The sequence below is a fragment of the Delphinapterus leucas genome, chromosome 14 (genome assembly GCF_059928025.1).
Source record: "Delphinapterus leucas isolate spDelLeu-1000000601 "Yukka" chromosome 14, BTC_Dleu_Yukka2, whole genome shotgun sequence".
NCBI lineage: Eukaryota > Metazoa > Chordata > Mammalia > Artiodactyla > Monodontidae > Delphinapterus > Delphinapterus leucas.
This window is the reverse complement of record NC_143142.1, coordinates 48,302,072-48,423,967: the sequence shown is the minus strand read 5'-3', so window position 1 is coordinate 48,423,967 and position 121,896 is coordinate 48,302,072. Positions and strand designations below refer to the sequence as shown.

Genomic DNA, 121,896 nt, shown 5'->3' with positions numbered 1-121,896 from the left:
AAAATGAATTTGCATCAGAACGTTTGTATTAACATGCCCATTAACTACCTAAATGTCTTTATACAACCTCAGGCATATGCATACTGTATAGGAGGGGGGTCAAGGAATAGCAGTTTTCTTCCTTCCCCTGTTCCAAAAGTGCTACTTAGGGAAATACATCCTTTGTGAAAATAATAATTAAAAATTACATGTTAGATGTGCAAGCTCTATTCCTGATAGGGGTATCACAGTGTCCAATCATCAGGATAATGCACACACTAAAATTTCCACGTTACGCCACAATAACCATGTAGTAAATAACATGCTCCATTTGCACACAGGCAGGTATCTGTGGATATCAGGAAACTAGGAACCTGCTCACCTAATCCAAATATACTGGGGTTTGTATATATATTAAATGGCCACTTGTAACATATCTGACCCACTTTTTACTTCTGAACTTTTCTTTCTATTCTTCTCGCCCAAAGATATTAATTTTTCAGTAATATAAACCATATGCAAACACTAGGAATTTAAACCGGGGCAAAAAAAGAGCAAGGGCAGAGAAATATTACGCTCTTTGGACCAGGGTGGTACAGTCCACGTGTGATCAGCAATTGATTTTCCAAACTTATTATGAGAAAAATCAGAACATAGAGAAGGATACTTTTCTGTATTCCCAGTAAGTAACTTGCACGCAGTATCCCACAATGATGGAACTGATAATGAGCTCGGTATCACATCAACCTCAATTTTGCCTCATATGCAGAGTGCAAAGGTTGTGAAGACCACAGTTTCGGTGTCAGTTACTGATGTGGTAGTGTTGAACCTGCTGGTGTAGACAGTATCTGACACTGGTAGAGCGGCAACTGAATTTGGCAGAAGGAGCTGGCATGCAAGTGTCTATATTATAGGGGTGCCCCTCTGTGAAACGAGAGCATGCCCTTCTGAACCAAGATGACATCAGAGCCAAGCAGACCACAGAGATACCGCTGACGAGGACACCACCCAAACCACCTGGTGCACAGTGAACTAGGGATCCGCTGGAACTAACGCTGCCTTCCTTGGGAAGGGCTGGTTAAGTGCATTGCTAATATTCTCAGTCGTTAATTCTGTTAATTTTAACGTGAAAAACAGAAGTGACAGCAACTGAAGCACCGAATCTCAGCCGCAGAGGTAGGCCTTCTTTGCTTTGCTTTCTTTCTAAGATAAAGTATCTTTCGCTATCAGCAATTTGTTAGCAAAAATGACATCTCTATCACCTAATGATATTTGGCAACATCACAATAATAAATATGGAGGAAAAAAAATATACCACGGTTGATTACTATAAAAAAAATTACAAGTTTGTTTTTTTCCCCAGGAATGAAGTTTCTGCTCATTCCAGTTAATTTTTAAGACATATTTTAAGGGAATGTCAAAAGTTAACATTGATTAGGATGATCCCTTGTGAAAATATCTGTCAAATTCTTACCCTGGATACAGAAGATTTTCCCCCCATATTTTTTAAAATTCTACAGCCACAATCAACCAGTGGGTTAATGGTACTCCACATTTTGTGCTCTGTAATCTGAAGTTAAATGGACATGGCCTTTGTTCTTTCATCTCCCCACAGTGTGCATGTGCTTTTGAACTTGCTTTAGGGAACAGAGCCTGCTGAACTACAGCTGTTCTCTGGCATGAGGGTGGCCACAGTACATGGAATGGAGCTCAAATACTCAACACCCAGACTACTGGATAAACACTGACAATAGTTGTAAGATGCAGTATCCCTTTTTCAAAAGCAGTTCCACTCCCCCAAATATGAAGAATGCACTGAATTCACCTGAAGGGGGGGCGGGGGTGGGAAACAAAACATGCAACACCCAGAACAACTTTTTAAAATAAGGGCTAGTTTAGAGTCAAATATAATTACATAGATCATGACTCATAAGGAAAAAACTGTTCAGAAAAATGTTGACACTTCAGCCTTCTATAGTCCCTCTCATCATCAATGACACTTTAAAAAAAGAGGTGGCCAACCTCTGCAAAGTCGGAAGCCAGAATACACTGGTGTCATCAATAAAGGGTTACGATTATTTCCCCCCAATTTTAATATCTAGTAATTGTATTAGAGTGCATAGAATGGACCAATATTTACATCGCCAACGCATTTAGGTGTGTTTGCATACACGGCATTTTACTTGTTTGCTTTGAATTTTAGGACATTTTTTTTCATACTTGCTCTTAGAAGCCACACATGAAGCTCTGAAATCCTCTGGGCCTATGGCTCTCTGTTGTCCAACTGCTCTTACAGTCTCGGGTGTCAAAGGGCTTGAACCAGATTGCTGGGCATGAGGCCCACACTGCAATTTCAGGTGGAAAAGACATTTCACTACAATATGTGTACCATGTCCAAGGCAGATCCAGAGAATCTGCCAGTCTCTGAAAAGAGTCAAAAGGGAGGAAAGAGAATAAGGACAGTGGAGTTCATTAATGGCATACCTCCTTTAATACCTTTTGTGATATGAGTAAATACAAGGAATCATACACTTAAATCAGATTCCCTTTTCCAAATATGATATAATCACTATGGTAAAGGTAGGTCCAAAGGAGTCAACGGTTGGAACCCTCGCTGTAATGGTTAATCTACAGAAGAATGCATCACCACCTTAAATTGCTGTTACCGATCTCTCTCCACATCTCCATTTCTGGTTACCATTAAGTAGTTTAAAATGTCCTTTTCCTATCTACACCTGGATTAAAAAAAGAAAGAAACAAATTGGGAGTGACCTGTATACACACGAATAGAAACTTTCCAAAGCTGCAAATGGCAACTAAATATGTAAAAGACATGCTGTTGAGCCCCTCGGCTGGAATGCGATCTCTCCTTTCCCAGAAACGCAAGAAAATAATCATCTAGAGAAAAGATCATCTGTTCCAAAGTAAAATAAATTAGCACGCTATAAACCACTGAGCAGTTCAATTTGTTGTTGCTGACGCCGTTTGGCTTTTCCGTGGTGAAAAGGGATACTGCATCTTTCACTCAGCTCTTATCGCACAACCAGGCAAGCTACACAGAGTTTAGAAGGCCCTATGCAGTCGTCGTGGCAGAAGGCCCCACAGCCTTTGCACACAATCATGGCTTTCAGCCGGCAAGAGCATTTCAGTTCCAACTCATCCGCGTTGCTGCTGTCGGCAAAGTTCTGAACGGGCATCTGAGCGTTCTGACCAGGCAGACCCGTGGTGGGATTGGAGCCACTTCCCAAAATCCCAATGGACTTTTCAATTGCAGATGCTGCCCTTTTGAAGCTCGTGCTACCGAAATGTATTGTTGGATAATTTCCACAGAGCTGCTGTTGTTGCTGCACCTGCATTTTCTGAGCAGCTAATTGGGTAAAAGGCTTCTGTGGCTCAGAAAGCAAATAGGAAGAGAAATCTGCATTTTTCAGCGCAAACGCCTTCAACTGTTCTTTCATTTCATTCTGGTCATAGGAAACTTGTTTCATGCCCAGTTCACAGCTGCTGCTTAAACCTTCCTCAAAAGAAAGAGGTTCCGATTTTATATTGCTACATATGCCCGTGGACTGCGGCCAACTAAGTCGCTTAGTGGTTTCCATGGTAACTGGCGGTTGTTTTTGATCGGAGGGGACTTCTGGATTAGGAAGAGGTGGAGGTAGTGGCGGCGGCGGCGGGGGAGGTGGGGGCAAAGCCAAGGGGGGAGGGGGCGGGGGATGCACTAGTGCTTTGTGCGGCACCCCGTGCGGGGTCCCCCCCATGTCATCACCTTCTTTAATGGGCATGTTGGGGGGCACCATATTGGTTAACCTTAGCTGGTGAGGTGCTGAGGAAAGGCTAACCTCTCCCAGTCCCTTTTGCTCAAGATGCCTATTGAAGGAAAACGTGTTACAGCCCACGGGGGCTTTGGCAGAGGCTGGTAACAGAGCCGCGGTAGGAATGGGGCCCCTGGCAGCCAGAGGCATCTGGTAAAACTGCTGTCTGTGGGAGGTCCCAGCGTCGGGGTGGAAGCCGTCGTTCTTGTCGACGTGAAACAGGTTCTGCTGGAAGCTACACGAGGGGAGCAGCCGCTTCTGCTGTTTGACCTCAGGGCTGTGAGCCATCTTGCTCTGCACAGGGTGCTTGTTCAGCCACTCCTGCTTCAGCGGCTGGCTGAGTCCCAGCTGATTCATGCCGGAGCTGATGACACACGGCACCCCTTTCACATCTGGGTCCGCCAACAACTTCCCTGGCTCACATTTCACTTGAGTGTGTTCCCCCCCGGTCCTGGCGACTCTCTTCTTGGGGTGGTTCTCCCGCTTCCTCATTTGTAGTGGTGCGAGAGCTCCTGCCAGGTAGCCTTTGCCGTCTGCATTGGGAGAGCTAGGGGGCATTTCAACCACGTTCCTCTCGGGGGCTGTTTTACCCACTGAGGTAGTTTGAAGAGGCAGAGGAAGCCTGTTGATTTCGAGCTTGGCTCCCAGTCTGGGCTGGGGCAACACTTTTTCCAAAGGCAAGTTGCCCTGGAGTAACTGTGTGACGAGGGGATTGTTCGCCTCCACCGATGACAGACGGCAGCTGGAGCTCCCTGCACTGGGAACTCTTTTCAGGGTGTCTGTAGCCAGAGAGATGGCCTCTTCCATGGGACCAGAGGCGGGGGCCTGCACGGTCTGCGTCTGTTGCACACTCGGGGCTGCCCCTGCAGCTGGAGGATGCAGCTCAGGACCAGGGAAGTCGTCGGCATCCATCCTAAAGCCCCTGTCCACGTCGTGAGGTTCGGACTTCACTGGGAGAGGGACGCTTGTGATGAGATTCCTGGGGTGAAGTTCCGCCACATGCGAGGAGCTGGCATGCTCGGTCTTGATGGCCTTCGGACAGCCCTGCTCCAGATATTCCTTCTGTTTACTGGAACCAGGGTGGCTGAGCAGAGGCTGTCCTGCACTCCTCACCCCGTCCTCGCCCCAGCAGATCCGGCTGCCCGGGTTATACTGATGGCTACAGGCCGTGTCGGCTTCACTTTTGAACGTGGTTATGCCATGCGCCTGCTCAGCAAAGCTGAGACTCAGAGGAGTCCCCGCGTTTAAGCTATCTGGAACCACGAGGGGTCCTTCACGGAGACCCGGGCAGGTGGCCTGCATCGTTTGACTGTCTTGTTTTGCAGCGGAAGCAGCAATGAAACTGGGACCATGATCTCCGCCTTCACTTGCAACCGGCTCGGGCCTGCTGATGACAGACACCTGCGGACACGCCACGGGCTGAACGGCTGCCTCCGTCCTCCCGGACCTGCTCTGGAGGTCCACACCGGCTTCTGTGCTCTCAAGAGAGACAGTCAGAGACGACGTAGAGGTCAGCGTGGTGCTGTGGTCGACGATGACTTTACATGGAATCGAGCGGTTTATGGCTGCTGGTGCGAAGCCCCCCGGGGGTGGCTGAGGTCTCCCAGAAGTGTCTGCCCTGTTCCGAGTCCCTGAAGTTTTGTCCAAGCTTTCAGCACTTAACGTGGGAGGACTGTCATAAGAGTTTACAGTCAGCATGCTTGCAGTAAACGCTGCGACAGGTGGGCGTGCCACCAGGGCGTCAGTGACTGCGACGGGGTCCCTGCAGCCGAGGGCGGCTCTCACAGTGGTGCCCATGGACATGGTGGCCTGTTCTTCGCTCCCAGGCATGGCTATCTTCTCAGAAGGAAATCTGTTGTTCATTCCCGTTGGGGGAATCAAGACAGAGCTAGTGGAGAGATGGTTTGGCAAGTTGCTTCCAATGGAGGGAGTTGGCACAGAGGTGTACTGACTGGAGACTAGGCTGCCAGCACTGCTGCTGGGTGCCAGTAACTGCGTGTCATCCCGGGGGCTCGCTGTGCTGGAGCCCTCCGTGGTGGCCGGAAGAGGGGTGCTCTCAATACATTTTGGTATAATGGCTATGCATGGAGTGTCCGTTCCCTGGATGGTTTTTAACATGCTTATGTTACAAGCAGAAATTGTAGTGTTTGCACTGTCAACACACATTAGGACAGAGGATTTATCAACAGAACTCACAAAGGGATGTTCTTTAATTGCTCCCGACATAGCAGTGCTGCAGACAGACACGGGGACGGGATTTTTATTAAAAAGCATGGGCACACTGCTATTTGCAGAAGAGGTAGATGAAACAATTTTCTCAGACAAGTGTGACACAGGTGTGTTTTCGTCAGAACTATGCACAGATAAGTCCGTGGCAATTTCTGGAAGTTTGGTCGGGTTGAGAGACTGCTGTAGTACAGTGGTGGGCTCCCGGAGGTGCGCAGCCTTGTTGCTGGGAGATCGGCAGTTTGGATTGACAATGATGACACCAGGCGAGCCTTCGATTTTTGTTTCAGGGGCAGAAGAGACTTCTAAGCTTGGAGGCCCTTCCTTTGAGCCGAGCGGAGGCAACCGGGGCTCTTTAGTGTTCTGGAAGAGGTGGGCTCGGGCTTGATGCTTTGCGAAGAGCTTCACCTTCGTCTGCTCTTTGATATGCGCCAGAGTTCTGGCTTTTCCGCCCTCTCCTGGGCTCCCCATAGCTCCCGAAACGATGCTCGCGGCTGCCGCCACGGCTGCCGCTGCTGCCGCCTCTCGCTGGGCCCTTGCTTGCTGGGCTCGGGCCTTGATGTCCGCCAGGGTCCTGGCTCCCGTGTTCCTCCCGCCACTGACCGATGTGCCAGATGACGCGCGAGCCTCTGGTTTGGAGACTGGTTGGCTCTTGATAATAAAGGGTGGCCCGATTTTGGAAAGCTGTATCTACAGGAAGGGGGAAAATCGAAAGATAAAGTGCGTGTACACGATCACAGACAAGGCGCATGTGTACGTGATCACAGAGGGACGTGGGGACACAGGCACGCGAGGGCGGGGAGTAGCCGCATCCTCTCCTAAGGGGGCAAGAACGGCACCTAATACCCTGAATGGGCCTTTGGGGTATAAATCAGCAATAAACGCAGCACGAAAGTGAAAATTAAAAATTTTAACCTCTGTTTTCAATCCATAAAATATTAACCGGTGACTTCATTTGGCATGGAAATGAAACGTCTTTTAAAGCCTCATATAAATGGAAACAAAACCCAGGCTTCTTAAAATGAGGTGAGCTAAAAAGAGTTAGAAATAGTCAGCTTTCAACTTATCTTCCTGGCTGGCATGAAGATACTCAGGCCAGCCAGGAAGAATAGAGATATTCAAAACTCTATTTGAATTTATCTGCCTTAATTTATCTGTCTTAATTTGACACAAAGGAAAAAGGAAAAAAGCCCTAACCAAGGGTCAGAAGACTAGAATTCTCAGCCTGGCTTGACACAAAGGAATGCTGTGAACCTAGGCAAATCACTGTGTACTTCAGTTTCTCCAATAATCTCCCCAAGTCAGAGACTCTGTAGGTTTTATGTGGTCCCATACTACCATATATATATATATATATAAAATAAGCATACAACATGACTTTGTAAACTGTAAACAGTAAGACTAGTTATTTCTGGTCTATTTCTTTCACAGAGGTGTTATAAAGATGGAATGATACTTGTGAAAGTGCTTTGCTTTCCAAAGGGATTTTATTATTATTATTACGTTTTCTTGAAAGCAAGGGTAACTCTAGTTTTCTGCCTCCAAAAGAGAGTATGGGTTGGGCAGCTTACTTGATATTGGAAATCTACAATCTGCTGAATTTGGTAAATGTCCCAACCCACACTGTTCACCCACTCATCTACTTAAGAGACTCAGTCATCACCAAATTCATAAGGCACAAGACCTAACAACAAACATCCCAAAGCAATGCCTATGATGCTTTAGTCACTAAGAATATTCCCAGAGTCACAGGTTTGTAGAGCTGGCAGGGATCTAGTTAAAGCCCTTCGTTTACAGTTGAAAAAACCGAGCCCCAGGAGATGGGCTGCCTTGGGTTCATATAACTAGGGAGTGACAGAGCCTTTGGGCTCCCCATTCTGTGCTGTTGACAGGTACTGTATTTCCTTATATTTTTTCCTCTAGAAAAAATTTTCCTAGAAAACTTACACCTCTCTTAACATGTGTGCATTTACATATATTGACATTATAAATACCTGACACATACTACAAGATCGTGTCAATTTGGAATTATGCTTTAGTACTTTGGTAGATGGATTATCTTCCTGAGCTATCTCGTTTCTCATTTTCAAATTTCTGATGGCTCTCTTCTAATCCAAAGGTTCCAATGACAGATGAATTTAGAAAAGGAATTCAGTTTTACCTTTTAAATATTTCCCTTAGTTTAAAAAATTAAAAACATTAAGCCTAACAAACATTAAATATATTTATTGTATCTCTCTATCCATCTATCTTTACATAAAGTATATATCACTTTGAAAAGAAGCTTTTGACAAAAAAAATTAGACTGAAATGTTTAAAATTATTTCCTATGGAAAGCATGCTTATATTTTTCTTTTCATTGCTTCAGAATTAAAATGCATAGCAGGGTTTTAATGGGAGCTTAATATTCATCTTTTATATCTCTAGAATCTTATTTAATAGGGACTGCTTTATTAAATAGAATAATTACAATCACACCCCTAAAAGTCAACCTTAGGGAGATCATGAGTCACATATTAAAAGTAGATGTCAGAGCAGAGCAAAATAAAGAGAAAGATTAAGAAAAACAAATCTTGAGTATGTTTGTAATTCTTTGAGTTAACCTTAATTTTTAGTTTAGTTAGGCAGAGTCAATTTATATACAAGAGTTGTTTTCTGAGAGTTAAAATCTACCTGGGATCAAAATAAAATATATAAATAGGAATGTTTGTCTACAGGCTTTATTACTGTGTGAAGTTAAATACTTCTTTATTATTTTGGAAATAAAATAGTAGGATTTGTATACCTATGTATCTATAGCATTTTCCTCAGGGTTTGTGAAGTGATTTCATTGATTTATTCAAGAAATATTTAATGAGGCTCTTTCAGAAGCTAGCTCCTCTCTGTTAGGCAGAGGGGGTGTTCAACATTTGTTGGAAAATGAATGAGGAGATAACACGTAGCTTCATTTCTTGAGGGCAAGCCTCTGACTTTTGACTACTGCTTTCTCTAGTCCTACTGAACTTTTATAGGATGCTGAATTATCTTTCAAATTTTTCCAAGTTCATATAGGTCTCTGTCCTACACTGTGGAGTCCCCCAGAGACCCTGTATCTCGGTGGCCTGTGGGCTCCTCCAGGGCCTGTTCTCCCTCCGCCCTTCTTTTTCCTTAAACGCCAAGGTCTAAATATGTACATCTATCTAAACTTATTGTATGAGCTCAACGCAGTCTGAAAAAGGATCATTTAATATTAGACTGGTGCTGGGAGTATTAGATTATAAACTGCTACATTTATTTTTGAAAAATTAAGTATCTAAATAGAAAAAGCCTATCTATGGAATTTCCTTTTTTTTAAAAAAAAATACCATACCTTGAGAGGTGGAACCCTTGGTTCCTCTCTTGGAGGCTGTTCTTTCTCAGATGGACTGCTGGATGAGATGCTCCGGCTTGACTGGTCATCTTCTATCCTAGCCCTCTTCTCCTTACAGATCCCAAAGCTGTGATGCTCTGCGGTTTTCCTCTTCGATATCTCAGATTCTCTACTTTCATTTCTTACCCCATCTGGGGACTTGGAGGGCTCTGACAACTTGGAAGTATGAGAGGTCTCCAACCGATTCTGTGAGCTCCCTGGCTTATGCGTTTTATTTCTAGAGCCTTCTGAAAATGAAGCCTTATCCACCGATGAGATGTATTGCTTGTCCTGTAATTTAGCTGATGGGAGCTCATTTCCCTTACTCTCTGTCTCTTCAGAAAAGACAGGTAATTCCAATGGTGAAGACATCGCTTTCTTTTCTGTTCTTTGCAGGACATTATGATTTTTAACTTTTATCATTTCTGTAGAAGGAAGTTCTGGAATCGAAGCGGGATAGGGCTTCTCAGTTTCAACGTGTGATTTACAAGGCTGCTGATTCAGGGTCTTATTGTGCAATTCTTCTGATGAACATACTTCAGGAGCAATGGAAGAAGAACCCATTTTGATAGGTTCAGGAGTATTTGATAGAGTCTTCTGCTGAGAGGTAAGGCTCTCTCCCAGGGGCTTGGCAGGGGCAGAACCTTCATCTTTCTGGGGGGAAAGTGGTTCTTCAGATATGGAAGTTGACTTTCTTTGTTGATGCAGCATTCTTTCATTCATGGAAGAACTGGAAATTGGAGATGTTTCTGAAGGAAGTGGCAAGCTGGATATAAAAGTGGTCTCAGATGTGAGAAGCATGGAAGACACTGAAGAAGTTTCTGATGTCAAAGGTAAATCAGACATGGGCGAGGTTTCTGACGTTAAAGGTAAATTTGACACTGGGGATGCTTCAGATGTTAACGGTAAATTGGACATCAAAGACGCTTCTGATATTTCAGGTGAAGTGGATATTGGAGAGATTTCTGACATCAAAGATGCATGAAGATTTTCATCAGTGGCATTTCGCTGATTATATTTGTCCACATTTTCAGTGCTGGACACCTCAGAACAAAACGTTGTCTCAAGGGAGGCTGGGGTACACGATTCTTCTGAAGTGGATTGGGTTTCCCCTCCTGGGGATGTCAGGCTGGTACAGGCTCCCTCTGGGCTCTCAGAAGAGAAGGACGTTTCAGAGATGCAAGCATTTTCAGAAAGCTGTTCATCAGGATCACTCTGCAGCTCCATATCTACAGCAATTCCTTCACTTGGAAATTGGCCTTCTAAATACGATGACCCTGTTTTAATTTTTGGAGTGTTGGTCTCTAGTGCAGTTTCTGGCTCCTTATGTTCTGTGTCATTGACATGAGTCCCAGATGAAGTGGAAGGAACGAGAGAGTCACAGACTTCTAGCTGATCAATGACAACTGACATCTCTTCCTGGGGAGATTCTGATTTCTCTTCCACTTTAACTTCAACGTGAGGCAAAGTTTCTAAAACATCATTCATTATAACACAGGATTCCAAGTTATCTTCAGGAGGTGCTATTTGGGGCTCCTCATGAGAGTTGGCTGGACTTTCTGACTCCTCAGAAAATTCAGGTATTGTCTTGTGATTCTCATCCTGGCACTCACAGATGCTAGTCTCTACCTCTTCCTCAATTTCTTCCTGAATCACAGATTCTTCGGGGATCAGGATGTCCTCTGATTCTGACTCTGTCATTACATCTTTACCTACGTCTACCATGGGACAAAGTGTAGCACAGAAATCAGGCTCTGGAGAAGTTGGACTTTTCATGCTTTTTGGCTGTTGTTCTTTCAAGGGAGTCTGTGCAGATAGACCAGGAAGGCCAGAGGTCCCACATGAAGAACTGCTTTCAGCTCCATCATTGTTTGGTCCAGATGTGAGCTTTATAGAGTCCTCTCTTGACATGCCCAACCTGAACAGAAATTAGAAATATTAAATTATTGTTCAACCACAAAACATGAAAGGTACAACTTGGATCTCTCACCAAACATAGTATTCATAGAAGTAAATGCATAAAATTAATTTTATAATCACTAAGTAACATGTTTAGCTTATGTAAACCAGTTTATGATGGATTAGTTTTTCTACTGCTTTTATAATCATAACTAAAATAAACTCTACTATTTAAAAAGTATTGATTTTTATTCTGTAAGCAAGGGAGACTGCATACTAAAAAGACTAAAAAAAATATGGGCTGAAAAGCAAAACAATGTATAAGACCTAAATTTTTTAAAGTCAGAAAGTAGAAATATGTCCTTATAATAGAAAATTACGTAGTCCTTAAAGGATGCAACATAACCAAATAATTAAGATCAATGGAAGATGGGTATGTTGTAAAATCCTGAAATGGAAATGACTTCCAAAGATTAAGTTCTCTTAACCCAATGTAAAAGGTGTCCATCACCATATTTTAGTACAATATCTAAGTGTCTAACCTAAGACAAGATGGAAATTTCACTAAAGAATAATAAACATATTTGGGGTCATCAAAGTTGATTCTACTAGATTACATTCATGTGAAGGCAAGACTTTTTAAAATTCTTTCATGTAGATCTCTTACTGTAAAGATATTCCATAAAAAGTGAGTGTAGAAAAAAAAAAAAAAAAGTGAGTGTAGAATATCAAGAAATAACCCAGCCTAATGTTCAGGTCATAAGGTAAAGTTTATCAGAATTGCAATCAACAATATTGTAAATCACTATTTCCTGTCATACTAAGTTACAATGTCAGCATCAGATGGTAGGGAAATATGCTGTTCTAAATGAAGTTAAATTAGAGTACAGGCAATTACAAAGATGAGCAGAAGAGAAAACATTACCAGAGGAAGAAACATATTTGAGTGAGGAAATGCCGCTATAACAGGAAAATACCTCAGTAAAATCTTCTTCAACCTTTTAGTTAAATTAAATCCTCAAAATGAAAGGGAAATAAAATTGAATACACTTTTTGGGTATTTGATCTTTGCATTCTTCACTAAAATCCAGAAGGCTGAGAAAGGAAGATAGAGGACACTTCCTTCATAATTAGTCTCTTTTCTTTCAACTTTCCCTAAGATGGGTTCAAATTAAACCACAATTTATATTATAGTGAGAGGAACAGAATAATATAACTACACTACAGATGAATTTAGAGCAGAATAATCAGCTAGGAATAAGGTCTCCTGGGGCCAGATTAAGCAGAGATACCACTGATACTAGGTTAGATGGAGAACACACAGAATCTACCCACTGGCAGCCAAATTTCAGCTAGTTGATAAGAATATTATTAAATATCATCTATGTATATAATATATATATATATATCATATGGAAAACAGCACTGTATAAAACATATGTGTAAACGTTTTATTATTTTCATGGGAAAATAGATTTAAGGTGGCATAAGGCATAGAAGGAAGACGTTCACAGCACATCACATAACCACACAAAGGAAAACTCTGACCGCCTGAAATCTAGACCACAAATCAACAGACCAACTCCTATAATTTTGAGTTAGCATATACATGGGATCCCTACAAGTAATTAAAACGAATATAGAACAGTACTGTATTACAGGCAGAATAAGCCAATAAGAACCAAAATAAAGATCTCAAAGAACAGAAAACTAAATCAGACAGATCTTAACTAAAGCTGAATTTCAGTGGTAACATTCTTGGGAAAACTTAGAACAATGAGAAGGCACATGGTGTCAGTCAACTGAAAACTATCTGATGCTAGGAAAATATCCCTCACATATTGAGGGAAGGTAGGTAATCGAGAAGTAACAAAATTAGAAGGGCAGTCAATGAAATGCCCAAAATACATCAGTCATCCAATATGTAAACAAAGATAGGAAAAGACAAGCAAGAAGTCCAGGGATGTAAGGGGATGGAAACTCTATGGATAAACTACAGCACGAAAAGGGTCAATCAAGTAAAAGAACTGTTTGTATTCAGAACTCAATGATGCTGATGGGGAGTCAGGTTTACTCACAGTATTGTGGCTGTCACCTTCCAGGACAGGAGTCTTTAACTTGATATCCATAAGAGTCTACGGAGCCCCCAAATTTCATGTAAAAAATTGTAGGTGTGTGAATTTTTCTGAGAAGGATTTGCAGGTGAGCCAATTACTTAACCACACCATGTAAAACTGGGGAAATTACTTAGTTTCACTGCCTCTCAGTTTCCTAAACCCTTTTTAAAATAAGAATAATAATGGTACCCACCTTATAGGACTGTTGGGAGGGTTAAGTGAAACAATATTTGCAAAGCTCTTAGAAACCTATCAGAGCCAGAGTATGTTCAATGATTACTTGCTTGACTGAGGAAAAACTCTCTGTATGGTCTCTACAATGCAGGCTCTCTGGCATCTAGGATAGTGTGTGGCATGGAGGCGATGCTGCATGAATACTGAATTGATAAAAGCACAGGCCCAACACTCAACAAAAATTAAGGACCAGTTTTTTGGAGGTAACTAACTTGGTTATGCTTCTGCCATTACTGACAAGAGCGCTCCCAACATTCCCTTTGTCAGAAAAGGTAAGGAAGGCAGGGTTCTTAATCCTGCTGGACATGAGCACGATGGGGAAGCATCTAAAAATACAAATTCCTGGGCTCAACTCCTGGAGATCACCCATCAGTACATCTGGGGTGGGAAATCTGTACCTATTTTTAAAAGCTCCAATGAAGATTGTGATGCCGCCAGGCTTGAGTAATACTGCTGGTAACTAGCCTGTAACTAGTGTGCCACAATTTTAATTTTTGAGAAAGGGCATTAATTATCTCCTTTTAGCTTTGCTTAAATATGTATATGCATCCAAAGTCCTAGGGCAGCAACTGAAAAGGAGCCTTCCTACTCAAACTCAGGAGGGGGGCTACTTAGGACAACTCGCCAGAGGCAAGGCTGCTCCGAGTAAGCAGGCTGCTCATCACGTGATGCCTTTTTACAACGAGCGCTCATGTGAGACTCCCCCTGACGGTTTTCCTCATGTACAGGGGGAGTTTCGGGAAATTAGATCAAATGGTACAGGTTGTGTTGCCTGCAACCACCTCAGTGTCTTTTACACAAAACAACGACTTTCGAGGGGACGAGAAGATGGCGGAAGAGTAAGACGCAGAGATCACCTTCCTCCCCACAGATACACCAGAAATACATCTACACGTGGAACAACTCCTACAGAACACCTACTGAACGCTGGCAGAAGACCTCAGACCTCCCAAAAGGCAAGAAACCCCCCACGTACCTGGGTAGGGCAAAAGAAAAAACAGAGACAAAAGACTAGGGACGGGACCTGCACCAGTGGGAGGGAGCTGTGAAGGAGGAAAGGTTTCCACACACTAGGAAGGCCCTTCGCGGCCGGAGACTGCGGGTGGCGGAGGGGGAAAGCTTCGGAGCCATGGAAGAGAGCACAGCAACAGGGGTGCGGAGGGCAAAGCGGAGAGTTTCCCGCACAGAGGATCAGGGCCGACCGGCACTCACCAGCCCGAGAGGCTTGTCTGCTCACCCGCCGCGGAGGGCGGGGCTGCGAGCTGAGGCCCGGGCTTCTGTCGGAGCGCCGGGAGAGGACTGGGGTTGGTGGCGTGAACACAGCCTGTAGGGGGTTAGTGCACCACGGCTAGCCGGGAGGGAGTCCGGGGAAAAGTCTGGACCTGCCGAAGAGGCAAGAGACTTTATCTTCCCTCTTTGTTTCCTGGTGCGCGAGGAGAGGGGATTAAGAGCGCTGCTTAAAGGAGCTCCAGAGATGGGCGCGAGCCGCGGCTAAAAGCGCGGACCCAAGAAATGGGCAGGAGACGCTAAGGCTGCTGCTGCCGCCACCAAGAAGCCTGTGTGCGAGCACAGGTCACTGTCCACGCCCCGCTTCCGGAGAGCCTGCGCAGCCCGCCACTGCCAGGGTCCCGGGATCCAGGGACAACTCCCCCGGGAGAACACACGGCGCGCCTCAGGCTGGTGCAACGTCACGCCGGCCTCTGCGGCCACAGGCTCACCCCGCACTCCGTGCCCCTCACTCCCCCCGGACTGAGGAGCCAGAGCCCCCGAATCAGTGCCTCCTTTAACCCCGTCCTGTCTGAGCGAACAACAGACGCCCTCTGGCGACCTACACGCAGAGGCGGGGCCAAGTCCAAAGCTTGAGCCCCGGGAGCTGTGAAAACAAAGAAGAGAAAGGGAAATCTCTCCCAGCAGCCTCAGAAGCAGCGGATTAAAGCTCCACAATCAACTTGATGTATCCTTCATCTGTGGAATACCTGAATAGACAACGAGCCATCCCAAATTGAGGAGGTGGACTTTGAGAGCAAGATTTATGATTTTTTCCCCTTTTCCTCTTTTTGTGAGTGTGTATGTGTATGCTTCTATGTGAGATTTTGTCTGTATAGCTTTGCTTCCACCATTTGTCCTAGGGTTCAATCCGTCCGTTTTTTTCTTTTCTTTTTAAAAAATTTTTTTCCTTAATAATAATTTTTCATTTTAATAACTTTATTTTATTTTATCTTATGTTATTTTATCTTCTTTCTTTCTTTTTCTTTCTTTCCTTCCTTCCCTCCTTCCTTCCTCCCTCCCTTCTTTCTCTTCTTTCTTTCTTTTCTTCCTTCCTTCCTTTCTTTCTTTTCTTCCTTCCTTCCTTTCCTCCCTCCCTCCCTCTCTCTCTCTCTCTCTCTCTTTCTTTCTTTCTACTTTTTCTGCCTTTTATTCTGACCCATATGGATGAAAGGCTCTTGGTGCTGCAGCCAGGACTCAGTGCTGTGGCTCTGACGTGGGACAGCCAACTTCAGGACACTGGTCAACAAGAGACCTCCCAGCTCCACATAATATCAAACAGTGAAAATCTCCCAGAGATCTCCATCTCAACACCAACACCCAGCTTCACTCAATGACCGGCAAGCTACAGTGCTGGACACCCTATGCCAAACAACTAGCAAGACAGGAACACAACCCCACCTATTAGCAGAGAGGCTGCCTAAAATCATAATAAGTCCACAGACACCCCAAAACACACCACCAGACGTGGAACTGCCCACCAGAAAGACAAGATCCAGCCTCATCCACCAGAACACAGGCACTAGTCCCCTCCACCAGGAAGTCTACACAACTAACTGAACCAACTTTAGCCACTGGGGACAGACACCAAAAACAACTGGAACTACGAACCTGCAGCCTGCAAAAAGCAGACCCCAAACACAGTAAGATAAGCAAAATGAGAAGACAGAAAAACAGCAGATGAAGGAGCAAGGTAAAAACCCACCAGACCTAACAAATGAAGAGGAAATAGGCAGTCTACCTGAAAAAGAATTCAGAATAATGATAGTAAAGATGATCCAAAATCTTGGAAATAGAATAGAGAAACACAAGAAACATTTAACAAGGACCTAGAAGAACTAAAGATGAAACAAGAAACGATGAACAACACAATAAATGAAATTAAAAGTACTCTAGATGGGATCAATAGCAGAATAACTGAGGCAGAAGAATGGAAAAGTGACCTGGAAGATAAAATACTGGAAATAACTACTGCAGAGCAGAATAAAGAAAAAAGAATGAAAAGAACTGAGGACAGTCTCAGGGACTTCTGGGACAACATTAAATGCACCAACATTCGAATTATAGGGTTTCCAGAAGAAGAAGAGAAAAAGAAAGGGACTGAGAAAATATTTGAAGAGATTATAGTTGAAAACTTCCCCAATATGGGAAAGGAAATAATTAATCAAGTCCAGGAAGCACAGAGAGTCCCATACAGGATAAATCCAAGGAGAAATACTCCAAGACACATATTAATCAAACTCTCAAAAATTAAATACAAAGAAAACATATTAAAAGCAGCAAGGGAAAAACAACAAATAACACACAAGGGAATCCCCATAAGGTTAACAGATGATCTTTCAGCAGAAACTCTGCAAGCCAGAAGGGACTGGCAGGACATATTTAAAGTGATAAAGGAGAAAAACCTGCAACCAAGATTACTCTACCCAGCAAGGATCTCATTCAGATTTGATGGAGAAATTAAAACCTTTACAGACAAGCAAAAGATGAGAGAGTTCAGCACCACCAAACCAGCTTTACAACAAATGCTAAAGGAACTTCTCTAGGCAAGAAACACAAGAGAAGGAAAAGACCTACAATAACGAACCCAAAACAATTAAGAAAATGGGAATAGGAACATACATATCAATAATTACCTTAAAGGTAAATGGACTAAATGCTTCCACCAAAAGACACAGATTGGCTGAATGGATACAAAAACAGACCCATATAGATACTGTCTACAAGAGACCCACTTCAGACCTAGAGACACATACAGACTGAAAGTAAGGGGATGGAAAAAGATATTCCATGCAAATGGAGAACAAAAGAAAGCTGGAGTAGCAATTCTCATATCAGAAAAAATAGACATTAAAATAAAGACAATTAGAAGAGACAAAGAAGGACACTACATAATGATCAAGGGATCGATCCAAGAAGAAGATATAACAATTGCAAATATTTATGCACTCAACATAGGAGCACGTCAATACATAAGGCAAATACTAACAGCCATAAAAGGGGAAAACGACAGTAACACATTCATAGTAGTGGACTTTAACACCCCACTTTCACCAATGGACAGATCATCCAAAATGAAAATAAATAAGGAAACACAAGCTTTAAATGATACATTAAACAAGAGGGACTTAATTGGTATTTATAGGACATTCCATCCAAAAACAACAGAATACACATTCTCCTCAAGTGCTCATGGAACATTCTCCAGGATAGATCACATCTTGGGTCACAAATCAAGCCTTGGTAATTGAAATTGTATCAAGTATCTTTTCCGACCACAATGCCATGAGACTAGGTATCAATTACAGGAAAAGATCTGTAAAAAATACAAACACATGGAGGCTAAACAATACACTACTTAATAATGAAGTGATCACTGAAGAAATCAAAGGGGAAATCAAAAAATACCTAGAAACAAATGTCAATGGAGACAAGACGACCCAAAACCTATGGAAGGCAGCAAAAGCAGTTCTAAAAGGGAAGTTTATAGCAATACAATCCTACCTTAAGAAACAGGAAACATCCCGAATAAACAACCTAACCTTGCACCTAAAGCAATTAGAGTAAGAAGAACAAAAATCCCCAAAGTTAGCAGAAGGAAAGAAATCATAAAAATCAGATCAGAAATAAATGAAAAAGAAATGAAGGAAACGATAGCAAAGATCAATAAAACTAAAAGCTGGTTCTTTGAGAAGTTAAACAAAATTGATAAACCAGTAGCCAGACTCATCAAGAAAGAAAAGGGAGAAGACTCAAATCAGCAGAATTAGAAATGAAAAAGGAGAAGTAACAACTGACAGTGCAGAAATACAAAAGATCATGAGAGATTACTACAAGCAACTCTATGCCAATAAAATGGACAACCTGGAAGAAATGGACAAATTCTTAGAAATGCACAACCTGCCAAGACTGAATCAGGAAGAAATAGAAAATATGAACAGACCAATCACAAGCACTGAAATTGAAACTGTACTTAAAAATCCTCCAGCAAACAAAAGCCCAGGACCAGATGGCTTCACAGGTAAATTCTATCAAACGTTTAGAGAACAGCTAACACCTATCCTTCTCAAACTCTTGCAAAATATAGCAGAGAGAGGAACACTCCCAAACTCAGTCTACAAGGCCACCATCACCTTGACACCAAAAGCAGACAAGGATGTCACAAAGAAAGAAAACTACAGGCCAATATCACTGATGAACATAGATGCAAAGATCCTCAACATAATACTAGCAAACAGAATCCAACAGCACATTAAAAGGATCATACACCATGATCAAGTGGGGTTTATTCCAGGAATGCAAGGATTCTTCAATATACGCAAATCAATCAACATGATACACCACATTAACAAATTGAAGGAGAAAAACCATATGATCATCTCAATAGATGCAGAGAAAGCTTTCGGCAACATTCAACACCATTTATGAGAAAAACCCTGCAGAAAGTAGGCAGAGGGAACTTTCCTCAACATAATAAAGGCCCTATATGACAAACCCACAGCCAACATCGTCCTCAGTGGTTAAAAACTGAAAGCATTTCCACTAAGATCAGGAACAAGACAAGGTTGCCCATTCTCACCACTCTTATTCAACATAGTTTTGGAAGTTTTAGCCACAGCAATCATAGAAGAAAAGGAAATAAAAGGAATCCAAATAAGAAAAGAAAAAGTAAAGCTGTCACTGTTTGCAGATGACATACTAAACATAGAGAATCCTAAAGATGCTACCAGAAAACTACTAGAGCTAATCAATGAATTTGGTAAAGTAGCAGGATACAAAATTAATGCACAGAAATCTCTGGCATTCCTATACATTAATGATGAAACATCTGAAAGTGAAATCAAGAAAGCACTCCCATTTACCATTGCAACAAGAAGAATAAAATATCTAGGAATAAACCTACTTAAGGAGACAAAAGACCTGTATGCAGAAAATTATAAGACACTGATGAAAGAAATTAAAGATGATACAAATAGATGGAGAGATATACCATGTTCTTGGATTGGAATAATCAACATTGTGAAAATGACTCTACTACCCAAAGCAATCTACAGATTCAATGCAATCCCTATCAAACTACCACTGGCATTTTTCACAGAACTAGAATAAAAAATTTCATAATTTGTATGGAAACACAAAAAGACCCCGAATAGCCAAAGCAATCTTGAGAATGAAAAGCGGAGCTGGAAGAATCAGGCTCCCTGACTTCTGACTATACTACAAAGCTACAGTAATCAAGACAGTATGGTACTGGCACAAAAACAGAATGATAGATCAATGGAACAGGATAGAAAGCCCAGAGATAAACCCACGCACATATGGTCACCTTATGTTTGATAAAGGAGGCAGGAATGTACAGTGGAGAAAGGACAACCTCTTCCATAAGTGGTGCTGGGAAAACTGGACAGGTACATGTAAAAGTATGAGATTAGATCACCCACTAGCACCATACACAAAAATAAGCTCAAAGTGGATTAAAGACCTAAATGTAAGACCAGAAATTATCAAACTCTTAGAGGAAAACATAGGCAGAACACTCTATGACATAAATCACAGCAAGATCCTTTTTGACCCACCTCCTAGAGAAATGGAAATAAAAACAAAAATAAACACATGGGACCTAATGAAACTTCAAAGCTTTTGCACAGCAAAGGAAACCATAAACAAGACCAAAAGACAACCCTCAGAATGGGAGAAAATATTTGCAAATGAAGTAACTGACAAAGGATTACTCTTCAAAATTTACAAGCAGCTCATGCCCCTCAATATAAAAAACAACCCAATCCAAAACTGGGCAGAAGACCTAAATAGACATTTCTCCAAAGAAGATATAAGATTGCCAACAAACACATGAAAGAATGCTCAACATCATTAATCATTAGAGAAATGCAAATCAAAACTACAATGAGATATCATCTCACACCAGTCAGAATGGCCATCATCAAAAAATCTACAAACAATAAATGCTGGAGAGGATGTGGAGAAAAGGGAACACTCTTGCACTGCTGGTGGGAATGTGAACTGGTACAGCCACTATGGAGAACAGTATGGAGGTTCCTTAAAAAACTAAAAATGGAACTACCATATGACCCAGCAATCCCACTATTGGGCATATACCCTGAGAAAACCAAAATTCAAAGAGTCATGTACCAAAATGTTCATTGCAGCTCTATTTACGATAGCCCAGAGATGGAAACAACCTAAGTGTCCATCATCGGATGAATGGATAAAGAAGATGTGGCACATATATACAATGGAATATTACTCAGCCATAAAAAGCAACGAAACTGAGCTATTTGTAATGAGGTGGATGGACCTAGAGTCTGTCATACAGAGTGAAGTAAGTCAGAAAGAGAAAGACAAATACCGTATGCTAACACATATATATGGAATTTAAGAAAGATAAATGTCATGAAGAACCTAGGGGTAAGACAGGAAAAAAGACACAGACCTACTAGAGAATGGACTTGAGGATATGGGGACAGGGAAGGGTAAGCTGTGAGAAAGCGAGAGAGTGGCATGGACATATATACACTACCAAACGTAAAATAGATAGCTAGTGGGAAGCAGCTGCATAGCACAGGGAGATCAGCTCAGTGCTTTGAGGGGTGGGATAGGGAGGGTGGGAGGGAGGGAGACGCAAGAGGGAAGAGATATGGGAACATATGTATATGTATAACTGATTCAGTTTGTTATAAAGCAGAAACTAACACACCATTGTAAAGCAATTATACTCCAATAAAGATGTAAAAAATAATTTTTTTTTCAAGTTACAGATAAAAATTCTACAGCAGTTGGACTAGAGCAAAAAAAAATGACTTTCAAGCATTAATTGTGTATGTGGAAATTAAAGCACAAATTACTCTATCCATGATGATCTAACGTTGCTGTCAATTGTCAGCTCTTAAATCCCTCTTTCTTTCTTAGGGATCTGTCTGTGAGATTCAAATTCTGCCCAAGGAGAATATGTTCCTGTTAACCATGAGGCAAAGGAGAAACTACTTTCAAATTAGCTTAGTCAGTACCATACTTAGGTGTGACTGGTATTATTTTTACAACACACACATACACAAATAATAATAATAAATTAAAAAGCAGTTATAGCCTCCTACACTATTGGTGGGCATGTACATTGGTGCAGTCACTAATGGAGAACAGTATGGAGGTTCCTCAAAAAGCTAAAAACAGAGTTGCCGTATGATCCAGCAATCCCACTCATGGGCATATATCCAGACCAAACTATAATTCAAAATGATATATGCACCCGTATGTTCATAGCAGCACTATTCATAATAGCCAAGACATGGAAACAACCTAAACGTCCATCAAAAGATGAATGGATAAAGATGTGGTGTGTATATATACACAATGGAATATTACCTAGCCATAAAAAAAATAATGAAATAATGTCATTTACAGCAACACGGATGGATGTACCTAGAGATTATCATACTAAGTGAAGTTAAGTCACACAGAGAAAGACAAATACTGTATGATATCACTTATATGTGGAATCTAAAATATGACACGAATGAACTTATCTATGAAACAGATTCATAGACACAGAGAACAGACTTCTGGTTGCCGAGTGGGGCTGGGGGCAGGATGGACTGGGAGTTTGGGATTAGCAGACGCAAACTATTATATATATATGTAGAATGGATAAAAAAGGTCCTACTGTATAGCACAGGGAACTATATTCAATATCCTATGATAAACCATAATGGAAAAGAATATAAAATATAATGTATATACATGTATAACTGAATCACCTTGCTGTACAGCAGAAATTAACACACTGCAAATCAACTACTTGAATAAAATATGTTTTATAAAAAGTGGTTTTACATAAAGAGGAAAATGGATAGAGTAAAGGGTAATACCTCAGGCTCTCCCCCAAATAAGGACTAAACAAATGTATATGGAGAGTCAAAATTTTTGGAAAAAAATGTGAGAATTAAATATGTGCCCAAGACTACTTATCTCTAACGCATTTATTAATGAAAATGCTTAGATTTAAAAAAAAACAGGAGATTTTTACTAAAATCCAGTTAGGAAAGCCAAAATTGACTTCTGTAGAATTTCATGTGCTATTTTCAGTCCAAAGTGAATTTTCATGGACAAGTTATAAACCCTTGAAAATGCATTTTTTAAAATTTAAGTGCTGATATGCCACTATAATTTTACCTGCAATTTCTTACACTGAGAGACTACTGCCTTTTATCACACGTTTATGAAGTTTTATAGCATGTGCTAAGTGAAACAGAGAATTACATTTTCATTTCCTTCTAAAAGAAATGAGAAGACGATGCTCTAGTACTTACTTTTCTCCATAAAACCTTTCGAAGAATTTTTCTTTCCAGGGTTCTGTTTTCTTTTCCTTTTCAATTTCTTGCCTTATCCGCAATTGCATTTCTGGAGTAAACTCTCCTAGAAAGAAAATGCTTAGATATTGAGTAAAAGTTGTCATATATTTTGCCAGTTAATAAAGAAAACATGTAACTAATTTGAATAAACTTTTATGGATGCCAAAAGGTAAAAAAGCTGAGTACTGATAATATTTCTACAGCTTCTTTTTTTATGAACATCACTCGGTCATTTAGTCTTAGACAGACTCTAAAGCATTTAGCAAATGTACAGAGTGCTAGGCGTTGTAAATGAAAGTGTATATTCACTGTCCTTGATGAAACCAGTCTGGTGAAGGAAAAAGCACACAGTTGAGTATAATAACACAATGTGGAAAGCCCTGTATAGGTCATAAGAATAAATGAAGGGAAAGTACTTAATCCTCCCTAAATTGATTAGGGAAGACCATACATAGAACCTGATCCTTGAGTTAGCTTTTGAAAGATGACCAAGCTTTCATACAGTAATTAGTTCACAAGGCACAGAGATATGAATACGTATATTTACGTGCTTTTGAGTGGCCAGTTATGAGTAGACCACAGGATGAAATGAAATAGGAAAGGTAGGCAGTGGCCAATTACCCAACACATGTTTTAAAGAGAGCCCTGAATTTTTCCTGTAAGAGACAGAGGGAGGTCCTGGCGGTGTTCACTGAGGGAGGAATATGGCCAAATAAGCAACTTAGAAACTGGCTGGGAGGCTACTGAGTAGCATAGATGAGAGATGGAGATTACAGTCAGGCCAGCATCTTGAGAATGTTGAAGAAGATTCAAAGACACAAGTAACAGTTCATAACCAGATAGACCTGGGGAGAAGGAAGAGGAACAAAGACATCATCAAGGTTTCAAAGTGAGGAGCTGTGAGAAAAGGGGGTGACCTTAGTAGACAGAAGGCAGAAGAAATAGCAGACATTATAAGGGAAGAGAGTGCTTCCCTGGTGGCGCAGTGGTTGAGAGTCCGCCTGCCGATGCAGGGGACACGGGTTCGTGTCCCGGTCCGGGAAGATCCCACATGCCGCGGAGCGGCTGGGCCCGTGAGCCATGGCCGCTGAGCCTGCGCGTCCGGAGCCTGTGCTCCGCAACGGGAGAGGCCACAACAGTGAGAGGCCCGCGTACCGCAAAAAAAAAAAAAAAAAAAAGGGAAGAGAGTTTAATACTGGCATTTTGGTTTTAAGGTGCCTGATACTGGAAAGATCCAGCAGGTTTGTGGAATGGAGCAGCAAAGGATTGTGAAAGAGGACTTCCAGCCAGATTTGGACGTTCTCAGCATGTGGGCTATATAGCTGAAACCAGCTGAATGAGGCTCTTAGAGCATGGGAATAGTTGCAAAAGCAAATAGCAGGGAGAAGAATGGTGGAGACATCACCATTTACCATCAGGTGAAAGAACAGGAGCTCCTGAAGGAAGGTGAGAAAAGGCTGTCAGAAAGGTAGCCTGGGGACACAATTTAAAATATATTATGAATGTCGAAGGCAGATGGTTTCAAATTAGATGGGGTAGATAACAAGTGAGACATAGGAGAAGGAAGATGAAATGCCAAGGACTGAGAAGAGGAAAGTGAACTTTGCAATGAGAAAGCCATTCGTATTCTCTAGAAGGGACTGTTCCCATTGTGTATGGTGGGGTCACACCCAACCACAAACATGTGAGTGGCTAAGGGAGTAAAAATGTGGTAACACCGGGTACTTTTTAGTCTTTCATGAAGCTTGGTGACTAAAGGAATGATAAGACGAAGTGGTGGCTTCAGGGGAAGACTGTATTAAAAGAAGATTCTTCCAGGCTCTCGGACATTAGAGAATACACAATGCATCAAACACATAATTAAAATGATTATTACAAAGAAAATCTTGCCATATCAAAAAATTTTATTATGTTCCAGATAACGTCATGCTTTCTTCAAAAATACTGGACTTTCTCTAGTTAAGCCCTCGCACAGAAACGAAGACCCAACACAGCAAAAATAAATAAGTTAATTAATTAATAAAAATACTGGACATCAAAAATGCAAAGTATAACAAAAGAATTAATGAAGTCATTTGAAATAGGATGTGAGTTTTTACTCAAGTATACTTCAGGGGGGAAAATGACTTGGGAAGCAGAGAAAGGTGCAAATCTCAGTACAGTCTGTTGACTTAAATATGTCAAATAATAATGGGAAATAGAAACTTACCTTCTGCCAGTCGCTGTTTCCAGCCTTGTGCTGCATATGCAAAGAATTCATTATTTAGAGCTGAAGTACTGAGGCGTAAAATTCCATCACTTCCCATCTAGGAAATAAGCCGACAAAACCAAGATTCCATCAAGAATAATTCAAAGCAAAAGTATGCAGGGAAGAAGCAAAAACTGAGGGTGTGAGTGTGTGTGTGTGTGAGAGAGAGAGAAAGAGCATGAGAGAGAAACAGCAGGGTAAAAGGCAGGGAGGAAAGGAATCTAACAAAAGATGAATTTCCTAGTAGGAAAACTGCACTGCTTACGGTGACTATTATAATGACTAAATACATCAACTTAAAGGAAATCTGTATTAGGCATTTCCATTATCAGTGGTGAGTATAACAAATGTATGTGATTTAATCAAAAAATTTATATCTTTGTCATCTTTATATGCCTTAAATGATACCAAATTAAAAATCTACATATGTGTACACCTTTAGATTATTTTTTAAATTAAATTCTCTAAAGTTTGTGGAAGCTAAAGAAATCTAGTCTGATCACTTGGGTTCTTCCACTGTCTGAGGTTCAGTTCAGACGACAAAGTTCTGAAACATTAAAACAAATACACCCACACTGTCATACATACCCTTCGCTCTATTCTTCTCACCTCTTTGGGTGCACACAGAAAACAGGTATACAAAGTTTAAAATCTGTGCAACTGTATGCTACTAACCTTTTTCCTCAAATTTGTTATTTTTCAAATTCATGTACGTATAGAAGAGATTTGGATAAGCATCATCGAACTGGATGCTTTTAACTTTCCAACTATTTACTACATCTGCCCTGTGAATGTACTCTGCTTGCTGACACAGGGGATCAAAATAATTAGTGTTGTCCTTGGCTGGCTTCTCATGTAGTTGAGGAGTGAAGACAGAACACATAAAAAGTTAAACAATGCCAAGAATGAGGTGAGGGGGAATTAAGAAGGGGAAAAAAAAAAAAAAAAAGAAAAAGCTAGGGGAGGGTATCTAGGTGGACGTGAGTGGTTAGGAAGAACTCGATGCCAGAGGCGAAATGGGTTAGGGTCTTGGGCAAGTAACAGGATTGGGGCAGAATGCTTTTATATAAAGTATGCAGTACATAGTGGGAGCTTTGCTGTAGAGGAGGAACATCACAAACAATCAGTAACTGGACCGTTCATGAAGGCGTGAAGATGTTTTAGCCTGCTATTGAGTCAGTGTGGCAAACTGTAGCTCCAGTTACATTTTCAAAGATTTCCTCTTACTCTCATAGACACCTCCGTGTGTCCTAAGCGCTAATAAGTCACTGCTATCTGAGAACACACTCAGACACGTCTTAGCCCCGTGTTTTTTGTTCCTTTGCAGTCTTCTCTACACCCCATTTTCACCCACTGAAATACTGTCCCTCTTTTAAATTTAACTCAAATCATGCCTTCATGAATATGTCAGCTAAACCATCATTCGGGAGCAAAGGAGAATACTGAGTCTAAAAGTAAATATTATACTAGCAACTCAGAGCCGGATAATGGTCAACAAGTCCAGAAAAGAGAGACACTGAACAGGTGTGAGACATCCTGGATGCTGCCATCATGACAGCCACAGATTTGAGATCCTGAGTTTCCTCATTTAAGAAGATACTGATAACCATACTAAAATATTCAATACACTTGGAAAATTTCAGGCAAGACTTTGTTCATTCCTGGATTCACTGTTTACTCACAATTATTTCATCTTCATTCAATAGATACTTATTAAGCCACTCACACGAACCTGTGTACCGGGTGCTTTTTGGGTGCAGGCAATACGGTGGCAGTAAAGAAAAAGGCTCTGCCCTTATATTCTGAACATATTCCCCATACAGCAGATGGTTCTGGTCCCTGTGCATCTCTCCCACCCACCTGAGCTCAGCATGGCTGTGACGTACAGTGACATCGCCACGCACGTATCCCACCTCAGGGTCTTACCACAGCCCCAAGATGTGAGTGGCTAAATGGCCTCGCCTTCCCACCTTTTAATTGGACACTTCTAGGACACTATCTCCTGGCACGCAGTATATGAACTGAGTCAAGGGATGCCATTTGGTGCTGTGTCCCCAGCAGTTAGGACTAGTAGGTGGAAGGCAAGTGCCCTGAAGAGAAAAAGGAATTGGTTTACTATGAGGTACAGTTATGGAAGGCACAATGGAAAAGGTTAGATTTTCTACATTTGAGAACACGCATGGTGCTTCACAATTTGGAGTCCATGCACAATGCCTATTATATTGCAGGCACTCAATAAATGTTTATTGCTCTTTGCTTCGTGTAAGAGAAAGATTTAAAATTTAACTCCGGTAGCTGACATATAGGATTTTAGTTTGGTGTGTTCTGCCAGGCCAGGGGAATGATTAGTTATTAATTGAAATTTCAGCATAATTTTAAAACACAAAGAAATACCGGATCCAGGTTAGCTCTGACAGAGTCTCAAGATTTCAGCACATGAAAATGCAAGGCAGTGTGAAATGAACACAGTCAAGAATATGGAAGCTAGCCCGGGAGGAAAATGTTTTTCTTTTAAAAGCGAAAAATAATATTCACTGCCAGGCTTCCAGCCTGTCTGAGACAGCACAATTAAACACTAGGGCTAAATTAAATATGTGCCAATAAAACTTTTTAAATACACTATTAATTTTATGGCGTTTAAGAAATACTGTCCAAAAGACATGGCATTTTAATGAGCTGGAACGATACACGTTTCTGAAAGTTTTATTTATTTATTTATCGCGGAGCTATAAATTCCGGTTTTTCTGATTACCCACAATAGAAACATTCATTCTAAAAATTCCCTTATAGTGAAGTATCCAAATAAGCTATTGATAAGCTATGTTTCTTTTTTAATTAGAAGGAGAAAAACTCTGTGCTGTTGTGGAAGAAAATAAGTATGGTTAAAGGAAAACTTATTTGTGGAGAGATCCTTTCACAGAGATTTAAGTCTCTATTGGTGAGTATATCATTTGCCTTTGGGGTCAGTTATATTAACGTACATTTTATGGGATGGATATCAGTGGAATTCAAAGGATTAAAATGTTATTGCTACTTGAAAACCATCCAATGTTTGAAGTTTGAGGGATGTTAATTCTGTATGAGAATATATTTACATTTAATAATAACCCTTTGCACCTCTAAAAGATTCTTTATCCCTTTTTCTCTAATTTGGGGTTTCTTGCAAGTGATTCGGAATGCGTGGCACGTGGGCTGCTTAGAGGAAGCGTGAGAAATGTGCTGGAGAGTCAGAAAGTGGCTAAATCATAAGGGGACACCTAGATATACTCAGCAATTTGGATTTCATCCTACAGGTAATGGGGAGTGATTCAAAGCGAAGCCAAAACAAGATGAAAAGGTTCGTGCTGAGTGTGTGCGGGGAAGTGGACCGCTGATGTAGATGGTGTGTCCAGGACGAGCCTCTCTAATGCTCACTGTTGATCAGGACACCGGAGCTGAAACCTGAATGAGAGAAGAAGGAGCCACGCAGCCATGGTTGGGAGAGCGTGCTTGGTGGAGGGACGTAAATGCAGAGGCCCTCAGGTGGGGCTTGCGAGGAGGCCCTAAGAGATGGAAAGATTTTAGAAGCAGGAGAAACAGGGGCTGAGGGGCCAGGATCATACTGGGCCTCGGAGCCCACTGTAAAGACTGGCTTTTCCCCCAAGCGAGCTGGAAAGCCTCTGGGATTTTGGCCTGACAAATGAAAAGATCTGACATTTCAAAAGGATAGCTCTGACTGCTGCATTTAAAAAAAGACTTTAGAGCTGTCCAAAAGCAATATAAACATTGGGCCACATCCGTGATTTTAATTATTCTAATAATCACATTAAAATAGGCAAAAGAAACATGAAATTAATTCTAGTAACATTTTATTTAATCCAACCTATCCGAAATGTTATTGTTTCTATATATAATCAACACGAAATATTATTAATGAGATATTTCTCATTCCCTTTGTATACTAATCTTTTCACATCCAGTATATATTTTTATAACACATCTCAATTCAGATCACCTATAGTTCTAAAGCTCAATAGTCACTGCTGGCTAGAAGCTACTGTATTGGAAAGCATAGTTTTAGAAGATAAAGACTCACCAGGGACTTGAGTATGTAGATATTGAGATAATCCAAATAGTAGGTTGACAGCTGTAGAGGTGGTGAGAAATGGTTGGGTTCTGATTATATTCTGAAGGTTGAGCCAACAGGACTTGATGATGGATTGGATGTGTGGTATGAGAGAAAGCAAGCAGGCAAGGATGACACCAAAGCCTCCTGGCCTTGGCAATTGAAATTACGAAATTGCTATTTATTACAACGGAAAGCACTATGGGAGTACGAGGTTTAGTTCTGAAACAATTAAGGTTGAGATGCTGATTATAATTCCAAATTGATGTCTTAGATATATCATTCTGCATGTAGTGTAAAGAATGCCCTGGATAAAGACAGGACAAGAAACAGGGACTTCTGGCGAGAAGTACCAAGAGAAGGCCATGGAACAAATGACGAGAAGTCTTAAGACTGTTCAGGCAGTGGGAGTAAAGATGCATGTCCTCCAGGGGGAATAAGGGAACCAGAAATGATGGGGCTGAGTGAGCGTGTGTGTGGGTGGTGAATGAGATAAAGGCATGAAAGATGATGGCCAAGAACAAGTCTTGGATAATTTGGTAGATGCTGGAAACAGCCATCAGGACAGGAAAAGGCACAGGAGGGGAAGTGTCTTGGACAAAGAGATGATGGGTCTTTCTTTGGATATGCTAATATAAGGACATCATGAAGGCATCCAAGTAAAGATGATCTAATCAAGAGTCGGAACTCAGGGAAGAAGCTCAATGGTGAGGAAGGAATCGAACGCAGAAAATTAGTCATTAGTAGCAAAGAAAGTGTAACTGCAAACATGGATATGGATGAGAACACCCAGGAAGGATTTACCAAAAGAGAAGACAGCTTAAAGCAGGGCCCTGAGGAACACCAACGTAGGAGGAATGGGCAGAAGAAGTAAATCCTGTTAGGAAGACTGAGAAAAGGCAGCCAGAGGTAGGAAGAAAATCAAAGCAGATGGCATCGTAGCTGAAAGGAAAGAAAGAGTTTCAAGAAGATCTGTACTGTGTATGTGCTAATATCTATCAAGCCACGTGCAATTACTTAGGTCAACACCGTGTACAGTACACTATACTAGCTGTTGTGTCCAGTAGAACAATCAATAGGGTCTTTAGAGCAAAGACAACCTAGTCAGTGAGAGGCCAGCCAGGAGTCTAATGCAAAAGCAAAAGAGTAATGAGCAGAGAGACTATAAGCTGTTATTACTGACCCTCTTATACCCTGATCAAGCATCCAGAGCCCTTGTATCCTATACCCCAGTAGGAATTAAAGTCAGGATATTCATTCTTTCTAAAGGGTAATTTTTCATTTTTTGCCTTACCATTAAGTATGATTCAGATGGCTCAGAAGACTCTATGTAAGTACGGCTCAAGTTTTATCCATAAGAGAAAATGTAATTCTTTCAGCATAAAGTTAGGCATAAAGAATGAAAGAGAGCTTCTGAGAAAGACAGTATCAGTAAGGGAGAGAGGATCAGCGGTATACTAAGGACAGTTTGGCCAATAATTTTTTATTGCTATTTCTAAAACTGCCTTAAGACAATATTTCCCAAACTGTGCTTTGAAAAATAGGAATTTTAAGGGGTAATTATAATTTTAATGGGTAATCTATCTAGAAGGAAATTGATTCTACCATCCAATAAATATAGCCTATATCTACTAAATATGGTTAAATGGTTTTCTTTACTATAAGTATTCTCAAGTATGCTAGAATTTACTTTAAACCCTTAAGAATATATGTATCATGCAGTATTTCGCAAACTTTTAAACTCTGTAATCCTCTTCCAGAACGATTATCAATATCTCATGGAACAAGTACAAGTGTTCTCCAGAATACAGTCTGGGAAATGATGCATTAAAAGTTGTGAAAGTAAAAAAAAAAAAAAAAAAAAAAAAAAAGCTGTGAAAGTATTATTGTCAGAAGCAGTCAAATGAGATAAACCTAGCACAATGAATTTGCACACACTAGGTACTAAATCCTTGTTAAGCAACATGACTGCAAATTTCTAAGATCTGGACATGGGATAATTTTCAGTATACCCCAAAAATCAAATATTAAAAATAAATAAAATAGTGAAAACTAGTAAAGGATGATGCTATAAGCCTAAACAACCTCAATTTCAAAGCCCACTGCAGAAAACAATTATTCGACATTACTTTTAAAAATCATATCAAACTATAAATACATATAACAACTTTTCTTTAAATACAGAGAGACTATCATTATAAAGTAGTAATCAAGACTATCTGGAATTATATGGAGGTTAAAGAAAAAAGAACCCGACACCATTTTCATCTTCCCTCCACCTCGTTTTTTTTTAGGTGTCCATGGAATTAAGCTGATGTGAACAAAAGAGAAATCTCAGAAAATATTACCCCCCCAAAATCAACATTTAGATGGAAAAGTAGAAGGCTTTTGTCATCACTGTTATGATAGGCCATTAAAGTTGATTTTATAATAAAAGCGTCTCTTCTGAGTCGAGCTGGTTCCTTTTCTTCATACTACTTGCTGCTCTGGGAACCACTGCTGAGCACTGGGACAGAATCCACAAGGTATGAAGTTCAGCAGGGAATAATTTGGGAGATGGAAGATCCACTGTACTTAGGATGATGGCAGGTGTAACTGTTAACTAGAATAAAGTCCTTGAGGCAGAGGAGTGGGCAACATTTGATTATTAAATGGGATGTTCAAGTATGTAAATTGCAAAGGGCTTTGAAAACGAAGATTATAAAATGACAAAATAACAGCTGGTCTCGTGGGAATAGACTATCACTTCATTAAAAAATACATATAGGGCTTCCCTGGTGGCGCAGTGGTTGAGAGTCCGCCTGCCGATGCAGGGGACACGGGTTCGTGCCCCGGTCCGGGAAGGTCCCACGTGCCGCGGAGCGGCTGGGCCCGTGAGCCATGGCCGCTGAGCCTGCGCGTCCGGAGCCTGTGCTCCGCAAGGGGAGAGGCCACAACAGTGAGAGGCCCGCGTACCGCAGAAACAAAACAAAAAAAACCAAAAAAAACCATATAAACACATATATGTCCATGTATCTATATATCTATATCTATACATTCATGTACATCTATACGTGTGTAATAAAGTTTTCTTCCTCTAGAAACACAATCTGTAAACAACCCAGCCACTTAGCTAAGATAACCATTGCCTTTGGAATGGAATCTCTCGCACCTCCCAAAAGAACTGTTCTGCCTTCCACCAGACACCTGCCCAAGCCTCCAGGTTGGCAGAGGAGGTCTTCAATTAGAGGTTGGGAAGGCCATCCCCTAGAGTAAGACCTGCTGGTAAGCAATTTCTCAGGTCCCAATTAACAGGGAAAAGGAATTCCCTAGAAATAAGAGAAAAAGATATTCTCATAATTGGTGCTACGAATTTCAGCATGTACAATCAGAAGAGCCTCACTTGAGGGATGTATATGGTATTAAAAACATATGAAAAAACAATCCTGATATTGATTCTTAAAAGACTTTAAATATTGAGTTTCGATTACTTTACTTACATGGGATTTCCCTTAATCTTCTGGATTAAAAACAAAAATCATTTTCTAATGACATTGTTTTACACATTTACATTCTGCCACTTTTGCTAAGAATCACCCTGCTTTAAACTGCAAAGGGAGGAATCTCTATTCAATAATGTCTCTAATGTGTCAGCATCCTGCTCAGAAAAGATGTAGCCTGTGGTGAAATAGGTAAAAATAACGAAATAAAGACATCTAAAGACAGAAGTCAAGTCATGGACAGATCAAGCTTTAATCAACCTCTCAAAATTAGAGAAGTATGTTTTGGTGTTTATGGTTCATCTCTTTCATTAAACTTTGTGGACAACCCCTGGCCACACACTGGGACAATCTGATAGGGCTTGATGAGAAATGACTTATTGTTTTGGATCCAAATGAATATAAATAAAATTTAAACACGTTTTAGCAAATATGAGAATGTGTGTATCTTAAAAGACATTCTCTCATAATTGTATTTTCATCAATGTTCCCTCTGTGGGAGGAAAATGGAAAAGCAAACTTCCAATGCAACCACAGAATACTAGGGCTTTATTTATTGAAAGAAAGCTCATGTCCTTGTAGAGATAAAATAAGGTTCTGTTATAAGGTTGTGGGAATCAATGAATCACTGTTTCCACTTTAATACACTGAACAGCTGTGTTTAAGTGACTATCTATTAGTCACTCACTTCTTTAACAAACATTTCATAAGCAGCCAAGAACTACTTGCCAAGAACTGTGAAACGGACACACGGCTTCTGCTGCCGTAAGAGCTTAGTATCTAGGATGGGACCGAAAAAAGGTCATGTTCGCTATAATAGTACAGGTAAGTACCTAGAGAAGGAAAAGATGTCATAAGAACTCCCAGGCCTGGGTACCAGTATGCCTTTAATTCCCCGTTAATAGTCTGTTAACATCTATACCTGAAGTTTACTCCTCTCCCCAGTTAAACAATGGCCCAATCTACTATTGTTCAGTTACAGTTGTATTTATAACTATAATAACGACTCTAATTAATTTAGTAGCTACGACCAGGGAGGTAGGTAAGTGGTGAAACAGGATTTGACCCCTCAAAATAATACCTTTTCTATTATACCATGGGGCTTCCTTTAATTAACATGCAGGCATTCATTCTTCTACTCAAAACCTTTATGGGGGCTTCCCTGGTGGCGCAGTGGTTGAGAGTCTGCCTGCCGATGCAGGGGACACGGGTTCGTGCCCCGGTCCGGGAAGATCCCACATGCCGCGGAGCGGCTGGGTCCGTGAGCCATGGCCGCTGGGCCTGCACGTCCGGAGCCTGTGCTCCGCAACAGGAGAGGCCACAGCAGTGAGAGGTCCGCGTACAGCAAAAAAAAAAAAAAAAAAGAAATTCGATATAGATGTAAAATGCTTTGACTAGTGGTTGTTCGGGGAAAGATATCAAGAAGTTTAGCTATAATAATTATTATTATTGGGTAGTAGGTGTGACAGACACACCCCAGAGTACCCCCCATGTGTCTGTGTTTGTGTAGGTGTGTTTATGTGTATGTATCTGTGTACAGGGGATTAAAAGAGAGAATACAAGACTCCAAGCAGCATTATCAAAGAAGATGGATTATAAAGAAAGAACAGACTGTAATCTCCGTGAGGACAGTGCTTTGCACTCCATGATAGAGTAGGTACTTAATAAATATTGTTGAATAAAATAATTTTGTTGTGGTTTAGCTGTCTCACTGTTTGATGCATCTATGTAACCTTATCCAGTCTTTTGATGACGGTACCCAAAAGATACTTTTGTTAGGGTGAATAAACAATTGATTTTATAAGGAATGTAGGAGCTTATAAGAGCAGGAGCTACTTTTAGTTATTGTTTTTGATGTAAAGTAGCAAAGAGGAAAAAAGCAGACAACGGATTTTAGCCTTCACCTAGGGGGTTATCAACACCAGGGTTATGTTACTGTAATACAACGTCCCAAAGTGTGCACAATGTGTATTTTCAAATTAAGCAGTTGTGCAGCAAAACAGAAAACGGAAGGAATACTCTGGTAGGATTTAAACTTTACGTATATACAAAAACTTTAAATCCTACCAGAGTAGGATGTAGAGGTTGCGCAAATAAATTAAAACAAAAAACAATAAAACAAACTCTGATATGTGCAAAGATGTCCGTGGCATTCTCCTTAAGTAAGTAACCCAGCATGTCACAGTGGAAAGAGGGTTGGATTTAAAGTTAGAAAACTGGGCTGCTGATCCCAGTTTTGCATTTTCATATCTGTCTGAAGATGCTCCAGGTGCTTAATAACAGCTTCCTAGTCTCTGTCTCATTATTCAAATGGAAAAAGCAAACCTACTTGCAACGCTGTTACATGAATTAGAAATAACAAATGTAAAGAAGCCAACCACTACCTAGTGAGTGAAATTTTCAAAGATACTACTTACAAAGAGTGAAGTTTCAAAAGATCAATATATAATAATACTAGCCATCATTTACTGAGTGCTTAGTCTCTGATCTTTTATATCTGGGAATTCTTAAGTATGAACTTTATTAAGTTTACATCACTTGAACACGGACACCATGATATCCAAGAAGCAACATTTGGAAGGAATTATCTGCTTTTGAAACTAGGTATCACAGCTGGAGAGCCTGTGTACCAGGTAGGCATGCCTGCCCTAGTGCTGGCTGGTCACCTGAATGCTACTAGTTCCTTCTGAGAAATCAGCCCCTTAGCCTTGAGCAATACCAGTCCTGCTACCCAGGCCAAAGCTCGTTGGCCCAGAGATCAGTGTCAAAGACAAAGCTGTCACAGAGAGACATTCTATGAACTAGGATAACCAATTAATCACCTCCTCCCTGTTTCAGGGAAAGAGATAAGGTCTGAAATAGCATAAGAGATGTTCTGAGAAGAACCAAGATATCCCAGATCACATAACAAAAGAAGAGAGAGGTCTACGCATTTAACTCCTTCCTCCTCCCCAGTAATTACTTCAAGTCCCCCAACTCTCAACTCATCAGATCTCCATTTCTTGCAACCTGAGCAAAGCTGGACGAATACAGCTAAAAAAGTATTACACTGAGTAATCTATTAAACATTTTCCACTTTGAAGAGAGCGTGCAGTTCATTGGAGAAAGAAATTACATTTGCAAAGAGGGCCAAAGACCATGAAAAAAGTTGGACTGCAATGCAAATTAATAACAAGCCAGTAGTTCAACTTATAGCACATTATAAGGGTAGAGTTTCATAAAGATAAGACTCTAAATCAGCTTGTAAATTTTTATAACAAAATGCCAAACGTGCCACCTAAATCAAACTGACACCAAGCACCTAAATGAAAATCCTAAGACACAGAGCTCTCTTTTTGTTAGTAACAGAGAATGCCTGCCCATCCCTGATATTTGAATTACTTCTGCCACAGACATGACACACCTAACCTTCATTCCTTTACGTCCTCATTTCCCCAATACATTCTATGATAGGGATCCTTGAGATATCCCTAGGGAAATAATTTTATGTTCAATTAACGTTGTTGACACAAAGTTCAACAATTTTCTTCACTACAGAGCTTTGGAGCCTTTACTATGCCAATGAGAGTGGCCTTTCTCAAACTCCTGAAAGCTCAGAGCATTGCTCCCCATAGAATACTCTGTGGGAATGGCACTGCACACTGTGTTCACTATAGGAACGGTTACCTGGTATCTAAAGTACAGCAAATCAGAGCATTAGAGAATCACAGAGTGAGACTCTATTACTCGACCCCTCAACAGTCGTGTCTTTAAAACTCCAATTCAGTGAACTCTCAAACTGTTGTCAAAGGCCAGAATAAAACATGGCCTTTCTGAACCATGTCCTGGTCACTCTTACAAAATTGCCATTGAAACATAATTCAAATGCTGTTGGGTTTTTCCTATACGTACACCTATTATTCTCTTTTTAAAAATGAGGTCCGTGTGACTTTTTGTGTTTGTGCTTGACTCCAGGGTATGGCCACCATGAACTGCTTCAATGGGAAGCAGGAACAAAATAAAATAAAGTGAAACACTGAGACCTCACTTGAGCTTCATGTCCACCGTCCTGGGTCACATGCTGTCGAGGGGTGTGCTGAGAGGAGGGAGAGACGGACCGTCTGCCAACGGACGAACATCTTCACTTTCATTCGAGCTCACTGCACTTCAAACTGTGCACTCAACTTGTTTCCAGGTAAGGTACTTTACCAACTGTAAATTTTAACTAAACTTGTCACCACAAAATGGACAAGGGGCTTGGAAAGATCCCTTCCAATAAATGAATTCAGCACTAACAAGCAAATTTAAGCAAAAAGAAATAGAGTAGAGCTGCCATGGGTCCTCCTAGTGTAAATTCACCATGGGCCGCACAGAAAGAAGGACCAGTATGAGGAGGCTGGGGGACACTTGGAGAAAGGGGTGGCGGGGAGACGCACACACCATGGGTCTAGAGGATACCATCAACTCAGGAGATGAGTTGTGGTCTAAAGCTGAGGGAAGGGAAACTTGGACAGTATAAAAAAGGATGCTCGCTTCTCAAGGGAAATATGGGAGCAATAATTGGACTGCTTTAGAGTTAGAACTAACCACATGTCCTTAGGCAAGTTACTGTAACCATATGAAACTCATTTACAAGGTCTGTAAAATGGAGTGATTAAAATAGAAGGCCTCGAATGTTTCTTCCAGGACCAGGGTTCTACGACATTGGTAGAGGGAAGGAAAAAAGAACGACTGTGATCCCCGAGATCAAGCCCAAAGGAGCGCCTAAGTAAGGGAGAAAGTAGGTGCTGACAAGCTCAAGGAGTGGCGTAATACCATGCACTTGTGGCCACTTAAGGTGATCTGAATCCTTGAAGGTGGCTGTCCTAAAGCCTGTGAATAGACACCACTGAGATGCAAGGACCACAGTGTATATGTGAGTATAGGGGAACCCCTGAAGAACCGCAAAGAGCGGGAGACAAGGATGACGTCTAGGAGAAAAGTTTCTAGAAATAAGAATTGCTAATTGAAGTGTGTCTGCTGGGGAGAGTGGGGTGGGGAGGTATTTTCACATTTATGGGAATATTCCCAGCCTTTAGAGGGCAGAGTGGAAAGATACAGAGGCCCAGCAATGGGCCCACATTCACACGATAGAGAAATGCCCTGCACCCCATATGCCTTAGAAATGACTCAAAGGACATGCATGCAAGGAAAACGCCTGCTGTGCTGGTCCAAGGCTAGAATATAACACCATCTTTTTGCATGAGTTTTGATACCTACTGAGTTTTCTTTCTTGGAAAACTCAGTAGATATCAAATGCATCTAATGTGTATTTTGAGAGAAAACTGCAACTTGCTGCGTTCAGAACTTCTATGAAAGTTGTTCATGGAAAACTGCATCACTAAAGCTAACTCCAAACCTGTATCGACAGTCTGCTATATGTGTATCAGTCTCCAACTGCAGCCATGGCAATCACAGTCACTCCACATATATGTGCATTATTCTACGCCCCAGCAAGCCTTCCAAGATGCTTATGCCGGCCATTTACATACTGGAACACATAACATTTCATTAATAATAATTTCTGTTTATTTCTCTTGCATACTATAATTACAATACATAATTTATATTTTTATAAAATATGTGTGTAGGAAAGTTATTTTTTCTGTAATTTTTGTTTTAAGACAGTAAAAGGGCTTTACAGAATATGCATTGTAAAATAGGGTCACTATTTCTGAGGACTTTACATCAGTGGTTTTAAATGTTTTGGGTTCACAGTACCTTTTCTATATTTGATGAAAACTATGGATGAAACTACAGATGAAACCTCTTGTGTGGCAGGCTGCTAATCCCTCAGCATCCATTCTGTCCTTTATCTTTGCATAGTTACGCACACATCCTCTGAGTTGGAGCAGCATTAGAGAGGATATTTCCCAGACTCTCTTGTAGTTAGATGTGGCCAGGAGACTAAGTTCTCAACCAAGGAATGTGAGCAAACATGATGTGTGTATCTTGTGTGTTACTTCTGTAAGCTTGCCCTCCACAATCCTTGAGATGTGCTGGCTTCAACCACTGGGAAAGAATAACTCTAAAGGGTAGAACTGCCCAATCCCCATGGACCAACGCTACTTGTGCACTATTATGTGAGAGTAAAAACTGCTTACGTTTGGGTTGCCCTTTTCTGGAACTCTCTGTTACAGCAACATCGTCTCTGCCTTCACTAACACATCTTGGAAATAAAGAGACAAAAGCACGCGTGTGCATGCATACACACGTGCAACATAATGCACACAATTTCAGGAATTTCATCGACTCCTAAAGCCTTCCTTGGTGCTCTGAACCAAAAATTTTGTAGTAGTTTTTGTAGCAGTTTTGGTAGAAAGCCTCCTAGGAAAACTAACTTAGAGAACATCAGATGAGCATTTGCTGTGGAGCGGTCACAAGAAAACTCATTTTGTCACCTAGTATTGCAATCAACAGGTGAAATAGGAAAGCATTCTGAAATATGAAAGCGTGGTAAATGATTGGCTCTTTCCTCAGTAACCTAAATTCTTCCATATCTCTCCTCTCTATGTTCAGGACTGCAAGCCAGTACTCTTAATGAATGTCAGGCTTACTTGGGTGTGCCAATGTAAATAGCAGGAGCAACAATCAGACTTTAAAACTAAAATACAGCTCTTCTTTGAATGAGAGAAATCACTAACATATCATAATCCATATTCTCTTTCTGTCATTAATAAAGGGTGAATTACTAAAGCGAGCATCTTGCAATAAGTATGTAAAGTGGAAAACAAAGAGCCACAATCATACTTTATGACAAACTACTATGAACAAGTACACTTTAAAAAGGAATACGAGAATTTCAGCAAAATTACAGCAACTGTAGGATCAACAATAGTTCTCAATTTTTCCCAAAACAACACTATCTATTTTCCCTTTAATTCTCTATCTCATCTTAGCAAGCAAATAATAATGCCTAAAGAATAATCTATTGTTCATAAATTAGAAATTGCAGGAATATGCAAAACTAATTAATTTCATATAGTATGAAAATGTAAGACAATAAGGATTGTAAATTTTATGACTGTATCACGGTTTTTCCAGCAACTGCAGGAATGGATAGAATTTTAATCTTTTTGACAGATATTCTGTATTGCTGAACAATATACAAGTGACTAGACCAAAAATATGAAAATATGGGAGCCCAGAGAGGAATTTTTAGGGAAGCAGTACTGTAAAAATGCAGCACTGCCTCTGCGAGGGATACCCACAGACCTCCACCCCACCACAAACGCAGAGTGATCTAATCACACCATATGCTCTCACCCACGGGACACGTATGACCTACATGCAAACAATCAACTCAACCACCGAACTGTATTCAAATGATAAAAAGGAAGAGTGGCTTTTAAAATTCCAAGCTGTTTAAAAATCAGTTACCGGTGACACAGTTCATTATTGTAATAACTGAAAAACGTTTCCATCTAAATAAATAATAACCATATACTAACAAGTGAACAATCAGTCATTTGGGAGTTCGGATAGCCCGGGATATGGTTCTTACCTCATAAACAGGAATCAAGTGCAGTTATATAAATATTCTACGCAATTAGGGCAGGGGAGCCAAACTCCCTGGAGTTTTAGAAGTTTTGGAAGAAAATCATGTGTATTTTGAAAGCCAGTTTGAGGCATATGGCACAAAATCAAATAAAAAATTAAGTGGGAAGAATATTCACCAGATTTACATATAAAAGCAAAAAGAAGGAGCAAATGTGAATGCCATCAACATTAGAAATGTTTTAAAAATCTGTTTCCCCAAAAGGAGTAAATAAATTATGGAAATACAATAAATTCAAACATCTGTTTACAAAATAATATGTTATTTAGTTAATTGAGAAATCAGGAAAAAAGAAGATATCTACATTGATTCTAAAATGACAAAATTGCTCTCTTGGGCTATAATACAGGAAACCAAATAGAAAATCTAAATGAAATCATAAATCTGGAAAAATGAAAAAGGGAAGAACATCTTTAAGCAACATTAGAGAAAAGAATACAATGATGTGTATAAGGCAGTGTTTTATATACAAATTTACGTTATCATAAATTTTTGTAGACATTTTATAAAATAAAGTCTTGGTAAATTTTTTTTTCCAAAAAAAATCAAACAAAACTTCCCAAATATTCAATAAAAAAAATAGAATCAAAAGTATCATATGGTCAGGTAAACTGAAAATCTACATATTTCATTATATGGTTAAAGGCAATAATTTAATGCATAAACCTCTCATGTTTGAATGAAAAAAAATGTTACATTTTTCACCAATAGATCCATATCTAAGCAGGGAACTGTAAATTAGATATTCTAATCAAGGACAAAAATTCAAGGAAAGTTTTATATTAGTTGGAATGAATACTATTTTAAACAGATTTTTTTTAAATGGTAAATGGGGATCTGACTCTATACATTTATTATCTGCCTTTTTAAAAATGAAACTTTGTATTTTGAGATAATTGGAGATTCAGTTGTAAGAAATTACACAGAGATCCCCTGTACCCTTTACACAGTTTCCTAACTATAGAGATATATATGTCTTTAGTAAGAAGAATAGGGAGGGTCTACTTTTTGTGTCTTTGAATACCGTATGTTTTCAGAAGTTCATAGGCATCCCTCCCCGAGTGAATATGATCAAGTGAAAGAGGAAACTCAAATTACGAAAAAAAAAAGTTAATTATGAACAACTCTCTCTGGTCAAGACATTCCAACTGTGGACCCATGTGGACCCAATTTTTTATTCTGACACTAATGCTAATTACAGTTTCCTAGCTAACCTTAATGAGTTACCAATGAAACAAGGTACAACAAGAAGGGGAAAAATAACACACTTTGTCTAGATCAAAAGCCATGGCTCAGCTTCTAAGACAGACCTACAAACTTCATGATATTGTAGCTGGGGGTTGTGGTGGGAGTGGAGTGACCAGGAAGTGGTGGTGAGAAGGAGAGCTAGGGAATTCTCCTTGCATGTGTGACAGAGCAGACTGGCTATTGCAGAGCCAAATTATGGAAAGAAAAATAACTGTTTGTTTTTTAATTTGTACAACTTCTCATTGAAGTGTAACATATATAGAAAACGAACAAATTACAAGTACATAGTTTGATCCATTTTCACAAACTGAACACTTTCATGTTATCAGCATCCACTTTAAGAAACAAAATAGTGCTACCTCCCAAGTACTAATCCCTAAGGATAATATAACATGACAGATTAGCTGTGTCCGTTTTGACCTTGGAGATCGACTACACAGTACATACACTTTTGTATTGGGCAGTTATCCTCAATATGCTTGTGAGATTCATCCACACTTATGAGTAGAGGTAGTTCATCCATTTTCATTGCAGTAAATACAAACACTGGACTACTACACAGACATTTATTTATACATTATGCTGCTCATGGGTACCTCAGTAGTTTCCAGGTTTTGAATCTTTCTAGGTTTTGAAACAGTATGGCCATAAACGTTTTTGCTCATGTCTTTTGGTAAACATATATTTAATTCCATTGGGTATAGAGGAATTTAAATGCTGGATGAACTTTAATAAATATTGTCTGACCATTTTTCAAAGTGGTGGAAAGCTCCTACCAAAGCAAGAGTTCTATGTGTTTCACTTCCTCACCAATATTTGTTATTGTCTATATATGAGTTAAAAAAATTTTTTAATGTTTATTTGCTTGCAATACTAGCCATCTTCCTGGGTGTGCAGTGTATTTCTTTGTGGTTTCATTTGTGTTTACTTCATGACTAATGAAGCTGAGAACCTTTTCATATGTTTACTGGCCATTTTTGTAACATACTTTTTGAAGTGCCATCTCAAGGTTTTTTTCCTAAATTTATAAAAATTATTAGCATTGGGCTTCCCTAGTGGCGCGGTAGTTGAGAGTCCACCTGTCGATGCAGGGACGCGGGTTCGTGCCCCAGTCCGGGAAGATCCCACGTGCCTTGGGGCGGCTGGGCCCGTGAGCCATGGCCGCTGAGCCTGCGCGTCCGGAGCCTGTGCTCCGCAATGGGAGAGGCCACAACAGTGAGAGGCCCACGTACCGCCAAAAAAAAAAAAAAAAAAAAATTAGCATTAACAAGTAAATTTAGCAAAATTGTTGGATCACAATCCATAGAATTCAATGTCATCGCTAAATGCCAGCATCAAATAGAAAATGAAATTTTAGAACGATACAATGGCATGAACACTACTTTGGAATAAATAAATCCAAATGAAAGATGTGAGACAGATCCTCTGTACCAGTTGTTCTCACCTCTTAGCCTTAGGATATTTGTCCCCCTGGGGACATTTTGCAATACCTCGAGAATGACTAGAGGTGTGGGATCCTACTGACATCTAGTGGGTAGAGACCTGGTGTGCTGGCAAACAGCCTCCAATGCACAGGGCAGCCCTCCCCCAAGCCCACCTCCCACCAGAAGACGATCCAATACAACATATCATTGGTGCCAAGGGTGACAAACCCTGGTGTACACTGAAAACTACAAAACATTTAAAAAATTAAAGAATATCTAAGTAAACAGGGAAGTGGGGTATACAATGTCTTATGGATTAGAAGACTCTACCTAGGTAGGGAGGTCAGAAAGCCATGAGGAAATTCTCTGGGGTGACGAGTATGTTCATGATCTGAACTGTAGTACAGGTTCCATGGATGAATATGCATGAATACGTATATCAGCTTGTACACCTTCAATGTGTGCAGTTTATTCTATGTCAACTATACTTCAGTAGAACTGTTAAAATTTTCATAATTCTCAAAACACCATAATTTACAAAAACGGGCTGAATTTAAGAGAAGTTCTACATCTACAAAAAAACTGAATCTGTAATTAAAAGTTTCCCACAAAGAGATTTCCATGCCTAGAAACTTTGTAAGTGAATTTTTCCAAGCATTTTGGGAAAAAAATCCATACAAACTTTCCCATCAAATAGGGTATTTACCAAATAATTTTAAGAGGACAGCATTACTCTTACTAGCAAAACCTGACAAAGACATTACCAGAAAGGAGTTACTACAAGCCAAAATTTCCCTGGATCATAAATGTAAAAATCCTAAGCAAAAGATAAGCAAATTGCATTTATATGTATGTAGGTGTGGGTTTTGTTTATTCTAGGAATACAAAGTTTAATGTCTGAAAAAGCAATTTGCCATTTATCACATTAATATAATAAAGGGAAAATCATATTAATAGATGCAGAAAATACCATTTGTGATTAAAACTCAGAAAACTAGGAAAAGAACGAAACTTCCTTAACATGATGAAAACCTTCTTTTAAAAAAATCTGCATTAAGCTTCTTGCATAAAGGTGAAACCATAAAATCTTTATCCCGGAGACTGAAAACAAGATACAGAAGGCAGCTAACACCACTTCTATCTGAAACTGCACTGAAGATATCAATATTATGCAGTGCAATAATGTAATAAAGAATTTTAAAAGAATAAGTAAAACTGTAAGTAGTATAGAAAATATAATTGCATATTCAGAGAATCCAAAAGAAACCATATACACTTTTTAGAATTAATAAGTGACTTAGTACATTGACTAGGAAAAATCAACATACAAATATTTACAGTGAAAACTCACCAAATATGGAGGAACTAATCTACTGAAAGATGTATAAGACCTTTCCTAACGAAATTGTCAAATCATTGAGAGAAGTTAGAGAAGACCTAAATCAATGGAAGGACAAGCTATTATTCACTGATTAGAAGATTCAGTGTGCAAAGTTTTAATTCTTCCCTGAATTAGTCTATATATTAGATGCATTTTCTCATCAAAATCTATGTACTTTTATGAAAATTGATACTGTTATTCCAGAATCTCTATGAAAATACAAAGGGCCTCTGATCGGTAAGAAAAAAAAAATAAAGTTGGTGGACTGCCTCTGCCAGATATTAAGCTACCAATAATCAAAATAAAATGATGTGGGTGCAAAAACAGACAAAAAAACCAATGCAAAAGAATAGTGTCTATAACAGAAACAAACATTTCTGGTCAAGTGGTTTTTGACCAAGGTGACATTACAGTGCAATGGGGGAAAGAATGCCTCATTCAATAAAATATGTTTGGCAAACTGGATATCACTTAAATAAATCAAACAGTCTGTATCTCATATAACACTCTTACTCAACCCCAGATGATTTGTAGATGTAAATCTAAAGGTACCATAAGGACATTTCTCATCATCACACAAAAAAGCTTAATATAGTAATAAAAATCAACAAATTGGGATACATTAAAGTTAAGAACCTCTCTTCATCAAAGAACACCATTTAGAGAATCAAAAGACAAGCCACAATGTGAGAGAAGAAACCAGCAAGAACTGCCAAAAATCAACAAAGAAAAGATGACTGAAGTGGACTAAAGACTTTGAACTGGTAATTCACCAAAGGGACTATTCCAAATATACAAAAAACATAAAATATTGTTCAACCTCATTAGTCATCATAGTAATGCAAATTAAAACCACAATATAAAATTAGAAACACTGACAATTTCCAGTCTTGGTAAGGATGTGGAATAGCTGTATGTTCACATACTCCTGGTAGAATTGGGGTAACCGCTTTGGAAAGCTGTTTAATACTATTTTAAAAAGCTGAATATATGCGAATTCTATTATCCAGCAAGTAGACCCATAGGCATATACTCCAAAGAGTTTTGTACTTAGGCAAACCAAAATAGATACAATAGTGTTCAGAGCAGTACCACTAAAAATAGTGCAAACTGAAAACAACCCAAACGTCCATCAAAAGATTCAATAAGGAAATAATGATGTAATCACTCAAAGGAATACTACACAGCATGAGAATAAATTAATTACTGCCTCACACAACAAAATGAATCTCACACACACACACAATATTTAGCTTAATAAAACAGAGCACACACGGAATGATTTCATTTACATAAAGTTCAGAAACAGACAAAACTAGCTGATGGTGACAAAAGTCAGGATAGCGGGTTCCTCTGAGTGAGTGTTAATTAAAGGGGGCAAAGCAGAGTTCTGAAATGCTAGGATATGCTCCATCTTTGTAAAAAATCTGTATGCCAGTTTTAAGGATATGCTCACTTTTCAAAAATTCATAAAATATACAAAGATCAGATGGGCACTCAGTTGTCTGCATGTTGTACTTCAAAAAAAACGTTTACATAAAAATGAATTACGTTTTCCTTCCATTACTCCCTCATTTTAAGAAATAGCTGACCTATAGGACAACAAGTAAGAGAAATGTGGTTGCTGAGAAAGACCTAGCACTGATAAAATCAGAAATGGCCAAGGCAGATTTGGGGGCTTGCTTAAAACAATGCAGGTTTAACATTTTCTGCAATTATCTGTAGCTGGGCATATGTTTAAAAAAAGCTAGAGTAAAAACTTGATGTTGCTGCTGAATATGGTTCCTTTTATATAAAGTGAAAGCTTATAGTAGTCCACTGACCACATTAAATTTAAATAAAGTTGTCAAACATTTGGTATAAGGAAAGTATTTTCAGTTACATTAAAAAAAAATTGCAGCGTATCTTCAAGCTTTGAAAATGTATCTGTGTAAAGTTGGTCGATGGTATTTTCCAATACTTTTTCTTCCCTAATGAAATACTCTTAATTGATATTAAGAACACAATAAATGTTAGCTTCATTATTGCTATAAAATTATTTTGCCTTTTGTAACATTAAGTGTATGCATGTGTATTTTAAGATATTCAGAGGCAAAGATATTCCTTATTTGTTAAGAGCCAAATGTATATCAATATATTGAAATATATTAATATAATAAATATCTCTAAGCTATTAAACATATCAAACAATACCTGCGCATCAGTAAGAGCTTAGTCAATCCTGTTTAATAGTTTTGTTCCTAGCTTCCTTCTTTTTCTTTCAACAGAATCTGAGTAGATAAAACATCAGATGAATAATTTAAATGAGAACAAAGAGCAAAAAAAGTAACATTCTGGAAACAATCCCAAGAGGCAGTTAAAGAAAATGGGGAACCTGAACTACCTGAAGCATTTCCTCAACCCTCCATGAAGGCATTCATTCTTTCACTCACCATTTATTTAATGATATCTTATGCCCCAAACACCAGATTTAAATAACCAAAATTTTGGCACTAAAACATCAATTAATAAAAACAAATTTATAAAGGCTTGATGCAAAATTACTCTAGGCAAGGAAAACAAATGAAACATATATTCTACAAATCTTTATCACCTCTGAATTCCCACATTTCAATAGCACACTTGTATTTTAGAACTTAGCACACTATTTTCGAAGATTCTTCTAGCTTGTAAAGTCCTTGAGTACAGGCCTCTACTCATTAATTTTATCCCCACTGTTTACCAAACAGGATACGTACTTAGAAACAGGCTCAATATTTATGAGTTGCAAAATGCAATTTTATTGTGACCAGTGAAAATCTAACATAAATTAACTATCCTATTCTCCAAAGCAAATATAAACAAACACCTCAAAATTATGGAAAATAATCATAAAATAAAGGTACAATCAAAAGAAATATTCTGCCTCTTTGAGGAAAAAATACTTTAAACAATTACTGCAGGTAATTAATATAGGTATTAACAATACTGTCAAGTTCTCTGTGTTGTTTTTTAGGTTGTTATTTCTTAAATCTATACTTTAATACAACCCTCTCTTTACAAGCTTCTGTAAAATAAAAGCGCTTAGCAAAACTGCAATTTTTCTCTTTGAAGTCTGAATGTGAAATATAATCTAAGGTGCCAGGAAGAATGTAAAGCAGTTTTTCTGAGGTATTTTTACTCACAGAAATGTTAATTTAAATTTCATTTAAAAAGTATCTATTGAGTACCTACTACCTTATAACACATATCAAAATATTCATGCATTATTAATATGTCACTTTTAGATAAAGGATGGCTTATTCAATAAATGGTTGTGGCATCCTTCGTAATCCAGCAGAGAAAAACAATTTGAACCAATATTTATTACCACCTATAAAAGTTACATTAAAATCTAATGGTCATGGAGTTCCCTTTGCAGAATGGTGGTGTGAGGAAGTCTGTGAACCTGTCCCCAGTGATACAACTATAATGGTGAAAATTATTAAAAAAAAACCAAAACAGCAGTGCCTTCAAGATGGTCGAGGAATAAGACATGGAGATCACCTTCCACCCCACAAATACATCAAAACTACATCTAAAAAAAAAACAAAAACCTACATCTACATGTGGAACAACTCCTACAGAACATGAAATAAATGCTGGCAAAAGACCTCAGACTTCGCAAAAGACGCCCTCAGGTGACCTACATGCAAAGACGGGGCCAAACCCAAAGCTGAACCCCAGGAGCTGTGTGAACAAAGAAGAGAAAGGGAAATCTCTCCCAGCAGCCTCAGAAGCAGCAGATCAAATCTCCACAATCAACTTGATGTGCCCAACATGTGGAATACCTGAATAGACAACGAATAATCCCAAATTGAGGCGGTGGATTTGGGAGGAACTGTAGACTTGGGGTTTGCTTTATGCATCCAATTTGTTTCTGGTTTTATGTTTATCTTAGTTTAGTATTTGGAGCTTATTATCATTGGTAGATTTGGTTACTGATTTGGTTGCTCTCTTCCTTTATTTAATATATATATATATATATTTATTTATTTATATATATAAATATTTTTTTCCTTTTTCTCTTTTTGTGAGTGTGTATGTATATGCTTCTTTGTGTCTGTCTGTATAGCTTTGCTTTTGCCATCTGTCCTGGGGTCCTGTCTGTTTTTGTTTTGTTTTTTTTAGTATAGATTTTAGTGCTTGTTATCATCGGTGGATTTGTTTATTGGTTTGATTGCTCTCTTTTTTCTTCCTCTCTTTTTTTATTACATTTAATGCTTTAATATTTAATAATTTTTTATTTTAATAACTTTATTTCTTTCCTTTTCTTTATTTCCTTTTCTTCTCCCTTTTCTTCTAAGCCATGTGTCTGAAACGGTTTTGGTGCTCTGGCCAGGTGTCAGGGCTGAGCCTGAGGTGGGAGAGCCGAGTTCAAGACACTGGTCCACCAGAGACCTCCAGGCTCGATGTAATAACAAATGGAGAAAGCTCTCACAGAGATCTCCATCTCAACACTAAGACCCAGTTCCACTCAACGACCTACAAGCTACAGTGCTGGACACCCAATGCCAAACAACTAGCAAGATAGGAACACAAACCCACCCATTAACAGAGAGGCTGCCTAAAATCATAATAAGTACACAGACACCCCAAAACACACCAGCAGAAGTGGTCCTGCCCACCAGAAAGACAAGATCCAGCCTCATCCACCAGGACACAGGTACCAGTCCCCTCCAACAAGAAGCCTAAATAACCCAATGAACCAACCTTACACACTGGGAGCACACACCAAAAACAATGGCAACTATGAACCTGCAGCCTGTGAAAAGGAGAACCCAAACACAGTAAAATAAGCAAAATGAGAAGACAGAGAAACACACAGCAGATGAAGGATCAAGGTAAAAACCCACCAGACCAAACAAAGGAAGAGGAAATAGGCAGTCTACCTGAAAAAGAATTCAGAGTAATGACAGTAAAGATGATCCAAAATCTTGGAAACTGAATGGAGAAAATACAAGAAACGTTTAACAAGGACCTAGAAGAACTAAAGAGCAAACAAACGATGATGAACAGCACAATAAATGAAATTAAAAATTCTCTAGAAGGAATCAACAGCAGAATAACTGAGGCAGAAGAATGGATAAGTGACCTGGAAGATAAAATAGTGGAAATAACTACGGCAGAACGGAATAAAGAAAAAAAAATGAAAAGAATTGAGGACACTCTCAGAGCCCTCTGGAACAACACTAAATGCAACAACATTGGAATTATAAGGGTCCCAGAAGAAGAAGAGAAAAACAAAAGGGACTGAGAAAATATTTGAAAAGATTATAGTTGAAAACTTCCCTAATATGGGAAAGGAAATAATCAATCAACTCCAGGAAGTGCAGAGTCCCATACAGAATAAATCCAAGGAGAAACATGCCAAGACACATACTAATCAAACTATGAAAAATTAAATACAAAGAAAAAATATTAAAAGCAGCAAGGGAAAAGCAACAATTAACATACAAGGGAATCCACATAAGGTTAACAGCTGAACTTTCAGCAGACACTCTGCAAGCCAGAAGGGAGTGGCAGGACATATTTAAAGTGAGTAAAGGGAAAAACCTACAACCAAGATTCCTCTACCCAACACAGATCTCATTCAGATTCAACAGAGAAATTAAAAACATTACAGACAAACAAAAGCTAAGGGAATTCAGCACCACCAAACCAGCTTTACAACAAATGCTGAAGGAACTTCTCTAGACAGAAAACAGAAGAGAAGGGAAAGACTTACAATAACAAAACCAAAACAATGAAGAAAATGGTAATAGGAGCATATATATCAATAACTACCTTAAATGTAAATGGATTAAATGCTCTAACCAAAAGACACAGACTGGATGAATGGAAACAAAAACAAGACCCGTACTTATGCTGTCTACAAGAGACCCACTTCAGACCTAGCGACACATATACACTGAAAGTGAGGGAAGGGAAAAAGATATTCCATGCAAATGGAAATCAAAAGAAAGCTGGAGTACCAATTCTTAAATGAGACAAAATACATTTTAAAATAAAGACTATTACAAGAGACAAAGAAGGACACTACATAATGATCAAGGGATCAATCCAAGAAGATATAACAACTGTAAATATTTATGCACCCAAAATAGAAGCACCTCAATACATAAGGGAAATGCTAACAGCCATAAAAGGGGAAATCGACAGTAACACAATCATAGTAGAGGACTTTAAGACCCCACTTTCACCAATGGACAGATCATCCAAAATGAAAATAAATAAGGAAACACAAGCTTTAAATGATACATTAAACAAGATGGACTTAATTGATATTTATAGGACATTCCATCCAAAAACAACAGAATACACTTTCTTCTCAAGTGCTCATGGAACATTCACCAGGAGAGATCATATCTTGGGTCACAAATCAAGACTTGGTAAATGTAAGAAAACTAAGATCATATCAAGTATGTTTTCCAACCACAACGCTATGAGACCAGACATCAATTACAGGAAGAAATCTGTAAAAAATATAAACACATGGAGGCTAAACAATACACTAGTTAATAACCAAGAGATCACTGAAGAAATCAAAGAGGAAATAAAAAAATATCTAGAAACAAATGACAATGAAAACACAACGACCCAAAACCTATGGGATGCAGCGAAAGCAGTTCTAAGAGGGAAATGTATAGCAATACAATCCTACCTCAAGAAACAAGAAACATCTCAAATAAACAACCTCACCTTACACCTAAAGCAATCAGAGGAAGAAGAACAAAGAAATGCCAAAGTTAGCAGAAAGAAAGAAATCATAAAGATCAGAACAGAAATAAATGAAAAAGAAATGAAGGAAACAATAGCAAAGATCAATAAAACTACAAGCTGGTTCTTTGGAAAGATAAAGAAAATTGATAAACCATTAGCCAGACTCATCAAGAAAAAAAGGGAGAAGACTCAAATCAATAGAATTAGAAATGAAAAAGGAGAAGTAACAGCTGACACTGCAGAAATACAAAGGATCATGAGAGATTACTACAAGCAACTACATGCCAATAAAATGGACAACCTGGAAGAAATGGACAAATTCTTAGAAAAGAACAACCTTCCAAGACTGAATCAGGAAGAAATAGAAAATATAAACAGAACAATCACAAGCACTGAAATTGAGACTGTGATTTAAAACATTCCAACAAACAAAAGTCCAGCACCAGCTGGCTTCATGGGTGAATTTTCTCAAACATTTACAGAAGAGTTAACACTTATCCTTCTGAAGCTCTTCCAAAATATAGCAGAGGGAGGAACACTCCCAAACTCATTCTCTGAGGACACCATCACCCTGATACCAAGAGCAAGCAAAATGTCACACACACACACAAAAACTACAGGCCAATATCACTGATGAACACAGAGGCAAATATCCTCAACAAAATAATAGCAAACAGAATCCAACAGCACACTGAAAGGATAATACACCATGTTCAATGGGGTTTATCCCAGGAATGCAAGGATTCTTCAGTATATGCAAGTCAATCAATGGGATACACCATATTAACAAACTGAAGGAGATTAACCATATGATCATCTCAATAGATGCAGAAAAAGCTTTTGATAAAATTCAACACCCAGTTATGATAAAAACTCTCCAGAAAGTGGACATAGAGGGAACCTACCTCAACATAATAAAGGCCATATATGACAAACTCACAGCCAACATCATTCTCAATGGTGAAAAACTGAAACCATTTCGTCTAAGATCAGGAACAAGACAAGGTTGCCCACTCTCACTTCTATTATTCAACATAGTTTTGGAAGTTTTAGCCACAGCAACCAGAGAAGAAAAAGAAATAAAAGGAATCCAAATCAAAAAAGAAGAAGTAAAACTGTCACTGTTTGCAGATGACAGGATACTATACACAGAGAATCCTAAAGATGCTACCAGAAAACTACTAGAGTTAATCAATGAATTTGGTAAAGCAGCAGGATACAACTTAATGCACAGAAATCTCTTGCATTCCTATACACTAATGATGAAAAATCTGAAAGAGAAATTAAGGAAACACTCCCATTTACCACTGCAACAAAAATAATAAAATACCTAGGGATAAGCCTACCTAATGAGAAAAAAGACCTGTATGCAGAAAACTATAAGACTCTAACGAAAGAAATTAAAGATGATACAAACAGATGGAGAGATACACCATGTTCTTGGATTGGAAGAATCAACATTGTGAAAATGACTGCACATGCAATGCAATCCCTATCACACTACCAATGGCATTTTTCACAGAACTAAAACAAAAAATTTCACAATTTGTATGGAAACACAAAAGACCCCGAATAGCGAAAGCAATCTTGAGAAGGAAAAATGGAGCTGGAGGAATCAGGCTCCCTGACTTCAGACTATACTACAAATCTACAGTAATCAAGACAGTGAGGTACTGGCACAAAAACAGAAATACAGATCAATGGAACATTATAGAAAGCCCAGAATAATCCCATGAACATATGGTCGCCTTATCTTTGATAAAGGAGGGAAGAATATACAATGGAGAAAAGACAGCCTCTTCAATAAGTGGCACTGGGAAAAGTGGACAGCTACATGTAAAAGAATGAAATTAGAACACTCCCTAACACCATACACAAAAATAAACTCAAAATGGATTAAAGACCTAAATGTAAGGACAGACACTATAAAACTCTTAGAGGAAAACATAGGCAGAACACTCCATGACATAAATCACAGCAAGATCCTTTTTGACCCACATCCTAGAGAAAGGGAAATAAAAACAAAAATGAACAAATGGGATGTAATGAATCTTAAAAGCTTTTTCACAGCAAAGGAAACCATAAACAAGACGAAAAGACAACCCTCAGAATAGGAGAAAATATTTGCAAATGAAGCAACTGATAAAGGATTAATCTCCAAAATATACAAGCAGCTCATGCGGCTCAATATCAAAAATACAAACAACCCAATCCAAAAAAGGGCAGAAGATCTAAACAGACATTTCTCCAAAGAAGACATACAGATTACCAACAAACACATGAAAGGATGCTCAACATCACTAATTATTAGAGAAATGCAAATCAAAACTACTATGAGGTCTCACCTCACACCGGTCAGCATGACCATCATCAAAAAATCTACAAACCATAAATGCTGGAGAGGGTGTGGAGAAAAGGGAACCCTCTTGCACTGTTGGTGGGAACGTAAACTGTACAGCCACTTTGGAGAACAGTATGGGGGTTCCTTCAAAAACTAAAAATAGAACTACCATACGTCCCAGCAATCCCACTACTGGGCATATACCCTGAGAAAACCATAATTCAAAAAGAGTCATGTACTACAATGTTCACTGCAGCTCTATTTACAATAGCCAGGACATGGAAACAACCTAATTGTCCATCGACAGATGAATGGATAAAGAAGATATGGCACATATATACAATGGAATGTTACTCAGCCATAAAAAGAAACGAAATTGAGTTATCTGTAGTAAGGTGGATGGACCTACAGTCTGTCATACAGAGTGAAGTAAGTCAGAAAGAGAAAAACAAATATCGTATGCTAACACATATATATGGAATCTAAAAAAAAGGTTCTGAGGACCCCAGGGGCAGGACAGAAATAAAGACGCCGACATAGAGAATGGACTCGGGAACACAGGGAGGGAGAAGGGTAAGCTGGGATGAAGTGAGAGAGTTCCATGGACATATATACACTACCAAATGTAAAACAGATAGCTAGTGGGAAGCAGCCGCATAGCACAGGGAGATCAGCTTGGTGCTTTGTGTCCACCTAGAGGGGTGGGATAGGGAGGGTGGGAGGGAGATGCAAAAGGGAGGAGATATGGGGATATATGTGTACTTATAGTTGATTCACTTTGTTATACGGCAGAAACTAACACACCATTGTAAAGCAATTATACTGCAATAAAGATGTTATAAAAAACAAAATTAAAAAAACCAACAACCATTTAATGTTTCTGGAATCTTTCCTAAGGGAACAGAGCATGTGAAGAAAGTATTATCCAAAAAATCTACTAAATCTTGGTAACCACAGCAAGAGTGTGTCAATTAAGCCCCAAAGCAATGCCTCCATCCAACAGGTTTCTGTGATGGAAGCTCCTCCCCAGAGAGGGCCCCCTCTTCTGAGGGAAAAGGGGCTCCCTTTTCCTCAGCTCCAAGTAAAGGAATGCAGTAACTCAATGGGAGGGGCAGGTCAACAGCTTTCCTCATCCCCTTCTTTCCCTGACATGCAGACGTTAAATTCCTGGCAAGTGTAGCCAAGAGCTCAGCAGCACCTTTCCTCTACCAGTGATCACTCTACGATGGTAGCTTTACACCAGGGGAAGCAGGCCAGGAATACTAGGACCATGAATGTCCTCACCTAAGCCACCTGTAGGGTGGAGCTTCCATTCCAGCAGAGGCAAGATGTGAAGACCACAGGCTACCATTCCCACCAATCTCTGCTACTAAAGCAGGAGTGTCACTCCTGTCCCTGGCTCTGGAACAGTGGCTCTAGATTTTTCCCAGGCCAAGAGGGAGTTGATAAGAACAGAGACCTTCTAAGGTTTCCCCCCAAAAGCTGATTTTACTTAAAACAGAGTGCAGGGAAGCTTAAGCTGAAGGATGCTCTTGAAACAAATGGAGATTTTGCTGGTGAGCAATTAAGGGGAGACTGGTAGCTCTCTAAGAGCAACAAGCTAGATCACAGGTCAACTAATTTATCAGAGAGAACCCGGGAAAGATACAGGTAAGAGGTGCCCTCCTAGAGTTCAAACAAATCTCAAAAACCAGCCTCAAAACCATCCCTGCAAAGTGGTCTAATTTAATTGGATCAGACTGTGGACAAATTTATGCCCCAAGGCATCGTTAAAAACAATAAAGCAATTAGGCAGCAATTCATGGAGCCTAAGGGCTGAGTGTGATACCAAATGAGATTGTAAAATTCTTTAGCACAGTCATTATATCTACCCATTAATTTTATCCCCCTTGCTTACCAAGGAAACAGAATACTTAGAAAGAGGCTAACAATGTTTGTGAATGGCAAAATGTAAATTTATTGTGACCACTGAAAACCTAATGTAAATTGATTATCCCATCCCCCAAAGCAAATATAAACAAATTCCTCAAGATTATGATCAATAATGATAAAATTACAATCAAAAGAAATATTCTCCTTCTTTAAGGAAAAAAATACTTTGAATACTTACTAGATTCAGCATAGGCATTTATAATGGTTTAACAGAGAGATCAGGGAAAGGAATAAAGAACTCCAGCATGACTGTGATCATGGCCAAGGCTATGCTCTTGGAGAAGAATCATCAGAGGCTTCATAGTGCAGGAAAATTCAATTTCACTAAAAGAATCCAGCCAAGTCTCTAATCAAATTAACAGGAAAACAACAACAAAAACAATCCCTGGAGAAAGGTTTGGAGTGGAATCAGTATACAGGTGCAGATAACCTAAAATGTACGGGGAGGGGTGGGGCAGTGGTGGGGAGGAAGGGAGAGGAGCATAAAGAAATAGGAAAGAGTGACCCATAGGCTGGAAAACAATCAGGCAAGAAAACTGCTTGTAAGAGGCCCTGATGTTAGATTTAACACAAAAAGCCTTCAAAGCAGTCGTTATAGCTACCTTTAAATAATTAAACAAAACCATTCTTAAATAAGTTGAGGAAGGTATGATGACAATGTTTCGTCAAATAGAGAATATCAATAAAGAGATAATGACTATGAAAAGAACCGACTGAAAATTCTGGGTTGAAAAGTAAAATAACTAAAATGAAAATTTCACTAGAGGGGCTCAACAGTAAATTTGAATTGGCAGAAGAAAGAATCAGCAAACTTGAAGATATGGCAATAGTAATTATGCATTCTGAAGACAACAGAGGAAAAAGGATGAAAAAAATGAACAGAGCCTCAGAGAAACATGGGAAACAATTAAGTGTATCAATGAATACGTAACAGGGGTAACATAAAGAGAGGAAAGAGAGAAGGAAGCAGAAAAATAGTCAAAGGAATAATGGCCAAAACGTCCCAAGCTTAATGAAAAATGACCTAAAAAATTGAAGAAGCTCAACATACTTTAAGTAGGATAAATATGAAGAGATCCACACCCAGACACATCATAGTAAAAATGTTGCAAGCCAAAGAGAAAAGTTTGAAATAAACAAGAGAAAAAAGACTTACTATGTGCAAGGGAACTGCAATACCATTAACATCAATCCAAAAATAAAATGAAGGAAAACAATCCATTTACAATAACATTAAAAATAATAAAATAGGAAGGGGTAAATTTAACAAAAGAAATGAAAAACATACTCTGAAAACTAAAAAAAAAAAAAATAGTTGAAAGAAATCAAAGAAGATAAAAATAAATGGAAAGACCTCCCAAGTTATGGATCAGAGGACTTAATATTTGTTAAGATGGCAATATTCTCAAAAGTGATCTACAGATTTAAGACAATTCCTATCAAAATTACAACTGGCTCCTTTACAGAAATTGACAGGCTGATCCTAAATTCATTTGGAAATTCAGGGTCCCAGAGCAGACAAAACCACCTTGAAAATGAAAAAAAAAAAAAATGCAGGACTCACACTTCTAAAAATCTAAAGGAAAATTTTTTTAAATATAAAAAAAAAGATTAGAACAGTTTAGGTATTGACACAGAGAATATATTCTTAAGCTAGACACGAAACTCCACATCATACGTGAAAAATCAAATTTTCTATAGAGCTACGGATAATTTAAAAAGAGACTATAGACGTTTGAGGAAAAACAGAAAAATCCCCAAAGCTTCTCTATCACAATAGCATTTAATCGTATATTATTCTGACCCAGCTCCCTCCTTCCAGTTTGCTTGTTCACCTATTCCTACTATGACCATTCTTGGACTCATTATGACCTGCTGTCCACTCACCACTTTACTTTCACCCAGTCCATTGTTCCTCTCTTTTCATCATTCCCTTCCTTGTCAAGTTTAGATTTTCTGGCTCATCGTGTTCCTATGATCCTTGCCCTTCTCATCGTCTGGATACGCCCATATGACAAAAGCCCAGTCCGTGGTGGACCTTGCCATTCTACAGCCAGTATTTTTGGAAAAATCCACTCTTTAAAGCAGACAGGTTTGATAATGAAGTCTTCAACTCCAGGCCACGTATCACTCACTCTCAAGCTAGCTTATTCTGCTGCTTTCAGTGAACTCAATTTCTCACTCTTCAGTGACTATTTCAAACTCCATTCACCTCAAGCTCTTTACCTTCCTCCCTATCTCAACATACCCATCACTACCAGTCCATGATTTTGACTTCTACCTTTTCTAGGGGGAAGAAGAACCTGTGGTGATCAGATGGGAAACCCCTAGACTTTCTATTACCAAGTGTCACACCCATCTTCTTCACCCGCTTTCTTCCTTCCTTCCAGTTTTCCTGGAAATGGTGCTCTGCTTCCTTTCTAAGGAACACCTCTCCACCAGTGCTCTGATCACTGCCTTCTCCACCCCTGCCTTTAAAGAGATCATTATAATAGGCAACCAATTTCCATTTTTACTTTGACTAGTTAACTGCTCCCTCTCAATGGGTCCTCTGTTCCTTTGACAACAAACATACTAAATCCTCCCCCACATGAAAAAATAAATCAAACAAAACCCCACCTCTCTTCTTCAATCATGCTGTTGCAGTTACCCTTATGACTGTTTACACTTCATAACAAATTTCTTACAAGATATGCCTGTCTCTATTTTTTCCTTCCTTTCTTCTTTAACTCAACCCCGATCCTATTCCAATCTGGCTTTCCTCACTATCAAATAAATGAAATGGTTCTAAAAAGTACACTAATGAGAAACAAGGAATTAAAATGATCATCATTTGTAAGTGATATGATTATCTGGAAAACTCAAAGGCATAAAATGAAAAACAATGAAAAATTATCAAAAATTGAGTAAGATGGCTGAGAAAAAAAATAGCTTTCACATACACAACAATTCTATTACAGAAGGAAAGACCCCATTTACAATAGAAATTTTTCAAAGAGAACAATGGCCTCAAGGTACTCAACAAGAAATTCTTAGATCAAAGAACTTTCTCAACAAGGAATTCTAAGATCTAAGAAATTCTAAGATTTACATGCAGGGGAAAAAATGAAGCAGTCTCTCCAAATTGTCTCCTTCCACTCTCTTTTGAAGCCACTTCTAACTGGTTTTTCCTCCCTACCATGCCTCCAAAATTGCTCTTGTCAAGACCACCAGTGAACTACACATGTGAAATCTGATGGTGACCTCTCCATCGTCATCTATTCAATACTTAAGCCTTAATAATACAAACCACTCACTCCTTAAATATTTACTCCCTTGATTTCAGTGATACAAACACTTGGTTTTCCTCTACCTCACTTCATTGGCTATTACTTTTCAGTTTTATTTGCAAGCTTAATCCCTTTTATTCTGCCATTAAGATATGGAAATCTCAAGGCTAAATCTTGGGCCCTCTTCTCATTCTACTCTATAGTACATGTCATTTATATCCATGGTCTTAATTAACATCTGTATGTTGGTGGTTCCCTTTTTTTTTTAAACTCATGCTTAGAACTCTAACCTTCAGACCTACAGAGCCAATTTCTTATTCAAAATTTCCATACAGACTTCTCAAAGGCACCTCAGATGCAACATGGCCAAAACTAAAAACATGCTTTTTTTCCAGTTTTACCTACCCCAGTAAATGGCACCAACGCATGCATCTATTGGCCTAGCAAGACACTGAAGCTGAGTAACAGAGGAAACCAAGGCAGTTATAGTTCACAGGAAGAGAATCATAGAGAAAGAGAGAGAGAAAGTTCTGGACTTCTCCTTGGAGGAAACAATCAGGGGCTGGGCAAGAACTACTCACAAAATCTGTTCTCACCAGGCAGACTGGAAAAACACAGGCCTCAGTGATGGGGAAGAATCTGCCATGGACTGAATTCTTCTGGTTCTGCCTAAGACAGCTTAAGGTTCCTAAGTATTGAGCTATTTACAAATACAGGCATATCTCATTTTGTTGTGTTACTCCACTTCACAGATATTGCGTTTTTTTACAAATTGAAAGTTTGTGGCAATCATGCATCAAGCAAGTCTATCAGCGCCATTTTTCTGACAGCATTTGCTCACTTTGTGTCTCTGTGTCCTATTTTGGGAATTCTCACAATATTTCAAACTCCTCCGTTATTATTGTATCTGTTATGGTGATCTGTGACCAGTGATCTTTGATGGCACTATTATAATTGTTCCAGGGCACCACAAACCACACCCACATAAGAAGGTCAACTTAATAAATGTGTGGGTTCTGACCACTCCCTCTGAAGGCTCAGATGAGGGTTAGCACTTTTTAGCAATAAAGTATTTTTTATTTAAGATATGTACATTGTTATTTTGTATATAATGCTGTTGTGCACTTAAGATACTAAGTATAAACATACTTTTATATGCACTGGGAAACTAACCAGTTCACGTGACTTGCTTTACTGCAACACTTACTTTATAGCGGTGGTCTGGAACCGAATCCAAAATACCTTCGAGGTCTGCCTATACCTTAACTACATCAAGCTCACTTCCATGCCTGCTCACAAGCTTCCTCTCTCTTCTTGAAAATTATATTCCCAGGGGCTTCCTGTACACTCCTCCTTCAATGTTGTTTCTCCTGCTAGACTATAAGCTCCGTGAAAGCAGACGCAGGACAATCTCATGTAACATAGTATCCCCAATGTCTAGCACGTTGCATAGCCCACTGTAAAACTTCAACTACTATTTTAAATACAACTACTTTTTCCTTAATGGTCTTCAGCTTACTAATAGATATTGTCGAAATCATTTTTATTCTGTTTCAGTAACACACAGAGGGTCTTGTTCTCTGAACTGTCACACTGGGTCTATTTTTTGAACTGCCACATCTTTCCTATGTCGCATTATTGATCTGTCTTTTCATCGTAAGACAGGGAGGTCAGTAGGTGCTGGATCGTTACTGGATATTGAGATGGTCTCTTCAGAAACTCTGTTGGGCCCTGTACAAGTCTTTCAGGCTCAGATAAGGAAAAAGTGCACGTTTACCCCACTGATGCTTCCCCAAGTAAAGGTTTGCACTTGTGGGGAGTAGTGATTCATTCTGTAATAAAAAAAACGTATTAACCACATGTTTAAGGATATATCAGTGAGGCTAGGCCTCCCTTTAGCTGGCAAAACAGCCAGCCTTTGGACATAGAAAACCAGCCAACCCCTTAGGCAAGCATAGACTGGAAACATTTTCTGCAGTGTTGTAAACGTCCGCAGTTGAGAGACTAAATCCTAGGGAACATTTCCAGAGAGCAGGAGCCAGATAGAGATTTGTTTCTCCCGAAGGCTCCACTCTTGCCTCTGGCCCTGACAACTCAGCTGGTTTTGCCTAAGGTAGTTTCTACAGTCCCTTTCAGTGACATCCCACAGGCAGCTCTCTATAGGCGGTCACTTGCACTTTGGACACCTCTCACCTCCGTCTAGTCTCACCTTCATCGCCTCCAGCAGAAACTCCTCCCAGTTTCTGGAATCTGGATGGCATTCTTCCCCCAGGTTCCAGGACTGATAAAGAAATATACTGATGGGAAAAAGCTAGTGTCATTTTAATGGGAATCTAGAAGCAGAGAAGCAAATTCAATACGCACTTATACTGCCACCTTAACCCAGAGGTTCAAACGTTATTAGACTGTTTACTTCCTGCCTATAATTGATTCTTTATTCCTTTACACTGGTCTTTAATAAATTTTACAAATGGAATCAAAATATTTTCTCAGGCAACTTTATTTTTTGAATAGGGTTTGATAACTACTATGAGTTCTAAAGGTGATTTAATAAGTGAAATCTGTTCTCTTCTTTCTACTCTCGAGCCTAGTTTAAGGGTAAGTCATTGTATGACACTTGTCCCTAATGGTCCACGGTGACCTTGGCATTACAATGCCCCTTATGAAAAGGAGAGGCACTGATATATAATCTGCCACGTGCATGACTCCCTTTCTCAAATTCTAGTCATTTGTATGATAAAGCAAGGTTAAAGTTCCTTATTCTCCATTCCTGTATAAACTGGTAGTTAAGAATTAAACATACATATATTACTAAATAATTTATATAACAAAAGGTGATTATGCAAATATTAGATGACAATAGTAAATATTTATTAATCTGATAAGCCAATGACTGGTGATCACACAGGGCCAAAGACACTCCCACAGGCCATGGGGTGGCCACTTAGTATTCAATAGAAAGGAGAAAAAAAGTGGTTTAATGCACAGAATGGGATGTTGTCCGGGTTAAATAAGTCTGTGCTGCTCAATTAACTACCTTATGCACAGGACAGAATAGGCTCCATTTGTTGGATTGCCTATTATGTGCAATTACTTGCACATCTGTAATTCAATCCAGTCTAAACATTATTTGATATACACTAAAGCAGCTCCTGATAAACATAAGTTGATGTTAACTATCCAGTTAGCTAAGAAATGAATAATATCCAGATGAAATCACTTCCCTGCATGAGCATAAAGCTCAAATGGCGAGAATGGAAATACCAAGGCGTGGTCTGCAAGGATATCTTTGGTCATGTATGATTTACTATCACCAGTAAGTGACTTAGGCTGGAAGGAATATTGGATTTCCTAAGTACTTTAAGATATACTTTCAGAAGCAGGGAAAAAGCCAAAATGTCAGTTCCATTAAAATAATTACATCTCAGGTACGTGCTTACTTTTACCTAGAGGCTTAAGATACGAGTATTTTTTCACATCTTTAATAGTTTTGAATTTTTATAATCTGTTTGGTAAACTGACATTTCATTGTATATGCTATTTGTAGAATAAAATAACGGTATAATTTTAAAATCAACATATACAGTACATAGAGCAATCTCTAAGAGGAGCCTGAGTTATTGCAAATGTATGAGCTATTTCCATGGAAGAAAAAGATGGAAAGCCCTTTCCCATTTGTATTTATAAAGGCTGCGTGACTCTTTAAATATATACACTGATGCCAACAGAGCCATCAGAAATCAATAAATCACATTCTCATGTGCTGTAAAATGTCTGACACACACATTCATTTTCCTGGTCTGAAATTCTCTGCAAAAGGGACTGTGTAAATGTTCCATTTTAGTTTAATGACATTCTCCACAGTTAAAATGATGTGCATTATTACCAGTGAGTTCAAGAACCCGAAGAGCACAAAGCTAGATAGGGTTTTAAAGAGACTACATAGTACATATCCTTCATAGTACATATCCTTCAGTGGCCTGTCATTTAACAGAGCGCAGACACACAGATATGAATGCAGGACCAAATCAGGAGATTAGTAAGAATGGATTGAAATGCTGCAATTACCACTTGGACGGAAAAATAATAGGCATAATTTATTTAGAAGCAGCTGGGGGGTGGTCCTATAAGTATTTGGAGAGACAGCCCCGATAGGCCGACGCCACCGAATGGAGAAAGAGATGAACATCACTTAAAAATGATACAGACAACAGAAATGACAATCCAACCTGAAAGTGTAACAAAAACCTAAATAACACTCCACCTGAGTTGACATTTATTCCACCAGCTGCCCTATATTTTAAAAAGGTCTCAAAATTGTTCTACGAAGACATCGCTTCTAAAGTACAAATTCTTAAAGAAAGAAGGGATCTGTCATGTATAATCTAGAAGGTTCTAAGAATTCTGCAAGCACATCTTGCAGAGAGCTAAGCAGAAAAGGCAACATCTGAAATAAACCCAAGCCCTGAATTTATTACGCCAGTATTCCTACGTGGGGACTGAAGGAAGAACTAGCTACAATTCTGCCTGTTCACTGGCACTGAGCAATGTTGCTCTGGCCTCTTGTTTCTCTGTATTTGGTCTCTGAACCAAAATGCTGTGGCCAAGGAGATGACACTTGACTCATGCGTTTACCCAAACCTGATCATATTCAAAGTGTGTTATTCTGAGACTCTTCGTTCAAAATGTAGCTTTCTTCCTTTAATCCACATTTTCCTTTCCCTGAGACCTCCACTCACTCTAGCTCCTCTGACCTAGCTTTTCTTCCTACCCAGCCTGGACCCCACAGTCAACCACCCCAACAAGCATCTCACAAGTCCCCTACAACCTTTCAGCTCCTTCGTAAATCTCCAACACCCTGGCAAAATCCAACTCCTGGCACCAAGCTAAGTGTACCAATACTTAGTGCTGTGGGGTGGAAAACACAGAAGTGGACCAAGTGTGTCTGCTGGCATCTGAGCTCAGATGGGGCCTCAATGCTGTTCAGCAGCCACTTCTTCCCCAGGATGAATCCATAGTACAATCCATCAGGCTGCTTTCCAAAGCCTTTAACTCTTGTGAAACCCCTAATTCTCTAGCCTCCGAGAAGACAAATACACCACCACCCAGCTGAAAACCCCTCACTCTGCACCATACTCTTCACACTTAGTTATTTCTTCCCTCCTTCTTTCCTGCTTCTCTCCTCTCTGATCTCAGAAATCAACACTTCTTTTTTTCTTAAACCAGCTTCTTTACCAACAGAGTCCATTCCTTTCCATCTCTTCTAAGACTTCCATCCATAAATCAAATCCTCTCTCTTCTATCGTCAATTTCTTCTATCAACTGCTTCAATTTTTAGGACAAAAACATGTTTAAGCCCATCCTAGCTTTAAAAACATACCAATCTTTTGCTACTCTCAAATGCGTAATAAATACTTACTGCCCAAAAGGGGTATTCAGTTCCTCCTTCCCCCTCAAATCCAATTACCAAATCATGATGATTTTATTTCTAAAATGCCTGTATTGGATAGAATTGCCCCCCCCCGCACAAGTTCATAGGTTGAAGCCCTAACCATGTGACTATATTTGGAGACATGGCCTTCAAAGAGGTAATTAAGATTAAATGAGGTCGTATAGGTGGGCCCCAACCCAATATGAGGGGTGTCTATAAGAAGAGAATGGGACACTAGTGATGCAGGCATGCAGAAAAAAGGTCACGTGAGGACACACAGAGAAGGAGGCTGTCTAAAAGCCGAGTAGAGAGGCCTCAGGAGAATCGAAATATGCTAGCATCTTGAACTTGGCTTTGCAGCCTCCAGAACTGTGAGAAAATAAATTGCTGTTTCTAAGTCACCCAGTCTGTGGTATTTTGTTATGGTAGCCCTAGCAAACTAATACAATGTCTCATGAATGAGGCCTTTCCTTTTCACTCTTTGGCTTTGGCAAAAGTTCTTATGTTTATCAGATATGTTAAACTAGCTTTATAAGTGGCTTCCCAGGCTATATTCACTGACTAGGAAAACACTTACTGAGCACTTACTATATGCCAGGCACAGTGAATGGGAGAAACAGAGCCACTGTCCTGGGGCTGTTTATTTTCATGAGGAAAGACAAATGAACAAACACATAACCAAGTTAATCATAGGCTATGACAAGTGCAGGAAAGGAAATAAATAGATAACTAAGACAGAAAACATCCAGAGAGGCTACTTTAGATGGGAGGGGAGGAAAGAAGAGCCTTTATGAGGAGCTGACATTGAGACTTGGTGGAGAAGAACGAGCTGGCCTTGGCAAATGATGCTGAGAAAACATTCCTGGCAGAGCTGTGAGAAAGCACAGAGGCTGAGAGAGAACAGAGGCTGAGGTCTGAGGGGCAGGAAGGAAGATAGTGTGGCTACACCACAGCCAGGTGGAGAATGGGGGAATCTCTCCTCTATTCCATGCTTCATTCCTCCAACAGAGCTCTTTTTCTATAATATAAACCTAATAATGTCATGCTCCAAATGTAAAATCTTGCTATGTTCTACATGGCCTTTTTTACAGGCTTGCTCCAGCCTACATTTCTAGCCTCAAGTTTCTCACCCTATACCCCAGTCATCTACAATTATGCGTGGACACACATCATATACTTCTCCGCCTCTCTCTTGGGTGCCAGGGAGCATCATGTAGGGAAAGAGCATCAAGTTGGCACTAGACAAACCTGTGTTCAAATTCTGGCTCCCGCGTTTTTACTTGGAAGAAGTTAGGTTAAGTCCTTTTCTCTCCCTGATCCACAGTTTCCACATATGAGGTGGGGTTAATAATGCAGACGCTTTGGAGAGTTACTGTAAGCATTAGTGCTCATCTCTGTAGGAGGCCTAGCACTGTAGGTAATCAGTATTATTACTGACACATATGTTTCCTCTACTAGGAATGCCTGACACACTTCTTAACTTGGGAAACTTCCTCCATTGTTTTGGACCTAGTTCAGTAATACCTTCTCTTGAAACCTTCTCCAACTCCCACAGACAGAACATAATCACCTCCTCCGTGTCACCTTAACACAATGCATATACTAACACCATGGCATAGCTCTGGACCTACAGGTCTTCACCTCACGCCCACCCCCACTCTTCTCTAACCATTACTTCCCTCAAGGTAGGAAGTGGAACTTATTAATGTTTATATCATCAATGCTTATCTGGCACATAATACATGTTAAATAAACACTGGTTGAATGAATTAACTATATACCCTAGTCCTCCCCCAAACCACCAGAGTCTGCTTACATCCACACCATTCTACTTCCTCAAAAGGTCTGTCATTCAGGAGCCCGGCAGGTACAGGTGGCTCATTCAAGTCATCATCATTCAAAGAAAGTAGATTAAAGTGACTATTTATAAAGGTGTGGGCAGGATGCAGCAAAACCACAGAGGACAGTGCATTACCAGAGCTAATGATGGGGGCTAGTATTTGACATGAACGGTAAGGGGAGAAAGGGGTGATTGGAATTTGGACAGAGAGAGCTGTGTGGCAAGGGCCTTCTGACAGAAGCTGGTCAGTGGATGTGGCCCGTGCTGACCACACAGGGCAGGTGAGGGGCTCAGCCTCACTTTTCTTCCTCCACCCAATCCCCTGTTGGGGCTTCCCAAGAGCTGAAACCTATTAGAATCCAGAAGGCCTTCTCCTCCCCCTCCTGAGGAATTCAGGCCTGAAGCTAAAATTTAACATAGGTCCCTGCATGAGGGGCTCACGATGGCTCAGAGTGGGATCACTGCGCCCAGCGGGGTGAGGTAGAGGGGAGGCCTGGGGAGGAGCTGCAGAGACAGAGCATGGTTTGGTGGTGGTGGGGCGCCTGTACAGGCCAGGCCTGATAAGCAGTGTCAGGGGTCAAGCAGGAAGTGGGGGGAAGGTGCCCAAGCAGGGTGGGTGGGTACGTGGGCCGTCATGGAAAGTCAGAGCCTCAAGGAGACCATCCCCATGGGGAGGTACGCTGGCCAACATGGAAGACTGGTTACCTACAAGGGGATTAATCGACTACTTAGATATATTAAGGATAATAGAAACTGAGTTTCTCATTGTCACTGTCAAACAGCTTTGGAAAGGGAGAAAACTAGAATGAACTATGGGGTATTAGATTAGCGTTGAAGGTATTAGTGTGAATTCATGGTTTACAAGATATAGAGGAACATATAGAAATAAATGCAGATAGAAATTGTGCTATGTTTATATATAGGCTCATACTCTTTCTTCTATAAGATGTCCCTTATCCCCAAGACACAGAAGGAGGTGTTCACACACACATACATGCACACACATGTATGGATGTATGCATTCCTATAAATACATACATATATTTCCTAGGTCTGTCATAGATCTGGGAGAAGCAACACCCCAATAGCAAAGAGCAAGTGTTTCGTGACATATTGACTTCTAAATACCATCTTCCACTAAAGGGAACCACGGCTCCTTGGAGAAAGGATTCATTCCAGGGCTGAGACAGGGAAAGTACAAGATGAGACTGAAACAATTCCATGTATTTTAAAGTAATGAAATGCTCGAAGAGTGATGGAGACACGTCAGAAGACACAGGAGCCAGCTTGAACAGGCTCCTAGTGACCAAATGTGGACAACTGAGCATAATAACCTATTGAAAAACTAGGAAACAAGGAAACCATACAGATAGGAGTAAGTGGATAAATTGAGAGTCTCAAGAACAGGATATATCCTCACAAAATACTATTTAATTACAAAGAGGGAAGAAGTAACTTTACACTGAAGAAACTCAGCGGATACATTTTAATCAAATGACTGGGAGAAATCAAAATTGTGTGCTACCTCATAGGTGCAAGGAGAATATAGCATCATTTATCGTATTCCTCCCAATGGTACACAATCTGAATCTGATCACTAGGAAATATGACACAAACTAACATTAGCTTATAATCTTCAAAAGCGTCAAAATCATGAAAGTCAAGAGATGATTAAAGAACTCTTCTAGAATGAAGGAGACTAAAAAGATACAACAACTAAATAAAATGGCAGATTCCATACTGAATCTTGTTGCTAAAAGTGACATTACTGGGACAGGTGGCTAAACCTGAATAGAGTCTAAGAATCACACAGTAAGAATGATCAATGCTAGCTTCCTGATCTTGATTGGCTGCACTGTGCTTATGCAAGAGGACGCCCTTGTTTGTAGAAAAAAACAGGCTTAAAGTCATAATATACTGGGGGCGGGGGGTGGGATGCATAATGAGACTTGAAACTTCTTCTCTAATATATATTTAAATTTTGTGAAAGTTTATGATTATTTCAAAATTCAAAAAAAAAAACAAAAAAAGGAAGGAAGACAGAGGCATCCTTTCTCTTGATGCAGTAGTCCATACGTGGATTAGTCTCCATATACAGCCTCCTGGAGCAAAGCAGAGTAAAGAAGGTGGAGGGTGGATCTAAAGGAACAAAGAAAACATGTCCCACTTGCTCCCCAGTGACTTCCTAATGTCCATCTGAGACACTTGCCTGTACATAACCTCCCCATTGAGGATCTCTCATGGATTTGCTATTTTCTATCTATTCCCTGGCTCCTCCCATACCCTTTCTAATACTTTCTTACAAATATATGTATTCCTTTGGGATGGCCATGATATCTCACAGTCTCATCAAATCCCATAGCTTACAGTATAATCTATGTAAATTTTAATCACTAATTCCATCTTCTCCAGTCACAAAACCTGAATATATATAGCCATCTTTGGACATTTCATATAGTTTATAGAAGCATCTCAACCCAACGTGTTAAAAACCAAACTCAAGGGCTTCCCTGGTGGTGCAGTGGTTGAGAGTCCGCCTGCCGATGCAGGGGACACGGGTTCGTGCCCCGGTCCGGGAAGATCCCACATGCCGCGGAGCGGCTAGTCCCGTGAGCCATGGCCGCTGAGCCTGCGTGTCCGGAGCCTGTGCTCCACAACGGGAGAGGCCACAACAGTGAGAGGCCCGCGTACCGCAAAAAAAAAAAACAAATCAACACCTACCCTACTACAGTGGACAAGATAGTTGACTTCTCCCCCACACTCCATTGCACAGCCTCTAATAGAACTTACTAAAAACCAGATTTCTAAACTTTTCCTGACATCTCCACAGTGCACCATTCTACTTCAGGAGTTGGTGACCACTCTAAAATTCAGGAGTAGGCCTAGCTGCTTTAAACCAATTTGCATATTCCACTTCCTCAGCTAGAGTCACTGTTTAAGAAGTAGTCACTGTGATCTATTGATACATAGTATCATTCATGTGACTCAGGTTTATCTTTGAAATACTGGGACGGAAGTATTTTCCCCATGAATGTGAACCAATAGGCAAATACCCATTTTTTGATTCAGGTGGCCATCCTACTACAAAGGGATTCAGGTTTAGAAGAGTGCCAACAAGGGATAGATTTTTTTTAAATGAATTCATTAAACACAGTTAAATGGGTCCTTGATAATAACTGAATTCCAGGACCAGCAACCAGAAGCCCACTCTAACCTCCATCTTATAATTACCTGAGCCAATAAATCCCCTTTATATTTAAGTCAGTTTTCTGTTACTTGCAGTATAATGTGTGGAAAGCAAACTTAAATATAAAACTAGTTGTGACAATGTTATAAAACAACTAGAAGTATGTAAAAAAAAAGTAATCTAAGATAAACAGACCTCTAGAAAAAGAAAGAAAAGTACAAATATAGAAAAAAAAATACAGGTTGGCTTAATGATAGTTGGCACTGGCGAGGTAAATGGGAAACCTAGCTTCCGTTATTTTAAAGATGTAATAATGAAATAAGCCTTGGCTTCATTTGGCCCAGAATAGGACAGCCTGTAGGACTGCTTCAGGAGAGAAATCAGGCAGAAACCTGGGGTAGTCAAAGGAGGGAAACGAAAAAACTGGGAATTTCAAATTTTGTAAAAACACGTGAAAACAAGCTTTTGTACAAGTGAATGCCGGGAATTCAGTCCTTTCTTTTCTTTTCCAAGGCCAATGTCTAAGGTCAGACTCTTATCTCTTATTTCAACTACTGTGACTGTCTCTTGCCCAGTCTCCCTGGGTCTTATCTTTCCGCCTCCCCAATACATTTTTTTTACAGAGCTACTGGCTCCTAAGAGAAAATAATGACAATATGTTATTTATCCTTTGGATCTTCTTCTCCTGCCCTATGTCCAGGCACTAAAATATTTATTCAACTTATTTTATGTATGCTGTGTCTCATTTGAGAAATCTCTGATGGTGCCCACTGGTTTCCGAAAAAGTTAAAAGAGCTTAATCTGCAACCAGGGTCATCGAGGTTTAGACCATATTACCCTTTAGCACAGACAGCATCCTACCACACACACAGCAAGTCTGGGTAAATGACAAGCTCTCCCTCTGTAAAATTCACTTTCCCTCGGCTCTACTTACAAAACACCTATTAGTCCTTCAAGGTTCAAGTGAAGTATCTGTTCCACCATAAAATCTTCTCCAATAGTACTTTCAGATTAAAGTTCTTCATCCTTCGTGCCTTCTGAAGACTTTATATTTCTATTTGACATTTATGTTACACTGCCTGGTCTTATGCTAAATTTGGTATAGATCTATCCAGTTATCAGACTTCTTTCCTAGTAAAGAGGAAACTGTATTTCAGCATGAGGTTGTCTTTCTCCTCCGTCTGCTATTCCTCTGGAAGATTCATTCCTGAAGCCTCTGTAGTTAGCACAGTATATGCAGCACATAATACATGCTCAGTAAGTATTTCTTGAATAAATGATTTCCCAATGGACTACATGTTCTTTGAGAACAGGTATTGTGCCTTATTCATTTATATTTCTCACAGTGACTGGAAAAAACTGAGTAACAGAAACTGCTACAGGTTGAATTCAATATTAGGCTTATTGACACTGCCTCCTGGGTTCCTGAAATATTTGGCTAATCCAAGGACAATTTGTCATTTCTTCTTTCCAAAAAGACTGGAGTACTTTATATATGCCAAATCTTATTCCAGGATCTGGAGGTACAACTGTAAACAAGACAAACCACACGTATGTTGAAGTGCAGGCAATAGTCACGTAGCTAATAAATCCACCTCCCCCTGCCAAAAAAATAAAGTTTTTCTAAACACCTGAACTCAATCCTCAGTCACACCAGCTTGAAACCCAGGAATGATCAGGGGCTTCTCCCTATACCTTGCTTCAAGTGTTATTTGACAAAATGTAAAATTGCCACCACTGGATGATGGTGCTAACGATGATGGTGGTGATGAGGAAGGTGACTGCACGGTCCTACTCCTCTTCAAGTTCAAGGCTATTCTCCAAATTCAAGCCCTCATTCTGCCTTTTGGAATAACTAAAATTGCTTTCTAACAACACTTTCATGCTTCCCATCTCTAACATTCCCTTTTCAGTATTGCCAGGATAATTTTCTTAAAAAGCAGTGATCTTATTACATTATAGCTCTGTTCAAAAGCCCTCAGTGTCTTTGCACTGCAAACACAGCGTGAACACTGTTTAGACTCCTTAGTGTCACACTCAAGGCATCTTCCAAAATTGACTTCTAATTTGTCTTTCCAGACTCATTTGCATTGTTGTTCCTATAATCCAGATTCCCACAAAATCAGCTTTTGATTTGGTATCTTTGAATCTTTCACATAAAATACATCTCCATCTATTTTATTCAAATTCTGCCTATACGTCTAGGCCCAATTCAAGGATCTTGTATTTGTCTCTGATTTTTTCCCTTCTACATATAAAAGCTCAGTTTACTTTGTGCTCTCCCCGCTAAGCTTACCTGTTTCTACCTCATATTTTCATTGTTCAGGAATATAGCTCCTGTATCCAACTAGAGTGTATTTAATCATTGATTCAATAAACATGCAATAGGCACCTACTAATAGATATTTCCATTATTCCAAAGCACCAAACATGTATTATATTCATAGCAAATACTGAACAAATTTTCAAACAAAAATGTACTCAAAATCAAAATAGTATTTCTCTAAATATGAACAATAATCTCCACCAAAGAGATACATAAGAATGACAGAAGACAGCAGCTTATCAAATTTTAAGTATGTATGAAAGGGTGGGTAAGTTAGGAGAAAACAGAATCAAATAAAAAGCTAAGAAAATTTATTCAAAATAATGTGGAAATATTGAATCAATCTTGCCCATTTCAATTTATGGATGTACCTATCATTTTGAGATACAAATTCATAAACACATGCACATTATGTCCATCAACTGGAAACTATATACAGTGTTAAAATTTATTGAAATGAGAATCACAAGGAAATGTAACAGTTTTGTGAAATTTAATAAAAGTTTATGCGATGAAATATTTTTTTTCTTTTCGAAGGGACCAGCTTTAGAAGATGATTGATGCCTGCTCTTATGAGTCTACATTTGTATTTCCTTATTTTAGAGGCTTTTAAAAAATACAAAAATACACTTAAAGCACTTTTAGTTATACTAAAAAAAAAGATAAAAGGTGATTATTTATAGGCAATCATGGTCACGATGATAGACTCTCAGAAGCCAAATCCAAACATAAATTTTAAATGGTTTTTGGAAAGAATTGAGAATGAAAATATTTACATAATTTCTTAGAAACCCTGGCTTTTTATTGCTGCACTTCAATATTCCCTCGGGGCAAAGGGGAAGCTACTTCAAAGGTTTATTTGATACTGGAGCGTTTGATTTCTTTGTTTTTCCTTCCCAGTGTAGGTAGGTCTCTTGTTTTCACTCTATGGCAATGTGCTGTATTTAAAATTTTGAATTTGCTCACTAGTGATAATGAAAAATGAGTCTGTTTAGGCAGATTAAGCAAACACACCAATGCTAGCATTTAAGTATATAAATTACATAAATATACTAGATTATTAGAAAACTATCCATCCATGTATCAGTCATCTTCGATAACAGACCTGCCAGTTCATAATAATATAACTGGTGACTAATACCAAATGTCTGAAACTTCTACTTACCTGCCTATCCACTTCTGGGAGCAAAAGCAGGAGGTATTGTTGAAAATGCTGAGGTAAGGAAGCAAACGTATGTTTATTTATTAATGCCCTCAAGTTAGTGTTGACAAGAATAGATCCCGGGGTTTCTATGTCAATATCCTCAGCTTTGGTCCATTTCAAGTGTCCTGTGATAAATAAGCAAGAGGTATGAATTCACTATAGATTGGGAAAAACATACACCTGTACACACACATATGCACACTGACTATATATATATATATTATATATATATATATATTTGATAATGTATTTAATTCTATCTCTTTTAAGAACGACATTTCAGAATGAAATCTCCAAAGTTTCTTTGGGTTTCTATCTTGCCTTAGTTGTCTTTAATTTTCATAAGGTCTACTTCACTCAATACCATCTGTATTTTTAACTCAAAGTAGCACCAGGTCTAGATAAAGAAGTATTTTAATTACGGTCTTGCAATTAATCAGAATCCTCAAAAACTTTAGAAGCATAAATGGTAACAACTACAGTTTTTGTAGATTCTATAAGACCTAGGATCAATGATAACAATAAGACTGCTGTTAATGTTAATAGAGATAATGAAAGCATTATAGCTGATAGCTGTGTGCTCCCCAAGTGTCATGCACAGCACTAAGCACTGGAGTATTTCAGAAGATTCCTATTCAGGGTAATTTAAGGGTAATACTTTAAAACAGCAATCCTTTATAAAAATATTAGCTGTGAGGCCTGAAATGCCAGTATGCTTTGTAGGATAATTCTACAACTCAGGTACAATGACCTCCAACAGACGGCTGTATATAGAGCCCACAATTCGAAATTACGACACACAAGGGGACAATCCACCATAAGGGACAGTCAGCTGATGCATCAAATGGAAGAATTACCACTCTCAGTTGCTTGGGTTAAGAGAATCACTTGAATGTGATTTTAATAGAGTGTGATTTAAATCAAGGGTCAGCAAATTATTGCCCATGAACTATATCCAGTCCAGTGGCTGCTGGTAAATAAACTTTTACTGGAACACAGACATGCCCAATTGTTTAGCTACTGTCTAGATGTGCCTTCGCACTACAATGCTGAGTTGAATAGCTGTGACAGAAATCACATGACTCGCAAAGCCTACAGCATTTACTCTCTGGCCCCTAACAGAAAAACTTGCTGTCCCTTGTTTTAAACAATAGAAGCAAAAAAGAAAATAAACTCATTATGCAAAAACAGGACACTGTAATTTTAAAAATAGGCAGATTTGAAACAGAAACAGATAGAACTTCTAGAAATGAAAATTTAGTTTAAAATTTTTTAAAAATATTCCATGGATACAATGAAATAGCTATTGAATAAATACAGAGTTGATGAAAATATCTAGGATGCAGCATTAAAAATGATGAGTCAAAAAAGCAGGAGAGAGAAAAAATAAAGGGAATGGAATAAGCAGTCAGGATGCACATTTATAGGAGTTTGAGAATGAAAAAACACAGCAAATGGCAGAGAGGCAATATTTGAAGAGCTAATGTCTGAAAGTTTTAGAACTGAAAAAAATGATAAGAGTCCTCAGATAAAGCAACATACCAAATCTCAAAAAGGATAAATACCCATTCCTCCATCCGATGTGTTGAAATAGCAAAACATCAAAAATAAAAAGAATACCTTAAAACAGTTTTGAACAAAAATAGATTACCTCCAAAGGGATCACAATAAGACACAGGAACCTTATCGTCAATAAATTACAGATGACAATGAAATATCTTCAAAGGGCCAAAAGAAAAGAAGCATTGATCTAGAATTTCGTTAATAATAAAGTCCCTTTAAATGGCAATGATATTAACGATATTAGAATATTTTCAGTATCCAAAATGGAAACTATCCCTTAGAGAATCTTGCTGAAAAAGTACTAGTGGATGTTCTTAACAAATAAAGAAATTAACTGAAAGAATGAATGAGTGGGCTGCAGAAGCAATGACAAACTAAAAGATTCACAGACATGAGTAACTCCAAATAAACATTAACAGTGAAAAATAATACTAACAACTAATGAGAATTAAAACAAAATGGAAAAAAACCCAAAAAAACAGGAGACAGCAATTGCATGAGAGATGGGAAGGTGTGATCGAAATGAGAACACCATATAACCCTGGCACTGTTTGGAAACAGGAGAGATACTGTTTGTTAAAACTCTATAGGTAGTGTTCTTCTTTGTTTCTTGTAAGAGTCTTTATTTTAAAGTTTATTTTGTCTGATATGAGAATTGCTACTCCAGCTGATTTCCATTTGCATGCAAGGGATCAATCCAAGAAGAAGATTTAACAATTGTAGATATTTATGCACCCAACATAGGAGCACCTCAATACATAAGGCAAATGCTAACAGCCATAAAAGGAGAAATCGACAGTAACACAATCATAGTAGGGGACTTTAACACCCCACTTTCACCAATGGACAGATCATCCAAAATGAAAATAAATAAGGAAACACAAGCTTTAAATGATACGTTAAACAAGATGGAGTTAATTGATATTTATAGGACATTCCATCCAAAAACTCTGTAGGTAGTCAATGGGAGAAATGGAAAGGACTTATAACTTCCAAATAAATTCATGGAAGGAAAACTCAATCACATGAAGGCATAAAAGGAGAAAAAGATTTTTGATTAAGTCCCCAGCACAGTAAAAAAATACAAATGGATTTCATATTAGATTTTAAAAGTAACACAATTTGATTATATACTGCTTTACAAGAGATATACTTAAAATAAAAATCACATGGAACAGAAGAAAATGAGGAGATAAACTAAGACATACCAGGCAGACATTCAAAACAACAAAAAAAGCAATACTACAATATTAACATCAAAGATAAACAAAGGTAAAAAAAAAAACATTATTGGGGATAAGAAAGTAATTCCTTGAGTATAAAAGGAATAAGTCACTGGAAAGATACCATGACCTAGAGCCTGCATCCATTTCAACAGCATAGCATCAAAATTTAAAACTGCGAGAATTAAAAAGAGAAATAGGCACTACATAATGCCAGTGGAACATCTGAACATATTTTACCAGACGTTGAGATAACAAGCAAAAAACTTGTCTTATGAATACCAAGGACTTTAAAAACTCAATAATCGATCTTAAACCAATGAATTTAACATAGGACACTGCACTGAGCCCTTAAGAGAAAGCAATTGTTTGGTTAGCACTCAGGAAACAGTTAAGAAAACAAAAAAACAACAAAAAACCCCAAAAGCTGACCACTGAGTCTCAACAATACTGAAGAATAATATAAAACCTCATCTCTCTATCCACAAAGAAGTAAAATTAGATATCAATAACAGAAACATAGCAACTCTCCAATCTTCCCACACTCATTATATATTTGGACATTTGGAAGTACACTTCTAAGTACCTCACAAGTTAAAGAAATGTTTTGTAATGGAAATTACAAAATATTTACATTCTAAATGATAATGCCAAAATTTGTAAAATGCAGCTGAATTTGTTTTAAAAATAAATTGTATATATTCGAGAGTAGAAAAAATATTGAAAATTCACGAGTTAAGTGTGCAAATCAAGAAGTTAATGAATGAACTATAGAATAAAAACCAGAGAAAGAAGAAAGGAGAAAGATTGTAAAGAATAAGAGTACACATTCATGAAATAGAAAAGAACAATGAAGACCATCAAGAACAGAAAAAGGATTTTTTTTAAGACTAATAAAATAGGTATAAATCTAGTGAGAGACGGCATAAACAAACATGAATAGGAATGAAAGGTAGGCACATAATTTGAGATACAGTATAGATATACAAGGCAAATAAAATTATAATTAAAATTTGATTTTAAATAGTAAAATATGCATAAAAATCATACTACTGTGACTTTAGCCAATATCTTTGGAGACATAAAGTATTTCAAGTTTGCAAATTTTCAAATTATATTAAAAATAGCAAACCTCAATAAATTTGTGAAAACTTTTGTAAACTAAATAGACAACCCCTCCTTCCCCACATACATGCACAGCACACATTACAAAGAGCTCTAAAGACGAATTTTACCAATACATCAAGGAACTCTCCCACCACTTATTTTATACTTATTCCAGTGAATACGTAAAGAAAGCTCTTCAGTTCACTTTATGAAGTTAATATAACTTTTATTCCAAAATAAGGACGAACAAAGACAATATGAGAGAAAATCTGCTTCGCCAATCTCACTTATAAACACAAAAAGTACAAAAATTTTATCTATTTTTTTTGCCCGACAAACTCCTAACATTTGTTAGGAATGAAGTCAAGGTGACAGGTATATAGATGTATGTTTTATTAGCATCTGTATTTTTCTATATGCTTCAAGTATTTCACAGGGAGATAAAATAGACTACAAGAAGAGAAGAATTAGGAAGAAGCTTATTTTCTCAGCAGAGAAGGCAAAGGCAACACCTAGAGACAGAAATGTTGAAAATACAGGAAAGGAATTTGCTTAATGCTTACGTATGGCCGAAATACTCTCCATATTAGGGAGTTGAGGTCATTTACCAAGGGTAACTTTGGGAAGGAGTATTGGGGAAATGAGAAAATCATAAAATTTTAGAAACATGTATTATGGACAATGTGAGAAGTAGAACTTATGCTGTTGGTTACTATTTGGTATGGTTCAAAATATTTAAGGGTATCAGGGGGAAAAAAAGACTATGTGCCTCTCTAAATGTTTTATGACAAAGTCAAAAGAAGATCTATTTCAAAGATGTCCATCTAAGCAAAATTATGTTTTATAATTTTGGAACAAAGACAGAGCAGATGAACTTACTGCTAAATTTGTTGCCACACAGGATGTTTAATTCCATTTTAATTATCCTTATATACTTACTCTTAATTGGCTTAAGAACAAGCTCATTATATCTGATTGTCTTATCTCATTAAAGCTGGTACCTCATCTCCCTACACTAAGCAGAGGAAGAAAAGAGGTAGTCATTTTAGTGTCTAATTCCTGGACACTAGAGAGTATAAAGTAGCTGAGGTCCGGAGAAGCAAAGAAGCAACAATTGCCTAATTGCGACAATAAGTGTCTGTGCTTTAGAAGATGACACTTTGTAGTCATAATAAAAATCATGGGAAAGTGTCTGATGAGGACCAGGGAAATTATTATTTTCACCAAAGGGAGTCGAAGAGCACCAATCTGAATAAAGGCTGCAGACTTTGGAGACCTTGCTGGCTTAAAGCCTCCTGTTTCCCGGAAGGGAAGCCACACAGTATTTGTGCATAAAATGTGCACACAAGATGCACTCACATACACTCACACAGAGGGAAAGAGCCCATGAAAGAGGCAGACCAAGGCCTTTGGTTGCAAGAGGAACGGCCCAAAGAAATACAGAAAGAGTTCAAAACGAGAGTTCTTCGTTGTCTCAAAGAAATTAGAGACGAATGGATTCTGAAAGAGCTCAGAGAAGAAAAATAGGCTTTCAAAGAGTAGAGTCTAAGGAAAAACAATTATCAGAGGGCAAAATCTAATCATCTACGACATAAATCCAAGTGCCCTTTACAAATGAAGAAATTGTGTAAACAGTCTACCGGGGAGCACTGAATCCATTACCATATAGTACCAGGGAGTTAGTGAACTATGGGGATTATGGTAAAAAAAAAAATAGATTATTAAATGTTAACAACCTTGATGTTTAAAAAATAATATAACAAAAACATGGAGTTAAGAGGGACTATAGGTATAATTATCTCTCTATCCTTTATAATATATTGTCCAAAGCTTGAGTAGTTAAAAAGATCATCACTCCTATTTCAGCTTTTCATACTTTTAGTATCTTTGGAGAGAACTTTTAGATATGAATATATCTCGTAGCGATGCTTAGCAATTTTGTTTTTGGTTTTACTTCCATTCTTTTTTATTATTCAGGCTAAACTTAATTTAGTACTTTTAATTAAAATGATACAATTCCATTTTTCTAAGATGACCCCTGACTATGGCTACACATTAGGAGATGTCAAATAGTATTTATAAAACACTGGGGGAAGTTATTTTTTGGATATATATTTTTTTTGCGGTACGCGGGCCTCTCATTGTTGTGGCCTCTCCCGTTGTGGAGCACAGGCTCCGGACGTGCAGGCTTAGCGGCCATGGCTCACAGGCCCAGCCGCTCCGCGGCATGTGGGATCTTCCCGGACCGGGGCACGAACCCGTGTCCCCTGCATCGGCAGGTGGACTCTCAACCACTGCGCCACCAGGGAAGCCTGGGGTAAGTTATTTTTGATGATAGTATTTAGGGTTACTCTTCAAATTTATTTTCCTGCATTAATTTATTTCAAAAGTATGTAACATTTTATGAAACCAGCAAAGTTGTAATTCTTCACTACAAAAAGATTAAACCAAATAAAATATATTGGAATGAATCCCAGAAGTTGAGCTCAGCAAGGACATTTATTAAAAACCCCTCAGAGATATCCATTAGAAGCTTGGATCTGTTTAGTAAGTAATTTTTAAACTCCTACTGTGTGATTGGGTAGGAAGAAGCATAATTAAAAACTGGTGTAAGTCAATGACCCCTAATTCAAGGAACTTACGTTTTAGTTTGATTCTAAAACGCTGCACAGAACAGAGAATCCTTTACTCTGTAAGATTCCTAAGGTCACAGGACATCAGAAACATTACTTTCTAGAAGGCACATGGGATTCTATCCGGAGATGGTCACCTTAAGGTCCTTTCTTTCCTTTTGCATGTTTTCACTTTCCATTGTATGGTGCTGGGCATATATTGGAGGCTTAGTAAGTACTACCAACTTCATTTGCACAAAATAAGCCATTGTACTCAGCTGCTTGTTGGGTTACTCAGTCAGTCAGCGATCCCTCCTAGTAATCACCTTCAGGTTACTTTTGACCTTAAATCCCACCTTCTTCCTCTGATTTTACAGGATCAGCCAGGAAATGTTTTAGTTGCTAGCTCTCCTTCTATGTGTAACTAGTGTACCTGCATCTTAACACCCATGGCAGGCTCATCATGTCATAGATGCTATGCTACTCCTCAGTGGTGCCCACAGGTCTACAACATAGGCTGGGTGATTACAGACATTCAGAACATATTCTGAAATAATGGTTTGGACTTTGGAGCTAGCTGTGCCTTGGCTTGTAATAGCTGTGTCATTACGGACAACCCTCTTAACCCTCTGGGCCTCCGTTTCCTCAGCTGTAAAATAAAAATAATTCAACTGTACATAATTGAAGTAAATGAGATAATATGTCAAAGTACCAAGACCACTGCATTAAATACGGGTAGTTTTCCATTTCTTCATTAAAGTAGCTTCATTATTTCTACTACTTAGTAGTCTAAAAAGAAAAAAGCAGGTTAAAAAGAACATGGTGTTCTCCTTTATCGCCTTTTAAATTTGCTAACAAATTAGCTGAAAACCCTTTACTGTATGATTGTTAACCTTTACTGTATGATTGTTAACATGTAAGATGTTAAGCGGCATGCAGGATTCCTAGGTTACAACAATTAGAACAAGAGATCCTGATTGAAGACCTGAGCACCTGACAGGATCCTGACAAGAGTACAAGGCTTGTTGAACCCCAGCCCTGAAGGCAGCTAAGTAAAGAAATGAAGAGGTCCCCATGCCTTGAATTTTCTTAAACCCATGATATGGCATTGACTTTCCTGACGTTGGTAGCAGACTGTTTTTAACTGAAGGTCACTGACTTTTAAATTACTTAGGGTAACATAACATGATATTTGGGGGGGGGTTCTTTTTTTAGTACATTCTTTACATATCACTCTCCCATTACAGTTTCCAGCTTCAGAAGCTACTCAAAGTACTTAATTTAGAAAACTCAAAAAGACTAGGAAAAAACATGTCAGTATATATGTAGGTGTTTATAAACTAACACATATGTTTTGGGCTAGACAATAACTATAAAATGATTTAGCCTTGGAAACAATGAAAAAGATAATTATGCTGTGTTTAAAGAATTTAAAACAAACATAAATTCTGCTTTCCCAAAGATCTCATACACAAGGCTATCTAAACCCCATTCAAAGACTTTACTGAAAATATGCTCCCAGAATTTAACAAAATCCTGGTATATAGTAGGCACTCAATAAATCTTTACTCAATAAATAAATAAATGGGTTAAAATCTTGCTTGAATTTTACAAACAGATAAACTCTGCAAATAAGAATTACCCTAAGTTGCCAAGAAAGTAAGTGGCAGAACCAATAATAAAGTTCAGGTCAATAAATCTGTACTTTCTACCCATCATTTTACAAAATGTTACAATGATCTAGGTCATTATCATTACCCTAACTCAGAGATGAAATAACTGAGAGAGAGGAATGAAGCCATTAGGTCCAGACATCCAACGAGGCAGGTTTGGTCTAGAATTTTAATGTTCAGCCTAGGATACGTTTATTTTCCTCTTTTTAGTTTCCATATTCCTTTTCCCCCAAAATGCTGCTATTGAGTTCCTGATGAAAAGTTATCAGGAAGGAAATCTTCAAAAGAAAACCTGGTACTGACTTGCAAGACCCAGTAACTGTCTGCCACACTTCTCGGCAACTGTACACTGTTTTTCAGACAAGCACTATTGAATATTTCAAACAGCATAAGATGAAAAGCAAGGCAGAGCAGTTTTACTGCAGCAGACCCCAATGACAGTGCGCTCTTCGGTTCAATGAACACTTTATAAAAGTTGCATTTTCCCCCCAATACAACGTATTCCGATAAAGTGAAACCCAGTTGCAGGAACAAAACACTGCATGTTAGACAGAATTATGACTTGGCAGATAATTACTTGAATACATAGATCATTTTAAACCTCTTATCTTTAGCCTCTGCTTCGTCCAATAGTATCATTCACAAATTTAGCAACATGCTTAAAATCATTCCATTGTAATATGTTGCGTTCTTTAGCACCCTTTTTGGTTTAGATAAATTGGGAAGATTTAAAAATATCCTTAACTGTTAAAGAAAAAAGTCCCCATAATTTCATTCAACAAGATTTAAATATCTAAAATGTGAAATGTTATAGTATATTGAACACTCACCTAAACCAGACTTTTTTAATCGTTTTAAGTGCTGACTCGTTTGTTTTCCAGTGGGGGATTTTTGCCCATGTTTCATTTCTTTATCTGAACTGTCTGCTTCACCGTTTTTAGATTCGGATCCTAAAAAAGGAAATAGTTATTATGTCATTATCTTCCTCTTGCTGTCCTTGAAAAGAAAAATCTCAAATTGTTCTACGAACCGTAGGTATTATCTCCTTTGCTAAGAGGTAATACACTACCTTTGGCCACAATCTGATTCCTCTACTGTATATAAAGAGAAAAGCCCAATAAATCAATCAAACAGAACAAAAAGCATGAACAGATGGCCTGATAGTGGAGTCAAAGACACGTTCACTGATCTGATAGCTTTTCAAAGAAGCACTCAGATCTTTTGTGAAAATACACGAAGAAGCTTCTGTGCCACTTGGAGACGATGCAAGACCGAGACAGAAAGATGAAGGATGAAGGGAGGCTTGGAGACAGGGAGAGATCATGCCTTTATTAATAACTTTATGTTGAAGCAGGAAGAGAAAACGCAAACATCACTCTATAATATACAGAATGGTACATAGCTGATAAAGTGACAGAGGTAAATTAGAAGAAACGGTCAGGGCTGCACTGAGGTGAGAAGAATGCTGCCAGAACACAAAAACGAATAAAGGATTCCTGATTTTGTAGCAGAGGATGGAAAAACAAATTCACACTCACGGAAGAACGGCTTTTGATGGCATTACACGTCAGCATGGGGTCCACCATTAAAGTTCAACATTCAAACAAAAGCCAAAGCAACAACAAAAAAATCCACCTAGCAGTGCTACACTTTTCTTGCATCTATTGACATTAGCAAATGAAGTCCTTTGATGATGAGCAAGCTTTTGTTTTGTTTTGTTTTTAAGAGTGAAATACCCTATTATCTTTGAATCACTGAAAGAGTCTAAGGTATAAAAAAATTAAATGAAACCTCAAGTGGAAATATTATTCAGTTCCAGAGAAAATTCATGACATCTCTCTTGGTGAGAAAGCCTCCTCCGGGAAGAAACTGGCCAAGCATACAATATTTTAGCTCTTTACCTGAAGGCGAATCCGACTGCTCATCAGACACCTTTAATGGTGTCAAAACAACACGAGGAACAGTCTTGTTTACCATCATTGAGACTCCATTTCTTCTTTTCTGCTGCTGCCTCAAAGCCTACAAAACATGATAATAAAATAGAACATAAAAATATAGTCAAAATGATTTCTCATAATTGAATTAAATGATCCACTTGCCCATCATTAGATAGAACCTCTTAAGAGACTTAAATTCCACAGAGTCACTCATTTGTCAGGACTCTTAAGCGTCACCTTCCTGTCATTTTCCCTCAAAAGCATAAAATCAGGCTTTGGCAAAGGGTATAAACCTGAGACCATTTTCGGTAGAATTCTGAAAATAAAGCAGCACGTAAAGGTTTGCTCTACCTGAGCAGTGTGGCTTGAGAGCCCATGGAATTTGAAACCATGACTCCCAAGGAAAAGAAATGTAAAATAAATGTTTCGAGACCAGGATAAAAATATATGTCTGCACTTCTCTTGCAGGTGCGTCCTCTCCAGTGGGCTGCTCAGTCAATCAAGTTAACACCGAGTGTCATCAGTATGTACAGCAGGTAAGGACTACAGTATTGATGCACTCACTCAGCCGCGGGGAGCGCTGCACAAAATCACTGAACATGGCAGGAATCATTTATTTCTGTGAAGGGAATCAGTCCTAATCTTGGAAACCTTGCAGCACTTGGCTTCTGTCTGCTTGACTTTGGACATTAACCTTCAGAACACGAACATGACGGCATTCTGGCAAATCCAGGGAAAAGAAGACCGATACGAGAATAAATTGCTCCAAATGGGAGTGCTTTGTGTTTCATAAATGAGTCAACCATGGTGATGATAATGTACTGAAAAGACACTGGAAAGTTTTGAAATACAGCTTATCTAGCTGATCGCTTTACGCAGAGAAAATTACCTGTAATAAAAAGGGTCTTAAGCAGACACAATTCAAGAGAGGATAAATTCACGGTTCCAGGAATACTAAAACTCCTCAAAAGGTTAAAAGGCTGACCACAGACAGTCTCCAACCTTTCAATTCCTGGTTTCTGTGTAATTTCTACCAATTTTATAACATTTCAGTTACTTGACTAATGTCCTTTGACCAATAGTTGTCACAGTCTCTTGAAATACTGCATCGACTGTATATCCCCTTGCTGACAGAAACAATACCATTTTATTTGCAAAGGGTTTTACCTGAATGTCCAACTCGTAGACCATAAGATTTAGCCGTCAAATAACTGCCGATGTGAAAAATTAAATATCACTTAAATGAGAAAAGACATATTCAGATGAGATTTAAAACCACGTGGGAACGTGAATGGCTTGGGAAATCGCTTACAAATGATACTGTTGCTAATAATAACAGGATACATCTTCCCTTCAACTCTTACATTTATTGACCTTTTATAAAGTACTAGGCACTGTGGACGGACAGGAGATACAAAAATGAATAAGAGGCCATCCTCCTCACCTTTAGCTTGCTGGCAATAATATTCTGAATGAGAGCATGTGTGCTATAAAATATTTATGACATTTACTCTTTCATTAAGGTGTGTACATAATTGCATAAATCTCTCTAGCCTTGTGTGAGAACTCCGAGCACTTTGTAGACATTAACCTATCAATCCAATGATAAAACAGAATGAGGCGGGCTTCCCTGGTGGCGCAGTGGTTGAGAGTCTGCCTGCCGATGCAGGGGACACGGGTTCGTGCCCTGGTCCGGGAAGATCCCACATGCCGCGGAGCGGCTGGGCCCGTGAGCCATGGCCGCTGAGCCTGCGCGTCCGGAGCCTGTGCTCCGCAACGGGAGAGGCCACAACAGTGAGAGGTCCACGTACCGCAAAAAAATTTAAAAAATTAAAAAAAAAAAAAACAGAATGAGGCAACGCAGTACCTGAAATTACAATTAGGCCCATATTTACCCACGATGTAGGACATCACAAAACAAAACCTGTATAAAGAGCGATTCGTTTTTAGGAGTCTTCACATCACAGATTTCAAACTTTTCCCTTGGCAATCCAAATAGGCATTTGAAAAATACTCATTTTATGGCATGGTGGGGAGGTGTATTTTGGAAAATGTTGATTAAGAAAAAAAGAGATGATATAACAAGAGGCTTAGAAGCTGGAATCATAAAGTCAAAGATGACATGTCTTTTCACAGCGTTTGTAGTAAATAATTATTAAAGTAACAAAAATTTTGTCCTCAGTTTTTAGAGCGGAGAAGACTCTATTATAGAAAAATTAGCAGTTGGACAGAAATAAACCATGATATACATAATGTAATAAGAAGAAAAGCCCAAGGCTATCCTGAATTTTAAACAGCCAAGCTGGAGCCAAGGTAGGGATAAGGAATGCTAGTCAATATTGAGCCCATTTCTATGGTCTCAATGATTTTTTACTGAATATGTATTTCCTGCTCAGAAATTTGAACAATATTTCTTGGTACAACATTTTCTTAAATACTGAAATGCAACACTATGTGCCTGTAAGTGATAAAAACAACTATGCCTATCATTTAAATGATTGTTTTAAGTGTATTAAAAATACACACTTTTTTTTTTTTTTTTTGCTTTACCTCTGAAAAACAAGCATTATTCTTTATCCCAAATAACATTTCTAGGGTCAAAGAAGCAAAACTTGGGAAGCCTTTTTTTTACTATGACGCCAGTCACAGTAGTAAAGCCCGCAGGCTAGTAAACAAACTCAGGAGTATCAGAGTTCAGCTATGAGAAGGGGCAACTTGATAGCATTTACTAGATCCGTAGCCATTTTAGGCTACCTTGGGGATTCCAATTCACTTTCTAGAAAGCAGGATTTATTTGACTGTGGACCCTGGGGATACCCTCCAAGCAGATCAGAATGTGGATGGAGGGGAAAGAAACCAATGTTGACTCAACTGAGATGTCTGGGACAGTTTGGGCTGGCTCCAAACAAGAGAACTCTAGCACCTGTTACATCCACAAGGCAGGTAGTAGTATAGTGATTCCCAGTTCCTCACTCCAGGGCGTGGCTTCTGCAAATAAAGAGGCTAGCTGCTCTTGGTCTGCGTGTTTGTTTGCTTTGGTTAGATACCTATATTTCTGCAGCTACGTGCCCATGGGCCACTCACACATGCTGCGTGTCTCCTCCTCCCAATCCCTTGAAGCATGTGCAATTATTTTTGGACCACACTAGCTGGGCTAAGACCACGACAAGGGGGAGGCTGAGGACTGGGATGCCTATACTCCATTGGAGGTGGTAGTAATGACTCAGGAGAAGCAATACAACTGGATTTGTAGGTGAGTTGTCCTGTTTTCAACAATGTGTCAGACAAAACAAAGAGGTCTCTGAGCCAAATTCAGCCTGAGGGCATCAATTTTGGATACCTGCTAAACACCTTTCCCAAAGTCCCTCACCCCCCCCCCCCAAAAATGAGTCTGACCACTGCCCAAGAGAGGTATTAAAAGCTCCCTCTTCTACTGGGCTGACTTGCAGCAGAACAGGGGCTGATGCAGAGTTGTCTTAACGACTGTGAGGTATGTATGAGGCTGTAGAATCAGAGAACTAACTAGCTGAGTAATGCTGAGTAAATTACTTGGGTAAACGTCTCTGTAAAACAGAGACAGCAATGTTGGTAAGGCTTTTTAAATAGGAACTCCACAGAGCTATGTTTCATATAGGTTTTGGGGGGATGGTCGATGGCCACCTGGCCTCCTCTCAGTAAGTCCTTTGAGGCTGTGTCTAGCACCCGGCTTCACAACAGGGTACTCCTGTATCCCATTATCCTTAACTCTGAGCTGTAGCTAAAATTCCAAGAGAACAAGAAAACTTCCTATTTTATGCTACAAATATAACAGAGGTTAAATGCAATTTACCTTGTAATTATCTAAGTTTGGGTATCCCAGCCTGGAAAATATACATCCATGTAATAGCTTAAGAAAATACAATTAGGATGACCACTTTTGATGGTCATGGAAGATTTGCTCTGCACAAAGATACCCTGAAAGGGGAGATTTATTTGTTGTTGTGACAACTTGGGGATGGGATGCCTTTCTCTATTCCACACCAAAGGTTTTAATTAGCTAGTGGTGGCCCTGTTGATCAATCTATAGCATGGTTTTATTTTGACACTAATATTATACAATAAGTCTTACTATATTAGTCTAGATTCATTTTAGGAAGATGATATCAATGAAGTATCTCCAACTACTCAACCCTTAGGTATACAATGGAACGCTAACAGAATATCTTATCGAACAACTTTAAATCCTAATTTCAATTCTAGAAAGAAGCAATACCGAAACCGAAATAAACAAGCAGATGGCAAGTGTAATTGCAGTCTACTAAAAGGCCTGTCTTTCAAGCTGCCCGGACATGTAATGTCCTCATGCCCAAACTACACAGAGTACATTGGACTTGCCAAGTTTAGTACTTCCAGGTATCATTCAATATGAAAGAAATTTATAGGCTTACACTTGGAAATAAACTTACTTATTTAAGGAAACCAACATAACAGAGCTAAACCAGTCTAGGAAAGTAAAGATCATATCACACAATTACAAGTCTGGCTTCGAGTGAAAATCAAAAGATGCTGAGTGAGCATGCTTTCCTCTAGAGAGGTATCACAACATTCTCTTGTAAAAAGAGACAGAAAACCTTTAGATAAACATTTTATTTTTTAAACAGAAAGCTTGGGATAACTCTAAAAACCTGGAAGAATTCTCATTTCCACCCCAATGAAAAATAAAGTAAAATCTAAAGCCAGAGGCCTTCATGTTAACTTGGAATTTGCATAAACAAGTAATACCTTCTTTGTTTTCATAGAGAAAGAATACCAACAATGTAACTTAAGAATGCACTGGATGCAGTAAGCCCTTGACTGAGAAGTCGGAAAATAGCACATGCCGTGAATGCTAAAATAATGAGAAATACACACATATGAAACAGCTGGCTGTGTCAGGCACCAACAATGTGCATTGTTGCTAGAATGCTAAATGTCAACACCCACATCCAGAAACTGCTATCATGCAACATAACCTTTGGAATTTCACAGTACTGGTCAAACATATAAAGCGAAAGCAAAATACCAGGAATATGTCTGTTTTGCGATACGAGGAAGGAAAAGGATCTCCAACTTTATGAATAAACTCTCCCACCCTAAATAAATAATGCAGGAAGTCAAAGAAACCAACAGGAACAACACAGAAAGGTTCTGTTCTCCATCATGTTACCTCCCATCATAACAGACCTCAACCCATCCTTTTTTTAACCTTGTATTTGATTCTGCTGTTTAGAAACTTCCCAAATTTAATCTTTCTTAATTATGCTTCCTTGAAATTCAAACTCTAATCATTTCACACCTTTTAGGATTATTAAAGCTAAAATACCAAGGCAGAAAGAAGACAGGGAACAAGGTCATAATCAGCAATCTGTTATTCTCCAGAGGCTTCTGAATATGCTTATCATGAAGATTCTATTCAGAAACATAACTGCTGAAATAACAACACGCTATTCATGCAATTACACCCAACATATGATATTAACTAATGTTGTGATGATTGGAAAGTTAAAAGGACCCAAATATTAGGGGCAATGAAAGTACTCTGCATCAATAGCCAAGGGGCATTATCGCCTCCGTATTGTCCAGCCTGTAGCTACACTGCAGTCAACAGCAGTGCAAAGTTAAAGCGCCCACTCTCTGCAGCATCATGCTTTGGGTGGGGGTGAGGGCTTCAGGGCTGGGAAATTATGTCTGGCTTATTTTGCATGAGGTTTGTTTTCAATTATTTTTCTTCACTATACTTATGCATATAAAGCTACTGGGTTTTGTTTTTGGTTTTTTTTCACCTACTTCTTTCTAAGAATCTACGCTGGACAAGCTATAGTTGAACTACTAAGACCCCACTGACTCAGAATACACTTCTAGTAAAATGGTAAAAGCTAACACATCCAAGTACCTCCCTTTAATACGTGCCGATACTGAACACATTGTTCCCTGTGTCAGGAAATAATATTCTTAATGACTATGTTTCCCTTGCATTATACTAATACTCAAGAATGTAGATTTCCTTGGATCATGTCAAAAATCCACCTATCCCATTATACAGCATATGCTAAAAGGAACTAGCTAAGAAGGCAGGACCTGAAACTGTGACTCTGAGTTCAAATGTCATCTCCAAGATTTACTCACTGGACAATCTTGTGTAAGTTCCTCTGGGCGGTAGCTTCCTCATTTGAAAAATATTTTAAAGGATTATTTTAAAGGATTTGTATGAGGATTAAACGGCATAGGGCCTGATAATGAAGAGAATAATGTCTAGAATTTATAAAAATAAATGACAGCTAATGTAATTATTATTAGGTTATTTGGCTGGCCCTACATTGGTGAGATTATGATTTGTGCCTGTATGTGTACACACAAAACATATTCGCAACCATGGAAAATATATATATATATATATATATATATATATATATATGGATATATAATGGCACATACACTTACAAAGAATTCTACATGGTCACAGCCATTCAACTATCAAAAAGAAAGCTGCAGATTTGCTGAGGCTGCTACAATTTAAAATGCCGCATGTTCAGTCAATTTTTGAAATGCTGTCTTAAGAAACTCAGCAATTACAGGGAATCTGGGCAAAATTCTGCAAGAACAGCTTTTCTTCTAAATGTATTTCCAGTATGAATTTCATTATTAATCAAACATTAGCATATCTGCTATATATTGTGCCATACTGTATGGGTAACTAATTTGTTACTTGGTTATACAACAAGAAGTTTTAAGGCATTAATAAATAGCTCTTTGAGGACACTAAGAAGCTTCCAGGGTAGGTTTCTTAAAACAAGGCTTAGACCCTAATCAAGCAAGTGGCGCTTCCCACGAACATGTGCTCTACAACAAAACAAAATAAACAAACAAAAATACCCACTAACCCAAAGCTGTGTAATGTTTTAGTAACTGTAAAAAAAAAAAAAAAGTTCAAAGGATATGAAACCAAAATGAAGAAAGTAAAAAATAATGAGACATGGCAATACAGAGATGTGAATGTTAGTCTTTACACTCACACGGAGGAAGATTTCACAGTGTATACACATTTTCTAAATCACTGCTTTTCAGAAGTATGAGTTTCATTTATGATTGCATCTATGTTTCTTAAATGCTCCAGTTACCAGTATCCAGTTTTGTATCTTTCGTTCCATCCTGGTTAGTGTTTTAGTACCTGCATCCTATTTGCCACCTGAATCAGCCTTTTTCCAGGCTTCTCTACCATCATACATTCTTTATTTCACCAATTAAAAAGGGATCTCAACACTGAATTCAATTTTGTTCTTTGGCATCTATAACATTTCTCAAGAGCAATGATACAAATGGCACGCTCAGTAAAGAGTATTTGACCTCTGTAGGATGAAACACTGTTACTACCCTAAATATAATACCAATGAAAGGAAATACTGCAATTTCAGTAGTTAACACAGAATTTACAAGTAACAGAATTCACTACAAAAATGTTAAGTTTCTTTCCTAAGTTTCCTTGTTTGTAATAGAGGAGTAGGTGGAGACATTCTAAGTCTAGGGGATTGGATGTGAATATTAAGTAGCTTTACAGGCTGGTGGGACTTTAAAGACATTTTAAACTTTATTTAAAAACATGGCTTCTCCTTCTTGCTATAAATATATCACTTAGAATGACACCTCTATTCCTAGACTTGGTAAGGGTCAGCAAGGAGTGAAGTGGAGGTGGCTGTCTCAGAAGGATGAAAATAAAAAATGAGGAAAGCAGTTAAACAAGGGAAAACCATGAATTCAGGACTAAATATGTAAGGTTTATATTTATTGACCTTATCACTATTACAATCATGCAATGTTCCCGTCTAACCATAGCATCTCTTTCATTTCTTCTGGGCACATTCAGCATTTCTGGGGTGGGTAGCAGAAGCTAACATTTATTGAGTGATTATTATGGACCACTCACTCTACCACATGCTTTCAGTGTATCACCTCACTTAATTCTTGGATCATTCCCATGTGAAGGGTACTTTTATTTTCTACATCTTCTAGAGAAGGAGTTTAAGATTCAGAGGAGAGAAGTGGCTTACCCAGAGTCACACAGTAGCAAGGGTTGTAAGCAGCTTATGTCTGAGCCCAGAGCCCAACATTATAACCACACTTCCCAGCACCGTCTCTGGACAAGGACACACAACTCAAGACTGCTTACGTAACGTTGGGATGATACTGCAAAGCTGACCTCTATTCAGCACCAAACGCACTAATGGAGAGCCTACATACAAGCAAGGCACGATTGCTATTTTTCTTATTTATAACAATGCATTTCAGTAGTAAGAAAGACATTACATTTATTTTGACGTCGACTATCAGATAAACACAAGATCATAAACGGAGACATTATTTTTAAAATATGCAACGCATGTATGAACCCAATATACTTGCTATAAAACACACACACACAAAATCTTAGTTCTATATGATTCCAAATACATTTTCCCTCTTCTATTTTACATCAAAGGTCTCAGCCAAGCCTCTCCTAGTTTTTAGCATAGATTAAAATCAGCGTATTGAATATTAAGGGATTAGTTGAATCTAGGACATCTCTGTTGCTTTCAGGTTACTATGTTCTTATTTATTTTACTTTCTATGCATAACTTCCATTACCTTAAGTAGGCAGAACTGAGGGACAAAGAAGAAATGCCAGCAACCTTACCTGCTTGAGAGCCTTTTTGGTGTGTTGCTGAAAGGAAGACACTAACTTGCTCTGCACTGCTGTGTTAGGAAGGCTTGAATCTCGAGTGGAAGATGCCTCATCAATTACCTGCTTTGCACAAACTAGAAACAGAGAGATAATAATATTACTAATTTGAATTCCTTTTTTTATAGCCACTGTAATTACCTCACTTGGAGCTTTTCTCCAATTGAAAATGGATACGTAAAATAAGGCAAAATAGCACAGTAAAAAGAAGAGTATCTCGATTTAAAGGAAGGGATCATTTAATAATTGTGTGGCCACGGTTACAGTGAACTTCTCTAAGCCTCGGTTTCCTTACCCACTAATTGATGATAATTTCTATGTTTTGGGCTATTGTATAGACATAAAAAAGAACACAATACAATATCTGTCTCAAGAGTTGGGAGTCAGTAGGTACTTTCTGGAGCTGAGTAGGGAGGCTGGGCAATGCACAGCATTCTAAAGAAAGAATCTACATTGATGAAATTGTCTTCAATCTACCAACCTCAGAGGTACTATGATTCTTTTATTTAACAGCCCTCCTTCTATAGAATCTATGGTCTACTGGGGGGGGTGTATCCTCTTCTATGGGTCAAGGCAAACAGCACAGAGAAGGAGAAATGAAATCTGAGATGCTGGGTGTCAACTGAAGATAATTACTTTCAAGAAAATCATGTCCTCTGCAGATTACAATATAATCTGCTCATTTTTTTTTTTACCAGAGTCAAGCTTTCCAGGCACCTAGTCTATGCAAGTCAAGCCCACCGTCACTTTCTGCTCTATGACACCTGTGCTGGAGCTCCAACGCTTCTTTCTGGCCTCCACAGACATTCCGCCTGGGAGACCAGGTTTCACACTTTGGCAGCAGTGTAGATGCAGGCCTTTTCTGTGCACTTGATGGGAGGAGTTTATTTGGAAAATCAAAGTGAGGAAGCACTATGATTAGTGGCAGAATGAAGGCGTATGTCAAATACAGGAGGCAAGGGGAAGTTCGACAGAAGAAAATAGCTTGAGAACATATTGTAAAATCTCAAAATAAGACTTCTTAAGGGCACCAGGGTTTACGCTAATCCAAGAAAATTTTCCAAGGAACAGTAACTTGCGAGGATTCTGACCTGAGTTTTAAAGGAAGGTGGAGGAGTTAAAAATGATTCTAGTCAAAAATGGAGGCATATGCAATCCCACTACTGGGCATATACCCTGAGAAAACCATAATTCAAAAAGAGTCATGTACCACAATGTTCACTGCAGCACTATTTACAATAGCCAGGACATGGAAGCAACCTAAGTGTCCATCAACAGATGAATGGATAAAGAAGATGTGGCACATATATGCAATGGAATATTACTCAGCCATAAAAAGAAACGAAATTGAGTTATTTGTAGTGAGGTGGATGGACCTAGAGTCTGTCATACAGAGTGAAGTAAGTCAGAAAGAGAAAAACAATACAGTATGCTAATACATATGTATATATGGAATCTAAAAAAAAAATGGTTCTCATGAACCTAGGGGCAGGACAGGAATAAAGACGCAGACGTAGAGAATGGACTTGAGGACACAGGGATGGGGAAGGGTAAGCCGGGACAAAGTGAGAGAGTGACATGGACATATATACACTACCAAACGTAAAATAGATAGCTAGTGGGAAGCAGCTGCATAGCACAGGGAGATCAGCTCGGTGCTTTGTGACCACCTAGAGGACTGGGATAGGGAGGCGGGAAGGGAGACGCAAGAGGGAGGGGATACGGGGATATATGTATGAATATATCAGATTCACTTTGTCATACAGCAGAAACTAACACAACATTGTAAAGCAATTATACTCCAATAAAGATGCTAAAAAGAAAAAAGATCAATACACCTCCCACCAAATACTTTAGCCTCCATGTTACTAACTATAGTTCAATGCTTATTTAAAATATTTTATTTTGATATGAAACATAGATACAATAAAATGCACAAATCATAAGAGTTAAAAAAAAATGGAGGCATATGCACGTGTTAGTGTCGAGAGCACTGCTTTAGACAGACTCAAGCTCATGTTGCCTAGAAATGAACATGTGGTCCGTGAAAGAGCATACTTGGAAAAAAGAGTTAATCAAGTTTTGTTTTGATAACAGAAAGTAATCAGGAAGCCAAAATGGACACGTTTTGGAAGATAAAATAATTGTTAGTTATTAGTGCCAGGTGCTGGACATGTGATCTCATTTCATCCTCACAGCTTCCTTGCGAGATGGAAAAGTATCATCTCCACATTCAAGAGAGAAAACTAGAGCTCAGAAAGGGTCAATAACTTGCCCATGGTCACGCAGCCAGGTGAAACAGCAGAGCTGGGGTCCAAGGCCAGGTCCATAATCTTCCGCTTAGAATATTTGGCTTTCAAGGGCAAGAACTGATACAAAAAATTTAACGTCTAAAGAAGTTTAATTTACTTGCGTCATGGTGGAGGGCCTGAAACAGGAAGTTAATGAGGGTACAGGGAATAAGACGTTGAGCTCTGACAAGAAAAAACTGAGAGCAATTGGCCCAGGAAACACTAAGGTTGAAGCTGCCAAAGGATGTGCCCAGGGATACAGGGAGAGAAGTCCTTGAGTTTAAGACCAGGTAACTTTTTTCTATTCAACACAATATGACATTTTTCGCTTAAAACAGTCTAAATGTTCTGGTAAAGAAACACTTTATAACACTGATTGCATAAACTATGGCTTCTAGGCTTCTCTCCTTGGAGTCATCACTGATTTGTAACACTTTGCCAAAGCTTACTTATCAAGAAATAATCATCAGTTTATACTCTAAAGATAAATCTATTTTTGTATTCATTACACAGATGGCCCTTTCAACGTTCTGGAGTCGATACGAAGTGTGACAAACTGGGGACGTGAGAGGAAGGTGGCAGGCAGGATATACGATCCCAAATGAACAGACCCAAATGGATGGAATGGAAGCCCAGCCAGCAGTAAAGTGCGCATTAGCAAATACATTTCATTACTTTCACATTCTTAAATTAGTACTGCCACCTAGAAAAATACAAACTTAATGGTAGTTGAAAAGGATAACCAAATGCAGTACATGGGTTTCAGGAAATGTGTGGAAAACAGGAGAATGCTTCTGCTTACTGGACATAGAAACAAATTTACTAATTTTCTTAGGAAATGATTTTATTCATAAGTGTTTCAAAGGTAAACTGCAATGCAGCAGGATCGAAAAAACAACAAATACCGAATCAGCGTAGATGTAATCAAAGCTTTATGTCTTATATTTTGTGACTGCTACAATAAGCAGTATACAATCAGCTGTCACTTCCTGAGGATAACAGATATCTAAGTTACGACTTGCTCTGTTTGTTTCTGACCTAGGAAGCCACAGGGTATTGTGATACCTATTTCAGTATACGCTGAATGGTCGTTTAAATTCACTACTGCACTATGTTAATAGTGATTCACATATATTTACATACAGTGTTCCCAAAAGAGAGATTCTGTTCAGCTTTACCAGAATTTCAGCTGGAGGGCAGGACAATAAAACTGAAACAAGCATCAAGGAATACTGTGAAGTTTTTTCTTGAGGTGATTCAATTTCCTTTACCTCAACTCTGTTTTACTCTATCTTACATTCACACTCCAGCCTAGACCCAAGTGAAGCATCATGAGAATTCCTTTACTACAGAGTCATTTTCCTACCTGATGCCCGATTCCTCTTTCTGAAGTTGGTCCTATTTCTCTGGGTCAAACCACTTTCCCTAATTATTTATTTCTGATAAAATAATTATAGAACTTTTAAGAAAGTAAGTGTAATAGAAAATAAAATGTATGAATGTTCCTTTGGATCTAAAACTTATTTTAAAGGGAAAAAATTCAAGAATAAAAATGATTAGGACACAATAGAACGCATCTATAGGCCCCAAACAGTGTGCCTGTGTGTGTGTGTGTGTGTGTGTGTGTATGTGTGTGTGTGCACGCCCATTGACAATACAGACCCCAAACATGAGCATCTAAGTGACTTTATTCATTCTTCTGCCATGTATCTGATGCGGGCGGCTGATTCTCAAAACTGCCATAGTTTGAGAGGTAGTTGAACATATTCTTGCATATTCATATTCTGACAAAACACACAGTTTTCACTTTTACTTTATCCTTGTAGTTTTCTTAACAGATGTGATAAATAAATAATACAGGGCTTATTTTAAACAGTTGCCTGAATATTTATCTAAGGGGCTGAGTTTGGCCTCTAAAATATAAGCCAAAGAAAAATGAATGTTCGAGAAAGGACCAGGGGAAATCCCCTGTATGTGAAATTACAACAGGAGCCAGGAGAGTGAAGAATTAGGACAGATGTTTTATCCAATAAATATCTAACACTGACATGCAGCTTAGAAAGTGATATCTTCTTGGCATTCAGGACAGAATAGAAGCTTTTTTTCTTTTTTTTCCTAACTGTACACTGGCACCATCACAAAACGCATGCCAGGATTTTATACCTGGAAACCCCCACAAGACTGCCTGCCCTTTTCATAGCTGGACAAGCCGAAGACGAGAAAACATGTGCTAAAAGGTACAGAAATATTATTTCCGTCTACGTTTTGCTTGCCTGCCCAAACCAGGCAAGCCAAATGCATAGTTAAAAGCTAATCTGCTAGTTTTTAATTCAAACAGTTAATGGGATTTTCAGTAGCTGTTGCTCACCTACCTCTACTCTCATTCACCCTCAGATTCCCAAACCCCTCCTCCAAAATGTTCTACTTAGAAGGCTGGGACCAAAGGGAGACAGAGGATTACAGGTAACCATGGGACAGCCTAGAAGGCTAGAGAAACTGCTGACTGTGTTCCAACAAGACTGGATTTCAGCCTCTTTTCTTAGAGTCCCAAGTTGTCCCTCTCTCCCTTCTTTTTCATTCACCATTCAACTTGACAAAGTGACTGAACTGGAAAATATGGCTTAGAGGTCATATTTTTTAAGTTGAGTGCTAGAGAGGGTATGGGTGACATTCCCCCCAATCTAAGTACCAATCCACTGACAGGTATACAAGAGGGCTCTGACCTTTAGCCCAAGACACAAAGAAGGCAGAAAGCAGAACGCAATCTTGGCTCTGTCTTTATTTCTAGTTTCACATCTGCTTGCCTTCCCAACTGCCACCCTCTCTGATCCAGTCAGTCGAAACCTTGTGCCATTTCCTGAACATAGATACTTGCTGTATGTCTCACTCGCTCTGACCGTCCCTCTTCCACCTTTCTGCCTAGCAAACTCGACAGACCAAACTCAAACAGCTTCCCCAAAGCTTTCCTGACTAACCCAGTCTCCGAGGTAGACTTAATCCTCCCCACCCTTTCCTTGGAACTTAGTGTATGAATCCGTGACAGTCCCTGCAATGCTGGTGCTTGCGTCTGCCTTGCCACCCACAGGCCCAGCAACTCAGGGACTTACTTCTGTGCAAAGACAGGCACAGAGCCATTGGTCTATAAATGTTTATTAAACTAAACTGTCCAATTTGATTTTCATTAAATTTATCTAAAGTATCTGTTTCTGAAGTTAACTTTCAATTACCGTTTTTAACAAGAATTCATGAACGGCGAGGTCAGCAATGCATAGTTTTTTACTATGCAAAAGTATACATAAAAGATGAATTTTTAAAATTTGAAAACAGAAACTTCATTAAAATTTTAAAAATTATCCTACAGTCAATTAGGGAAAGTACGAAAAACCAAACTACAAAACACCCTACGCAAGTCAGTTAGGAAGTCGTATGACCTGCCACTAAACGTGGATACGTTTCCTTCTACCATCCTTACTCGCTGCCTTATTTTAAGAGGAACAGTCACAGTCTGGAGGTTTTGCATGGTGAAATAAGTATCATTTAAAAGTCACAATTAGAAATCACAATGTTTACTTGAAATGGCAGGAGCTGGGTGGGGGCAGAGCCACAAAAGCCCAGGATCTGGGCACAAGAGAGTCACTGCAACAAAGATATTAATCTTTATATGTCGATTAAACTACCCACTAAGTGACTGGCTATCTAAGGTAACCAGGGTTCAAAGGGCTAATGGAGGCAGGGAGAAGAGCATGCTTTGACCAACTTCACTGCTATCAGTTCTTCCTCTGACCACTTCCTTTCGATTTTCTGAACAATCAGACTAGATGCACTCAAATCAAAAAACAGTTTTCTATCAAAATGATCCTGACATACACTATAGGCTTAATAGAGTTATTATAAGTAAAACTGAAATCGAAGAGCACACAGTATATTAGGGATAATACCGCGGCACACTGTGAGAATTCAATCACATTTTAAAAGAGGGCTGGGTCTTAGAGGGGGCTTAATTGTTTATTTATTAATCATTCATTCAACTGTAAAACTTTTATTGAGCACCTTCATTCCAAGGACTGTATAAAATGCATGGGAAAACAGTGACTAAGACCTAAGACCTGACTTTGAGACCACAGGTTTCTTAAAAATACTTTTTTTCAAAAGACAATGGTATAGAGCTATTAATTCTGCCTGAGAAAAACCAAGTCTACGAAGACCTAGTGGTGACAACTAAAATTTGTTTTAAAAAATCAATAAGCAGGTAATTCAAAAGTATCCCCAGATTGGCAAATAATCAAAAAAGCTTATGTTTGTATTATAATACGTCTTATGTATCATACTTACATTTGAAATTGTACATATCAGATATTCTGGATAAACACAGCAACAAAATACATGCCCAAAACTGTTAAAGGTAACTTAACGACAACCAGACAAACCTATTTGACCCCAACTAAATATTTCCAGGACTCAATTTCTTTCAGAGAAAAGACAATTCCTTAATCCTTTTTGGATCCAGACTAAGGAGAACCACTTCCCTCAAAGCAGTCCTTATTCCAAGATAGGTTTAGGTAACTAGATTTAAACAATTTTCCTTACTGCATTAAAAGAAAACATTCAAAGGATATGAGAGGCAAGCAATTAAACGGAGAAATAATAGCAATAAAATCATGGAAACAGCAATTTTCCCTGAAGACTTTCAAGGCAGACAGTGTCTAAACGTTTTAAGTATTGATATTAGATAATATATCAACATTCTCTATGAATAAAATATATCTAATATAACTAAAAATATTACTATACTTTACAGCCTGCTTCACTAGGCCAATGAAGTCCTCTTCTTACTCAGAAGAGGTCTACAGAAAAGGGAGCAAAATAAACCAGGAGGAACAAAGAATCAGATGATAGTTATGCCAGCCATGTGCATCAGTAGGAACGTGCTCCGTAAGATGTAATCGTGCCGGACACCTTAAAGATTTGGGTGGCTGATATCACATTGCTACAAGTGATGCTCATCTGATATCCTGGAACTGGATGTATCACAATTTAATTGCAATGTCCACAAATGGTTCACAAACACTTTGGTTTGCATCGGACAGGACACTGAATCTCCACAGGTAACTAGGAGGAACTGAAGGTACAGGAATCCCTCTTAACAAGCACTCAATTTATCATCATGGCAATTTAGTTATACTAGTACCTCTGGATATCCATAAAAATATCCCTTTAAACTCAGACAAGAAAAGAGAAACTCAAACCAGAAATGAAAATATTTAATAGGAAAAGCATATCTGATAGGTACCAGCCTCTAACCACCTAATTGCTCCTACCAGAGAACCAACACAGATTCCTCTCAGAATTATGGAGAGTAATAACACAGTAAGCTGCTGTGAGGGGGGGGAAACATTAGAAGCTATTCTCTTATATCGCACGACACCTGTGATCTTCCACGCTGCAGCAAGCTCCTGAAACATCTACACAGAAATACAGGAACCCACCTAGAAAATGAGAAATAGAAAAAAAGCATGCAGGGAGAATATCATTAAAAGGTTGGTACAGGTCAAGGATAAGTGCTTCATTCACGGGCACTACTACTTCATTCTTCAACATATAAAAGAGAACTCCAGTGTACGGGAAAGGGAGTTAGATAAACACATGGTTAACTGTTTGAGAAATGGTTACACGCTGTCACTTTGGAGAAAAGGAAAGAATGGATTATCTGGCATCATGGAAAAAAGTACTTCATTTTAAGAGCATGGATGCTGTTTTTTCTCTATACCAATCACAAACTGTATCAACCAAAAAGAAATCTGGCTTGTCAGGATAGGTAATTGGGGAGTACCTTTAATTCTGGTTTTATTTGAGAGGGAGTTTGCTTTTATCATGAGACCATACTCTATTTCCAGTCTTTATATTATGAAATATTTCTCTCCTAGCACAAGAAAAGAGGGGGAAAGTACATTTAAATGGGTCACTTTATCTGCACTTAAAAAGAAAACTTTTTTTTCTTCTTCCATGACTCTGGGCTGTTAAAATTGACCAAAATCCACTTACACAAGAACAAAGTTCATAGTTCATGGAGAAATATGTAAGAACAAGAGGTCCCTAATGGGTAAAAGAAATGGAAAATAGTATCTATAAGTAATGTTTGAAAGGGCTGGGACAAGTTATTTGGAGAAGATAAGATGAAGGGGGTGAGATCTAGATGATGCCCAGCTGTTCTCCATCATCAGAGGGAAATACAAGAGAAAATTGGTTTAATTAAAAGCTCAAGAGATTTCAGCATAAGGAAAAATTTCTTGACTATAAAAGTTATCAAAAACACAGAGAGACAAATATAAATGAGTCTGTGAGAATCCCATCCCTCTGGGCATTTACTATTAGAATGATGTCTACTTTAATTGACTGGCTTAAAGTAAAATGTTGGCACGAGAGAGGATCCAGGCCTGCATGAACTTCTGAAGTCCCTCATACTTCTCCTGAACTGGGAAAGCTGTGGGCTGGAATGAAAGAAAGGAGAATGAGAGTGGGCAGAGGAAGTTGTATATCCTGCCAATGATCATTTCTCACTGTGAAGAGTATTCTTTTTCCTCTGTATTTTCTTCCATGTGTAACTTAAACAACATCATTTTCACATACTTAAGTTTCCCTGGCCCACCAATGTAGAACAGGTGTCTGCAGGAGCCAACAAAGCTGTTAACGAAAATGCAGACGTTGGATCAAAGACAAAGTAGCCTAACCTACTTTGACAAAGTAGCCTAACCTAAGAAAATCAGGGGACCTGACGCAGTCACTGAAACAATTTCCTCCCCTCCTACAGGATTCTCAGGAATGGCTGTCAGGTGGAAATGGATGGTGAACACAAAGAAGGCTCATGTGTCATCTGATGTAAAATCACACGGGAGCAGTCACAGACAAGCTCCTGAAAAGCCTCCAGCAAGACCAGACATATAACACTGAGAGCAAGGACACACCACACAGTTTGGTGACATTTTCGAAAGTTACTTGAACACTCCCTTCACAGCTCCAGGGTCCCCTCATTTTCCTTTCTCTCCCCTCGTATAAAACTGCCACTGATAAACTATCAGTGTGAATACTCCCTGAGGGCACCAAAACCTTTATTAGTACCCTTCTCACTTCCTCCAGGAAGCTGCTCATCTGTGTGTAATTGATGTCTCAAAAGAGATCCTATGCACACACTTCAGGCCATCTTAAAGCACTTTTCACTTTTGAAAAAAGACCCCTCTGTGGCCTCTGAGCCAATGCAAACAATGAGTGAGCAGAATAATGTTTCATTAAGTTAACAAGACTCCTGCCAAGAATCATACAATCAGAAACCTGCTTATAAAACTGGCCATAAGGAATAATGAAAAGGACCACAGAAAATTCTTCAAATGTTGGAATCATTATTCACCCTGGGATCTGAGGACTAAAACATAGGATATGTGTTCTCTATAATCTTTTTCCCTAAATAGAGACTTTGAAAATACTAATTCTCCAGCTAGAGTGCTGCTTCCTCCCTGAAAGCCATTAGGGTTAATAACAAGCAGAACCTTTTTTGATCTCTATGGATGAAAATTGTACATTCTCCAGTCTCCTTATTTTAAAAGATTGAATAGGATGGTTGCTTTTGATTTTAAACATGAAATATATCAGGGCCACAAAAAGAGAAGCTCATTTTTTTTTCCTGTTAATAACAATTTATAAATAGATGGGGAAGAAAGTGAAGGCGATCTACTGAGTGTGTCATTTCTTATAAAATATGTGTGGTTTCTGCAGCCAGCAATGCATTGTAAGTCAACTTAATATGTGTAAGCAAACTCATGATATACCAATGTATTATGTTCAGAAAACAACTCAGACACAAACATAACCATAAATCTCTGAATAAACTAGCCCATAAAATTCTACATATTTTCTTTGGGTGACATAGATCTATACTTATACTGGCATAAATGGTCATGGGTTGTCAACAAAAATATATATAGTGATTCACCGAAATCACTGTTCGATCTTCAGAGCTAAGCTTGTAAAATGTGAAGAGTTTACTTTCTTGAGTCTCTAATTCTTATCAACTTGAAATACTTGTTTAAGGAGTCAAAGAAACATAATGCACAACTATAGTTTTGTGTCTTGTAAATTCTATAATTGATAATGTATCACGTTTCCTGCACTCTAAAAATTTTCAACAAAACGTTAAAACAAAGTATCTTGGCAAAGCACCTCTCATTTAAAAACGAATCTGTTTTGCTGGCCAACTAATTGAAAGAAGAGGACAAAAACATTACTGTTATTATCTTAACTCTACCTAAAGACTCAAATGTTACTGACTGGAATCAGGCTGCAAGATTTCTTTCTGGTTATCAGTTTTTGTAAAGTACTTTCTTTTCAAGTACTTCACTGTGTTTCCCCTTTAGTGGTGCAACAAATGTCAACTAATCTTTGTTAATTTGAAATAGCTCTATGCTAGCGGAGGCTTACTCTTTGGACTGCCACAAGCATATCCTACCAATTGATAGTTATTATTCACCTTGATACTTTTCACCCTTTCATCCCAAAGGAGGAACGGGAAAAGGAGAAGGGAATAAAGATTTAAAAAACAGATGGTGGGACCCTCCCCTCCCCTCCTCCTCTCCCCTTGCCCTTTCTCCCATGCCCCTGCAACCCCACACATCCCCACCTTCCCTCTCTAATTATATTTTCAAAGTATATTCGTACAGCTGTACGAAGTGTGGAAATTATATCCATTCTAACTGCTGGTTCAAATACGTATTAGAAATAGAGTAAGCAAGGAAATCACCTAAACCAGTTCAGGTTCATAGTATTTATTATCGATTTGTAAGAAATCATGTGGTAGCCCACTCCTCCATTTGGATAAGCTCAAGTTTATAATCAGTACAGAGTTGGACAAATGTTGAAAAACCAAACTGCATCAAAGACACCTGGCTAAGAGTGTTCCCTACAGTCCCAGGCAGAGTCAGTGGTCAGAGCCTGGCTTTCGGTGTCACTCAAATCTACCTGGGCTTGACACTTGGATGAAATATTTAACCTCTAAGTCCGTTTCCTCACTGGTCAAAAATAAAATAAAATTAAAATTAAAAATAGAAAAATTAAATAAAACACAATAACAGAGCCTAGGAAGATTGAATATCTCACAGGAATGCTGTCAGGATTAAACAATCTACATGTAAACAGCTCACAAAGCCTAGGCATTGTGAGCACTCAACATATTTTCAATATCTAGGTTTGAAAATGTAGCCTAGGGTTAATGGACTCTACACATAAGTCTACGGTACACAAACGGAGAGGAAATATACTTGTCCTATAAGAAGCAATTGTGGTTTGCAATAAGATGGAAAAGTGGGCAAGTCAAGGGATACTCAAGGAAATAAGCTATTTACTATTCTTTCAGTGATTCCTCAAAGCAATTTCCCTACTACAACTTCAAAGGAGAGGCCAGGAAATCTAGTTTTGGTCACATTAACTGGAGATGTGTGGGTATGTGTTATTTGGTGAAGTAACTATTCACATTTCAAATTAGGGGAGTTTGCCTATCCCTGCTCTGGTTTAATTACTGGCTAAGTGCTCTCACCCTATCCCCGACCCCTTCCCAGCCACTAAAACCCTCCCACTCCTTCCTCTGACATTCAGGATTAGTCGTTGGCAAAATCTCTGATTAACCTCTACCTTTTTCCCTGAACCCTCCCTTCGCATCTTGATCTACAAAACCTGGCTCTCTCCCGTGGACACTATTTCCCCTGGAACACTCTCAAGTAGCAGCCTGTTTCTTTTCCACGCATCTTGTACGGCTGGGCCTGGAAATGGGACGAGGGGACTCTATTCTCCTTCCCTGCTCCTTAGATGCCTCCAGCATCAACAGACTGCTCCTCCTTACTAAATATTTACCAACTCCTGGATTACTCCCTTTCATTTTCAGGAGATTTTAGCTCCTAAGTGCTGCACCCTTTCAATGCTAGTTCTGTCATAACTGTCTGTTTCAATATCCACACAGACGATTCTCTAATATTTCATGGCAGGGCCACCACCAGCCTTTACGACATCTTTGTGCAAATAGGAAAAGGCAACCTTTCCTCCAGGTAGGCCCTGCTCCATCCCAGGACACGAAGCTGGGCAGAGGAAGGCCTGCTGAATTTCAGTCGCTGATGGTCACTTCAGCCAGGCCACTCTGAAGAGGGTACACACACTGCCTAAGCATTCATGACAGCCTTCAACCTACCCTCCCTCTTTCATCTCAGACATGCATCCCATATCACCCTAACCTCGATTTCACACATTCCACTCTTACATCACCTATCCTTCCAACTCATTTCCTCTATAACACCGAATCAAACAATCTGGGGCTTCCCTGGTGGCGCAGTGGTTGAGAGTCCGCCTGCCAATGCGGAGGACACGGGTTCGCGCCCCGGTCTGGGATGATCCCACATGCTGCGGAGCGGCTGGGCCCGTGAGCCATGGCCGCTAAGCCTGTGCGTCTGGAGCCTGTGCTCTGCAACGGGAGAGGCCACAACAGTGAGATGCCCATGTACCTCAAAAACGAAACAAAAAAACCAAAAACAAACAATCTGTCCACCCTAGGGAGACCTCCACCTCCTCCTTCACAGCATCCCACACACAATCGTGTCTTCCCTCACCTCCACAACCAGCTGAAATTCAATGGAGATGGATTTCAATGTTCTATGTCATGTACCCTCAACTGTGTCCCACTCTGGCTTCATCATTCACACCTGGCAAAATCCCAGCTCTGGTCCAATCCAACTCTGTACCCCCTCCACACTTGTAAAGCGATCATGAACATGACTGGAGAAAAATGTACAACTATGCTGGCTGATCTCATGTTAAATTCAGGATTAGCCACTTCAGGAGTGTCCTTAATGCTGTTGGACTTGAGACAAACATTTTCTATCTTCCCCTTATATCTACAAAGCTACTTCCCCATCTTCACCCTTGGCTGAAGAACTTGTTTCCTATTTCACTGAGAAAAATGGAGCAATAAGAAGCGAACTTCTATACCAGGCCCCATCACTTCTCTGACACTGTATCTTACCATCTTCTCCCTTGCTCACTCTGGACTCCAACTACACTGGCCTCTTGATATTTCTGGAACATTCCAGGCACTCTACTGCCTCAAGACCTTTGTGATTGCTCCTTCTTTTACCTAGGACTCTCTCCCATCAAATGCCTGCTCCCTCACTGCCTCGGGTCTTTCCTCAAATACCCCTCTCTCACTCTTATCTCCTTATTTAATTTATTTTGCCCCATATCTCTTGTTGGCACTGAATAAGCTGTAAATTTTACATGTTTCTTTTGCTCATTGTCTGTCTCTCTACCAATATAAAATCCATGAGAGGTCTCTTTCTGTTCTTCTTTTTCACTGTTGTAACTATAATGTCAAGAACAGTACTTGGCACATAGCAGAAACTCAATATATACGTTGATATATGTTAACAGAGAGGTGGTGGAGGAGGGAGAGGGAACACGCAAGTGCTCATGCAAGCAGGCAGTACGGCAAAAGGAGTGACCCAATAAGATTCCCCTTCATCCTACTGAAGGAGAAGGGTGTGCCCCTTACAGAAATCCAGAAAATGTCATGCATCTCTGCTTTGTTCTCTTTCTAACCACAAGGACCTGCCAAAGTTCACAGCACTTTGGGGGGCTTAGTTGAGTTTTCAAAAGGTATAGGAATAAGGACAGCAAATTCAATGAAAGTTGGCTAAAAAAAGTCTAGAAAGCCGACTTCAGCCATTTTACTAAGACAAGAATCTGTTTCCTCCATTAATTCAGCACCTCAGCGGCAGGTCAGATAGCGCTGGCGCAGAGCCAGTCCCTTGGGGACTATCAGAAAGCACATCACTTTAAAGGGCAGGAGTGGCCAGTCAGAATACAAAGGGACTCCTATGACCATTAATAAAATGAATGGCTTTGGGCTATTACCAAAATATGATTTCTCTGCAAGGATCCTTTAAGGCTTCTTTGTTTAAAGATAATTTACTGATTTCTATGAGTCCACCGACAGAGACTTTAATGACACACTCTTCCTCCCAAATCATGATCTGGGTCCACTTGGGGGACCAGTAGGGTTAAAGAAAAGTACAGCAGCTTTTGTGGGACAAAGATTTGCCAAAACTGCAGTACAGAAATTACATACACCAACGGAATCACAATGCAAATGTTTTGAGAAAGATAAAAATGGATCCACATGGACAGAATTCAGAGGTGGAAAATGCCCCCTTAGAATTCTAGAAGGGTTTCTCACCTTTCAAAAGCATTTCAGAAGAATATAACTTATTTGCTCATTGTTTGGCTGTCAGGAATGTTAACATTAAGCTTAATTTATTAAGGACAAACCTAGGAACAAAGCTATTATAAAACTACTTGTGATCACAGAAAAAATCAGCACAATCAGAAATAAAACACTGGCATTCTCAGGCCTCACTTTTATAAGAATAAAACCACGACATACCCCAGTAACCCTCTCAGATTGCAGGAGAAATATACTGATAAAACTCAAGAATACTATCCAGGGAAAGTCATACTGCTAAAAAACAAAATAAAACAAAAAGCAAAGAGCTGTTTACTTTTCTTAGGTGCTAACCTTTTGAACCAGAATTGTTTGATGATAAATCTAAGAGGCAGTAGAAGCTTAGAAGAAAACTGTTAGAAGCTTAGAAGAAAACTGTATCTATAATGGTAGGGAACTCAATTAGTAAGTTACTGGAATTCTACATAACCTTTAAGAGAACAGGGTTTGTATCCTGAAATTTGTCACACTTACCTCCATTTCCTTCCCCATTGGCACTGACCTCTGCCATCTCTGTGCCTTCCAATTCAGACTCACAGCCTAAATCCAATGTTCCATCAGCTGAGCATGTCGACTCCTCTTTCTATATTTTTTTAAAAATAATGATTTATGGAGATGTATTAGCAATTGAAAACATTCAAAATACTTCCACAGTCCTAAGGAATTATCACAGTTGCTTGTGATTTGGAATTTCAATACTGATTTACTTTTTAATGTAAAACCACTCCTTGGTGGGGGTGGGGGGTGGGGGGGTTGCGGGGGGGAAGCACATTGCCATAGTTGAGTTTTTGGATAACCTTTAAAATCTATACAAAAAACAAGGTTTTTTTTTTAACATATGTTGTTTCCATTTTTCTAAATTTTACCTTCTTCCTTACTTTAGAAAATGGCTTAACGACTCAGAATTTTAATCATAAATTAAATACCCAAGTAGCTACAAAAATCAACTGAAATAATACAAGCCCTTTGATTAACCTGTATTGTTTTCTGAAACACACACAGTTTAAGAGACTGACGCTAAGTAGCTGAGAAAGAACCCCTGCTTCTTTGCCAGGTATAACTTTTAGCATTAAAAAAAAACAAAAACAAAACAAAACAGAAAACTTCTCAAAGGAAATTAATGAACTTTAAATGTAACCCATCCTTTATGAAAGCAGACTTTTTTTAATTTATAAGAAATAATACATTGATTTTGCTTGATGCAAGTTATGCAACCATTTGCAGATCACCAGCTTTTGTTCTCTGGAATTTTGCATCTTACATGGCATTTCCATTCTAGATGGAAATGGGAATTACTCTAAAATAATTAAGACTCAGTTATCTGAAGCTTTTTATTTCTCTATTCTTCTCATATAACAAGTATGCATTATTAGTAAAAGCTTCCCGGAGATCAGTGGTTGTTTTAAATTTGAATAATTGATTTAAATCAGCAAATTTTCAAGAAGAATGGGTACATTTCTTATTTTTTGTAAAAGACAGAAAGGCATACAGGTGTGAAGCCCGTATATCAACTGACGGTCATTAAGTCAAATAGTATTTGGCAACTGTGATCATCTTAAAACTTGGCTGATCAACCATGGCACTCCTCCATGTAAATTTTTAAGAATCAAGAATTTTAAGGAAGCCACAACTATTTTCCATTACCATACGTTAGAGTGAAACCACAGATATGTTTTCTTTAAAGAAAATGTCATTGTTTATTCTTAATATGAAATCACTTTTAAGACATCTGAAAACATTTAAAAGGCAAAGGAGTCATTCTGCCCTTCACCCAAGTCTAATTTTGTTTACCTTCACATGTAAATGCATGATACATAGTAATAACAGACATACTACGCAGAACAGTCCAACTTACTTTGAGAGCATAGAGGCCTGACTTTCCAGGGATTTTGAAGAATGTTCCATCCCCTATTCGAGTGTTAGTGTGAAGCATTGCATTCAGACAGGCTAATGGAGAAGTTCCACTAGAAAATAAAAGCGTGCAAAAAATGAAGCCGTCTGAGACGCAGTTTCTGTGGCAAAACTGTTCTCAGTCTCTTAAGGAAAAAAAAAAAAAAAGACCCCTCGCATGCCTTTTAAAAATATCCTCCCAACCCCGAAAACATCTACATTACAATAACAGGCCAGTCCAGTTTCGCCAAAGTTAATCAGATGCATCTGTCTTATAGGCTTCAGGCAAAAAGTCTCCTGAATTGAAATTATGCTTTTATTCATAAAGCAACCAACACTATATTTCAAAGAAACCAAAGCCCAAACGTTTATGTGGTGTTATTTTGCAAATAATACCATGAAGCCTCAGGTTTTAAATATTACAGACAACTTGATGGTTGCACTTGAATGATCAAATAAACCAAGTTCAAGGACAGCTCCATCCTATAGGTTGAAAAGCAACAAAAGAATAATAAACCACGGAAAAACTGATTTGAAATTACAAGTATTTAAGTTACTCATGGGATTGCATTTCTCACCAAGGCCAAATAAAAATCTATATCTGTGCTTATATCTCTGATACAACTTCTTCAATGACATCCTTTCCTCAGTTCTTTATTTGTCAAATAAAGAAATATGTGTTTGGGAATTCTACCCAGCTAATAATTATGTTCGGTAGTAAAGATGCAAGTGACTAAATTATGAAGACAGATTTTTTTAAGAAACCAAGCAGCATTACACTATTGATTCAAATATCAAAACACGTACGTACAAACATTATTGAAATGTATTCATATACTTAAAAAGATGTTTATGAAATGTATAACATGTATGTATTTCCTGGGGTAGACTTTAGAACTTTTTTTGTGTTTTGTTTGGAAACTGATATTTTTGTACACTAGAATTTAGAGGTAGAACTGTTACTTTTCTTTACTTATGTTTCCATATCCATTTTACTTCCTAGTACGCTAAAAGATCAATATTTGGTTGAACCAATAAAGATCAGAAGCCCTACTCCACCCCATTTACCTAGTAGGGGTTCTGGGTATGTAATCCAAGATATCCTGGGACGAGAGAACCTTTAGGATATTAAGGCTTCAAAGTTTGAATTTCTGTGATAGAAACATACTTTTATGTCACTAACTAAATTAAAAGTTTTCTAAAACCCAAGATTATCCAATCCCTTACTTACTATGAATACTCACCAATAAAATGAAAAAGCCAAATTTGCTGAGTTGACACAACACATAATAGCAAGGCAGCATAGATACACATCATGGTCATAAAGGTTTATAAGTATTGTAATAAGAAGAACACTCTTTATTATTTTAGGAAACAGCTTCTCTGTGCCAACACATCAATATGATTCCATTTGGTCTGACAGGAAGCCAGAGCCCTGATATAAATTTGGTCATAGAACAATGCAGTCAGAACACTGAAGTACACATAGAAACAATGCTGGACGTTTATGTAATATCTTTCCTCTGGAAGCTTCTACAAGCTTACAGACCTCATTTCATTATTTTTCCTCATAAAAGATGTTCTGTTCATATGTAAAGTGGGCCAGGCATACCTTATAAAGTAAAATATATTCATCTTGCAGAAATAGCTGTCCATGAATAAATTCCAGATAAATAATGCTGTACATGGTATACTGAAGACTGCAAAATATATTTTTTTATCATCATTCTCTTCAGAAAAAGCACAGACAATTTGAAGCTGGGAATTATTATGCCAGATTTGTGGAGCTTTAATTTGGTGAAACTGTCAGAAACACAGGTTTTTCTGGAGGAACTTGGCAAGAAAATGTTAACACTGCAAGTAAAATAGAATCCTATACATAAAAATGAAACAATGTAGATGTTTTAAAGATATAACTTAATACAACTGTGCACCTATCAAACCTCACACACACGCTTCCTGTTCTTTATTCCTAAGGTCTTAATACACACAGTTCCAAGAACTCAGATTTAGAATATTAGAGAATAATACAGATTTAAAGACAACTAAAAAATACTGAACGAATATAATTTACTATCACTATAATTTACATTTTCTTTCTAAGGTACAGTAAACCAAAGATAATTGTAGAAGATAAACTGACTATTAAATAGCAGTTTAATGCTATGCCGGCTGCAAACATAAGTGATAAACACCCAGTTTCATATAAATAATAAGCTCTGTTGAACATGAATATATTATTAAATTATACTGTTTATTAACTCAATAAACTCAATATTTACTGTGGAAATATTTTTTAAAATATGTAATTTACAATCACATAACAACAGATCTCCAAAAGTCTCAATGACTACTGTAATTTTCCCAAATCTTTCCCAAAACAAACATATGAAATTCGTTTTATTTCAAAACTATATAACATTTGCATTTCAGAAGAATTAAAAAATACTTTGCAATCAAATGCAAATTTTACTACTCAAGTCAGTGGTTGATAGTCACTTAGTTTTAAACATATCACTTGCATTTCTTCCTAGAAAAAAACCCGAATTACATAGTCCATTTTATTTAAAACAATAAAACATTAGCATCGAAAGAGTGAAGTGCTTACTAAAAACGTAACTGTTTTATCCACTGCATATACACAGGAAAGTGAATTTTAAAAACCTTTCATACCCTTTACTTATTGCTATTATTCTCAACATTTCCATAAGGTCTAGAAATTTTGGACTGCTTTCCCTGAAAACATGAATGTCTTAATTAACTGTCATTGAACAGGAGTAAATAAAAGTCTCATTTACGTATTTTTATTATTTTAATATTCAGAAAAAACAGAACTAGCAAGTATACCTAGGCCAGCTTTAAAAAAGATACAAACATACATTTATACATCTGTATATATTAAAAAAGCACAATGACTTACTGTGGGTATGAAAGAAGATGAGGCAAGTATGTGTTAAAAGTCTGTATTCTTAGATAACACGGACATCTTCTATGCAATATTTCTTATTTTTAATTAAAAAAGTTTGTTCACAACGCAAGAGTTAATCACCTCAGTCAGAATTCAAAAGCTAAAATTTCTGGAACAGAATACGTGCATGTGCACACAATATATGAAATAAAACAACATTTTAACCAAAAAAATCTCTAAAATTTCAAAAGTTACTTACTTTCTAAAATGATGAATTGGAAGAATTGCGATATCCCAATTTATAAAAAGAAAACAAAAAAGAAAGGAAGGAAAAAAAAGTTAGTTTTCCAACTTAAAATGCAATTCTACATCTTACCATTTCAATAAATAAGACAGTGTACAAGAAACACACCAAACTCTTAGATTTGGCTGTTGGCAGGGAGGAAAACACTGGAGGACTGGGGTAAAAGGTGAACTCTACTTTCTTCCCTAACACTTCCATAATGCTTTCCTTTTGTCCACAGGCCTCATATAGTTCCACACTAGGGATATAATTAGGAGTAAATAAGCAGGACACTATTTGCCCCCAATTCTTTTCTTTCTCCCATTCCCTGTAATTGAGCCCTTCCCTATACACCTGCCAGGGTAGATATACACCTTATTCTATTTGTTTCTTTTCCTCCTTAGACTGTAGGGTTGTGGAACCCTTCTGGTTTGTTTTCATTTCCCACAACCCCTGAAGCAGAACGGGGTGGAATTTGGAGGCAGGGGAGCAGGCATAATTTAAACTGTCTAGACATCAAAGAACCCCCAGAGATGCTTTGCAGAGCCCCAGTGCTGTGTGAACTACAGAAAAACCATTGCTTTATCACATCAAATTGTTGACAGAACACATAAAATTTTACTAATAGTGCACACTTGGTGAAGAGAATGGATGGCCTGTCTATTTTAATAATTTTAAAAACCAGAACAAATATCTGGGGAATGCAATTGGAAGAATATTTACACACGACAAAGAAAATATCATCGTTGTGGTCCTCTGTTCCTTTCCATATAACATAAAAATGCTTTACAAGACAGTACTTAAGTAATCCAAGTCTTAAACTACTTTACTAAGTATCCCTTAATAATAATTTTAGCTGAAAGCTATTTCCTGCAAACATTCTAAAATCTCGTTTTACAATTATGGGAGCATCAAAAATGTAATCCTGAACAACTGAAGTCTAAAAATTCAACAAATTTAAGGAGCAATTATTAAGCGGCATTATTAGTCTGTTATTGTGCTGTCTTATTAATATGAATTAACTGAAACAATTTTATGTTTACTCTTTCAAAAAAATTAATAATAGTTCCTTTCAAGTATTTTCAGTGTTGATAGCCTAGAGAAAATGTCTTAATTTTAAAGGATATATTTTTAAGGGGAAATTATGTGGGCCTCTGGGGTGGAGGTAACGTTTCAGTTCTTTATACAGAATCTTAGTGTTCACTATGTGAAAATTAAATTGTTTACTTAGAATTTGTGCATCTCACTTTATATACGTCACATTTCACAGAAAAATGTTTTTAAAATGTTAAAAAAAAAACCCAATAATGCACCCTTGGATTTACTTACGTATTTACATATTTAATGGGCAGGTCACTACTACTAATAGAAGAATAAACTATTTCTACCATTGAATGTGGATGACTCTTAAACACACATACACAAGGTTTATATCAATTGATAAATCAGTAACCTAGATGATTAAAAACTACCCTAGAATGTCAAGCCAAACAAACTCCTTACTCTTGAGAAATATTACTGCTAGTCTGGAACCCCCCAGAATGACTGAAAAATAAAAATTTTAAAGTTAGAGTCCTTTATACATATGTTGTCTGAAGAATCCCAGCACATAAAATATTAACCAAAAAATGACCTACAGCAATTCTGAAACTTGATTTTGAAGACAAAAACAGTGTCCCAAACTTCACAGTCCCTCTAAGAGGATCACTAGTGAAAGTTTTTAATGGGCACTGACTTATGACAAATAACAAATATTAGAGTTATAAAATGTTAAGTATGATTCCCAGTTTTGCAGATATAACTGAGACTGAGAGGTTAAGAATCTTTCTACAGTTAAACAGCTAACTGATACAGCTGAAATCCAAATTCTACTCTGCTTTCAAAGCCCATATAAACATATAAAAATAAATAGGAACAACCAGTTACCTCAAGAGATGGGTCATATTTAAAAGGAAGATAGTTTGCATTTTTCTATGTAAAGAATACCTACATGATTTTCAATATTCAACATGTCTGTAGGGTAAAATTAGAGACTTAGTCCCAAGTACTCGTTTATAGGTGGGGATATTGAGGCAAGAAATAAAATTACCAAGTGACATATGTTGTACAATTTAATTCTTAAATTTAGAGAAACAGTTTCAGACTCTAAACCTAGACATGCATCTCTGATTGGCTTGAACAGTATAAAAATATATTATTTGGGGAATATAAACAGGCATTTGAACTTAGACTCTGTATCCACTTTATGGACATTACCAAGCTACCACTAGATAGACTGCAGTGGTTCATACAGCCATATTCACTAAACAGACCTTTTGTTTTAGGAGACAAGAGTTTCAAAACATCAATACAAGGACAAAAGTTTGCTCGGCGTTATTTTAGAATAGGATCTATAAGGAAATTAAGAAATGGCCCTAAAAACGTGTAAGCTAAAGCATATAATCTAAATTATAATTTTTAAAGACCTCCAACTAAAATATGAGGTGAGATGGTTATCTTTGATTATAGACATTAAGGAAAGAACACACCACATGTATAGCTGAATACTGGCGATTGTATCTCTACAACTATGCATGTCGTGACATGCCATATTACCACTGCTATACTAAGAAAGGCAGTGGAATACAATGAATAAGACTGTGACTTATGGAGCCAGTCAGCCTGAGCTCAGCTGAGGCTAGACCATTTACTAGCTCTACGACTTTGGACTTCACCTCTCTGGGTCTCAGGTTTCTCAACTACAAAATGTGGATAACAAAAGTCACTATTGCCTAGGGGATCATTCTGAAGATTTAATGAGTTAAAACATGTAAAACACCTAGAATTATGTCTGGCATATTGTACGTGTTCAAAAATTGTGAGTTATTAGTAGTAGTCTTATTATTTATTACTATTATGGCTCAAAGTAACCAACACCTAGAGGTACAAAGGATGGCAAATGGAAAGAAATTATATATTCTGTAGCTTGTTTAAAGAATTGGTTCAGGTAATATTTTGTCTGATTTCATTTTTGTGTCATTAGTAAAAACAAGTGAAGATATGCAAGTGTACACACCCCCTATCCCACAGCCTTTCACGTGATAAATATTGAAAATAACTTATTCAGTAAAGGCAGAGAGAACAGAATGATAATAATAAATATCTATTATTATAGTTGCCATTTATTGAGCATCCCTAACGCAACCGGGCTTTCACAACTATTATCTATATTCCTTACAGTCACCATAAAATGTAAAGATGATTCCGAGTTTTACAGATGTAACTGAGGCTGAGAGGTTAAGAATCATAGTGTAGTCAAATAAGAACTAAGTGACACAGCTGAAACCAAATTCTACTGATTCCAATGTCCGTGCTCTTTCCACCACCCCACAGTCTCTGTCCATAGAGTTGTTTCTTCCACTTAACTATCCTTGGATACTACCAAAGAATATTTAGCACTTGAAGGAAACACACAAAGAAAAGCCAGATGCTGGAAAATGGTAAGATGTTGGCTCCATCTTCACTCAGCGCTGCCTATAACAATGACTCCCCCGGGGTAAATTTCAAATAATAAAAAGAAAGAACTAGATTGCAGAAGATGACACTGTTGGTTGTCTTGTTCAGGTGCTGCTACCCCATGAACACTAAGGAAGAGAGACCTTTGAGAGAATATGGTAGAGAATTCAGATCCGTAATTGAGAGGCCTCTTTGTAGAACTAGATCATTAAAGAATAACACAATCCATTAGTTGAGTAAATATTTATTGAGCACATTATATATGCCAAACTAATCTTGAGATAAATTTGCACTCTGACAGTGCTTTGTACAGAACAGAAATGCAGGCGGAGCTGAACTGAATTCTCTGAATACATATGAAATGACAAGGGATTCAGGAGATAGGAGCCTTGAGGCATGTGCCACAAAAAGAAGAAAATCATTTGGCATTTAGATGTTACCCCTAGTTTATTCTAAGGAGATGACTGAGATGGGATCATGTGTGGATTTCTTCTATCACTAACTCCAATGCAGAGGCAGCCAACCCATGGCCATTGATGGCTCTTCAGGACTTTATACTACTTCCCCACAACTATAATCTCAAAGAGAATATCTTCATTTATGCCAAAACACCCACATATCTTCCAAAATAAAATAAAACAGTGGATTTCATATATTAAAGAACAGACATTGTAAATATACTTAGTATGATAAAATAGATTCATATAAAAATGTTAATTTCTATGTTCTACTTGTAGCTACTCACACTCTCCCATTTTGTTAGCAACGGCTAGTATTACAGTGTTTCTGAATGTGTTCTATGGGATATTAGTCCCAAGTGATGCTCAAAAACCTGTCAAAGGAGTTTCAGAAAAGCTGCATTCTCCCTTTGCAAACTCACCAAATACATTAACAGTATACACTAAAGTCTCTGAAAAATCTTACATAACTCCAGAAACCTACTTAACTCAGTGTTTCCTAAGCATATATAATTTTCAAATCCTCCCCACAATAATAGGTAGCAACATCCCCTATTACAGAATGCCAAGAAATATATGTGGGGGAATGCTAAACTTTTATGGTTAGGGTCATTAGGAAAAAGTACCTAGCTTGGATGTTCCCAGGAATATTTTATTAGCAAAATGCTTAAAAATTATTTTAAAGGTATATAAAATATTTGTTTCTCTGTGAAAAACTAAAGCAGTGTGATGATTATTTTTCCCTGTGTAGATTTATAAAATTGAAAAACACCCAGGCACTTTAAATAGCATTGAAAAATTTACAAACAGTATCCACATATAAATGAAAATACTATATATTTGCAATATTACATTACCCAACATAGAAGTCATCTTACTCATCTCTCCCAGTGGAGATCTTTCTCCTGACTCTCTATGTCTCTCACTCAGTGACGGGTACCCTCCTCTTCATCACCCAGGAATGGAGCATTTCTCAGACTATTTGAATTATTCTGCCTCAACAACATTCATCTTTCAATATACAGTTTTTACTTCCTCACATCCGAATTCAAACAATCTTTACATCACAAGAAGACAGTTCTATAGCTCCTACCCCTACCCCTGCTTTCAATACCTCCCTGCTGCAATTTGGTCTACCCCACTGGTGCCAGAGCAATTTTCCTATTAAAAAAACAAAAACAAACAAATGAAACACTGCTCAGGCTTCAGGCCATGCCATACACTAGATTGATTGACTGCTTTTTTTAAAATCAGTGCTTTTCACTGCCCACCAAAGGAAGCACAAAGCCCTTGGCTGACATTAGGATCCTCTACAGTACACGTGGCACCTCCTTCATCTTCATCTTCCCCAACTCTCAGATTACTCCCCGATTCCCAGACTACTCTCCTTTGATCTGATCCAGCTCAGTAAACCATGTGCTTCTGTGGTTTCCTATCTCTCTATTTTGGCTCCTGTGAAACCCTCTGCCTGGAATTTCATCCCATTCCTTGCTCCAGTTACCATTCAAAATAAAATGCTTAACTACCACCTGTACGGTGCCAATAAATTAAATGTTCACCAGTAGGTTATAACTATAGATATAGATATACTTTGTATATACATAGCCTTCTGTGATACCAGGGTATCTCCCTCACTGTATTACAATCTCAAAACTCTGCATATCCTTCATGGTTTCCTTCCGTCAAAATTGTTTACACTTCTAACTCTCCTGCCCTTACAACTTCCAACCAGTTTGGGAACTCCACAGGGGATAGACACATATTTATTTAATTGTATTATGTGACAAACAATCCCAATGTACTCAAAAGGTGTTTGTTGAAATGAACTTAATCACTGTTATAAAAATTGTTACAATCTCGGATTTGCAGACATAAAGCACTCACAATGAATATCATCTATATTCTATTTAAACTCCTGACTACAATTATGTGTCTCAAACACCCTACCTACTACACAGGCTACATGGCCACCTTATATTGGCAAGCCCTGCATTCCTTTCTCTTAGGAACTTTACCTTATTCCAGTTCAGCCATCAGTGAAATGGTCCTGATTTCCCCACCAGAAAGGCTAGCCATGTTAAACTATCTGGCCAAATTGTGGGAGTCTGAGTATCTTTGGGGAAACTGATATAGAAATAAAGGGGATGAGCATACATTATTTTCAGTAAAATCATAAGCTTACTGTAAAGGTACAAAAAATATTAGCTAGTGACTACCTCTGCTTCCACAAGGATGGAGCCTGCTGAGAACAAAGCTAACCACAGGCAAGCAGAGCGAAACATAGGAAGAAAACATGGGGGGGAAAGATGACATCACTTGGACTCCTGCATTATCTAGTCACGTTGAAGTTCAGCCTATTGGATGTACAAGTTAAATAAGCCAACAAATCCCCTGCTTATTTTATTTTTGACACTTGTCTAATAGGCTAAGTGATTTATACAAGCTTATCTCATTTTTCTAGGCCTCGATGTTCTCATCTGTAAAATGATGAATTCAAAACAGGTATGCATTAAAGCTCTACTAATATCTTTCTGGTTAAGGCTTTAAGGACAATTAATAATGGTTGGACAATTGGCATACTGTGGATTCTAGCCACGCCGCCTGCCTTTATATTCCCTTCATCTTCAACATCGCCTGTTCTCCTCTCTTCCTACTCATTTGTCAAGGATGCCTCGCCTTCACCTCCTAATTAACTCTCCCATCCATAGTGATGGTTTCTGAACCTCTGTAGGCATCACAGCCTGTCCTGTGACTGCAGCATTTAGTTCTGTGCTAATACCTCGTGGCTCAGTGGTAATCAGCTCCTTAGGACTTGTTCCCCTTATAGGGCCCTGTCAGACTCAGATGCTCAGACAACATTCAGCGGCTGGTGGGTGATAAGCTAACATTTCATGATTTACAGAAGAGAACAAAATTTGAAGCTTGGAAATACCAAACATTGGCTGAGGATGTCCAGAAACAGGAACTATGAAATACTCTAGTGAGAATATAAACTGATACAACCAGTTTGGAAAGGCATCTGGCCATATCTGGTGGGAAAGAAAAACAGGTGTGCATGCTTTACAGATCAGCAATTCCACTTTTTGGTACAGTCCCTAGAAAAACTCAATGCATATTCACAAAGAGTCATTATTTGTTCAGGAAAAAAACTGCCAATAAATGAAATGTTCACCAGTAGGTTATAACTATAGATATAGATATACTTTGTATATACATAGCGAAACTATAAAATTCTGAACCACAATAGTACACAGCAAATCTATGACACTGATTGCCTCTGAGAAAAGAAGGATATCAAAGGAACTCCAGCTTTTTCTGCCAGACTTTATTTAAAAGAAATCCAAAGCAACTATGATAACGTGTCCACATCTGTTAACTCCAGCTGGTGGTTGTTGGTCTGATACTTTGCTGTATTTTCAGAAAAGAAAAAAAAAGGATTGTTGATGATTTTGTTCTTTTACCCACAATTTGGCTTCTCTCTGATTCTATCAGAGCCTTCTCCCCTGTGTCAACTTATATTAAGGTTTAAACACTTTTAGGCAAGCAAATAAATAAACACATGGAAATTATATGAAAGTGTAAAGATACATCATTATACAGAGTTAAAAGTAATAAATCCCTCTCAACTTCCCCCAACCACACCCATTGCTTCTGAAGTAATGACTATTAAAGATGTGCCATGGTCTTTTTTCCCAGAGCTTTTCCTATTTTCATTCATATATATGCATATATTCAACTCTATGGTTTTGTATTTTAAATTTCTTTTCAACAGAAATGAGAGCTGTTAGTGCATACCAGTAGGTGCATACTTTTTTACTTAATAATATAAATGGGAAAATTTCCCATAGAATATTGTTTGCTCGTAATGTTCTATAGAATATTAAATGCTCTTAATATTCAGATAATGGTCTTACTATCTGATAGAGTAGATATGCTGTACTGTAATTTTTAAACTATTTCCTTATTATTTAACATGTAGCTTGCACCTAATTTTACCCATTCAGATAGTGCTGCAATGAAGAATCCGGTATTTATGTCTCCTAGTAAGTATGCTATAGACTGAATGTTTGTGTTCTCCCCAAAATTCATATGTTGAAACCTAACCCCCAGCGTGGTACTACTGGAAAGTGGAGGCCTTTGGGAGGTGACTAGGTCATGAGGATGGAGCCGTCTTGCATGGGATTACTGTTCTTATAAAAGAGACCCTGGAGAGCTCTCTCCCCCCATTCCCACGTAAGGACTCAGTGTGAAGTCAAACATCTATGAACCAGAAAGCAGGCCCTCACCAGACTCCAAATCCACGGGTGCCTTGACCTTGGACTCTGCAGCCTCCGGAACGGAGAGAAACCAACTTCTGTTGTGTATAAGCCACTCAGTCTACGGTATTCTGTTACAGCAACCCCAACAGACTAAGACAGTAGGTGTAACTATTTCTCTAGGATAGATTCCAAAAAGTAGAATTTTTATATAAAAGGGCACTTTAAAAATGTTGATAGTTACTTCCAAATTACCTTCACTGAGAGTAACTATTTTCCCCACCCTAGTCCATGGTGGACAGTATTCATCTTTAAATTTTGCTGATCTAATCAAATGAAGGTAAAGACCTCACTCCAGGCAGAGAGAGCAGCATGAAGAGGACATACAGGGACAGAACTGAACATGATCTGCAGAAACATGATTATTTGATATTTCCAGAGCAGTGAGTGGGAGGGAGAATAGGGTTGGGATCAGATTCCAAAGGGAAGGTACGCACCATGCCACGTACATGACAGTTATACCTCAGTTTAAACTCCCTGGTGAGGAGCTTAGACTCCATGCAGGAGATGAGGGAGAGCCCCAGAAGATTTTAAGGAAGGGTATACCCTTGTCCTGCTGTACGCATGAGGACAGATCCAGAATGAGACAGGTCTAGAAGAAGACAGATCAATGAGGAGCCTGCAGTACTAGACTGCAGGGAAGATAACGAGAACCTCACCAGAGAAATAATGGTAAGGAAGAGACGTGAAGAAAGAGTCAAGAAATACATGAGAAGAAATATGGGGGACAGAAACCAGTAGGGTACAGAAACTGACAAGATGTGTATGATGAGGTAGCAGAAGGAATTTAGGGTTGCTTCAGGGGCTGGGGGGAAAACGGTGGTATAATGAATTAAAATTGGCAATAGCGAAGAGATGGTTTGGGAAAAAATATGGTGAATTTAGTTCTGGACTTACTAATTTAAAGGTATGCATCCTAAATTCAGATATACACATGCATCACAGAGTTAATGCTGGGGTTAGAGACAAACACTGGGGAGCCATCAGCATATAGATGGTATCTGGAAAGGTGAAAACTGAAAGGCACAGATGTAGACTAACAGAAGAAGAGAAAGTGACTGGCTTGAGCTTATTACATTCCAAAGTCAGAAAAGTACATGAGAAAATATTTCTGAGATGAAAAAAGGAAAGAAGAATCCCATGAAGAATTTCATTATAATAATATGAGGTGTAACTCTAACTTCAGGATATGACTATTTTAGAAGTCAGAATAAATCTCTGTATTCATAGGTAGAAACAACCCGTAAGTAGGAAATTACATAGAGGATCTTGCCAGCAGGAACCCTTCTTTTAAACATAGTTTTTCTTTTAAAGAGTAATATAATACACACTACCAAATGTAAAATAGATAGCTGGTGGGAAGCAGCCGCATAGCACAGGGAGAACAGCTCGGTGCTTTGTGACCACCTAGAGGGGTGGGATAGGGAGGGTGGGAGGGAGATGCAAGAGGGAGGGGATATGGGGGTATATGTATACATATAGCTGATTCACTTTGTTATACAGCAGAAACTAACACAACATGGTAAAGCAATTATACTCCAATACGATAAAGATGTTAAAAAATAAATAAATAAGAATGCACATTAAAAAAATAAATAAATAAAATAAAATAAAATAAATATCAGCCTGATGGCAAGTGCCTCAGGTTTGAATCTCCACAGGAAAATAATCCTAATCCTGTTATTTTGACCAAAAATCAGTAGATGGATAACTTAGATCCTTGGCTAGTTTGATTTGGTATTCTTTTATCTTGACTTCTAGTAAGAACATTGTAAGGCTTTTATAAAGGATATAACTTATATTACAAGAACCATAAAAGATACTAAAATAAAGCTACAGGCAAAATTATGAATAAAATATATATAATGAAGACATATACTTACATGATGGTTATATGTAAATTATATATTTTAAACCTTTTTGTATTGTTTTTGCAATTTTTTTTGCAATGTTTTTGCAATGTTTTTGTTTGAAATGTTAAAAAGCACCCAGAATAAAAAATTTGTATTAAACTTAAAAAATAATAAATAAATAAATAAAATAAAAAGTAATATAAGAACATTACTAAAATATCTGTCCATTG

General features: G+C 38.5%; 1 protein-coding gene across 1 annotated transcript; it reads right to left on the bottom strand.

Annotated features, from left to right (window-relative positions):
* Window positions 1–2,908: 2,908 nt before the first annotated feature.
* On the bottom strand, window positions 2,909–108,411 carry ASXL3 (ASXL transcriptional regulator 3). Its single transcript, XM_022586923.2, has 10 exons — window positions 108,319–108,411; window positions 106,938–107,046; window positions 91,821–91,942; window positions 83,099–83,216; window positions 82,028–82,147; window positions 72,981–73,144; window positions 25,497–25,593; window positions 23,246–23,351; window positions 9,367–11,323; window positions 2,909–6,707 (listed from the first exon to the last, which is right to left on the bottom strand). Exons 1-10 carry the CDS (start codon window positions 108,394–108,396, stop codon window positions 3,012–3,014), a joined length of 6,567 nt encoding a protein of 2,188 aa, XP_022442631.2. The 5' UTR covers window positions 108,397–108,411; the 3' UTR covers window positions 2,909–3,011.
* Between the last annotated feature and the right edge of the window lie 13,485 nt (window positions 108,412–121,896).

Excerpts from the sequence above, each read along its gene's own strand:
- ASXL3 (XM_022586923.2), bottom strand. The coding sequence starts at position 108,396 with ATGCTTCACACTAACACTCGAATAGGGGATGGAACATTCTTCAAAATC. Across the intron at positions 82,148-83,098 it reads GCAGTCGGATTCGCCTTCAG|GATCCGAATCTAAAAACGGT; the intron begins GTAAAGAGCTAA and ends TTCCTTTTTTAG. Across the intron at positions 25,594-72,980 it reads TCCCAGAAGTGGATAGGCAG|ATGGGAAGTGATGGAATTTT; the intron begins GTAAGTAGAAGT and ends CTTATTTCCTAG.